Source organism: Dendrobates tinctorius, unplaced genomic scaffold, assembly GCF_039654945.1.
Source record: "Dendrobates tinctorius isolate UK_male_01 unplaced genomic scaffold, ASM3965494v1 ptg000129l, whole genome shotgun sequence".
Taxonomy (NCBI): domain Eukaryota; kingdom Metazoa; phylum Chordata; class Amphibia; order Anura; family Dendrobatidae; genus Dendrobates; species Dendrobates tinctorius.
In genome coordinates, this window is record NW_027361797.1 from 33,774,598 (window position 1) to 33,918,776 (window position 144,179).

General features: G+C 42.9%; 1 long non-coding RNA gene across 1 annotated transcript; it reads right to left on the reverse strand.

Moving 5' to 3' along the window:
* Nucleotides 1–46,668: 46,668 nt before the first annotated feature.
* LOC141047881 (uncharacterized) lies at nt 46,669–107,423 on the reverse strand. The gene is made up of 3 exons (XR_012219923.1): nt 107,294–107,423; nt 97,572–97,669; nt 46,669–48,397 (listed from the first exon to the last, which is right to left on the reverse strand). It is a non-coding gene; the product is annotated as an uncharacterized lncRNA (long non-coding RNA).
* Nucleotides 107,424–144,179: the final 36,756 nt, after the last annotated feature.

Genomic DNA, 144,179 nt, shown 5'->3' on the forward strand with positions numbered 1-144,179 from the left:
AATCAGCACAGAACTACACAGGAGGACCTGGTCAATTACCTGAAGAGAGCTGGGATGACAGTCTCAAACATTACCGTTAGTAATACACTACGCCGTCATGGATTAAAATCCTGCGGATCACGCCAGCACAAGTCCAGGCCCATTTGAAATTCAACAATGACCATCTGGATGATGCAGAGGAGGCATGAGAGAAGGTCATGTGGTCAGATGAGACCAAATAGAACTTTTTGGTATCAACTTCAGTCATCGTGTTTGCAGGAATAAGAAGGATGAGTACAATCCCAAGAATACCGTCCAAACCGTGTAGCATGGTGGGGGAAGCATCACATTTTTGGGGTGCTTTTCTGCAAGGGGGATGACTGCGCCATATTAAAGGGAGGATGGATGGGGTCATGTATCTCGAGATTTTGGCCAACAATCTCCTTGTTGGCCAAAATGGGACATTGACTAAATGTAACATTTTGAGAAAGGTTAAAAAATTGAAAAGCAAATCTCTCCACAGTGTCCTCTATAGAACATATATGCATGATATATAATATATATATATATATATATATATATCTCCATTTAGCACCCTTCAACATAGCTCCATATAGCCACAATAACATGGCAGCCTAATGATGGAACATTTGATAAGTAACAGAATGTAACACAGGCAGCTGGTGCTTTTCATTAAGAGCAGTCCAAATTGAATTTTGCAGAAGTGCAATTGTTATAATCTAGTCTTCCCTTTTAAAACTCCTGGCAACCGTACAAACATGTGCACTTGATGGACAAGCTAACAGCTTCCTATAAAGCGCTGATAAAATAGATTGCAGCCTGATATTTCCTGTGCTATTGTAATGAGTTGGACATTCTGTATCACTCGCTCACAGTTTAGTCTCTGCTCTATAGAAACAAACATGAGCCATTAAAAAGCCTATTTGGTTAAACTGGGATGGTGAAATCATTTGAGATGCAGAGACATTACTGTAAAAAGCCTTTCGAGTGTGCAACGCTCTTTAAATTCATTGTATGCCACGCAGTCTGTTTTATTGGATGCATTATGAAGCTATTCGCCTGGTTGTCGCTCCGCTATCCCCCTGAATTAACGAAACCAAATAAAAAATAACAAAAATAAAATAATATAAAAAGCGAGTAAAATCCTAAATGTATTTTGTTTGCACCCAGTGTCTTGTCAAGAGGAAATTAATTATTTAAATATTTTCTGTCACTGAATTGAATGCTCTTATTTAGACTCCCATCAAATCTAAGAAAGTACTTTCTAAAGCATCGCTAGCTTCATACTCCATAACATCTACCCCTACATGGACAAGACTTGGTATATAGAATGCGGGTATTCACTTGACTAATAATTTGTGAAGGACAGTAGTCAGGAACTCAGTTTAATTAAAATTATAATTATTGAGGCTACATCTAATGTTAATCGGGATCTAGTGGATCGCAGTGCCTATAGCATCTTATATCTGTGATCCAATATACCTTGTAAAGATATATACATGAAATCATTTTTCAATCATCTTAAATTTATATGAAAATAAAAGTTAGCTTATAACCCCTTCACCCCGAAGCCTGTTTTCACCTTCTTGACCAGGCCAATTTTTACAATTCTGACCACTGTCAATTTATGAGGTCATAACTCTGGAATGCTTCAACGGATCCCGATGAGTCTGAGAATGTTTCCTCGTGACATATTGCACTTTATGATAGTGGTAAAACGTCTTTGATATGACTTGCGTTTAATTCTTTAAAAAAATGAAATTTGGTTGATAATTTTGAAAATTTCGCAATTAATTTTTATGCCCTTAAATCAGAGAGTCATATCGCACAAAATAGTTAATAAATAATATTTCCCACATGTCTAATTTACATCAGCACAATTTTGGACATATTTTCTTCTTAGGAAGTTATACGGGTTAAAAGTCGAACAGTAATTTCTCATTTTTACAACAAAATTTGCAAGACCATTTTTTAGGGACCATCTCACATTTGAAGTGACTTTGAGGGGCCTATATGACACCCCTCAAGGTACTCAAAACCACATTCAAGAAGTTTATCAACCCTTCAAAGGAATTTTTGGAATGTGGAAGAAAAAAAATAAACATTTACTTTTCTTTCACAAAAATTTTCCTTTAGACCTAATTTTTTTGACTTTTGCAAGGGTAACAGTAGAAAATGGACCATACATTTTATTGTGCAATTTTTCCTGAGCATGCTGATACCCCATTTGTGGGTGAAATCTTACTGTTTGGGCACACACCAGAGCTCAGAAGGGAAGGAGCGCCATTTCTCTTTTCGAATGTAAAATTTGCTGGCATAATTAGCAGATGCCATGTCATGTTTGGAGAGCCCCTGATGTGCCTAATCAGTGGAAACCCCCAACAAGTGACACCATTTTGGAAACTAGACCTCTTAGGGAACTTATCTCGATGTGTATTGAGCACCTTGTACCCACAGGTGCTTCACAGAAGTTTATAACGTTAAGCCGTAAAAAAAATCACATTTTTCCCAGATAAATCTTTTTTCGCTCCAAATTTTGTATTTTCATAAGGGTAACAAGAGAAATTGCTCTATACAATTTGTTGAGCAATTTCTCCTGAGTACACCGATACCCAATATGTGGAGGACAATAACTGTTTGGGTGCACAGCAGGGCTTGGAAGGGAAGGAGCGCCATTTGACTTTTTGGATGCAAAATACTGTATGCTGGAATAATTAGCAGATGCCATGTCGCATTTGGAGAGCCCCTGTGTGCCAAAACAGTGGAAACCCCCCACAAATTACACCATTTTGGAAAACAGACCCCTTATGGAACTAATCTAGATTTGTATTGAGCACCTTGAACCAACTGGGTAGTTAGTGTGCACTCTAGTCAAATATAGACGAGGTGCAGGTGCAACGGACCAGTAGGTCCTAATCGCAAGTTAATTTAATTCACCGCACACTCAAACAGACTTTATGTAAATAGGTATTCATTTTATTTCATGTGGGAGCCAAACAGGAATATAGCACACAGTGGAAGCGATATAAATAAAACACGTTTCAGCTCAGCCCGAGCCTTTATCATATTAAAGCGGGAGGGCTTCCTTCTCTCAGCACACATCAGCCATTTATCTTGGTATTTCTTCTTGAGAGATTCTCCTCTCCTTCTGCACCCTATACAAACCTCCAATATTGGAATAAGCGATAATATGATAAAGGCTCGGACTGAGCCGAAACGTCTTTTATTTATATCGCTTCCACTGTGTGCTATATTCCTGTTTGGCTCCCACATGTAATAAAATCAATCAATCAATCAAATTTATTATCACCAAGTACATATTACATATATACAAGGAATTCTTTGTGGCAAAGAGGCAACATAATATATAACAACAGATACAACAAGTAACATCTAACAAGACAGATACAGTATATAGTCTACACATGACGATTTAATTGTTGAACAGAGAGTGGATAGAAGCTGTTCATATGGCGGTTGGTGCTGCATTTGGGGACTCTGAAGCGACGTCCTGAAGGGAGTAGTTGGAATGAGGAGTGACCCGGGTGAGAGGGATCGGATGAAATTTTCAGTGCGTGGGATCGAATACTCTTATCATAAAGATCCTGGATTTTAGGCAGGGGGGAACCTATAATTCTCTCTGCTGTTCTGAAAGTCCTTTGTAAGCGGAGTTTGTCATGCGCAGTGGCTCCCCCATACCAGACTATCAGAGAGGAACAAATCACAGATCTGATGACAGCATTAAAGAATAAGATCAGCAGATTCTTAGACAAACCATATCTTTTCAGCTGACGCAGGAAGAACATCCTCTGTTGTGCTTTTCTTATAACAGCATCCACGTTTTTCCCCCATTTAAGATCATGAGAGATGATAACACCAAGGAATTTGGTCTCTGTGACCCTAAGAACCACTTCTTCATGGATGTAGATTGGAAGTATCTCATGTTGATCTTTCCTAAAATCCACAACCATCTCAGCAGTTTTTTTAGTGTTAAGTACAAGATTATTGGCTTTACACCAGTCACATATTCTTTTCACCTCACTCCGATACAAGTCTTCAGCATTTCCCCTGATGAGACCAATCAGTGTCATATCATCGGCAAATTTCAAGATTTTTACTGAGTCTGCTGAAGAGATGCAATCATTCGTATAGAGAGAAAACAGTAACGGGGACAAAACACACCCCTGAGGTGCCCCGATGTTTGTGACCAAGGTGTCCGAAGTGAATCGTCCAACTTTTACACTCTGTATCCTGGCTGTCAGGAAGTTATAAATCCACAAGCATAAGTTGAAAGGGACTCCAAGAGCTACCATTTTCTTATGAAGTAAATTCGGATCAATGGTATTGAACGCTGAGCTAAAGTCCATGAAAAGAATCCGGACATATGAGTGCAGTTCATCTGTATGATCCAAAATGTACTTCAGTGCCAGATTGACAGTGTCGTTTGCCGAATGATTCTCCTTATAGGCAAACTGAAGCGGGTCCCATAGCTTCTGCGTGAATTTTATCAGGTGGGACATCATAATTCTTTCGAAGACTTTCATAGCTACAGATGTGAGTGCTACTGGTCTATAGTCGTTCAACTCAGAGGATCCCACTTTCTTGGGGACAGGGATAATTGTGGAATTTTTCCAACACTGAGGTACAACGCACTCTTTCAGTGACACATTGTATATATTTGTCAGTATAGGGGCAAGCTGGGTAGCACATACTTTCAGACACATTGGATATACACCATCAGGGCCAGGTGCCTTTTTGACCTTAAGTCCCTTCAGGATGCGTATCACCTCTGCCTCGGAGATCACTACTTGGGTGTTGCACAATGAATGATCTTTATATGAACAGACTGAGGAGCTTAGAGATGAATAGCCACTGTGTGTAGAGCTTGCCTCAAATCTGCAGTAGAATTCATTTAACTCTGCTGCCAGACTTCTGCTGGGGTTCACTATAGTGGGGTGGCTTTTATAATTGGTGACCTCTCTTAATCCTCTCCATGCAGATCTAGTATCTTTTGATGAGAACCTTTCCTCCAGAATCTTTGCATACTCGTGTTTGGCTAACTTGATCTCTTTACCTATTTGCATAAAGTCTGTTTGAGTGTGCGGTGAATTAAATTAACTCACAGAAGTTTATAACGTAGAACCGTGGAAATAAAAAAAAATCACATTTTTTGCAAAATAAATCTTTTTTTAACACCATATTTTGCATTTTCATAATGGTAAGAGGTGAAATTGCTCCATACAATTTGTTGTGCAATTTCACCTGAGTACACCGATACCCCATATGTGGGGAAATACTACGTTTGGACACATGGCAGGGCTTCGAAGGGAAGGAGAGCCATTTGACCTTTTGAATGTAAAACTTACTGGAATAATTAGCTGATGCCATGTTGCGTTTGGATCGCCCCTATTGTGCCTAAACAGTGGAAACTCCCCTCAAGTGACCACATTTTGGAAATTATAACCCTTTGGGAATTTATCTACAAATATAGTGATGATTTTGATTCCATGGATGTTTTCCAGAAACAGGCAGCATTGGATGTTGCTGAGTGAAAATTGCAAACTGCCGTTGTAGTGACCAGTACATTATGCCCAGCTCATGCTTCTGGAGTCACACACCTGTAAATTAGGTGGGCTCTCATCACTACAGAAATGCCAAACGTGGGCGCTAAATGTTGTTTAGGCATACTGGGGCTCAGAAGGGAGGAGGGCATTAGGATTTGGGAGGGTAGAATTTTCCAGAGCCTTTGTGCTACCAGTAACGTGGAAGACCCCTATATTTACATTAACAGATGATGGACCTGAGTGGGGACTTGCTTTTTTTGTGGATTTAGTTGAAGCTTTTATTAGGAACATTTTACATAACGTTAGGGATCACATTTATCCAGCGCTCTACACTGAGCACTTACTTTGAGGTCTCCATCTAAATCTCAGTGACGTGATTCAGATGAATCCCCCAAGGGATCCATTCACTATAAGGAGATAGCAGATTTACTCTGGACTCCATCTGGCCTCTGTTCAGCTGTGTCCATCTTTTCAGAAGTGCACTTTTTTGCAATCCTAAAAAGACAGACACTGCCGGATCACCGATCAGACGGCATCCACAGTGCCTCGTGCCTCCATCTGCCTCATTATAGGGAATCTTCCGCTGGGGGTTCTGTCTGAATCATGTATTTCAGAAATTTACAATGAAACCCCGGTATAAGCGCTCAGCGTAGAGTGCAGTATAAATGTGCGCCAAGCCTTACTGCAATCTTTGGGAGGCAGAATGAAAAAAATCAACATCATGTGAAGAATTGGTTTTATTTATTTTTTACACCATTCCTTGTGAAGTATAATTAGATGACTTTATTCTTCGAGTGGTTGCGATTACAGAGATACCAGATTTATATCGGGTTTTTATGTTTGACAGCTGTCACACACTATAAGATACTTTTTATTGCGAAAACTAGTTTTTGCATTACCACATTTTGAGAGCTATAATTTTTTCATATTTCAGCTGACAGAGTCATGTGAGGTCTTGTTTTTTGCAGAATGAGTTGACATTTTTATCGGTACCATTTTTGGGCACATGACATTTCTTGATCGCTTTCTATTCCAATTTTTGGAAGACAGAATGGACAAAAACCAGAAATTCAGGAATTGCTTTTTGTTTTTTATACCATTCCACGTGTGATAAAATTGGTAAGGCAGCTTTATTCTGGCAACAGTGTGATTACAGCGATACTTCATTTATATCTTTTTTATGTTTTGGCTTGTTTACACAATAAAAACTATTTTACAGACAAAATTAATATTTTTGCATCGCTATATTCTGAGAGCTATAACTTTTTTATTTTTGTGCTGATGGAGCTGTATGGCAGCTTGTTTTTTGCGGGACAAGATGATGTTTTTAGCGGTAATATTTCTATTTATATCTGTCTTTTTGATCATGTTTTATTGCACTTTTTGTTTGCCGGTATGATGATAAAGCATTGTTTTTTGCCTCGTTTTTTTTTTATGGTGTTCACTGGAGGGGTTAACTAGTGTGAACGTTTTATAGAGCGGGTAGTTATGGACGTGACAATACCAATACTTGTACTTTTAATGTTTTTTCTTTTTATTTACATAAGTAAATGTATTTATTGCTAATTTTTTTTCTTTATTTAGGAATTTAAAAAAATATATTTTTACACATTCTAACATTTTTTTTTTTAACTTTTTAACATTGTCCCAGTATGGGACATCACTATATAATGTCAGATCACTGATCTGACACTTTGCACTGCACTGTATCAGTTCAGCGATCTGACAGGCAGGGAAGGAGGCATGCCGGCACCTGCTCTCAGCAGGCGCTCACAAGCCACCTCCCTGGAGGACCCAGAAGGACCCCTTGGCCATCTTGGTGATGGGGGTCTCTATGGAGACCATCACTCCAACGTGATCGCATCGCATTGGCCTGATGGAAGCTCGCAGGGAGCCCCCTCCCTGTGCGGTGCTTTTCTATGACACTGTCACTACTGACAGCGGCATCAGAGGGGTTAAATGCCCATAATCGGTGCTAGCACTGATCGTGGGCATTGCTGCGGGGTGTCAGCTGTCACATACAGCTGACACGCATCCGATCGCCGCGACACTCAGCATGAGGCCGCGCGATCGGTGCGTCATACTAATAGAGTAGTACTTGTACAGCGCATGTCAGGAAGGGGTTAATTGCACATTTACTTCTTTCTTTATTATTTTTAGTCTACTCATGGTGCTGCTTGGAGATGGTCTTATAACTTTTACCTTTAACATGTTTGTCTATAATTTTCTTTCTAATCTCCTGAGACAACTCTTTCCTTCGCTTCCTCTGGTCCATGTTGAGTGTGATACACACCATATCAACCAAACAGCACAGTGAGTATCTGTAGCCTCTATACAGGCCACTCACTGATTCCAAGATTGTAGACACCTGTGATGCTAATTAGTGGACACACCGCGATTTAACATGTCCTTTTTGTCACATTATTTTCAGAGGTACCATCATTTCTGTCCAGGCCTATTTCATGAGTTTTATTCTGTGGAAGCACGGTTGAAAAGCATTGTCTGACTTTCCTTTGTTCATTTTTATAGATTTTTTCATTTATTACTACTTTTGTCATATTCAAGTTATTTCTGTGACCATTGTGGGTTTTTCTGTCACTAAACAAGGGGTACCAACAATTTTGACCACGTGTGTATGTGTAATTTTGTCTTATGAGATCTGACAACACACATTTTGAGGGTGATATTAATAGCCTAGGAAGGATCCATGAATATTGGCTCCATGGCAAAACGTGCGTTGGGGCTACGGACCACAGCTCCATGGCGAAACGTGCGCTGGGGCTATGGACCACAGCATGTACCAGCTGTTATCACACATGGGTAAGTACTATATTCAGCACTTTACTCATATGCAGGCATCTGTACTTTTTCCCTGTGTGTTTATTCTGATTGCAGTGTGGATTAGGGCTGTGGGTATATTGTGAGGCACTATTCTTATGTTATTTGGTGATTATGTGAACGCACTTCTTTTTATGTGCGCATATGTTACCCACGCATAGATGTTTATAAAGCACTCTTGTTTCTAAAGACACGCAGCGAGATGAAACTTGTGAGTCTAAGGGCTGATATTCACTTGCGAGAGACTCACACGATTCTCGTGCGAGTCTCTAGCATGAAAACCTGGCACTGCCGCCAGCACTCTGACCGGAGCATGCGGCTACATGTATTTCTATGCAGCAGCACGCTCCAGTCCGAGTGGAGGCGGCAGTGCCAGGTTTTCATGCGAGAATCGCAAGTGAGTATGAGCCCTTAAGCTAATTGTTATAGCAATATCAAATGTTTTTACATGGTACCGATTGTTATTTTTCATCAACATTTACCCATCTGTATGTGACACCCCAGAGTCTGGTTGTCACAGTAACATTGCCTCCCTCTAAGAGGTGAAGTCATGCTTGGAGGCAGAAAGGGGACCCCCATGCCAGGTAACATAGATTAAATCACAATTCCTGCTGCAGGTCAGAAAAGGGAGCTGCTTTATAAATTTTGGCCAGCAGAGGGGGTTGGTGAGTCAGCTAGAGTGAGCTGAGGGGGTTGTCATGGAAAGGAGAGCAGCTGTGAGCTGTGAGGAAAATGACAAGACAGTTAAACGTGAGGTAAAAAGATCTTTCTGGAAGATCCAGTCAGTTCAAGACAGGGAGCTGATCTGTGAGGAGCTGGTGAGGGGAAGCTGATCTGTGAAGAGGGAAAGGACACAAGCAGAGACAGAGAGGCTCTGGGGAAGCTAAAAAACTGCGTATAGCAGCCCCCAGAGTGAAGTGCTAATAGAGAGAAAAGGGACGTCAGAGTCCTTGGTTGTTGTGAGTTCATTTTCCCTTCACCGTCGATGTCTGATGAACTCCCTCTTCTGGTGAAGGAAGGTAGTGAGGCTGATTACCAAACACCTGATCTGGTAGATGATGACTGGGTAACAGGAAATTCTGACTGGATATAAGGCAGCCGACGCCCTTCTGAGTCGCTGGTGATTTCTCTGCTGGATTCATGGAGACCAGTCTGATTCCTGCTTCCCAAAGTTAAGTTTTTGCTCTGCTATTGATCTTATTAGTTTTGTTTACCTTGTTTTTTGGAGTTCAGCCATCCCCGTTCGGGGGTGTGCTGAGTTCCATTTTTGTCTCTGATCAGTTTGTCTCTTTGCTCTGTCTTCAGAATTTACCTGAGGGCTGATATAGTCTTTTTGAAGTCCTAGCGACTTCAGGGCCTGTTTTTCCTATCAGACGGTTGGGACATTTTTTGGTAGGGTTTTTTACGGATTGCAGACAACAGCTTTTCTATCCTGTCCTTTTTAGTTAGCTTGGGCCCCATCGTTTGCTCAACCTATCTTTCTATCTGTGTTAGTGTTTTCGTCTTGCTTCACCGTCATTATATGTTGGGGGCTGCCTATTGCTTTGGGGTCTGCTCTGGGGCATTTTAGATTTCCCCTTTCTTTCTTTAGGCCTATTTAGTTCTCCGGCTGTGATTGAGGGGTCTAGGGCATCGTAGGAACCCCCCACGGCCACTGTTAGTTGTTGTGGATAGGATCAGGGGTCTGCAATCCGATAGCTACCAACCTCTCCGGTTTTCTGGACTTAGCTTGTATTTTTGTTTTTTCCTCCTATGGTGACTCATTCATAACAGAATCACCAGCCATACCGCAGATCCTAGGGTACTCAATAGCAGGAAAGAATTGTTAAAAAAAAAAAAAAGAGAGTTTGTCTGAATTTTTTTTTTGTGTATATTTTTTCCTCTATGTCTCTGAGGCCGTAGGGGGGATTTTTTTTTTCTTTCTCAATGGAGATGAAGCAATTGTCCGATCGTGTGGAGCAGCTCACTGCTGAAGTGTGGGGAATTTCCGCCTATCTTGCTCATTCACATGCTTCTGAACCAAAGATCCCTACTCCTGATGTGTTTTCTGGGGATCGGTCTAAATTTTTGAATTTTAAGAATAATTGTAAATTATTTTTTGCCTTGAAGCCTAACTCGTCGGGGAGCTCTGTGCAGCAGGTTAAAATTGTCATCTCTTTGCTGCGCGGCGATCCCCAGGATTGGGCGTTTTCTTTGAAACCTGATGATCCTATTCTTACTAATGTGAACACATTTTTTCAAGCCTTGGGGTTGTTGTATGATGAACCTAATGCTATTGATCAGGCTGAAAAGGCCCTGTTGGCATTGAGCCAGAGTCGGGATTCTGCAGTTGTACTGTCAAAAATTCCAAAAGTGGGCGGTCCTTACTACCTGAAATGATGGTGCCTTGGCAGCTCTCTTTCGGAAGAATTTGTCAGAAACCGTAAAAGATACTATGGTGGGATTATCTGTTCCCTCTGGTCTTGACGATTCTATGTCATTAGCCATTCAGGTTGATCGGCGTTTGCGTGAACGCAAAACCGCACGAGAGGTGTTGCCACCTGTTGAACAAATGTCTGAACCTATGCAATGTGATAGAGTTTTGTCTAGGGCGCAACGTCAGGAGTTCAGAAGGCGTAATAAGCTGTGTTTCTTCTGTGGTGATGCCTCGCATATTATTTCTGTCTGCTCTAAACGAGAGAAACGTTTTGCACACACATTTGCAGTGGGTGGAGTTCAACCTAAGTTTCTTCTGGCAATTACTCTGATCTGCTCCCTGTCCACATTTTCCGCTAAGGCTTTTGTGGATTCGGGAGCAGCTCTGAACCTGATGGACTTGGATTTTGCTAAACGTTGTGGATTTCCTATGACACCTCTGCAGACGCCTATCCCTTTGAGGGGTATTGATGCTACTCCTTTGGCTAAGAATAAACCTCAGTTTTGGACCCAGGTGGTAATGCGGGTCACCCCAGACCATCAAGAGAATTGCAGATTTTTGGTGTTGCATAATTTGCATGATACCATTGTTCTGGGGTTTCCCTGGTTGCAAATCCATAATCCAGTTTTGGATTGGAAATCTGTGTCTGTGGTGAGTTGGGGTTGTCGGTGTGCCCTTAGTGATGCTCCTGTTTTCTCCACCTCTCCCCAGTCGCATGATGTTCCTGACTATTTGGCTGATTATTATGATGTATTTAGTGAGAATGAGTCTGCGTCTTTGCCTCCTCATAGGAGTTATGACTGTGCAATTGAGCTGAGCCCTGGGTATAAATTTCCCAAGGGTCGACTTTTCAATTTATCTGTACCCAAACACGAGGCTATGCGATCCTATATTAAGGAGTCGTTGGAGAAGGGTCATATTAGACCATCCTCTTCACCCTTAGGTGCTATGTTTTTTTTCGTGGCTAAGAAAGATGGGTCATTAAGGCCTTGTATTGACTATCGTTCCCTCAACAAAATTACTGTTAAATTTCAGTATCCGTTACCCCTGATTTCTGATCTATTCTCCAGAGTTAAAGGTGCTTGCTGGTTTACAAAGCTTGACCTCAGGGGGTAGTATAACCTTATTCGCAGTAAGCATGGGGATGAATGGAAGATGGCGTTTAATACTCCGGAGGGACATTTTGAGTACCTGGTGATGCCTTTTGGGCTCACTAATGCCCCTTCTGTCTTCCAGTGCTTCATGAATAATATTTTCCGAGACTTGGTGGATAAATTTTTGATCATCTATCTGGATGATATTTTGATCTTTTCTAGTGATTGGGATTCCCATGTGGAACATGTCCGGACTGTGTTCCAGATTTTGAGGGAGAATTCCCTGTTTGTTAAGGGATCGAAATGCCTCTTTGGTGTACAGAGAATTTCATTTTTGGGATTTATCTTGTCTCCATCGACTATTGAAATGGACCTGGCCAAGGTACAGGCCATTTATGATTGGGTTCAGCCTACTTCTTTGAAGGCTTGCCAGAAGTTTTTGGGTTTTGCTAATTTCTATCGTAAATTTATAGGTAATTTTTCTAGTATTGTCAAACCACTGACTGATCTGACCAAGAAGGGTGCTGTTGTGCTGAATTGGTCTCCTGAGGCTGTCTCAGCATTTCAGGAGCTGAAGCGAAGGTTCACTTCTGCTCCGGTTTTGCGGCAACCTGATGTCTCACTCCCGTTTCAGGTAGAGGTGGACGCTTCTGAGATTGGTGCAGGAGCTGTTTTGTCCCAAAAAGATCCTGTAACATCTAAAATGAATCCCTGTGCTTTCTTTTATCGAAAGCTCTCCCCATCCGAACGTAACTATGATGTGGGGAATCGGAAACTGTTAGCCATGAAATGGGCATTTGAGGAGTGGAGACATTAGTTGGAGGGAGCTAAACATCAAGTCGTGGTCCTTACTGACCACAAGAATTTGATTTACCTGGAGTCGGCCAAACGCTTGAATCCTAGACAGGCTAGGTGGGCCTTGTTTTTCACACGTTTTGATTTTGTGGTCTCTTTTCTTCCGGGCACTAAGAATGTCAAGGCAGATGCCCTCTCCAGGAGTTTCTTTGCTGATTCTCCTGTTGTGACCAAGCCTGCTACCATCTTAGGTGAGGGGGTAGTTCTTTCTGCCATCTCGCCCGATTTGAGACGTGCTCTGGAAGAGTTTCAGAAGGACAAACCTGAGCGTTGTCCCATTGGAAAATTGTATGTTCCTGACCAGTGGAGGAAGAGAGTGATGTCTGAAGTTCATTGCTCTGCATTGGCTGGTCATCCAGGTATTTTTGGTACTAGAGATTTGGTGAGTCGGTCTTTTTGGTGGCCCGCCTTGTCTCGTGATGTCAGGAATTTTGTGCAGCCCTGTGGGACTTGCTCTCGGTCTAAACCTTGTTCTCGCTCTAGTGGGTTGTTGATGCCTTTGCCGGTGCCCAGGAGGCCATGGACCCGTATTTCAATGGATTTTATCTGTGATATGCCTGTCTCTCAGAGAATGACTGTTATTTGGGTGATTTGTGATAGATTCTCTATGATGGTCCATCTTGTACCACTCCCTAAGTTGCCATCTTCCTCAGAGTTGGTTCCCTTGCTTTTGCAACAGGTGGTTTGCTTGCACGGGATTCCTGAGAACATTGTATCTGACAGAGGAGTTCAGTTTGTGTCTAGATTTTGGAGGACTTTCTGTTCCAAGCTGGGAATTCAGTTGTCCTTCCCTCTGCGTTTCACCCTCAGACCAATGGGCAGATGGAGAGAACAAACCAGACTTTGGAGTAGTATTTGAGATGTTTTATTTCTGCTGATCAGGATGATTGGGTTTCATTTTTGCCCTTGGCCGAATTTGCTTTAAATAATAGAGCTAGTTCTGCCACTTTGATGTCACCTTTTTTTGTAACTTTGGGTTTCATCCTAGATTCTCTTCAGAGCAGGTGGAGCCTTCTGCCTTGCCTAGGTGTTGACACTGTGGAGGAGAGAATGCACCAGATCTGGGACCAAGTGGTGGATAAGTTGTCTCTCTCCCAGGAAAAGGCCCAGCGGTTTTCCAACCGGCATAGGACCATTGGTCCCCAGTTTAAGGTGGGTGATATGGTTTGGTTGTCATCAAAGAATATCGCTATGAGGGTGGCTTCTCCAAAGTTTAAACCTAGATTTATTGGACCTTACAAGATTTTGGAGATTCTTAATCCATTCTCTTTTCGATTGGCTCTTCCTGTTACATTTAAGATCCATAACGTGTTTCATAAGTCTCTGTTAAAGAGGTTTGTTGAGCCAGTAGTTCCTGTGGTGGCACCTCCTGACCCGGTATTGGTTGAAGGTAATGTGGAATATGAGGTTGAGAAGATACTGGATTCTCACATGGCTAGACGGAGACTCCAGTATTTGGTTAAATGGAAGGGTTATGGCCAGGAGGATAATTCTTGGGTCCCTGCATCCGATATTCATGCCAAAAGATTGGTTCGTGCCTTTCATCGGGCCCATCCTGATCGCCCTGGTGGCGTGGATGAGGGTTCGGTGACCCCTCCTCAAGGGGGAGGTACTGTTGTGAGTTCATTTTCCCCTTCACCGTCGATATCTGATGAACTCCCTCTTCTGGTGAAGGAAGGTAGTGAGGCTGATTACCAAACACCTGATCTGGTAGATGATGACTGGGTAACAGGAAATTCTGACTGGATATAATGTATCAATACAAAAAGGGTGGGGGAACAAGAGGTGCAATAGTGCCCTATCACTAGTGACACTACGATGTGAGTGGTGTAATGCAGTTCCACTCACCTATTCCGGTTGTGTGACCCACAACTGGCTTGAAGACATAACACAGTATCAGCTGCTGCAGGACCTCCACCGACCACTCCAAAGTGGAAAAACTGCCAGAGAATATGGGAAGCAAGATGTGCCACAGTCCGCGCTGCTGAATCCACAAAATCACCTGGGATGCAAGATGTAGTAACAAAGTACTGCTTTATTCCTTCCTACGCGTTTCGGCGCCCTTCCTGGCACCTTCCTCAGGGATATTCAAAGTACTGCTTTATTCCTTCCTACGCGTTTCGGCGCCCTTCCTGGCACCTTCCTCAGGGATATTACACCAGCCATAGGAGCAGGGAATTTATAGCCCCTTCCATTAGCAATTATGGGTGTGTTCTGTTTACATATGATGTCATAATGGTCATCACTGGGGGAGGGGCCAGCATTTTTGGCACAATTTCACACAAATAACATAATAAAACAAGAAAATCCTTCAAAATACTTGCTAAAATGTACATAAAAATCCTACCAGTAAAATGATATAAAGACCTTCATAAAAATTGCAGCGGAAACATTGCCAAAGTATCCAGACTGTCAATGCAAAAACAAAAAAAAAATTTTTTTTTTAGAAAATATTATCTCCCGACTTTCAGGGTAGTAGAACCCATGTGTTTACTGGTTTCATTTTTTTCTCTTGTGACTTATGTTGAGCGCCACCGTTCTGCTGGTATCAGTGCCTTTGGAACATAGGTTCTATGAACTATTTTTTCACAAAACTATCCTGTTAAATATGTGATACTATGGTTTGTTAAAAAATTATTATAAAAAATTGCAATGAACAATTTTCTTTATTTTTGTTTTGTAGGAGGGAATCAAGGAGCGATGCCACTATTAAATAAAATGGATTATTTCTAAAATTAACTGCTTTTAAAAAACTTATTTTTATTTTCATTTTTATTTTTATTATTTATAAAGAATTATCTAAAAATTACTATTATATAATCGTATTATTAAAAATGGCCTGAAGAAAGTATCTATCATCTTCCGTATAGTTATGGTCACTATTTTATATATTAATTGTGGTGGTGTCACCCATGAAACGTGTGTCTTTTGGTCTAGCACACCTGGGTTCAAGTCACAGGTCTCCATGCAGGCATAAATGACATTGTCTTTTGTAATATCAGGAAAAATTATAAATTGTTATGAGCTTATGCATATTAAATTAGGGAATTGTGAAATTCTAGATAGGATACCAACTTTGATATATATTTAAACAAAATAAATGTGTCATTAGGTGTATGTGAGACATTAAGTGTTTAGATATACCCGTGCGATCAAAAAAGTAGTCAGATGAAAAAATAAATAAAATGAAAAAAGATAGAATGAAAAAATAAAGTGAGGTTTGCTTAAGTGTGTGACATAAGGATGCAGGAATTCCTCCTACTATGGTGCGCCTTTCTTACCCACTCAGGATGTGACCAAGAGAGGGGGGGGTTGGGGGATTATAATTTATATTAGTTCTGAAATTATGTTTAGCCCTCTCGGTTTTAATGTGTCCAGTTTAAACATCCAATATTTTTCACGTTTTTTGAGCAGCTCGAATCTGTTGGGTATATTCACTGCTATATGATCGATCGGGGTTATCTTGATTGCTGTTGCATCTCTGTTATGATACGTGTCATAATGGAATGACACTCCATGTGCTCTATATCCACTCTTTATATTTGAACGATGTTTGTTTAGCCGCTCATGAAGTGGTCTGATAGTTCTGCCAACATACTGCATGCCACATGGACACTCAAGCAGGTAAATTACAAACTCTGTAGAGCAATTCATGTCATGTTTAATGGTAAAGGATTCATTCGTTGATGCGGATTTAAAGCTGCTTGTCTGTTGGATGCTCCGACAACAAAGGCATCTATTTTTTCTACATTTTGATGTCTTTTTCTGCAGTACTTTGGCATAATTCGTGGTTGTCTTCTGTTTAAGCCTACTAGGAGCTATTATCCCTTTAATGTTTGGCGCCCTGCGGAAAGTAATTCCTGGTCTATCAGGTACAATGGATTTTAATATTGGATCACTTAGAAGTAAGTGCCAGTGTCTATGAAGGCATTTTTTGATTGACTTGTGACAATTATTATAAGTCGTTATAAAATTAAATGCTTTATTCTTCTCTGTCCCTTTTCTGTCTTTCTGTATAAGGAGGGTTTCCACTGTGCTTTTGTGTGCTGGATATCAATTTTTTTGGGTATCCTTTCTCTAGGAATCTTTTTCTGAGTATTTCAGATTGAGAAGCGTAGTCATCCTTGGAAGTGCAATTCTTCTTAATCCTTCTAAATTGATTGGCCGGTATATTACGCAGCCATTTTGTGTAATATCCACTCCTGAAGTCAATATATGAATTCCTGTCCGTAGGCTTAAAGTATGTTTTTGTATGTATCCTTGTGCCATCAGAGAAAATTGTTAGGTCCAGGAAATTGATGCTTTCTTCATGTATTGTTCGTTCAAAATTTATCCCCCAGTGGTTATTAATGATGTCACTGAAAAACTCCTCCATGTCACCAACTTCCGTGTCCCAGATCAGGAATAAGTCATCAATAAACCTTTTATATAAAACCAAGCCATTCTTGTATTTGTTTCCATATATATGTATGTCTTCAAAAAGACCCATAAAAAGATTAGCGTACGAACAAGCTGTTTTCGAACCCATAGCTGTACCATACTTTTGATGGTACATGTCACCATCAAAGGTGAAAAAGTTATTGTTTAATATGAAATTTAGGCCATCCAGAATGAAGTTGATGTTCCTTATATCCAATTGTATGTCTCTTTTTAGGTAGTATTCAATACAGAGTAATCCTATTTCATGACCTATATTCGTGTACAATGATGTAACATCCATGGTGACAAATCTATATGATTTTTTCCATGCGATTCTTCCCAAAATCCTGATCATATCCGTAGAATCCTTAATATAGCTTTCTAATTTCACCACGTATTTCTGTAAATTTCTATCAATATAGGTGGCAAGGTTACTTGTCAGGGAATCAATTCCTGAGATTATTGGTCGCCCAGGGGGATTGTCCAAGCTTTTATGAATCTTGGGCAAGTGGTATAGGAATGGAATGGGGGGTTGCCTTTTTATTAGAAACTTCTTTAAGTCCTTATTAATTATCCCCTGTTGGAATGCCATGTTTATTTTTTGATTGTGTATTTTTGTTAATGTGGGGTACGGGTTATTTTTTACTTTCTCATAGTATTTAGTGTCCGACAATAATCTTAATGCTTCTTTTTTATAATCATTGGTGTTTTGTATCACTATGCCGCCCCCCTTATCGGCTGCCCGAATTACTATTTCACTATTCTTACCCAAATTTTTCAGGGCTTCTCTCTCTTTCTTCGTGAGATTATTCTTATCCCCCCTTAAGTTGCCGGCTTTCTTCATTAAGGTGTCCTTTTTAAGATCTTTTAATAGTAAGTCTTGGAACGTCTCTAGTATATGACCCCTACTTTCCAAGGGATAGAAATTGGATTTTGTTTTCAGAGTAGGATCAGATTGTGCTTCACTTTTGTTATCTTTCGTGTCATCTGGCTTTAATAAGAAATGCCTTTTGAGAGTCAACCTCCTAATATACTGATGCACATCTATAAAAAGTTTAAAATCGTCTGGTTGGTTCGTGGGGCAGAAAAGTAAGCCCTTATTCAGAAGCTCCTTTTCTTCTTCTGTCAATGAATAATCTGATAAATTAATGACATTATTATTAGTTACCGTTATCTGTTTCAATCCCGGAAAGTGATCTTTGCTTTTTTCTTTATTTCCTCTTCCTCTTTTTCCTCTTTTTTTCTTTTTCCAAGAGCGGGACTGAAAAATTTCGTTATATTTTGATTTGTTACGTTTACAGCAGCTAAAAAAGGAACTATGCCATTATTTTGATTTTTTTGATTTTGATTTTTTTTTTTTCTTCCCTGAGGAAGGTGCCAGGAAGGGCGCCGAAACGCGTAGGAAGGAATAAAGCAGTACTTTGTTACTACATCTTGCATCCCAGGTGATTTTGTGGATTCAGCAGCGCGGACTGTGGCACATCTTGCTTCCCATATTCTCTGACTGGATATAAGGCAGCCGACGCCCTTCTGAGTCGCTGGTGATTTCTCTGCTGGATTCATGGAGACCAGTCTGATTCCTGCTTCCCAAAGTTAAGTTTTTGCTCTGCTATTGAACTTATTAGTTTTGTTTTGTTTACCTTGTTTTTTGGAGTTCAGCCATCCCCAGTCGGGGGTGTGCTGAGTTCCATTTTTGTCTCTGATCAGTTTGTCTCTTTGCTCTGTCTTCAGAATTTACCTGAGTGCTGATATAGTCTTCTTGAAGTCCTAGCGACTTCAGGGCCTGTTTTTCCTATCAGACGGTTGGGACATTTTTTGGTAGGGTTTTTTACGGACTGCAGACAGCAGCTTTTCTATCCTGTCCTTTTTAGTTAGCTTGGGCCCCATCGTTTGCTCAACCTATCTTTCTATCTGTGTTAGTGTTTTCATCTTGCTTCACCGTCATTATATGTTGGGGGCTGCCTATTGCTTTGGGGTCTGCTCTGGGGCAGTTTAGATTTCCCCTTTCTTTCTTTAGGCCTATTTAGTTCTCCGGCTGTGATTGAGGGGTCTAGGGCATCGTAGGAACCCCCCACGGCTACTGTTAGTTGTTGTGGATAGGATCAGGGGTCTGCAATCCGATAGCTACCAGCCTGTCCGGTTTTCTGGACTTAGCTTGTATTTTTGTTTTTTCCTCCTACGGTGACTCATTCATAACACTTGGTGGTCAGGAGCTGTATGTCCTGACCGCTGAATCTGAAAGTACAGGGGATTGTAAATTCCTGTGCGACATTGAACACCTGAGGGCAGTGGATAAGGAACCCGGGGCTGATGGTGAAAAGGACGGGACCCGTGGAATAGGCTCATGCTGACAGCCATACAAGTTAGTGAAATCATCACGCAATTGAGGGTCGCAGCAGAGTTATAAACAGCGGAGACCCACACACAAAGCGCTGAAGGAAGGTCCAAAATCCCCATCTGGCAAGGTGGATCCCCTGAATGCCTCCAGGCGAGCCGGGCTCATTCCATCACCTGGTGTGGTACTCCGGATTGCAACCAATTACCAGTAAAAGGTAAAGAAACTGCACCTCACTGTGTCCTTCTCTCATTTCTCTGCACCCCAACGTTCACAGCCATTTTTACTATCAATCTAACATCTTTGAACTGGGACTATTGCTCTACCTGTGGGGAGCTATTTTCACCTCAGCTGCACCACATCAACAGTCTCAGGGGAACAACTCCACAGCGCTGGTCACCTCTGACCAGAATACCACAGGTGGCGTCACGTATTTAATCATCTATAAACTTTATCTTCATTTCTACCACATCTAACAACCTCACCATCAACTTTTCCCCTTCCCCTATCATCATTTTATTTAATGGACGCCCCAGGGCCACGGACCGGGTCTCCGCCGCCATGACGCCGTCCCCCCGTTGAAGTCGACGGGCCCGGTACCGAGTACCCCACAGCCCTAAGCACAGCGCGCGCCCTCGCGCACTCTCACGCCGCCGCGCGCGCGCCAAGGGCGCTCCATGTGCATGTCTTGTATTTGCTGTTTCTTATATAAATGAGAAATAAAGCTTTGAAACTTTTAACAATCTGATTTCTACTTTCATTCATATAACATTTTAGGGCATAATACTCAAATACTCAAAACATTTTATAGGATGTGACTATATAGCCTGCCATCCAGCAGAGACACTGAGCTGCGATTGCTTGCTAGCTCAGTGCCTCACAATGACATGCTGAAGTTGGGCAGAGTTCATATCCAATGAACTCCTTTGACTACACTGACTTCACCACAAGCGTGAGAAAGTTCTCATGCTCCCGATGCCATCAGAAAGGTCACCAGCAGGAAATACCAGTAGGGGGAAGTGTATATAGCTACACCCAAAAGTTGATTGGGCAAACAAATGAATACATGAAACACCTGTTAATCTAAAAAGACTAAAGCAAGGATAACAGACAACACCCCGAGAAAAGGTATAACTGCTGTGGCTCAGAGGATAGAGAAACCAAGCACAGGGTCAAGGGTTTGAACCCAGACGCGTGTCCATTCTCGGGAACTGCTGCTCAGCTTCCTCATTGGTGGATGTCCTGGATGTCAGACCTGCACCATTTTAATCTTAATGATAAGTCATCATTATACAAGTCATGGTCAACCCTTTTAATCCAGAAAACAAAGCAAATTAAGAAGGTTTTTTTCTTGATAGCTATAGTGTTCATTATACTGTACAACTTATACCTATGCAAGTAAGCTTGGTGAATGCAAAACTAAAAGGAGTGGTCCACTACAAGGTCAACCCCTTCTCCATTGCTATATTTCTCCATCAAAAATAAAAGCAGCATATACTCACCTTTGGTGTTGGCACTGTTCTACGTTCTAGTGGTGACTTCACTGGGTTTCTCGTGGCTTGCATGACGTTATTATGCCACGTCAACCTTGCAACCAATCAGCGGCCGCTTTACTCTCACTTGGCAGCCCATTTTTTCTCGCACCCATCCAATTTCGGAGTAAAATTGCAGCAGAATCTGTCAGTAAAAAAAAGGTCATCAGCACTTCCCCATTGTCTAACATTGGTCTGATTGCGATCCAGTAAAAAATTGGGTTATGCTTGTCTGGTTTATACACTGGTGTGAGTAAGCCCTATGTATGAGAGTTCAACCTATTCATGTACCACGAGACCAAAGTAAGTGGTGGATTGTTCTATGTGGGCATGGAGTGTTGTATACTATATGAGTACTATTAAAGGATAGGTGAACAGTTTATGACTTACTTTGGAGCACCATGGCAGGATGTGGGACTGCTGTTATGTTGATAAATTTGGGCATTTTCTGACCACTTGCTTGGTAGATATGGCTTCGGCACCAGTCTATATAATGAACACGTGTCCCTCTACATTGTTCTCTCAGCAGTAGGACTCTTGTTTCCAACTCGGTATACACTTAATTATTTCTTTGTTTACCAATCACACAAAGTAAAAAAAAAATCTTATCAATAAGATAGTCTGGATGATAAGGCAGCATTTTATTATTTATGAGCTCACACCATTTAACATATTTGCAGCAGAACAAATGTGTAAATTGGGGTGTAAACTAGTTGTGAAAAGCTTTGCTTGCCATTTGCATGGTATTACTGTCTGCAAACAAGAAGAAAACCACAGAGCTTACCTGAACATGATATTATGGATTTCATTCAGTAACCTTACCAATGAACCTACTTTTATAGACTTGGGTTACAATTCATAATTTGTGAGGGGTTTTTAAGTCACTTTACATTTTTGTCCTATGGTGTTCGCTGACATTTTTTGCACTAAATTCATCAAAATAGTTCACGCGATTCACGACTTTTGCGTAAAGCCTGAAATTGTCTTTTTCTCTGTCTTTAACTGGTTTATAGCTTGAAAAGTCACAATTCAGCAAAAAAAGGACCAAAATAAATGGCATTCAAAAAGTCACTCTGGGGGAACTGGATTAGAGATGTGACAAATATTACAACTTTTTAAATACGACATATTTCATAAATCTGTCTAAAACATCTAAAAAAGCCACATTGACATAAAAATCAGAAAACTAGCTAAACAAAAGATGAAAGACTAAAATAATAACTTCCCTATCACTAATGGTGCGAAGCCTGATCCCCTACAGTCCAGAAACAGGTGTCACAACACTGTTATCAAGTGTCCTGGCACCAGAGGCTCCTTCCCTGTCCCCAATGCAAGGGGGTGCCCTAGCTAGCTCTGTTCCCCGGGTTACTTCTGAAGGTGAAGATGCTGGGGCCACGTACCTTGCCTTAGCTCCTGAATCCGCGATCAGTCTGTACCCTTCCCCCACCCAGCGGAGAGAGGAATAGTAGTGCATTGTAGTACACCAACCAGATGAACAAGGTAATATGAACAGGGGAAACAGAAAATACCAAATATACACTCACATATAACAGAGGTATGCAACAGGGAGTGGAGGATAGAATTAATCCAAAGTAGAAGAAAGGGAATTATCACACTGACAAAAACCAAGCAACAGTCACAGAAAAATCCACCAACTGACAACTCAAATAACCACAACACCTATCCTCCTAGCCATGCAGCATAAACAACCTCTGATAAAGTGTTTTAGTCAGTACCCAGATTATATAGGTGATGGGAGTGGCTAGCAGTGCACAGTTGGGAGCCTTAGCTCTAAAGGACCTGTCACACTAAGCGATATCGCTAGCAATATCGCTATAACGTCACAGGTTTTTGTGACGTTATAGCGATATTGCTAGCGATATCGCTATGTCTGATACTTACCTCCGACGGCTCCCCCGCTGGTTATCGCTGATCGCGCGAGAACGTCCTGAGCCGTTTCTCGTCGTCAGCTTCCTGCTGGGGCTTCCTGCTGTGACGACGAGCGACGCGTGGACGCAGGGGGGAGGACGTCAGGATCGCCTCGTCTGACAGTTAAGTAGCGACCCCCAACCCCTGCGATGTCGCTGGTGAGATCTGCCTGTGTGGCAGCTCACTAGCGACCACTTAGCGATGTACCAGCGATCCTGACCGCGTCAAATTGCTGGTCGGGATCGCTGGTACATCGCTAAGTGTGACAGTACCTTAAGAGCTCTCAGCAGAGCAGATTAACCCCTGCACTGCCCAAAGAAATTTACACAGTTTAATAAGAAGGTGAAGTGCTTCTATTCAGTGTAGGAGTAGGATAACAGATGCTGCAGTCTTCTGGCTCCTCTCTGTCGTGGCAAACACATGACCCCAGGTGTGAATGAAGTGGGGTTCAATTATTTACACTGCTGCTCCAGTCATTATTAATGAGACCATGTGGTCAGCTCATCTTTCGAACTCCCATTAAATTGAATGAAGCTGAAGCCATATGACTGACCTCCACTTCATTCACATGGGACCGTGGGGGTTGCATCAATTGGACTCCCAGCAATCGGGAAGTTATTTCCTATCTGAAGGAAACTTAAGAATACCTATCTAATCGAAATTAACTTTTTAAAAGACCTTGCATTGCTCAACTTGTACTGACCCTATATTATGCCAATTCAGATCATTGTTCTGTATGCACAATGGACAGCATGCTAGCCAATATTAATCATTAAGCCACTGCACACCAGCAATTTTCCACACAGACTGATGGTCCTTGTGAAAAAAAAACTAATTCTGCGCTATTCTGATTCTTTTTATGGAGCGGATTAGGGCATGAAATTGCAGGCAGCTAATGCACCTGTCTACAGAACACACAGGTACATGGAGCTCCACATGGAGACAGTAACATCCACAATTCGCGCATGACTGGCGTTATTTTGAACAATAGTTGTATCCTGGAGTACATTTTTATTAATGGTGCAACCTGGTAAATATTATACAAAGCGCCACACTGTACACTCTATAGCACCAAATGCAGAATGTCCAGTGTGATGGTAAATATTTCATAATTTTCTTTAATTATTATTCAGACAATTCATATACCTATATCTTTGATAATTTAGTATTTTTGTATTTGCAAAAAAGTGTTATTCATAAAAGCAATAACACAGGGCATGGTCTCTGACATAGGGGTGCCTTTGTGTTAAGCTTTCCTTTGTTGCTAAAAGTATAGCAAACTGGACAGAACTAGTTTTAAGGAATTCAGCAGAATGCATCATTTACGACTTTGTTATTCCCAACCTAGATATCTTTATCCTTATGTAATGTATCAAGCCATTTACCTTTTCTTTGTGGTTGTAATAAAGACTTGTGACTGGGCTTCTGAGATTCAGACAACCTTGGTACACTGACAGACACTGGTTGTGTGCCCATGCCTCCGATCGATTGACACCTTGATTTGATCAAACTGGTAAACGTGTGAAACCTTTTGAGTTACTCATCAATCTTTTCCTACAGAAGTGTTTCCAAGTCACCAGTTTCGGACTGGGCTGTCAGTAACATTGACATTGAGGGCCCACTGTTCAGCTACAGGCAAATATTACATTACCCTCTTTCTCAAATCTACCTTTCTGCTTCTAAATATTAATAAACTAGGTAGCTTGTTGAATGAATGATGCTTTTGACTGTACACAGAGAATCAAATGTACTTTGCCAACTACTGTTCATGTCAGGGGGTAAGTGGCTTACTCCTGCAAAGCAGCCCTCCGAGGACTCTACCTGTTCCCCTATGGACCAGTCCTAGTCTGAGAGCATCCCTTACACTTTGAAAGCTCAACTAAATTCTTAGTGCTTCACTTGAAAAGTAGACTGATTTCAATTGCAAACCATAGAAATGGCAAAGCAAAAAGAGGCGTGATTAAATAATCTTCTGGAGCGCCCACCAGGGCAAGTTTGGTACTCAGTACTGGGTCGCTTCTTAAATGGACAGTGTCACAGTGGTGGTGACCCGGTCCGTGGCCCTGGGCGTCCAATGAAAGGAGTATATTTACAGGGGAAAAATAAAGTTTGTAGTAAAGAGTATTCGTGACACCACCTGTGGTATCTGGTCAGAGGCGACCAGCGCTGCAGTGTAGATCCTCTGGGACAGATGGTGTGATGCAGCAGAGGTGTAATAGCTCTCCACAGGCAGAGCTGTAGTCCCAGGGCAGTTGTAGTAGATGTTGGAGTAGATGGTGTAGTGTTTAGGCAAAGGGATGTAGCAGTGCTGAAAGGTTGACACACAAAGAAGGCAGAGACACAGCTGAATGCAGTTCCAAAACTTTACTCACAGTTCTGGCTGCAGCATAGATGCCCGCTTGGTGCTACGTCCTCCAGGTGAGGGATCCAGCCAACTTCCAGGCAGATGAAGCACACCTTTCCAGCACTCCCTGTCAGTGTTTGCCTTCCCTGGCCGTCTCACTGTGTTGCTTTCTCACCTCTCCTTATGCAACACCTCACAGTCACTGTCCCAGGCCAGCTGCCGTGGATCCTGTTGGATAATGTTCACAGTTTGTTTCCTTAATCCTATATGGCTGTCTTTCCGGCGAAGATAAATGTGGTTAATGGCTGTGGCCCCTAAAGTTACCACAGCTTGTCGGCTTGCTAGCTGAGGCCTTGTTGTACACTCCACTAGGCAAAGGGGCCGAGACCCTTCTGCGACCTGAATTCTCCCCCACCAGACGTCCGTCAGCGCGAACGAGCCCCACAGGCAGCACTCCCCACCCGTGCCTCTGGGAGAACCCCTTTTCCCTCCAGGGAACTTCCTTCTGCTCCTTTTCTTCCCAGCAGCCCCTGCTAACAAGGAGCTGCTGCAGACACATCCTCTCACTTCACCCCCTAAGGGGGAACTGATCCTACTTCCTCTCAGTCCTCCCTCTCTGAACCTAAAATTCCACCTACCTCCCACCATCCTTTCCTATCCAGCAGGGATAGAGGAGCACCTGCTGCTTTAGTGTATGTGTGGGTGCAGGTGTTAGAGTGCAGTCAGGTGCCTCCACCTTACCTGGGTGGTGGGATACCACACCTCTGGGTGAGGTGCAGTACCTCTGTGGCAACTGGACCCTCAGGGGCGCCACACTTCTACCAGGTCATAAGACTACTATGACATGGCTTGTAATGCTGAAAACGCTTTTTGAAAAAAAATAATTTGCTTTTGAAGAAATCAGCAAAAAACAGAGTAACACGATTTTTTCTTCTTTAAAAAAATGCATTAGTGGATAGCCTTATGCGTCACTTGTTAAGTGCTCAGCAGAGTGACATAGTCCCTTTATAATTTTGATTAGTGGGGTCTAAGTTCATGGACCTTCTGCAATGCTATCTGCTGACATGTCTTGATGACATACAGGAAAATAATTAAATATGCCTGTTCGTTTCAAGAAGAGATACAGTAAGTCTGGATATGGGGGATTTCTTGGCCAGTTTTTCAGCACAAGTATTCTTATCAGATACAATAAAAAGAGACACACAAGGACTTAATAAAAATGTGAAAGAGAAGTGATGATCTATTTCACAAAGCAGATGGATATAGAGGACAGTCACGACCTACAGGTATGCAGATAAGAAAGTACAACAACCCGTGGGACTACATAAATCTATGTACATATTCAACTAGGATTACATTGTGCCCAATAATCATTAGATAACATAATATCGCAAAAAAGGAAATAATAGGTTTAAAGTCACTGGGTATGCCTATGTATTACCAGAAAAACTAATTACTTTACATAGCAGATACTGCAAATAGAAATGTCTCCTCTGCATCTTGAAAATTACTGGGTAACACCGATGACTCAGAAGTTCTCGGGGTAAATATTGCACAGGCTGAAACAAAGGCCCCGATTCATCATTACTGTTTCTCCAATTTTCTGGAATAGTTTGCTCCTTTTAAGTGCTTTTAATGTTTGCGTTTTTTTTCTATATATTTTGCACCACTTTTAAATTGTTTTTCTTTTTTACGTTTTTTTTATATATCCTATACAATTTTTCTTATCAAGATGTTTTAGAAAGATTCATTAAATGAGACTTTTACCAAATGTTGAATTTTTTGGCACATCTCACTCCATTCCTTAACTGGGATAACGTTTCTATAGGAACTGTGAATTTGACACAGTTTTGTGACTTTTCAAAGAATGTGCTGAATAGGCAAAAAAAAACAGCAAAAAACAAAAATAATGAGCATTTTTTTAGCTTGCATTGAATTCACCAATCATCAATCGTGTGCCCCATTTTGAAGAAATAGAAGCCTCTCCATTACTGAGCCATGGGCTTGATGTCACCAGACAATACAAAGGTGAAATCACCTCCACAAATATGAACCCCACTTTCCACAGCCACAGGGCAACTGTGAAGAGCCAATCAAAGTGCCAGAATTGGCGCATCTAATAGATGTGCCTTTTCTGGGGTGGCTGCAGGTTGCGATTTTTAAGCTGACGGGGGGCCAATATCCATGGAACCTTACCAGCCTGGGAATATCAGCCCCAGTATCTGATTTAGCTTGGCTGGTTGTCAAAAATGGGTGAGACCCAACATCATTTTTTAAATTACTTATTTAAATAATTTAAAAAATGTGGTATGGGGACCCCTCTATTCTTGATAACCAGCCTTGCTAAAGCTGACAGCTGAGGGTTGCAGCCCGCAGCTGTCAGTTTTGCCTGGCTGATTATCAAAAATACAGGGGAACCCCAGGTCATTTTTTAAAATTATTTATTGATTGCACAGGTGGTGGCTGATGATTACTCCCATCAGCCTCCGCTTGCTCTTGTTGTTAACAGTTGAATACAACTCTCAGCATTCTCTCCTGGTAGCGCTGATCGCATTGTGAGCAGGGTACAGTGTTGTGAGTTGTCTTCAGCACTTGGCGTCGGGGAACAGCACAAAAAGTACCTTTGATTCCCAGGCGCCGGTACGTGTGATACTGATGCAGTACACGGGTGGCAAACAGTTGCTATATGTATGCCACAAGTATTGCACACACGGACACACAAATGAACACATCCAAACCATAAACAGCAGCGCTTCCCAGCATTCACATCCAAGGATGATATTTTGAATTTTGAATTTTTTATTATTTAATAGGAGGAGATCTAGCGCCTTTCAGATTCAGTATATATCCTTCTTTAGGTATCATACTTTTTGTTTTTACTATCTTTCTGCATCCATGTTGATCAGAATGTGGTTTGAAATTCTGGATTAATCAGTGGGCGTGCTCCTGAACCTGGTCCACACCCCAAATAAAGCTCCTGAGGCTGGGTCAAGAGGTTTGCCACTATATACAGTTGTGGCCAAAAGTATTGACACCCCTGCAATTTTGTCAGATAATACTCAGTTTCTTCCTGAAAATTATTGCAAACACAAATTCTTTGTTTTATTATCTTCATTTAATTTGTCTTAAATGAAAAAACACAAAAAGAATTGTCCTAAAGCCAAATTGGATATAATTCCACACCAAACATAAAAAAGAGGGTGGACAAAAGTATTGGCACTGTTCGAAAAATCATGTGATGCTTCTCTAATTTGTGTAACTAACAGCACCTGTAACTTACCTGTGGCACCTAACAGGTGTTGGCAATAACTAAATCACACTTGCAGCCTGTTGACATGGATTAAAGTTGACTCAACCTCTGTCCTTGTGTCCTTGTGTGTACCACATTGAGCATGGAGAAAAGAAAGAAGACCAAAGAACTGTCTGAGGACTTGAGAAACCAAATTGTGAAGAAGCATGAGCAATCTCAAAGCTACAAGTCCATCTCCAAAGACCTGAATCTTCCTGTGTCTACTGTGCGCAGTGTCATCAAGAAGTTTAAAGCCCATGGCACTGTGGCTAACCTCCCTAGATGTGGACGGAAAAGAAAAATTGACAAGAGATTTCAACGCAAGATTGTGCGGACTTTGGATAAAGAACCTCGACTAACATCCAAACAAGTTCAAGCTGCCCTGCAGTCCGAGGGTACAACAGTGTCAACCCGTACTATCGGTCGGCGTCTGAATGAAAAGGGACTGTATGGTAGGAAACCCAGGAAGACCCCACTTCTTACCCTGAGACGTAAAAAAGCCAGGCTGGAGTTTGCCAAAACTTACCTGAAAAAGCCTAAAACATTTTGGAAGAATGTTCTCTGGTCAGATGAGACAAAAGTAGAGCTTTTTGGGCAAAGCTTTTGTCTGGCCCATTTTTGGAGTTTTGTGTGAAATGATCAATGTTTTGCTTTTTGCTTCATTCTCTTTTGTGTTTTTTCATTTAAGACAAATTACGTGAAGATAATAATACCAAAGAATTTGTGTTTGCAATTATTTTCAGGAAGAAACTGAGTATTATCTGACAAAATTGCAGGGATGTCAATACTTTTGGCCACAACTGTATAAGTGTGATTGAATTTTTATTATGATACCTGAAGAAGGATATATACTGTAATTGAAACGTGTTGTATCTCCTCCTATTAAATAATAAAAAAGAAACAATTCAAAATATCATCCTTTGATGTGAGTTCTGGGAGGCGCTGCTGTTCATGGGCTGGATGTGTTAGTTTTGATTTACTCGTCCTGTGTGAGCCTGTGTTTGGCTCTTCCACTTGGATCCACCAGATGCAAGCTGCAAGCCCTGACCATTGAAAAGTATCCCAGGAAAATCTTTTGAGGATACACGTTCTAAAGCCATATTAGTCCTCCATCAGGTGAGTGCATGAATTAGTGCACCCATCAAAAACTATTACATATTTTGTTTACACACTTAGGGCGCTGCATTTTGTCTGTTCTTCTCTCCCAAACAAGGTTTTTTTTGTTTTTCGGACACACAGACACACGGACATGGATATCTCCAGTACTTGAAATATCAGTACATATGAAAGAGACCTAAACCTGATATTGCTGTACTCGTGCTGTCACAAAGAATAAAGCCATTTTATGTTTTATATCCCATAGTGAATGGTGTAAAAAAAATAAATAAATAAAAACAATTTTTGAACTGCTGATTATTTTATTTTGCTTCCCAAAAATCAGACAGCCGTAGTAAAAACTCAAGTCATTCGTGTCCGCATGCCATTTTTTCCATGACGACCATTGGTCTGTGTGGAAAATTGGCAAAGCACATTAGCACACTGGACAACCCCATCCGTATCATACACCAGTCTGAATAAGCCCTTAGTCTCAGTATACACTTATCCTGTGTTCTACTCTAAGCACTTACCTCTGTTTTTCTGTCTAAATCCCCCTAAAAAACTGATTCATCAAAACTACCAACAGAACCATTACTATAATGAGGTAGTCGAGTCACTTTGGGCTCTTTCTTATCTCCTTATACTGACGGTGGAGACATACCCTTAGACATTCATCATTCAGGTATTAGGGCAGCACCTGAGTGCACATGGTTTTCAGAAGCTATCACCCCACTTGCTAAGTTAGAACTCTCCTGACTCCATTTTTCACGTACGTACTCACATTTTTCATGACTAGAACACATACTCTTTTTGGGATTTTCAGATGCCATGTACCTTTTCGGACTGAGGGACTAATTTGTTAAAAAAAAATAATTTGAGCAATTTAACACCAGTTTGAATCAGCTCCGCCAAAATGGAGGGTGCCGAGGTAAGATGGATAAGTGCCCGTGCCCACCCGTCAAATTCATAAAAAATAATGGCATTGTGTATGCCAGAAATGCTACTCCAGTCAGCATTTCAGACACAGAGACACATGCCACAAAGGAGATACCATATTGGTGCCATATTGGTCCCCTATTCGTGCCGAATTTATGTTAGATGATGGGTTCCGAACTTATTTGATTATTTCTACTCCAATTGACTCCAATGACGTTCGGCTGTGTTCTGCAAATATTCCAAGTGCAATATTCGCCGCTGATCATAACTGTAACCAAATTTTTAAAGATTCGCTCAACTCTACTTTTAGGTGCAGGGCCTTTGCTATTCTTGGCAGAGTATCTTAAAAGCACGTGCACTTTAAGTCATAATAGCTAACCTTACATTGGAGTGTTCACACGTTTCCCGGTGTATATTACTCTCGTACTTGGCGCTTCAATATGTTAAAGATAAAACAATACAAAGGAACAAATTGGTTTTTGCAGTTTGATTTCACGGCTTTGGTACTTTTTTTATTATACTCCCTCCCTAGATCTGTGTGCTACAGATGGTTTCTTATAACTTCTTTGTCTCATATCTTCACAGTTGCAAATTGCTTTGCATACAGTTTTCTTCAAAGCTTCTACAAGACATTCAGCTGTTCCCATCTCAGCAGCCGGGCTGGACACAGCAAGCGCTAATAACACGGAATCAGGCTGCAGGGTAATACTAAGGTTCATCTAGTGTGCATTCATTTTACATCAGTAGGAATTTAGGTAAAATATTAATATGAACTGTGTATTTAAAGTGCAGTCACTGAATGCTAATATTCGCTTATTTCACATGTAATATAATATATTTCACTAGAAAAAACTATTGGTAGTTGGCTTTGCCGGTTATTTTACCGAATACTCGATCATACACGACTATAGATTATGAAATGCCAATGCATTGTCTTACCATGCCCATCACTGTGGAAGTTGTGGCTTATTGTAAGTTAGCTTATTGAAAGGGGTCTCAAGTCTGTGATGTCCACATCAACCCATAGGGGTAGTCAGTTGTCAAAAAGACCAGCATCAGACGAGAAAAGCTGTGTGATCTTCATCCAGAAAACTCAAAACAATTTTCATCCATGTGTCCGTATTTCACATCAATGTGCCATCCACGTGTCCGTATTTTACATCAGTCTGCCATCCACGTGTCCGTATTTTACATCAGTGTGCCATCCACGTGTCCGTATTTTACATTAGTGTGCCATCCGCGTGTCCATATATTACATCAGTGTGCCATCCACGTGTCCGTATTTTACATTAGTCTGCCATCTGCGTGTCCATATTTTACATCAGTGTGCCATCCGCGTGTCCGGATTTTACATTAGTGTGCCATCCACGTGTCCATATTTTACATCAGTCTGCCATCCACGTGTCTGTATTGTTCATCAGTCTGCTATCCGCGTGTCCGTATTTTACATCAGTGTGCCATCCGTGTGTCCGGATTTTACATCAGTGTGCCATCCGCGTGTCCGTATTTTACATCAGCGTGCCATCCACGTGTCCGTATTTTACATCAGTGTGCCAACCGCGTGTCCATATTTTTCATCAGAGTGCCATCCACGTGTCCATATTTTATATCAGTGTGCCATCCGCATGTCTGGATTTTTCATCAGTGTGCCATCCGTGTGTCCATATTTTTCATCAGGGTGCCATCCACGTGTCTGTATTTTTCATCAGGGTGCCATCCGCGTGTCCGGATTTTACATCAGTGTGCCATCCGCGTGTCCGTATTTTACATCAGTGTGCCATCCACGTGTCCGTATTTTACATCAGTGTGCCAACCGCGTGTCCATATTTTTCATCAGAGTGCCATCCACGTGTCCATATTTTATATCAGTGTGCCATCCGCATGTCTGGATTTTTCATCAGTGTGCCATCCGTGTGTCCATATTTTTCATCAGGGTGCCATCCACGTGTCTGTATTTTTCATCAGGGTGCCATCCGCGTGTCCGGATTTTACATCAGTGTGCCATCCGCGTGTCCGTATTTTACATCAGTGTGCCATCCACGTGTCCGTATTTTACATCAGAGTGCCATCCGCGTGTCCATATTTTACATCAGTGTGCCATCCGCTTGTCTGGATTTTTCATCAGTGTGCCATCCGTGTGTCCGTATTTTTCATCAGGGTGCCATCCACGTGTCCGGATTTTTCATCAGTGTGCCATCCGCGTGTCCATATTTTTCATCAGGGTGCCATCCACGTGTCTGTATTTTTCATCAGGGTGCCATCCACGTGTCTGTATTTTTCATCAGGGTGCCATCCACGTGTCCGTATTTTTCATCAGGGTGCCATCCGCGTGTCTGTATTGTTCATCAGTGTGACATGCACGTATCCGTATTTTTCATCAGTGTGCCATCCGCGTGTCCGTATTTTTCATCAGTGAGCCATCCGCGTGTCCGTATTTTTCATCAGTGTGCCATCCGCGTGTCCGTATTTTTCATCAGTGTGTCATCCGCGTGTCCGTATTTTTTCATCAGTGTGTCATCCGCGTGTCCGTATTTTTTCATCAGTGTGCCATCCGTGTGTCCTTATTTTACATTAGTGTGCTATCCGCGTGTCCGTATTTTTCATCAGTGTGCCATCCACGTGTCCGTATTTTTCATCAGTTTGCCATCCTCGTGTCCGTACTCTTCATCAGTGTGCCATCCACGTGTCCATATTTTTCATCAGTATGCCAGCCGCGTGTCCTTATTTTACATCAGTGTGCCATCTGTGTGTCCATATTTTATATCAGTGTGCCATCTGCGTGTCTGTATTTTACTTTTTGCTTTTTTTTCACAGGTGAAGTGTGCCTACAATAAAAATTACAGACCTCTCCATTCTTTGTAGGTGGGAAAACTTTAAAATCGGCTTCATCCAGAAAACTCAAACAATTTTAATCCGCGTGTCAATATTTTACATCAGTGTGCCATCTGTGTGTCCGTATTTTTCATCAGTGTGCCATCCGCGTGTCTGTATTTTACATCAGTGTGCTATCCGCGTGTCCGTATTTTTCATCAGTGTGCCATCCGCATGCCCGTATTTTTCATCAGTGTGCCATCCGCATGCCCGTATTTTTCATCAGTGTGCCATCCGCATGCCCGTATTTTTCATCAGTGTGACATCCACGTGTCCATATTTTACATCAGTGTGCCATCGTGTGTCCATATATTTCATCAGTGTGCCATGCGCGTGTCGGTATTTTTCATCAGTGTGTCATCTGCGTGTCGGTATTTTTCATCAGTTTGCCATCCGCGTGTCCGCATTTTTCATCAGTTTGCCATCCACGTGTCGGTATTTTTCATCAGTGTGCAATCTGCGTGTCCGTATTTTTCATCAGTGTGACATCCGCGTGTCCGTATTTTTCATCAGTGTGCCATCCACGTGTCCATATTTTACATCAGTGTGCCATCGTGTGTCCATATATTTCATCAGTTTGCCATCCGCGTGTCCGTATTTTTCATCAGTTTGCCATCCACGTGTCCATACTTTACATCAGTGTGCCATCGTGTGTCCATATATTTCATCAGTGTGCCATCCGCGCGTCCGTATTTTCCATCAGTGTGCCATCTGCGTCTGCGTGTCCGTATTTTTCATCAGGGTGCCATCCACGTGTCCATATTTTTCATCAGTATGCCAGCCGCGTGTCCATATTTTTCATCAGTATGCCAGCCGCGTGTCCATACTTTACATCAGTGTGACATCCGCGTGTCCGTATTTTACATCAGTGTGCCATCCGCGTGTCCGTATTTTACATCAGTGTGCCATCCGCGTGCCCGTATTTTTCATCAGTTTGCCATCCACGTGTCCGTATTTTTCATCAGTTTGCCATCCGCGTGTCTGTATTTTTGATCAGTGTGCCATCCGCGTGTCCGTATTTTACATCAGTGTGCCATCCGCGTGTCCGTATTTTTCATCAGTATGCCAGCCGCGTGTCCGTATTTTTCATCAGTTTGCCATCCACGTGTCCGTATTTTTCATCAGTTTGCCATCCGCGTGTCTGTATTTTTGATCAGTGTGCCATTCACGTGTCTGTATTTTACATCAGTGTGCCATCCGCGTGTCCGTATTTTTCATCAGTATGCCAGCCGCGTGTCCGTATTTTTCATCAGTTTGCCATCCACGTGTCCGTATTTTTGATCAGTGTGCCATCCACGTGTCGGTATTTTTGATCAGTGTGCCATCCACGTGTCCGTATTTTTCATCAGTTTGCCATCCACGTGTCTGTATTTTTGATCAGTGTGCCATCCACGTGTCGGTATTTTTGTTCAGTGTGCCATCCGCGTGTCTGTATTTTACATCAGTGTGCCATCCGCGTGTCCGTATTTTACATCAGTGTGCCATTCGAGTGTCCGTATTTTACTTTTATTTTATTCTTTTCTTCACAGGTGAAGTGTACCTACAATAAATATTACAGACCTCTTCATTCTTTGTAGGTGGGAAAACTTTAAAATTAGCAGTGTATCAAATACTTATTTTCCCCACTGTATGTAGGTGGGAAACCCACAGTAAAATGTGTCTGGCATTCTCTCTGTTGAGAACACTTGCCTGCCAAGCGCATCTATGTATTGGGGTTCGCGGGTGGTAATGGTTGTCGGCCCAGTCATATTTTAGGTGTCAGGCCAGTTTTACACATAGGTCTACACTCCATACATTTAAATAGTCTATTTTATACCCTGGAAAAAAAATTGTCAGACACGTGCAAAAATTACATGTAGTCTATATGGGGGCAGATTTTTCAAAAGCGTCTAAATGTAAAACTGTCTTTGTTGCCCATAGCAGCCAATCACAATGAAGCTTTAATTTTATCAAATCTGTTTATGAAATGAAAGCTGTGCGGTGATTGGTTGCAGTGGGCAGCAAAGCCAATTTTCTGTTTTGAAACTTTTGAAAAATGAGGCTCATAGGGACTGTTTTTTTATATCCATGTGACTGTTTTTTTTTATAATTGCAAAATGAATAATTTTGATTCAGATTTCTGTGTAATTTTTGCATTTGAATCATTAAAATGGACGCCTTGTGGAGAGTTCATGTGTTCTCCGTTTTATCCTGTTTAGTGCATGGAGCAATTTTTCCCACATATGTCTGTTTGGGAAAGTGTTTGTCTTATTTATGCCTTTGACTTACATTGCTCCATGTGCTGTGCACACAGCCGGCAGCACAGCAGCTGGAATTATCATCTGAATAAAACAACTGAAACATTTTTTAGAAGCTGCAGGAGAATTAAACACTTAGGCCGGGGTCAGACTTTTTGAGAAACTCGCACAAGTCTAACATCTCAGTACCCTGCACTGCCGCCGGCACTCGGAACCGGAGCGTTCAGCTGCATAGAAATACATGCAGTCCCACACTTCGGTCCCGAGTGCTGGCAGCAGTGGCGGGTATTGAGATGCGAGACTTGTGCGAGTTTCTCGCAAGTCTGACCCCGGCCTTACTGCCAGGCTCTACTATGGATAATTATTGGAATAATGCTTATTATTGTCTTGTTACAACTACTAATTACTACTGTTTAACCTCTTTACCCCCCATGGCTGTTTGCACCTTCATGACCGGGCCAAATTTTACAATTTTGAAAAGTGTCAATGTATGAGGTTATAACTCTGGAACGCTTCAACAAATCCCACTGATTCTGAAAATGTTTTTTCGTGACATATTGTACTTCATGATAGTGGTAGCATTTCTTTGATATGATTTGCGTTTGTGAAAAAAAATTTGGCAAAAAGTTTGAAAATTGTGCAATTTTCAAACTTTTACTTTGTTTGCCCTTAAATCGGAGCGTTTTGTCACACTAAAAAGTTAATAAAGAAACAATTTACACATATCTACTTTACATCAGCACAATTTTTTTAAAACATATTTATTTTGTATTAGGAAGTTATAAAGGATAAAAGTTGACCAGCAATTTCTAATTTCTTCAACAAAATTTTTCAAAACCATTTTTTTAGGGACCACCTCACATTTGAAGTGACTTTGAAGGGTCTATATGACAGAAAATACCCAAAAGTGACACCATTGTAAAAACTGCACCTCTGAAGGTGTGCAAAACCACATTTAAGAAGCTTATTAACCCTTCAGGTGCTTCCCAGAAATGTTTACAATGTGGAAGGAAAAAAGAACATTTAACTTTATTTCTCAAAAAACGTACTTTAGATCCAATTTTTTTGCATATTCACAAATGTAACAGGAAAAAATTGACTGCAAAATTTGTTGTGAAATTTCTCCTGAGTATGCCAATACCCAATATGTGGGGGAAAACCACTGTTTGGGTGCACGACAGAGCTTGGAAGGGAAGGAGCACCATTTGAATTTTTAAATGTAAAATTTGCTAGAATAATTAGCGGATTCCATATCGCATTTGGAGAGGCCCTGATGTACGTAAATAGTGAAAAAAAACAAAGTGATAGCGTTTTGGATACTAGATCCCTCAGGGAACTTATCTAGGTGTGTGATGAACACCTTGATCCCCCAGGGGCTTCTCATAAGTTTATAACATTGAGCCGTGAAAATAAAAACATCACATTTTTCCCACAAAAATGTTTTTAGCCCCAAATTTTGCATTTTCATAAAACAGGAAAGCTTGCACAAAACAATTTGTTGTGCAATTTTGCCAGAGTATGCTGATATGTGAAGGAAAACTACTGTTTGGGCACATAGAACGGCTTGGAAGGTAAGTAGTGATGTTTTGGAATGCAGACTTTGATGAAATTGTGTGAGGATGTCATGTCGTGTTTGAAGAATCCCTGGTGCGGAAAAATCCCACAAGTTTATCTACATGTGTGGGGAGCACCTTGAACCCCCAAGTGCTTCACAGAATTTTTCAATGTTGATCTGTGAAAATGAAAAAAACAATTCCCATAAAACTGTTGTTTAAGCCTTAAGTTTTTTCATTTTCACAAGGATTGAAGGATAAAATGGACCCGAAAATTTGTTATGCAATTTCTCTTGAGTACAAAGATACCCCATATGGGATCGAAAACTATTTTTGAAGCACAGTGCAAAGTTCAGAAGGGAAGAAGTGCCATATTGGTCTACAAATGGTTTGAGGGAGCTATATCACATTGACAGAGCCACTGAGGTGCCGGAACAGAAGAAACCTTGCATAAATGACCTAATTTTACAAATTACACTCCCAATTAATTCATCTAGGGATGCGGTGATCATATTGATCCCACATGTGCCTCACAGATTTTTACACTATTGGGCGGTGAAGAAAGAATACAGGTGCTTCTCCCAAAATTAGTACATTATCACAAAGTTAATTTATTTCAGTTCTTCAACACAAAAAAGTGAAGCTCATATCTAATATAATAATACACACACACACACATACACACATACATACATACATACATACATACACACTTTGAGCTTTATATATTAGATAATGCCCCTATCTACATAATGGGGAAACAGTGTGTGCGTATCAAGCCCCGCCCCGCATTATGATGTCATAATGGTTGCCATGGCGACGCTGATTTATCATAGGTTGCAAGCCCCGCCGCTCATGGTGTCATAATGGTTGACTCTGAGATGGAGGATGTGTAATGGGTATATGGGCACTGGACTATGGGATGGAGGATATGTATGATGGGTATATGGGCACGGGACTATGGGATGGACGATATGTATGATGGGTATATGGGCATGGGACTATGAGATGAAGGATGTGTGATGGGTATATGGGCACTCGACTATGGGATGGTGAATATGTATGATGGGTATTTGGGCATGGGACTATGGGATGGAGAATATGTATGATGTGTATATGGGCATGGGCCTATGGGATGGTGGATATGTATGATGGGTATATGGGGAGGGACTATGGGATGGAGGATATGTATGACGGGTATATGGGCACGGGACTATGGGATGGCGGCTATGTATGATGGGTATATGGGCACGGGACTATGGGATGGACGATATGTATGATGGGTATATGGGCATGGGACTATGAGATAAAGGATGTGTGATGGGTATATGGGCATGGGACTATGGGATGGAGGATATGTATGATGGGTATATGGGCACAGGCCTATGGGATGGTGGATATGTATGATGGGTATATGGGCACGGGACTATGGGATGGAGAATATGTATGATGGGTATATGGGCATGGGACTATGGGATGGAGGATATGTATGAGGGGTATATGGGCATGGGACTATGGGATGGAGAATATGTATGATGGGTATATAGGCACAGGACTATGGGATGGAGGATATGTATGATGGGAATATGGGCACTCGACTTTGGGATGGAGGCTATGTATGATGGGTATATGGGCACGGGACTATGGGATGGAGGATAATTATAATTTGCTATAACTAACCACAGTTAGTTACTATGCCCGGGCAGCGCCGGGCTCTTCAGCTAGTATTATATAGAGTCATTACACACAGAGTGATCTATTTCACGTGTTTATTTCTGTTAATGTTGATGAATATGGCTTACAGCCAATGAAAACCCAATAGTCATTATCTCAGTAAATTAGAACACTTTATAACACCAGCTTGAAAAATGATTTTGAAATCCGAATGTTGGCCTACTGAAATGTATGTTCAGTAAATGCACTCAATACTTGGTCGGGGGCTACTTTTGCATCAATTAGTTGCTCAATGCGCAGGCGACAGATTCCCAGCCCCGCAGTGTGAATACATCATAACACACTGCAGGGCGGGATCTGGAGCCTCTGCAACATGCAGGCGCGATAGCCTGATGTCAGATCCCGGGCAGCGTACTCTGCGCATGCCCGAGAACTGTTGGCACAGCGCAGGCGCCAGCATGTAACAGCAACATAGGAGGAGGCGGCGCACAGACGCAACAGGATGATGGACAGCTGGGAGGCGGCTGATACAGGGGCACACACTATACCTATAGGACTCAATACAGGTATGGGGAGCAATTTATAAAAGTCAATATTTCGGCGTTACTAGGGATCAGAAACAGAAAAGCCACCTTCACAGAGTGCAGCCGAAGGTGGCTCTTTTACTTGAAAACGCCTTGGGGAGGTGACAGGTTCCCTTTAAAAAGACAAATGTAAATGAAAATGTTAAAAAGTTATGTTCTTAGAATAAAACGATGCAAAAATAATTATTTTTTATGTAAAGTAGTTTTTATGCTAAAGCGCCAGAACATTAAAAAAATATAAATGTGGTATCACTGTAATGGTACTGACCTAAAGAAATTAGCTGCCTTACCAATTTTAACAGATGTGGAATGGCAAAAGGAAAATAAACAAAAACAATTCCTGAATTGCTGGTTTTGGTTCATTCTGCCTCCCAAAAATTGGAATAGATCAAAAAGGTCATGTGCCCAAAAATGATATCAATAAAAACGTCAACTCGTCCCGCAAAACACAAGCCCTCACATGACTCTGTCTGCAGAAATATAGAAAAATTGTACCTCTCAAAATATGGCGATGTAGTTTTTGCAGAAGAAAAGGGTCTTTTAGTGCGTGATTGCAGCCAAACATAAAACACGGTATAAACATTGTATCACTGTAATCGCACCGTCTCGAAGAATAAAGTCGTGAAGTCACTTATACCGCAAGAACAATGGCATAAAAAATAAATAAAACCAATTCTTCACCTGCTATTGATTTGTTCATTCTGCCTCCCGAAAACTGAAGTAAGGCTCAGCTCACATTTAATATGCGCTATACGCTGAGCGCTTACACTGCCATTTCCATGTAAATCTCTGAAATATGTGATTCAGATGGAACCCCCGGCAGAAAATTTCCTATAATGTATTAGATGGGATGGAGACACTGTGAACACCGTCTGGCCTATTATACTGTGGTGTTCGTTCTTTTGGGCGTGCATAAAATTGCATTTGGCCACAGTTTTGTGCACCTCTGAAAATAATGACACCACTGAACAGAGGTCAGATGAAGTCCAGAATAACTCTGCTGCCTCATTCTAGTGAATGGATTCTTTGGGGGTTTCACCTGAATAACGTCATTCAGAGATTTAGATGAAAATCCAAAAGTGCTCAGAGTAGAGCACTGGATAAATATGATCCCAAACGTTATGTAAAATGTTTCCAACAAGAGCTTCAACACAATCCACAATAAAAGCAAGTCCCCACTCAGGTCCATCATCTGTTAAAGGAAATATAAGGGGCTTCCACATTACTGGTAGTACAAAGGCTTTGGAAAAGCAAAATGGCTCCTGGGGGTTCAAGGTGTTCACCACACATCTGAATACATTCCTTGAATGTCTAGTTTCCAAAATGGTGTCACCTTGTTGGGGCTTTCCACTGTTTAAGCACATCAGGGACTCTCCAAATCTGCAAACAAGAGCTAGTGCCCACTAATGATTCCAGCCAATTTTGAGTTCAAAAAGTCAAACTTCCCTTCCTCCTTCCCTTCCGAACCCTGTTGTGTGCTCAAAGAATAGTTTTTACCCCCATATGGGGTATCAGCTTATATCTGGTAACCAGCTCTTTCAATCTCTGCTCTGAATTCAACTCCCGTGTTTCTCCACTCCATTCAATGTCAGCAAGCAGTTAATCCTGAATGCTATATATGTGTTTTCAACTATGCAAGCTTATATCTGGTATATAGTTATTTCAACTTACTCGGCTTATCCCCTTATGTTGTGAGGTCAAGAAACTTTTCAAAGTGCTTTATGATCCATGTAGTGCTGGACATCTGTTTATCTGACCACAACATTTTATTGGGTCCTGCTGTCTCAATTTAGTTTGATTAACGAGAAGAGAGAGAGCAAAAAAAAAAAGTTCTAAGCCTTAGCCTCCTATATATTCAGACATACAGTTGTGGCCAAAAGTATTGACACCCCTGCAATTCTGTCAGATAATACTCAGTTTCTTCCTGAAAATGATTGCAAACACAAATTATTTGGTATTATTATCTTCATTTAATTTGTCTTAAATGAGAAAACGCAAAAAGAATTGTCCTAAAGCTAAATTGGATATAATTCCACACCAAACATAAAAAAGAGGGTGGACAAAAGTATTGGCACTGTTCGAAAAATCATGTTATGCTTCTCTAATTTGTGTAATTAACAGCACCTGTAACTTACCTGTAGCACCTAACAGGTGTTGGCAATAACTAAATCACACTTGCAGCCAGTTGACATGGATTAAAGTTGACTCAACCTCTGTCCTGTGTCCTTGTGTGTACCACAATGAGCATGGAGAAAAGAAAGAAGACCAAAGAACTGTCTGAGGACATGAGAAACCAAATTGTGAGGAAGCATGAGCAATCTCAAGGCTACAAGTCCATCTTCAAAGACCTGAATGTTCCTGTGTCTACTGTGCGAAGTGTCATCAAGAAGTTTAAAGCCCATGGCACTGTGGCTAACCTCCCTAGATGTGGACGGAAAAGAAAAATTGGCAAGAGATTTCAACGCAAGATTGTGCGGATGTTGGATAAAGAACCTCGACTAACATCCAAACAAGTTCAAGCTGCCCTGCAGTCCGAGGGTACAACAGTGTCAACCTGTACCATCCGTCGGCGTCTGAATGAAAAGGGACTGTATGGTAGGAGACCCAGGAAGACCCCACTTCTTACCCCGAGACATAAAAAACCCAGGCTGGAGTTTGCCAAAACTTACCTGAAAAAGCCTAAAACCTTTTGGAAGAATGTTCTCTGGTCAAATGAGACAAAAGTAGAGCTTTTTGGGCAAAGGCATCAACATAGAGTTTACAGGAGAAAAAAAGAGGCATTCAAAGAAAAGAACACGGTCCCTACAGTCAAACATGGTGGAGGTTCCCTGGTGTTTTGAGGTTGCTTTGCTGCCTCTTGCACTGGACTGCTTGACCGTGTGCATGGCATTATGAAGTCTGAAGACTACCAACAAATTTTGCAGCATAATGTAGGGCCCAGTGTGAAAAAGCTGGGTCTCCATCAGAGGTCATAGGTCTTCCAGCAGGACAATGACCCAAAACACACTTCAAAAAGCACTAGAAAATGGTTTGAGAGAAAGCACTGGAGACTTCTAAGGTGGCCAGCAATGAGTCCAGACCTGAATCCCATAGAACACCTGTGGAGAGATCTAAAAATGGCAGTTTGGAGAAGGCACCCTTGAAATATCAGGGACCTGGAGCAGTTTGCCAAAGAAGAATGGTCTAAAATTCCAGCAGAGCATTGTAAGAAACGCATTGATGGTTACCGGAAGCGGTTGGTCGCAGTTATTTTGGCTAAAGGTTGTGCAACCAAGTATTAGGCTGAGGGTGCCAATACTTTTGTCTGGCTCATTTTTGGAGTTTTTTGTGAAATGATCAATGTTTTGCTTTTTGCTTCATTCTCTTTTGTGTTTTTTCATTTAAGACAAATTAAATGAAGATAATAATACCGAAGAATTTGTGTTTGCAATCATTTTCAGGAAGAAACTGAGTATTATCTGACAGAATTGCAGGGGTGTCAATACTTTTGGCCACAACTGTAGCTTGGGGGGAGCATTTATGCACGGGGTATTTATACACATGTAATCGAAGTACATGTATCAAAGTACTGGCAGTTATAACATGGCAGTTAGACAGGGCAGGAGACAGGTAAGACATTTACATTTATATACATCTACTCCCTGTACATTTGGAATACAACAAATATATACCATATGCATTTGTGTAATTTATATCCTGGCCGCTGCATTCACACACATCCACCGCCCTGGCATTAACTCTCTACACTCTATCCATATCGGTCCCTCGCTCCTTTCCTCTCTTATGTATAGCACTCATGCTCTTTTCACATTGCTAAATTGCACAGATCCAGTCAGTCCCACCATTCAACATAAGAGATGCTCTCACAAATCACTTAACCATCTGCTCACTCTTTCTATCCTCCTTCTCCTAGTCGCAGGAGACATTGCTCCCAACCCTGGTCCCCCATGTTATAGAAAGTCAAACCCCCCAACTACTACACTCAGAAACCCCTCTAATCTTATTAATATTCCCTGCATGCCAGCTGTCTCTCTTAATTGTGCACTTTGGAATTCTCGCTGAGTGTGTAACAAACTCTCCTTCACTCATGACTTTTTCCTTTCTAATTCTCTTAACCTCCTTGCTCTTACTGAAACCTGGATCCAGCAGTCAGACACTACCGCTGCTGCTGCTCTTTCATACGGGGAACTACACTTCTCTCATACCACAAGATCAGACAATAGAGCAGGTGGAGGCGTTAGTCTGCTCCTATCACCAAAATGTACCTTTCAGGTTATCCCTCAACTACCCTCACTAGTCTGCCCTCTTTTGAGGTCCATGCCGTCAGACTCTACACCCCCTTCTCCATGCGAGTGACGGTGGTGTATTGTCCTCCCGGCTCCTCCCATCTGTTCCTGAATCATTTTGCCACTTGGCTTCCACATTTTCTCTCCTGTGACATCCCTACCCTCATCATGGGAGATTTCAACATCCCCATTGCTCTTCCCCTCTCCCCATCTGCTACTCACCTTTTATCTCTAACCTCCTCGCTTGGCCTTTCGCAGCTTACTAATTCTCCAACGCATGAAGATGGAAACTCCCTCGACTTGGTCTTCTCTTGGCTTTGTGCAGTGGATGATTTTGCAAACTCCCCTCTCCCGCTCTCTGACCACAATCTCCTTTCATTCTCTATCAAGAACTGCCAGGCTGCTCAGGTCACCCCCACTGTCCATACTTATAGAAACATACAGACCATTAACACCCAGAAACTTATGAAGAACTTGCAGTCTTCATTGGCCCCTATCTCCTCCCTCTCATGTCCTGATTCTACATTGAAGCATTACAATGAAGCACTGGATGAATTTGCACCCCCTATAAATAGAACGCCACAACACAGACGGCGACAACCCTGGCACTCCCTGCAAACACGTTTCCTGCAGCGGTGCTCCAGGTGCGCCGAACGTCTGTGGAGAAAATCCAATCTGCACAAAAATTTCATCCATTATAAGTTTATGCTTAGAGCATACAACACTGCCCTTCACCTCTCCAAACAATCCTATTTCAACACCCTCATCACCTCACTGTCCAATAACCCGAAACGTCTCTTTGACACTTTTCATTCTCTATTCAACCCAAGAGTACAGGCCCCAACCACAGAGCTCCGAGCTGACGATCTGGCTAATTACTTCAAAGAAAAAATTGACCAAATTCGACAGGAAATTATCTCCCAATCACCTCATACCATGCACTGTCCTCCCTCCCCCACTGCATCTAGCTCACTCTCTGATTTTGAACCAGTCACAGAAGAAGAATTAAGCAGGCTCCTTGCATCTTCTTGCCCAACCACTTGCACCAGTGACCCATTTCCGTCACATCTCCTCCAGTCCCTTTCCCCTGCTGTCACCCCTCACCTAACTAACTAACTAACCTAAATATTTAACCTCTCTCTCTCTTCTGGTATCTTTCCCTCCTCATTTAATCATGCTATCATACATCCACTACTTAAAAAACCATCCCTCGACCAAAACTGTGCCGCTAACTATAGACCTGTCTCTAATCTTCCCTTCATCTCTAAACTCCTGGAACGCCTGGTCCACTCCCGTCTTATCCGCTATCTCTTTGATAACTCTCTTCTCGACCCTCTCCAATCCGGTTTCCGCTCTTTACACTCTACTGAAACTGCCCTCACTAAAGTCTCTAAAGATCTACTAACAGCTAAATCAAATGGTCATTACTCCATGCTAATTCTCTTGGATCTCTCTGCAGCATTCGACACTGTGGATCATTAGCTCCGTTCCATTGGCCTCAAGGACACCGTTCTCTCCTGGTTCTCCTCCTATCTCACTTTCCCCTTACTGCTGGGGTTCCTCAAGGATTGATTCTAGGCCCCCTCCTCTTCTCCTTGTACACTGCCCCTATTGGTCAAACAATCAGTAGATTAGGTTTCCATTACCATCTCTATGCTGATGACACCCAATTATACGCTTCTTCTCCTGACATGATGCCAGCCTTTCTAGAAAACACCGGCGATTGTCTAAATGCTGCGTCTAACATCATGTCCTCACTTTATCTGAAACTGAACCTGTCAAAGACTGAACTCCTTGTGTTTCCTCCCTCTACTAAAATACCCGACATTGCCATTTCTGTGTGTGGTTCCACTATTACTCCCCAGCAACATGCCCGCTTTCTTGGGGTCATACTTTACTCTGAGCTTTCCTTTGCCCCCCACATTCGATCACTGGCTCGCTCTTGTCATCTGCACCTCAAAAACATTTCTAGAATTCGACCTTTTCTTACTTTTGACTCTGCAAAAACTTACTGTTTCTCTTATTCATTCTCGTCTCGACTATTGTAACTCTCTTCTAATCGGTCTCCCTCTTACCAAACTCTCCCCTCTCCAATCTGTCTTGAATGCTGCAGCCAAGATAATATTCCTCACCAATCGTTACACCGATGCCTCTACCTTGTGCCAGTCATTACACTGGCTACCCATCCACTCCAGAATTCAGTATAAACTTATTACCCTCACCCACAAAGCCCTCCATGGCTCAGCACCACCCTACATCTCCTCCCTTGTTTCAGTATACCACCCTACCCACGCCCTCCATTCTGCTGATGACCTGAGGATAGCATCCTCAAAAATCAGAACCTCCCACTCCCGTCTCCAAGACTTTACACGTGCTACGCCAATTCTTTGGAATGCACTTCCCAGGTCAATACGATTAGTCCCCAATCCCCACAATTTTAAGCGTGCCCTGAAAACGCATTTATTCAAACTGGCCTATCGCCTCAACACATTAACCTAATCTATCCCTGTGTGGCACAGCCAAAAGTCTTACCATAACTAGGTTCCCCGCATCATGTTCCCACATGCTTTATGCATCCATTAGCCCTCTGTGTCTGTACTGTTACACACTTAACATTATGAAGATGATGCTCCAAAAAAGACATTATTAACCCATCATCAGCAATGTACACATAGTAAGCCTCAATAGTATTTGCAATAGAAACGACTCCTTCAAAGATTCAATGAAAAACAGGAGAAACAATGGAGTCCAAAAGCTATATAAATAGAATCAATTTTTTATTTGTATCAAAAAGAAGGCACATGAAGAGAAGAAGACAGTTTTAAAATATAATAAAGTGAGGCATGTAGTAAATAGGTAACCCAGAACCGTAGAAAACCTGGTCAGCACTAATACTGGTCAAAAAAAATCACCAAATAGATGACCCTACTATGATATGAGTGGGTCTAAGGCTGTTTTAAGAGTGCGAATAAATTGTGCATATATGAAAGGTAAATAATGAATTAAATTCATACACATTATATAAATTATTGCACATAGCCCTAATATTATGACTCAAAACTGTCGTGCTGCAACAGTTGAAAATAGATTCAATAAATTATGGAAAGGCAGCAGGGCAGATAAGAATCTGAGTGTCTATGAGGATGACCAGATCAAAAATTATGTACATGAGGGCATAAATATATGTATATGTTGAGGCTTCTCAAGTACCAAAAAGGGGCAAAGCTGGTTGTCAGTTTGTATACTAAATTGTGTGCTGCCTTAGAAAAAGGCTATCTCATTGTATGAATGGGGCAAAGTATGTGTAGTCCATGGCTACACTGATAGCTTCCCAATAATGGGCACATGTCTAGTGACTTATGTAAACCCCAGCAGGGACAACCACACAATAAATAACGACCACTAAGGTCTATATATAAGGCATACAATCAAATATGAAACAATGTGTATAGTATTATTAAAACAATGGCAATGCCTAAGAGATACATGTTGATTGAAGCTGAATTATAAATGATAAGCGACTCATAAAATCAAAAATGACAAAAATAACATACCCATCATAGTACTGTATGGTAAATGTGCTGGCCTGGAACCCAACGCACGTTTCGTGGCAAAAATGCCACTTCCTCGGGGGCGTGGCTTTAGATGGTGTGTATACCGGTTTAAATACACACCCAATACAGTCATCTGATCAAATCGCACCAATGGCGTGTAAGAGATGTACACATGCGCTGTATCACAAAGGGGTGGAGAAGGTTCCACCGCCACCACCCTCACAAGACGCGTCAGCGGTGCCTGACAACGGCCAGGATGCGGCCGTCGCCAAGGCGACGCCAATGGGCGTGTTGAGCAAAACGCTGCCAGGAGGCAGAGCCGCCAGGCAAGGCGTTAGCCATGTGACTGAGCTGCGTCACCAAGGGGCGACCGGCGCCTTAGTCGCACCAAGGCAACGCAGGAGTCAAGAGACACGCAGATGTCTCTGGGGAACGGCGCCAGGCCATTACCCCAGCTGACATCATGACGCGCCGAGGGGGCAGCGGGCGGGGAACGAAAACCACCACAAAAGCGTACATGCATTGCAAAGAATTAATTAATTCCATTGAGCAAGAACATAATAATAAGTGCATATAAGAATATACATACTGTATTAATCCATACTACCCATACAATGGGTGCAAAAGAGCTTTCCAATAATCAACAAGGAGATAACCATCTATAATAATATATAAAGCACCCAGTATACAGAAAAAATAATATAGATGAGTAATATGATTATAAATCTGCGCCTATAAATGAGCATATATTAATTGCCAAATGGCATTTCATAAAGCGCATATGCTGAAATATACAGCATCAAGTGTGAACATGAGAATAATAAACATAGACAGAAAATGAAAAATAAATAAATAGACACATCCTGCATTTCAAAGAGAGGTAACAGATGTGAAGTCCAGATATTTTTCAGCCTTTCCATCTTGCTAGTTGTTCACCATGATGCGAAAATGCAGAAATAGTAGTATAAAGATGACGATATTGGGAATGCCTGAGAACAAGGTGTACAACAACAAATTAAAATACAATAAAAACAAATTTATTTTGAAAAATATCTTGTAAAGTACCTCAATGGTTAATAAACTTCTTGAATATGGTTTTGAGCACCTTGAGAGATGCAGTTTTTATAATGGTGTCAATTTCAGAAATTTTCTGTTATAAAAGCCCCTCAAAGTCACTTCAAATGAAATGTGGTCCCAAAAAAAATAGTTTTCTAAATTTTAACACTTCTAACTTCCTAAAAAAATGTATTTTTCAAAAATTGTGCTGATGTAAAGTAGACGTGTGTGATGTAGGGCAGCACAGTGGCTCAGGGTTCAAATCCCATCAAGGACAACGTCTACAAGGCGTTTGTATGTTCTCCCCTTGTTTGTGTGCGTGTATTCTGAGTTCTCCAGTTTCCTCCCACACTCCAAAGACATACTGATAGGGAATGTTGATTGTGAGCCCGAATGTGACAGCAATGATATTGTATTTAAAGCACTGCAGAATAAAAGAGAGCTATATAAGCAAAGCAGAATAAATAAATAATATTTGTTAACTATTTTGTGTGGCATAACTCTCTGGTTTAAAGGCATTAAAATTTCAAGTTTGAAAATTGCTACATTTTTGCCAAATTTCCCAAAAAAACATTCTCAGAATCAGTGGAATAAGTTGAAGAGTTCCAGAGTTATTACCACGTAAAGATAAGATAATCCTTTAATCGTCCCACCAATGGGAAATTCAGAGCATTACAGCAGCAAGGCAGGAACAAGTACAGATACAGATGCATAAAGGCATTACATTGACGGTAGGTACATATACGAAAAAAAAAAAAAAAATGTAACCGGACTGTCACAACTTTGGATCTATCAGTTCTCTGTTTGGGTCGTTCTCCGTTTTGGACAGTACTGGTTATACAGCCTAACTGCAGCAGGAAGGAAGGACTTTCGATAGCGCTCCCTCTCACATTTAGGATGAAGTAGCCGGTCACTGACAGTACTGCACATCTTTGTCACGGTCTCATGCATGGGATGGGAATCATTCTGCACCATGTAGCTCACCTTGGCCAGTATCCTCCTGTCGCCTACTTCCTGAACTGGATCAAGGGGGCATCTCAGGACAGAGCTGGCCCTTCTAATCAGTTTGTCCAGCCTATTCCTGTCCCTGGTTGATATGCCACTACCCCAGCACGCCACACCAAAGAAGATGACTGATGCTACAACAAAGTTGAAGAAGGATGCAAGGAGTGCCCCTCTAACTCCGAAGGCTCTCAGCCTTCTGAGCAGATAAAGCCTACTGTGGCCCTTCCTGTACACTGCATCCAAGTGATGGGCCCAGTCAAGCTTATTACTGAGGATCACACCAAGGTACTTATAGGTGTCGACTATCTCAATGTCATTTCCCTGAATGTTCACCACTACTGGTGGATTTTTGCCCTTGCGAAAGTCCACCACCAATTCCTTGGTCTTCCCGGAATTAATCCTAAGGTGGTTCCTCTGACACCACTCCACAAAAGCTTGGTTAGTATCTCTGTACTCTCTTTCATCTCCTCCTGTGATGAGGCCTACTATTGCAGAGTCATCAGAATACTTCTGCAAGTAGCAGCTAGATGAGTTGCACCTAAAATCTGCAGTGTACAGTGTGAAGAGAAAAGGGGCAAGAACTGTACCTTGAGGTGCCCCTGTATTGCAGATCACCGTGTCTGACACACTGTCCCGAACCTTTACAAACTGAGGTCGGTTCGTGAGGTAGTTAAGGATCCAGGTGGAGAGTTGGAGGTCCACACCAACAAGGCTCAGCTTGTCTCTCAGTAGACCTGGCTGTATGGTGTTAAAAGCACTAGAGAAATCGAAGAACATTATTCTCACAGTGTTCCCAGGTTTCTCCAGGTGAGAGAGAGTCCTATCTAGAAGGTGGATAATGGCATCATCCACACCAATGCCCGGCCTGTAGGCAAACTGGAGAGGGTCCATATCCGAGCTCAGTCGCACTGGTCAGAATTGTAAAATTTAGCCTGATCATGAAGGTGAAAACAGGCTTGGGGGGGTGAAAACATTAATTACCACCAATAGATGCCATGTGATAAGTTTTAATATAAAACTTCCCTGAAAATCCCCTTTAGGCCAGGATCACACATGCGAGAAACACATCCGAGTCTCGCCTGTTAATGCCCGGCACTGCCGCCGGCACTCGGATTGGAGCGTGCGGCTGCATAGCAATCCTGAGTACCGGCGGCAGTGCCGGGCATTAACCTACGAGTCTCGGCCATGTTTCTAGCATGTGTGATCCCGGCCTTAAACAAAACCTATGCAAAACACAAGCCGCGGAGACGCCATCACATGTTTCTCAACGCAAGCAATGACTAGCCAGGTCTTTCCCCTGGAAGGAACAACCACAGGAAGGGCAGTCTCCAATGAAGGAAACTACCTATGCCAAAACATGGTATCCATCCACAGACAGCTGTTTCGGGGTATTGCCCCTCATCAGTGTTGAGTAGGAAACAAAACCTAGTCAAGAAACGAACTGAACGTTTTATGATTTTTATCCTTCTGTTCTGCAACATTTCTTTTGTGCTTCCAAATCAAATGTTTTTTTCTAATCGTTAAAGCCAAAGCACCACTGCTGTGGCTACAGTTTCCATGAAAGACACAAGAGCTCACCGCCACTAATCTTTGCTTAAATCCATAAACCTTATCAATGTCTTGTTAATTCAGCCTGTGGTCTGCTCCTCTTCAGAGAAATCCTTAAATCAGTTAACGTTATGACAAACCAAGGACACTGTACCGCTCGTTTGTTCTATTGACACCGGGATGACAGTGAAGTAACCTTGCTTCATAATTAATCCATGTTTAGTGAATGCCGGTCACATCGTTTGCCTTTTCTTATATTGTTCAGACGCTAAGATATACTTCTAAGTATTATTATATTCACTCACAGCTATTTATTTCTCACAGCTTGTATAGCACCAGTATATTCTCCTACGCAGAAAGAAAATGTAACCCCAATTTTCATTTTTGCACTTTCGGGTTTTTCTTCTCCTTTTTCCAACAGCCATACTTTTTCTTCTTTTTTTTTCATCCGCATTTTTTTTTTGTGCCACAAGTTGTAGTTTTGTGAATATTACCTTTCACAATATCAAATAATATACTGAAAAATCCAGGGAAAAAAAATCGAAATGGGGTGAAAAGGTGAAAAAAGTAAATTCTGACATTGTTTTTTTTTGTTTTTTTCAGTGTTCACTGTGCAGTAGAAATGACTCGCCAACATGATTCTCCAGGCCTGTACAATTATTGCTGTACCAAACGTACATACGTATTTCTTTTTTTAATTTAAGTGATGTAAAAAAAATGGTTTAATTTTTATTTTTCCATCAATAGAGCTCTGTACGACTTGTTATTTTGCATGGTGAACTGACTTTTCATTGGCACCATTTTGGGGTATATATGATGTTTTGACAGCTTTTTATTGCAAATTTTAGACAGCTAAAGTGATAATAAAAACTGCAATTCTGGCATTTTGATTTATTTTTATTTATAGCTTTGACCGGTACTTTAGATTGAACTTTTACAGATACCAAATGTGCTTTTTATTTCTTTTTGTTAAGGGGGTGATTCAAATTGCAATTGTTTTCTATACTTTAAACATTTTATTTTATTTTTTTAGATTTTAGTCACATTAGAGGATTGAATCGTCTGTACTGCAGGCTAGACGTCACATTGGAACTAAGATGACAGCCATGAGGGGGGCTTTATTAGGCCATAGGCTGCCAGAGCAACCCATCACCACCCTGTGATTGCATTGCGGGGAGGTGGGCGGTGGGTACCAGTGCATGCGCACCAGTAATCTCATACTTTGCTAACCGCTGATCCACCATGCTGTCTGTGACAATTCTAACCACTGAGCCACCATACTTCTTGTAGAGAAATGTCTGTCATATAATCGAAAAGCTCAATTAGGTGCTCTTAAGGTAGGAACAGACAGCTGTAGATTCTCAATTGGGCCCATTATGCAAATGACACTTTGGTCGGAGTGTGGTCGGAGTGTGGTCCAATTCTTTCAGATGAGAAGAAGATGGAAAAAATAAAGTCTCCATCTTCTCCATTCTATGAGGCCATGGAAATCAGACTTCACTTAGCTGTCATCCAAGTACAGTCTGATGGTTCCACACACTCATTGATTTACATGGCCGAGTGTGATCTGAATATCTCATCAAACTCTGGAATGCAGTGATTTTTCTTCCAGACAAACTCTGTGCGAGGAAACAATCGGACATGTCCTCTGACTTATTGAATAACTTGAGGATGAGTGTGATCCATCAAAACAATGGTAGCACTCATCCGATTATTACGGTCGTGTGCATGATCCTTTATAATATAATTAAAATATTTTTAATGAGCACATATCTTTGGTTATCTATTGATGTATTTCTTTTCCAGGGAAGCAATGTTGCCAAAGTCTAAAATAACTCAGCAACGAACAAGCAAAGCACTCTTTAATTGACGGATTGAATAATTTATGATGGAACGTCTACAGAAGCCAAATGTTGAATCGTTCCATAAAAATGGGTATACATTGATTTAAAAAGAGTTTTCCATCTCATAAAAAGTTGACCTATCATTGTTTTTCCCCTGCACAGTGACCTTGGGGCAAGGATTTGTGTGGAGAAGTGCCACTCAATCCTATATCAGCATGACTAAACGCTCCAGCACAGCACACCTGAGTGGTCAAGAGTCCACCTGTATTAGAAAAATTAGCGTGAATGGTTAGACAATAGGGCTAGATATTCCCTGTTTTCTTGTTCTGCATTGATAGTTTTGTGCATGTCATTCGTGGTCTCTTCCTGAAGGAGATAACAGGTTTGTCAGGTGATTTATTCATCTTTTCCCTCTTTTCTTGCTGTTGACAAGGTTGTAGACCTGTATAATTTTCTGGCTATGTTGAGGAGACACGAGCACAATATCATCTTTCTTATTTTTCCTTCAGTTATTACATGTTTGACTTTTTGATGAACGTGGTTTGGCTTGTCCAAATCGTTTAGCTCTTCCTAGCTATTAGCCTTGTAATGAATTGATTCATTGCATACTGCTTGCAGAAAATCAAACCTTTAGCAACTGACACTGAAATATGAATAATGAGCTACGTGCTATCCAGTCCGTCATCACATGTGAGAATAGTTCTGTAATGTGAGATTGCTAATCTATAGATTGGAGCCTCAGCTCTTCCGAGGCTCGTACAGACCGAAAGCCGAAGCATCTTCTCATTGTGACTGCAGCAAATTTTTATTAAGATAAAATGTATATTTGAGCTTTTCAGCATGGCACGTGGAAAATTTACAAGCCTGAAAATATATATTATAATTGTTAAAAACTTTGTTGTTATGCACTGAAGTGTAAGTTGATGTTTGGGCTATAGAAGAAGTCAAGGAGTGCCCAACCCTGGTGGCTAAAGTGGGCAAAAAGGCATGCTAGTGCATAGTAGGTGTGTAAGTGGGTAATGTGGACCAAAAACTTGTTGCTGATTAACCAAGTTTGCAATGCCTTAAAGGAGTTGTCCAGTCCAAAATGTTAAGTCTTGATAAGTGCAGACTTATAAATTTCTCCAGCGTATGCACTGTGTGCTCCCGGATTCGCCGGTTTCTGAGCCGTATCTATGTGTTTGCTATACAGTTAGGTCCATATATATTTGGACAGAGACAACATTTTTCTAATTTTGGTTCTAGACATTACCACAATGAATTTTAAACAAAACAATTCAAATGCAGTTGAAGTTCAGACTTTCAGCTTTCATTTGAGGGTATCCACATTAAAAATGGATGAAGGGCTTAGGAGTTTCAGCTCCTTAACATGTGCCACCCTGCTTTTAAAGGGACCAACAGTAATTGGACAGATTAAATAATTGTAAATAAAATGTTCATTTCTAGTACTTGGTTGAAAACCCTTTGTTGGCAATGACTGCCTGAAGTCTTGAACTCATGGACATCACCAGACGCTGTATTTCCTCCTTTTTGATGCTCTGCCAGGCCTTCACTGCGGTGGTTTTCAGTTGCTGTTCGTTTGTGGGCCTTTCTGTCTGAAGTTTAGTCTTTAACAAGTGAAATGCATGCTCAATTGGGTTGAGATCAGGTGACTGACTTGGTCATTCAAGAATATTCCACTTCTTTGCTTTAATAAACTCCTGGGTTGCTTTGGCTTTATGTTTTGGGTCATTGTCCATCTGTAGTATGAAACGACGACCAATCAGTTTGGCTGCATTTGGCTGGATCTGAGCACACAGTATGGCTCTGAATACCTCAGAATTCATTCGGCTGCTTCTGTCCTGTGTCACATCATCAATAAACACTAGTGACCCAGTGCCACTGGCAGCCATGCATGCCCAAGCCATCACACTGCCTCCGCCGTGTTTTACAGATGATGTGGTATGCTTTGGATCATGAGCTGTACCACGCCTTTGCCATACTTTTCTCTTTCCATCATTCTGGTAGAGGTTGATCTTGGTTTCATCTGTCCAAAGAGTGTTCTTCCAGAACTGTGCTGGCTTTTTTAGATTTTTTTTAGCAAAGTCCAGTCTAGCCTTTTTATTCTTGATGCTTATGCGTGGCTTGCACCGTGCAGTGAACTCTCTGTATTTACTTTCATGCAGTCTTCTCTTTATGGTAGATTTGGATATTGGTACGCCTACCTCCTGGAGAGTGTTGTTCACTTGGTTGGCTCTTGTGAAGGGGTTTCTCTTCACCATAGAGATTATTCTGCGATCATCCACCACTGTTGTTTTCTGTGGGCGCCCAGGTCTTTTTGCATTGATGAGTTCACCAGTGCTTTCTTTCTTTCTCAGTATGTACCAAACTGTAGATTTTGCCACTCCTAATGTTGTAGCAATTTCTCGGATGGGTTTTTTCTGTTTTTACAGCTTAAGGATGTCTTGTTTCACCTGCATGGAGAGCTCCTTTGACCGTATGTTTCCTTCACAGCAAAACCTTCCAAATGCAAGCACTACACCTCAAATCAACTCCAGGCCTTTTATCTGCTTAATTGATAATGACATAGCGAAGGGATTGCCCACACCTGTCCATGAAATAGCCTTGGAGCCAATTATCCAATTACTTTTGGTCCCTTTAAAAACAGGGTGGTACATGTTAAGGAGCGGAAACTCCTAAAACCTTCATCCAATTTTAAGTGGATACCCTCAAATGAAAGCTGAAAGTCTGAACTTCAACTTAGAGTTGAGAGACTTTGGTCGGATCGGGTTTCGTGAAACCCAAATGAAACAAAATTTGTTTCGGATGAAACTGGTCCGACTAGGGCAAATAAAGTCGGAGTTTCGTCTGAAACCCGACCCCAATGCAAGTCAATGGGGACTAAAAGTCGGCATTGAGTGGATGAATGTCATCCGCTCAATGCCGACTTTTATTTCCCATTGACTTGCATTGGGGTCGGGTTTCAGACGAAACTCCGATTTTTTTTGCCCTAGTCGGACCAGTTTCATCCGAAACAAGTTTTGTTTCATTCGGGTTTCACGAAACCCGATCCGACCAAAGTCGCTCAACTCTAGTTCAACTGCATCTGAATTGCTTTGTTTAAAATTCATTGTGGTAATGTCTAGAACCAAAATTAGAAAAATGTTGTCTCTGTCCAAATATATATGGACCTAACTGTATATAAAGTGGGCGCAGCCTCGCTCCATACACTTGTATGGAACGAGGCCGAGCCCCGACTAGTGACGTGGCCGTCAAAGTGTATGGAGCAATACTGAGCCCACTACACAGGCTCTAGACAGGAGAATGTATCACGCATACATCCCCGCTGCTCTCGGCTCAGAAAATGGAGAAACCCTGCAGTGCATAGTGTGTGTGCTGGGGGAAATAATAAGTCTGCAGTCGTACAAGGTGACTGGAGACTTATCAATTTGGACCGGACAACCTTTTTAATGATGACAACAGCAGCATGTAAATGTTTAGGCACGAGTGATGAGCAAGTATACTCGTTGCTCGGGTTTTCCTGAGCATGCTTGGGTGTCCTCCGAGTATTTTGGCGTGCTTGGAGATTTAGTATTTGTCATCTCATCTACATGATTCCACACATATAAGTTGTAGACATGAATGTATGGCACTTAAATACATACGTAAGTAAACCAAGTTTGCTAGTGTCAAGTGGAATTCTGGACATTCTAATTGGTTTCGTACAAAACAGTATAATCCGATAGAAAAAACGTACTCCGAAACCAAATATACAAGTAAAGACATATAAATTTTATTAAAGACATACATCAAAAAGGGTTAAAAAGACAAAATCCTTAAAAGTGGGAAACCACAAAAATGGCACCATTACCCACACAAAAGCCATAGGGAGGCTGCACACATAATAAACATCCAGTAATGCTGTGTCAGTGCTTAAATCTGATACCTCATAACAACAAGGTGACAACAAAGTGTCCACGTGCTGACAGCAAAACATTAGTGCATAAATCAACAAAACAGGTGCAGAAAATATTACCTCCTGTGGGTGATGGTGTCAGCCCCAACGCACGTTTCAGCAAAAACGCCTTCTTCGGGGGGTGACATCACACTAAACAGAGAGAGGTTTTATAGTCCACAGGAACCAATCAGGAGGCGGGTAACAAACATAGCTATACTAATCATGACTGTAATGGGCTGGAAGGAAAAGGAGGTGTATCCAGAATTATATGTAGGAGGGATATAGGATTTATTATTATTATTGTTTATTGTTATAGCGCCATTTATTCCATGGCGCTTTACATGTAAGGAGGGGTATACATAAAAACAAGTACAATAATGTTAAACAATACAAGTCATAACTGGTACAGGAGGAGAGAGGACCCTGCCCGCGAGGGCTCACAATCTACAAGGGATGGGTGATAATACAGTAGGCGAGGGTAGAGCTGGTCGTGTAGCGGTTTGGTCGATAGGTGGTTACTGCAGGTTATAGGCTTGTCGGAAGAGGTGGGTCTTCAGGCTCTTTTTGAAGGTTTCAATGGTAGGTGAGAGTCTGATATGTTGTGGTAGAGAGTTCCAGAGTAGGGGTGATGCGCGAGAGAAATCTTGTATGCGATTGTGGGAAGAGGAGATAAGAGGGGAGTAGAGAAGGAGATCTTGTGAGGATCGGAGGTTGCGTGCAGGAAAGTACCGGGAGACGAGGTCACAGATGTATGGAGGAGACAGGTTGTGGATGGCTTTGTATGTCATGGTTAGGGTTTTGTACTGGAGTCTCTGGGCAATGGGGAGTCAGTGAAGGGATTGACAGAGGGGAGAAGCTGGGGAATAGCGGGGGGACAGGTGGATTAGTCGGGCAGCAGAGTTTAGAATAGATTGGAGGGGTGCGAGAGTGTTCGAGGGGAGGCCACAGAGCAGGAGGTTGCAGTAGTCAAGGCGAGAGATTATGAGGGCATGGACTAGGGTTTTTGCAGATTTTTGGTTGAGGAATGAACGGATTCGTGAAATATTTTTGAGTTGAAGTCGGCAGGAAGTGGAAAGGGCTTGGATTTGTGGTTTGAAGGAGAGATCAGCGTCAAGGATTACCCCGAGGCAGCGAGCTTGTGGGACTGGGGAGAGTGGGCAGCCATTTACTGTAATGGATAGGTTTGTTGGGAGGGTCACGTGAGATGGGGGAAAGATGATGAATTCTGTTTTGTCCATGTTAAGTTTCAGAAATCTAGCAGAGAAGAAGGATGAAATAGTGGACAGACATTGAGGGATTCTGGTTAGTAGGGAGGTGATATCTGGTCCAGAGATGTAGATCTGTGTGTCATCAGCATAGAGATGATACTGAAATCCATGAGATTCTATGAGCTGTCCCAGGCCAAAGGTGTAAATGGAGAAGAGCAGGGGTTCTAGGACTGAACCTTGTGGGACTCCGACAGATAGGGGGCGAGGTGAGGAGGTGGTGTGTGAGTGGGAGACGCTAAATGTCCGGTCTGTTAGGTATGATGAGATTCAGGATAGGGCCAAGTCTGTGATGCCAAGGGATGAGAGGGTCTGTAATAATAGGGAATGGTCCACTGTGTCAAATGCAGCCGACAGGTCCAGGAGGAGGAGGACAGAGTAGTGTCACTTGCTCTTGGCGGTTAAGAGGTCATTGGTGACCTTAGTAAGGGCAGTTTCAGTGGAGTGGTGTGACCGGAAGCCAGATTGTAAGCGGTCGAAGAGGGAGCAAGAAGAGAGATGGGAGGACAGTTCAAGGTAGACGTGTTGTTCCAGTAGCTTGGAGGCATAGGGGAGAAGTGATATAGGGCGTTAGCTAGATACAGAGGATGGGTCAAGAGAGGGCTTTTTGAGGATAGGTGTGATGGAGGCATGTTTAAAGCTTGAGGGGAAAACACCAGTTGTTAGTGATAGGTTGAAGAGATGGGTTAGGGTTGGGATGAAGACTGTGGTGAGGTTTGGGATGAAGTGGGAAGGGATCGGGTCAAGTGCACAAGTGGTGAGATGTGATCTTGAGAGAAGAGTGGAGAGTCGATCTTCTGTAATGGTGGAGAAGTTGGTTTTTGGAGGTGGAGGGCTGGAAAGTCTGGTGGAGGGGCTCTGGGGGTTGTTGACCAAAACTGTCTCTGATGTTCTGCTTGAAAAATGAGGCAAAGTCTTCAGCTGAGATGAGTGGGGAGGGAGGAGGTGCTGGGGGTTGGATCGGGTTGGATCAATATCCGGATACAATCTAAATACACTACAAGGGTATAGGGAATTCTCGGCTGAGGGGGCGTTACTAGAGGAAGTTTAGACACGCCTTGAACTCGGCTATTTGCTTCCCTATAGGTGGGGGGACATTACTATTGAAAATTTAGGCTCCGTTATACCACGCCCCTTCTCTACCTCATTGGTCTTGTAAATCCTATATCCCTCCTACATATAACTCTGGATACACCTCCGTTTCCTTCCAGTCCATTACAATCATGAATTGTATAGCTATGTTTGTTACCCACCTCCTGATTGGTTGCTGTGGACTATAAAACCTCTCTCTGTTTGGTGTGATGTCACCCCCCGGAAGAAGGCGTTTTTGCCGAAACGTGCGTTGGGGCTGACACCATCACCCACAAGAGGTAATATTTTCTGCACCTGTTTTGTTGATTTATGCACTAATGTTATGCTGCCATTTTTGTGGTTTCCCACTTTTAAGGATTTTGTCTTTTTAACCCTTTTTGATGTATGTCTTTAATAAAATTTATATGTCTTTACTTGTATATTTGGTTTCTGATTACGTTTTTTCTACCGGATTATATGATTCCACACATGTATTCAAGCTGTCTACAGTAGCAGTCACAAATCATGTAGCTAAGGCAATGAAAACTAAATCTCCGAGCACGCCAAAATACTCGGAGACCACCCGAGCATGCTTGGGAAAACCCAAGCAACGACTATACTCACTCATCACTATTAGGCACCCTTGGTCAAAATTACTGTTATTGTGCACAATAAAGCATGTTGAAGATGAAATGATCTCTAAAAGGCCTAAAGTTAAAGATGACACATTTCCTTTGTATTTTAGGCAAAAATGTACTATATATATATATATATATATATATATATATATATACACACATCTCTTGCATTTTAAAAATTACTAAAAGGAAAATGGACCAGTGTAAAAGCTTGGTAACTTGGAGATTTGCGTCCTCAGGTAAGCTTGACCAAGATTTCAGTCCTTAATTAGCCTGATCTGGTAATGGCTTGTTCACTATCATTGTTAGGAAAGGCCAGGAGAAGAAAATTCTCCAGGTTTAAAAAAACCCAGCCTCCTCTAACCTTGTGCCAAAAAACAACATCCATGGGTTCTTCTAAGCAGCTGCCTAGCACTTTGAAAATGAAAATTATGGAGGTCCACAAAGCAGGAGAAGGCTATAAAAAATAGCAAAGCATTTTCAAGTTTCTCTTTCCTCAGTTCAAAATGTACAGTATTTAAGAAATTGCAGTTAACAGGAACAGTGGAGGTCAAGATAAGGTCTGGAAGACCAAGCAAAATTTCAACGAGAGCTGCTTGAAGGATTGCAAGAGAGGCAAATCAGAAGCCTGCTTGACTGCAAAAGACCTTCAGAAAGATTTAGCAGACTGTGAAGTTGTGGTACATTGTTCTACTGATCAGAGACACTTGCACAAATATGGTCTTCATGGTATAATCATTAGAAGAAAATGTCTCCCGCGTCTTCACCATGAACTTCAGCATCAGAAGTATGCAATGGAACATCTAAACAAGCCTGATGCATTTTAGAAACAAGTCCAGTAGACAGATGAGGTTAAAATAGGAATGTGTGGAGAAAAAAAGGGTACATAATTCCATGAAAAGAACATATCACCAACCATTAAACATGGGGGTGGATCAATCATGCTTTGGGGTAGTGTTGTAGCCAATGGCACCGGGAACATTTCACAGGTAGAGGAAAGAATGGATTCAATGAAATTTCAACAAATTCTTGATGCAAACATACCGTATATACTCAAGTATAAGCCAAGATTTTCAGCCCATTTTTTTAGGCTGAAAGTGCCCCCTCTCGGCTTATACTCGAGTAATTGCCCCAGGGGGTCGGCGGGGGAGGGGGGAGTGCGGCTGTCAGATCATACTCACCCCCTCCTGACACAGTCTCTGCAGTCCCTTCTTCTCAGATGGTCTCCGGCGCCGCAGCTCTTCCTGTGTTCAGCGGTCACGTGGTACTGATCATTAAAGTAATGAATATGTGCATATTCATTACTTTAGTGAGCGGTACCACATGACCGCTGAACACTGGAAGGTGCTGGCGGATACAATCGGAGAAGAGGGACTGCAGAGACCTTGCCAGGAGGGGGTGAGTATGAATGGGGAGGACGGGAGGAGCCATGCGATATTCACCAGCCCTGTTCCACCGCCTTGTGCCACTCTATCGTCCGCGTCCTCTGGCTATGACGTTCAGGTCAGAAGGCGCAATGACGTGGTTAGTGTGCACCCTCTGCCTGAACTGTCACTGCAGAGACCCGGAAGACAGAGCGGCGAGCGCCGGTGGAATGGAGACAGGTGAATATCGCAGGTGCCGGGGCCCTGAGCCAGCGGTGACACCGGCACCTTGCCCCCATAGAGCACCAGTGTCCCCGCCTGCTCAGGACACCGGCACCTGGCCCCCAGTGACGAGAGGTGAGTATGTCATTTTTTATTGCAGCAGCATATGGGGTATATATATCTATGGGGCATCATAACCTTTATGGAGCAGCATATGGGGCATATTCTACGGAGCATCTTATGAGGCCATAACTTCTATGGAGCAGCATATGGGGCATATTCTATGGAGCATCTTATGGGGCCATAACCTTTATGCATTATATGGGGCATCTATTAGGGCCATCAACCTTTATGGAGCAGCATATGGGGCATATGTATCTATGGAGCATCTTATGGGGCCATCGACCTTTATGGAGCAGCATATGGGGCATATGTATCTATGGAGCATCTTATAGGGCCATCGACCTTTATAAAGCAGCATATGGGGCATATTATTCTATGGAGCATCTTATGGGGCCATCATGTCATGATCCCAGTGCAGGTTTTTGACCTGCACGTCAGGGGTTAATGTCTTGATCTCAGTGCAGGCTTTGACCTGCACGCCTGGGGTTAATTATTATGGCCTCTCTTTGGTTCAGGGAGAGCTTTTTATAGCCCTGAGAAACTCCAATCCCTGTCAGTTATACTTTTGCCTTTGGCCGAGTGTTTTGACACCTGTGTGCCTGGTGGTTGTCCTATAGCTTGGTTATATGGTTCTGATCCGGTTCTGTCCCCTGTTGTGAGTTTGCCTGTTGATTCTGTACTGTATATCTGCTTCTCTGGTTTCTGACTTCTTGGCTACATCTTGACTATTCGTTCTGTCTAGCCCTTTGGTAATTGTCGTGCTATCTCGTGCTTTGACCCCGGCTGATCAGGTTTATGTCCCTGTTTATGCCAATTTGTAACTTTGTTCCATAGTTACCATTCTAGGAGTTTTCCTGCAGCTCCTAGCTCTCTGGAATTTAGGCCACACCCCCAGCAGTCACATGCTTCAGGTCCTGCGGGTCTGAAGCACGCATCTTCTCTGCTGCTGCCCGCTCCACAGTTTGTGTCCTGAGCACAGTTTGTCTTACTCAGGACACATGCACTGGCTCAGTGAGCAAGTGCAGTGCGGTGTTCCTGACATTATAACTGACCGTGAACTTTTTTTTTCTCTCACTTCTGCAGCATGGACCCAATGCATGCCTTATCTGAGCAGGTGAAATGCTTGACTCAGTCGCTGCAGAAGCTAAGTTTGGAACACCAAACTCTGGCCCAGTCCCAACGGCAGGTTGCAGACTCGGTTCACGGGGCGCTTTCCGCAGGCTTTCAGCAGGTGGGAAATAGAGATGTCATTTTAGTCCCACCCGAATCCCTGGGTTAAGTTACCAGATACATTTGCTAGTGACAAAAATGAATTTAGAGCATTTAAAGAGGGCTGTAAACTCTTTTTCTCCTTGAGACCCCGTTCCTCTGGGGATGAGAAACAGAGGGTGGTGGTGGTTATGTCCATGCTTAGGCGGTCCCCACAAGCCTGGGCATTTTCTCTTTCCTCTTCTGCCCCAGAGAGAATGACTGTGGATGCATTTTTTGAGGCCTTAGGGCTTATTTATGATGAGCCAGAGTGCGTTTGGCTGAGGACAAGGTGATGAGTGTCTGTCAGGGGAAGCACTCGGCCGAGTGGTTCTGTTCTGAATTTAGATGTTGGGCAGCCGAGATTTCTTGGAGTGATGCCGCCCTTCAGGGGCTGTTCCGTAGAGGCCTGTGTGAACATCTGAAGGATGCCCTGGTACTCCATCCTCCACCTGACTCCCTGGAGGATGCCATGACCCAAGCGGTTCGCATGGATCGGAGACTGCGGGCAAGAGGTTTTATGCAACTTGAAACATTATTATTCTCCAGTGGAGTTGAGACCCGGACTCCTCCAGTGGCTATGGAGGTGAGCGCTGTCACCTGTCATGAGAAGGAAAGAAGACGCCGCTGGGAGAAGCTGTTCTGCTTCTATTGTGGGTAATCTGGACATTGGAAGAAGGACTGCCCATCCTGTCCGTCATCCTCCAAGGTGGCGGGAAACGACTAGGTCTGGGTAGTAGTCGAGGAGGCTACCCAGACCTTCAGGTACCTTTTTCCTCACTTGCAAAAATTGTGCTTCGGTAAAACTGGAACTTGGTGATGGTCCTGTTCAGACTACAGCCTTTGTTGACTGTGGCCCTGCTGTTAACCTGATTGATGCCCGGATTATGACTCTTAATAAGATAGGGACAGTCAGGCTTCAGGATCCTGTTAAACTTGTGGCAATTAACTCGTCCTCTCTTACCCGGGACGGTATCTGTTTCAGGTCTGAACTTTTTTCTCTGAAAGTGGGTTCCACTCATGTGGAAAAATTAACTTGTCTTGTGTTAGATAACTTGCCTGCAGGACTGGTACTGGGGATGCCTTGGCTACAATGCCATAATCCTACCATTGATTGGGTGACAGGAGAGATCACTCAATGGGGATGTAAAGATAACTGTTGCAACCTGGGGCCTCTTGTTAACTTTGATAAAACCATATCGGTGTCGTCTGTCGGTCTGGAAGGTATTCCAGAGTACCTGAAGGATTTCGAAGACGTATTTTCCGAAAGTGAGGCTGAGGCGCTGCCACCACATAGACCCTACGATTGTGCCATTGATTTAGTACCCGGAGCCAAGTTACCTATGGCTCAATTGTTCAATTTGTCCAGGCCTAAGCGCCAAGCCATGAAGGAGTACATAGCTGAGAGTCTCCGCAAAGGGCATATCAGGCCTTCTCTGTCACCCGTGGTAGCAGGATTCTTCTTTGTGAAGAGAAAGATGGTGTTTTGCGGCCGTGCCTCGACTTTCGGGAACTTTACAAGATAACGGTTAGGAACACTTATCCACTTCCCCTCATCCCAGACCTATGTAACCAGTTATCTGGAGCACAATGGTTCTCCAAATTAGATCTCCGGGGGGCCTACAACCTGATAAGGGTTCGGGAAGGGGACGAGTGGAAAACTGCGTTCCTCACATCAGAGGGACTTCTATGAAAACCTGGTTATGCCCTTTGGGTTAACTAATGCCCCCGCCATTTTCCAGAACTTTATCAATGTTGTGTTTTCTGACCTGATAGGCCGTTTTGTTGTCATTTATTTGGATGACATTTTGGTGTATTCCCCAGTCAGTCTCACTTACAACATCTACAGACAGTTCTCCAGATGCTCAGGGAGAACTGTTGTGAGTTAATTCTCTGGTCCACCAGTTGTAAGTTCTCCTTCCAGACTCCCTCTGGTGGTAACAGGGGGTAGTGAGGCTGATTTAATCAGTAGAGATCTGCCACCTGATAATGAGGATGACGATTGGACCTCAGGAATCTCAAACTGGATTTAAGACAGCCGACACCCTATTCTGGTGCTGGTGATTCCTTCTGGCTTGTCTGGTCTTGGTTTTCAGCTCTGTTCCAGTCATCTAAAGCTAAGTTTTTCTGCTAATGTTCACACTTGATTTTGTTGGTCTATTCAGTTTTTTGTGTGGTCAGCCATCCCCGGCTGGGGCTTCGCTAAATTTCCACTCTTATTTATCTGTATTTGCCAATTTGCTTTTTGTCCCTTACTAGATTGGCCTCTTTTTGCTCTGTCTCAGAATATTTCAGAGTGCTGATATAGTGGGAGAAGTCTAGTGACTTCAGGGTTAATTTTGCTATCAGAAGTGTTGGACATTATTTTTGTAGGGTTTTTTGCAGATTGCAGACAGTGTCTTTCCTTTCCTTTCTAGTTAGTTTGGGCCCCATCATTTGCTCAGCCTATTTTCCTGCCTGTGTTTGTGCTTTCATCTTGTTTCACCATCAATACATGTGTGGGGGCTGTCTTTCCTTTGGGGTCTGCTCTGGGGCAGTTAGTTTTCCCTTTTCATGCTTCAGGCTTATTTAGTCCTACGGCTGTGACGAAGCGTCTAGGAACATCGTAGGTACGCTCCACGGCTGCTGCTAGTTGTGTGGTTAGGATCAGGGATCTGCAATCTGCATAGTTACCAACCTCTCTGGTTTTCTGTGACTTAGCTTGTTTTGCTTTTTCTCCTCGGTGACCAATTCATAACAGAGAACCACTTGTTTGCTAAATTGGAAAAATGTTCGTTTTTCGTACAGGAACTGTCTTTTTTGTGGCTGATTGTATCTTGTGAGGGATTTCATATGGACCCTAAGAAGGTGCTGGCGATCACAGACTGGGTTCAGCCTCGTGATCTCAAGGAGCTCCAGCGCTTCTTAGAATTTGCGAACTATTACCGGAGATTCATTAAAGGTTTCTCTCAAGTGGTTAAACCACTCACAGATCTTACCCAGAAGGGGGCTGATGTAAAAAATTGGTCGGAACTCGCTAAGGAGTCCTTCTCAGCTCTTAAGAAATGTTTCATGTCCGCCCCAGTGTTGGTCCAGCCAGACCCGTCCAAGCCATTTTATTGTGCAGGTGGATGCTTCTGAAGTAGTGGTGGGGGCATTGTTGTCCCAGGGTCCGGCCACCCTTACTAATCTCAAACCCTGTGCCTTCTTCTCCAAGAAGTTCTCATCCGCCGAGAGAAACTATGATGTAGGCAATAGAGAACTTCTTGCGGTCAAGCTGGCATTCGAAGAATGGAGGCACTTTTTGGAAGGGGCAGCTCACCCTATCACTGTTATCACTGATCACAAAAATTTTGCATGCCTTGAATCATCTACGAGGCTTACTCCTAGACAAGCCCGTTGGTCACTTTTTTTCACACTTTCAGTTCTCCATTACTTTTCGACCAGGGTCCAAAAATGTTACAGTGGATGCCCTGTCCAGAAGTTTTGACCCGGTGTCTCCCCCCGAGCCGCCGTCCTCCATTCTTCCCCCAGGGGTGGTAGTGGCGGGGGTCTCATCAGAGTTGGAACAAGAAATTTTTAGGGCTCAGGCCCTAGCTCCGACAACCAGGCCAGGGGATAAATTGTTTGTTCCAGATTTATTGCGGCCTAGACTTCTGCAGGAGTTTCATGAGTCTAGACTGAGTGCTCATCCCGGTATCACGGCCACTAGAGAGGCAGTAGCCAGGGTTTTTTGGTGGCCTTCAATGGGGTCCGATGTCAAGAAATTCATTGCTGCTTGTGGAGTTTGTGCCCGCTCCAAAAGCTCACATAACCGGCCGGCTGGGGAACTCAAACCTTTGCCGGTTCCTGATAGGCCACGGACTTATCTCTCCATGGATTTTATTACCGGTCTTCCACCATCCAGGGGCAATACCGTGATCTGGGTGGTGGTGGATAGGTTTTCAAAACAAGTCCATTTCATTCCCTTGGCAACACTACACTCAGCAGAAACATTGTCAAGGTTGTTTGTGCAGCATGTGGTCCGATTGCATGGGGTACCCCTGAATGTGGTGCCTGACAGAGGTGTGCAGTTTGTGGCCAAATTTTGGAGGGCATTCTGTATGAAATTGGGCATCTCACTCTCCTTCTCGTCGGCATATCACCCGGAGAGTAATGGTCAGACGGAACGCACCAATCAATCCCTGGAACAAATTCTCAGGTGTCTGACCTCCGCGAGACAGAAGGATTGGTGTGATGCATTACCGTTGGCGGAACTCACTTTTAACAACCGGGTGAGTCAGTCCACCAACATGTCCCCATTCCTAAACAATTATGGTTTGGGGAGTTTTCACGGGTGGATTCCGGTTGTCCAGGGGCAGAGGGGTCGTCCAATGATTAAAAAACCTCTGGGCTGAAGTCCAGCGTAATATCTCTCAGGCCCAGGGGAGGTACAAATATTTTGCTGACAAAAAGAGGGCCCCGGGACACATGTTTCAGGTGGGGGAGAAGGTTTGGCTTTCCACACGTAACATCAACTTGAAGGTACTGTCAGCTAAATTGGGACCAAAGTTCATTGGTCCGTATGAGATTGTGGAGATAGTCAACCCGGTGGCATATAGGTTGCGTCTCCCCGCCTCCTTAAAGATATCCAATGTGTTCCATAAATCTCTGTTGAAACCCGTGGGGTCTGTCAAGGAGGACTCCGAGTCTGTTGTTCCTCCAGTGTTGGTGGAGGGTCACTTGGAGTATGAGGTCAGACATATTGTGGACTCTCAGAGGGTGCCCTGCTCTTTGCAGTACCTGGTCCACTGGAAGGGATATGGACCTGAGGATCGCTCATGGGTCCCTGCTCACTCTACATGCAGATCGCCTGGTTTGGGCTTTCCATGCCAAGTACCCGGGGAAGCCTGGGGGTCCAGAGGCCCCCCGTTGAGAGGGGGTACTGTCATGATCCCAGTGCAGGTTTTTAACCTGCACGTCAGGCGTTAATGTCTTGAGCTCAGTGCAAGCTTTGACCTGCACGCCTGGGGTTAATTATTGTGGCCTCTCTTTGGTTAAGGGAGAGCTTTTTATTGCCCTGAGAAACTCCAATCCCTGTCAGTTATACTTTTGCCTTTGGCCGAGTGTTTTGACACCTGTGTGCCTGGTGGTTGTCTTATAGCTTGCTTATATGGTTCTGATCCGGTTCTGTCCCCCGTTGTGAGTTTGCCTGTTGATTCTGTACTGTATATCTGCTTCTCTGGTTTCTGACTTCTTGGCTACATCTTGACTATTCGTTCTGTCTAGCCCTTTGGTAATTGTCGTGCTATCTCGTGCTTTGACCCCGGCCTGATCAGGTTTATGTCCCTGTTTATGCCAATTAGTAACTTTGTTCCATAGTTACCATTCTAGGAGTTTTCCTGCAGCTCCTAGCTCTCTGGAGTTTAGGCCATGCCCCCAGCAGTCACGTGCTTCAGGTCCTGCGGGTCTGAAGCACGCATCTTCTCTGCTGCTGCCCGCTCCACAGGTATCTCTGAGCACAGTTTGTCTTACTCAGGACACGCGCACTGGCTCAGTGAGCCAGTGCAGTGCGGTGTTCCTGACACATCAACCTTTATGGAGCAGCATATGGGGCATATGTTTCTATGGAGCATCTTATGGGGCCATTATTAACCTTTGTGCAGCATAATATGGGGTGTATTTTGTATGGAGCATCTTATGAGGCCCATCATGAACTTTATGGAACATTATATGGGGCGTATTTTGTATGGAGCATCTTATGGGGCCCATCACGAACTGTATGGAGCATTATATGGGGCTCCTGATTCAGTATGGATATTCAAAAACATTTAACCTACTGATGTCTCAATTAATTTTACTTTTATTGGTATCTATTTTTATTTTTGAAATTTACCAGTAGCTGCTGCATTTTCCACCCTAGGCTTATACACAAGTAGAGTTGAGCGATACCGTCCGATACTTCAAAGTATCGTATCGGATGGTATCGGCCGATCTTTAAAAAAAGTATCGGTATCGCCGATTCCGATACCGGAAGTCCCATTCAAGTCTATGGGACTTCCGGTATCGGAATAAGAAAAACCCTTTCCTGCCCTTGTACAGCCTCTCTGGGGTCTGTACGGGCCTTTCGGGGGGCTGTGCCGGCCTGCCAGGGGGTCTGTGCAGGCTCCGGTGGTCTGTGCCGGCCTGCCGGTGGTCTGTGCAGGCTCCGGGGGGCTGTGCCGGCCTGCCGGGGGGCTGTGCCGGCCTGCCGGGGGGCTGTGCAGGCTCCGGGGGGCTGTGCCGGCCTGCCGGGGGGCTGTGCCGGCCTGCCGGGGGGCTGTGCCGGCTCCGGGGGGCTGTGCCGGCCTGCCGGGGGGCTGTGCCGGCCTGCCGGTGGTCTGTGCAGGCTCCGGGGGTCTGTGCAGGCATCGTCCGATGGGACTACAAGTCCCATCGGGCGATGCCTACTACCATGACAGTGATTGACACATTAGCCAATGATGGGACAGTAGTAGTCCCATCATCCGGCTAATGTGTTAAATGTAAAAAAAAAAAAAAAAATTACATGCTACATACATACAACATGCATACTACATACATGCTACATTCATACTACATACTACATACATGCTACATTCATACTACATAAATACTACATGCAACATACATACTACATATATACTACATGCATGCTACATACATACTGCATGCTACATACATACCACATATATACTACATACATACTACATGCATGCTACATACATACTACATGCTACATACTACATGCATGCTACATACATACTACATGCTACATACTACATATATACTACATGCATGCTACATACATACTACATACATACTACATATATACTACATGCATGCTACATACTACATGCTACATACATACTACATATATACTACATTCATACTACATACTACATATATACTACATACATACTACATACATACTACATGCATGCTACATACATACTACATGCATGCTACATACATACCACATACATACTACATGCTACATACATACCACATATATACTACATACATACAATACATTCATACAATACATACATAGACATACAGTACATATAACATAGAGTAACATACTTACCAATACTTGTCACATTGTTCCCCGAAGCCATTGTCTATTCCGGGATAAATATTAACATAACAAACCACAAAAATACTCACCCACGATCCGAAGCAGTCCACGAGTGTGTCCCACGACGATCTTGGGTAGAGAACTGCAGCATCAGATGATGCTGCCGTTCTCTACGGGCTGCAGGAATCCAATGACGGAAGGTAGGTATCCTTCCGCACTGTATTCCTCCGCCACTTAAAAAAAAAAAGTCCCTAGTCTCACTTTATGCCATTGCTGTGTGGGAATTTCCCACACAGCAATGGCATAAAGTGAGACTAGGGACTTTTTTTTTTTAAGTGGCGGAGGAATACAGTGCGGAAGGATACCTACCTTCCGTCATTGGATTCCTACAGCCCGTAGAGAACGGCAGCATCATCTGATGCTGCAGTTCTCTACCCAAGATCGTCGTGGGACACACTCGTGGACTGCTTCGGATCGTGGGTGAGTATTTTTGTGGTTTGTTATGTTAATATTTATCCCGGAATAGACAATGGCTTCGGGGAACAATGTGACAAGTATTGGTAAGTATGTTACTCTATGTTATATGTACTGTATGTCTATGTATGTATTGTATGAATGTATTGTATGTATGTAGTATATATGTGGTATGTATGTAGCATGTAGTATGTATGTGGTATGTATGTAGCATGCATGTAGTATGTATGTAGCATGCATGTAGCATGCATGTAGTATGTATGTAGTATGTATGTAGTATGTATGTAGCATGTATGTAGCATGCAGTATGTATGTAGTATATATGTAGTATGTATGTAGTATATATGTAGTATGTAGTATGTATGTAGCATGCATGTAGTATATATGTAGTATGTATGTAGCATGCATGTAGTATGTATGTAGCATGTAGTATATATGTAGCATGCAGCATGTATGTAGTATGTATGTAGTATATATGTAGTATGCATGTAGTATGTATGTAGTATGTATGTAGCATGCAGTATGTATGTAGCATGTATGTAGTATGTATGTAGTATATATGTAGTATGTATGTAGCATGCATGTAGTATGTATGTAGTATGTATGTAGCATGCAGTATGTAGCATGTATGTAGTATGTATGTAGTATGTATGTATGTAGTATGTATGTAGCATGCAGTATGTATGTAGCATGTATGTAGTATGTATGTAGTATATATGTAGTATGTATGTAGTATGTATGTAGTATGTATGTAGCATGCAGTATGTATGTAGCATGTATGTAGTATGTATGTAGTATATATGTAGCATGCATGTAGTATGTATGTAGCATGCATGTAGTATTTTTTTTTTTTTTTTTTTTTTTTTAACATTTAACACATTAGCCGGATGATGGGACTACTACTGTCCCATCATTGGCTAATGTGTCAATCACTGTCATGGTAGCAGGCATCGCCCGATGGGACTTGTAGTCCCATCGGACGATGCTTGCACAGACCCCCGGACATCAGCACAGCCCCCCGGCAGGCCGGCACAGCCCCCCGGCAGGCCGGTACAGACCCCCACAGGGTGCACAGACCACCGGCAGGCCGGCACAGCCCCCCGGCAGGCCGGTACAGACCCCGGGCAGTCCACACAGCCCCCCGGCAGGCCGGCACAGCCCCCCGGCAGGCCGGCAGAGACCCCCGGAAGGCCCGAAATGACGGCGCATCATGATGCGCACACACCGCGCATCATGATGACGTCAGGCCGTCAATCAACTGAACTTCCGATTCCGATGCCGAATTCCGATATTGAAAAAATATTGGAAGTCGGTATCGGAATTCCGATACAGCAAGTATCGGCCGATACCCGATACTTGCGGTATCGGAATGCTCAACACTATACACAAGTCAATAAGTTTTACTAGTTTTTTGTGGCAAAATTAGGGGCCTCGGCTTATACTCGGGACGGCTTATACTCGAGTATATATGGTAACACCGTCTTTAAAAAAGCTGAAGTTGAAAAGAGGATGGCTTCTACAAATGGATAATGATCCTAAACACATGTCAAAATCCACAATAGACTACTTTAAAAGGCACAAGCTGAAGGTTTTCCAATGGCCCTCACAGTACTCTGATCTAAACATCATTGAAAATCTGTGGCTAGACCTCAAAATAGCAGAGGATGCAAGACGACCCAGGAATCTCACAGAACTGGAAGAATTTTACAAGGAGGAATGGATGAAAATCCCTCAAGCAAGAACTAAAAGACTCTTGTCTGGCTACAAAAAGCATTTACAACCTGTGATACGTACAAAAGGGGGTGCTTCTAGGTAGTAACCATGCAGTGTGCCCAAACTTTTTCATTATCCTTTTTAGTAATTTTTAAAATGTAAAAGATTAAAATATATATATATTTTTGCCTAAAATATAAAGGAAATGTGTCATCTTTAGCTTTAGGCTTTTTAGAGATAATTTCAACTTCAACTTGCTTAACTGTTCACAAAAACAGTAATTTTGTTTGTACTGGATTTACGCTGTATAACACTTTTAACAGGTATGATTGGGCATTGTGCATATGCTCCATTAAGAAACGTTAACCACATCAGTTGGGTATGAAATAAACAAAAAAATAAACAGCAGCGCCCAACACTGTAATCAAAAAGGAAGGCGGTAACCTCAGCACATAAACCGCCATCATAGTAAGAATTCCACTCCATACATAATTAGGACCAGGGAGAAAAAAAGGGAGTAAAGGACTGAACAATTCGTAGTGCAAAATTACAAAATTTTATTTATCACATGCACAGACAAATGATAAAAAATAGCAGCAAAGTTGCAAACATCAAAATGACTGACAGGAAGGACTGGAAGGGGAAAGTGCAAATAAAACATGCGCACCAATGCTACAGCTCATCACAATGAGTCTTGCCCAAAATAGACAGTAATGTAGCCCTGAGAGTGCATATATTATAGGTAAGGGCAGATCACCCTTGAGATGAACGGCAGCAGGAGCTAAGATGACAATGCCACCCAAGAGAAGAGAGAAAATCATTATTAAGCCATAATAGGCATACCACAATATAATTAGGGTGGCTTACCATGAGGTGCACATGTAGCCAAGTCCAGGAGGCGACCCATGGACCTGCTATTTTTTACCATTTGTCTATGCATGTGATAAATAAAATTTCGTAATTTTGCACTACGAATTGTTCAATCCTTTACTACCTTTTTTTCTCCCTGGTCCTAATCAGTTGGGTATGCAGAAATTTCCAGAAAAGGGAAGGAGCTTAGATTGTAAGCAGATCCTTTGGTCTAGATACAATTCAGAGTATTCATAGTTCATGAGTAAGGATCAGGGCTAGCAAGTCACCGCAACACTGGTGAACCTGGAGCTGAAAGGGAGAGCTGAAATAACTGCAGTCAGAAGAGGAAGCCAAGTGCATGTCATGTCCCACGACTTGAGAATCATACAGTATTGTATTGTTACATTGCTATGCAATAAGGTTTGCCTTTTAGAAGTTTGTCCTCTGTCTCTCCCTGTCTGCCTACATAACTCTTGTGACAAGGGAATCTGATGGCAGGTTCCCTTTAAGACTATGAGCCAAAATGTTCAAACAAATGTAGACCATTTGTGCAAAAAATCTCACTATTAACTTACCAGCCTAAACTGGTTGACTACTGAAAATTTAACCCCTTATTGACCAGGCCAAATTATTCAAATCTGACATCTGTCACTTAATAGAAAAAGGTTAAAGAGTATTGTCATACAAAATATTCAAGTTTATTGATTCAAAATATAAAAATTGTACCAAATCAGAGTAACACTTATTGAAGCAGGAAAATTGGGGAATAATAAACTAGGAGTATAGCTAAAATAATATAATTTACCCAAATGGGATTGCACACTAAGAACTAGTATGAGAATTTATATATCAGGCACCATAAACAATCCATTTAGGAACCACAATTGCATCAGCGCACCATATAGTCCTATAAGAGGTCATACTTAAATAAGATGGAACCCTAAAAATGCAGAAGCGGCAATTCAAAGAGGTGCCATAATGCGTGATGTGCAATTTAGCAAAGAGAAATTAAAGTGCATGTGCAAAAGCTATAACTCACATAGTATAGGTAAGCTGGGCCCCGACCTGCCGCCTCAACGCGCGTTTCGCCAGTCTTCACGCCTCCACATAACAGAACCCTGCCATACTAAGCTGCTCATACAGAACGCACATAGGAACTAGAGCAATTGCTGAATCACAAGCACATAAATAAGGACATAATGGATCAATCAGTAACAAACAATATTAATCTCAGGAGTCAACAACATATTTAAATAGATCATTAAGATGAGGATTTGTACATAAGGTTCCATATATTTCTAATGCATATATAATTACAACAAGAAAATGTACATACCGATCAAGCAAAAAAATGTTTTGCAATACTCGGGAGGATATCCAAAATATTGTTACTTGCAAGTAAATAAATAACTAATTATAATGAAAAATAAAAATACATAAATGAAAAACAAAAATAATGTTAAGGAAAATATAAATCAAAAGTAAATAAATAAAAATGAAAAAATCTAAATGAATAAATATCAAGAAAAAGGAAAAAAATCTTAATTAAAAATGTAAATAGAAAACAACTCTATAATTTAAAAATAATTTGCAACCACCTATATATAGAAAGTTAAGGCTATAGACTTAAAAAGATGTGAGTAAAAAAAATAAGTGACTATTAAATCTTAATATACAATCATACCTCCATTGTTGTAGACTATTGTTAATTGATTCTTATTTCCTTATTTGATTTTTTATTATCAGTTCCCTAATTCAGGTGGCACAATGATATCACCTGGGCTGGGCCACTCACTGTGCAGAAGAAGACTTGGTCACTTGGATTAGGAGAGTACAGAGGTGGCATTATTGCCGTCAGAGGGGAAAATTACTTTTTAAGGGGCACGAAGAAGACATTCTTATTTTTCAAATGATGCAGTCAGGTAGCATTATTTGTTTTAGGACCGCACTCAGAGAGCATTATTATTGAGATAAGGGGTGTAATACTTGACTTGCCATGGACACTGGCAACGCATGCTACGCTGCTGTTCTCTGGGTGCTCCTGCACTAAAAAAATTGGCCACAAAGGATGACATACCAGCGGTATACAGCGTTTGTGTCTGGAGACTGCCACCTACTTGCCTGATCAGAACCCTGCAGAATTAACGGGAAGAAGAAGAGTTTTGGGGAGGAAGAGTCTAGACGGAGCTCCAGGTCATGTGGCCTTGATGATGCAGTTCCCCGATAAAAGAGTCTAGAGTGGCATGGTGGGAGAGGATTTGGCACCAACCGGTGAGACGAGCAGGATGTGTGAGCGCAGGGGATGCTGGGTCTGAGATCCTGGAATCAGCAAGTTATGGTGTTCCTGGGAGCAGGGTCCAGACGACACCAATCATGGTTTGTGAACCAGTCAAGATCTGAGGTCCAGATCCGAGCTTGGCAAGATCTGGGAACTAGTGTGCTACTGTCAAACCACAGGACTAAGCCTCTGTTTGCCCAGGTCCGATAGACAAACGTCACAGGTCAAGCACCAAAGATCCTGTGGGGACCCTTGTGGGGACCCCAACCCAAAGTGGATGTCCAAGGCTGTGAATCAGAGACGTGAGTTAGCTGGGCCATTACTTTGAGCACTGATGTACAGTACAGGGTGCAGTCTGGGTTACTGCAACAGACTGTACAGGGACTGGCCTGTGTGAGAGAGGACCAGAGAATATTGCTTGACATTGTCAGAAAGACTTGCAGCCTAACAGGAAAAAACGGGGACTCTCGCTAGAACCTAGATGAAAGAAAGGGGAGCATTGTGATAATACTTTATACTGTATGTTTGTGGACACTATCCTCATTGGGGATTAGCTAGACATTATAAAAACTTTCTATATGAATCACTGTGTGCTGATAACATTGTATATTTCATACTGTATTTGTTAGCGTGGCGCTAGGCAAGGGAATTTTCCAGGAGTGGACCCTCTGGACCGTGGCATCGAGGGGCCCCGGACGAGCAACCTGGTGGGACCGACCCCTATACAGGGAGCGTTAGGAGCAGAGCCAGGGTTTCGAATACCACGGCAGCCGGAACCAAGAGGGGTGGCTCGGAATGGACTGGAACTGGAGTGAGACAGAGGACCTGGTCCAACGAGCACAGGGAGAGCGTAGGCCTCAGGAGGAGACAGGAGTAGGATAGCAGGAGGCTAAGACACGGGTAGACAGGACCAGAGCAGGACTGCAGGAATCAGACACGGTTAGGCACGGGTAGGCAGGACCGGAGTAGGACTGCAGGAACAGGCACGGGTAGGCAGGACCAGAGTAGGACGGCAGGAACAGGCACAGGTAGGCAGGGCAGAGCAGGAACACACACAGGACCGGAGTAGAACTGCAAGGAAGCACAGGAAGTGAGAACAGGAGCCGTGCACAGGCAAAAGCACGGGAGCCTAGAGCTGATAATACATCAACGATCAGGCGCCTCCACTATGGGAGGGCGGCCTGATATAGGCGAGGATCTGCCCCCATTGGTCCGGCGGTGCTACCGGGTCAGGGCACCGCCGGAGTATAAGAACAAGCGGGGAGAGCCGGCCGCGGCCAATGGCGCATGCGCAGGGCTTGCAGTGATGTCACACGCCACGGGTCGGTCAGAGGAGGATGCTGCCGTCGACGCTGGAGGGAGGGAGGCTGTGGCGCTGGGAGGTAAGTATGAGAGCGTGCGACGGGGGTCGTGGCAGGGTGCGCAACGGGGGTCGTGGCATGGCGCACGATGGGGGCCGTGACAGTATTTACTGTTTTACATATCATATCGTCCTGTGAGGGAGGGCCAGGGCCGTAGTCATGGCCGAGGACACCGGGGCATCTGTGCCCTGGCCTCCCATTACATGAAAATTTTGTCCATTAGTCAGCATACCTGTGACTTCAGGTCCAGCATCATTCGGATTCCTTTTGAGCCACTGAAGGCTGTCTGCAAACGGTTTCACATGATATGAGTCACAGTCTTTTTCAACTTTCAAAAAGACAACTTTACTGTATTCATTTCTCAGAACATCCAAGTATTTCACAGCAGTGTTCACATGTTGCACATTACACATCTTTTCCTCTTTCCCTGTACTTCTCTCACTGTCACACAGCACATTCCCGGGTCGGACCACCTCATACAATTCCTCAGCGTCCTCCCTGTTTAGATCTGCCATGGTTAGACACTCTTCTGCCTGTTTTGCCCCAGACATAAGATCATCTGTTCCCGAAGTCAGTTGCCACATGGCGAGTGACCTGCCCTTCTGTACTATCTCCTGTGGTGACACAGCATTCTCCCAGTCCAAACTTACTGAATTTGGAAGTTCCCTCAGCTGTTTTGCTTCTGTTCTGAGGGAATCAGCCCATGCTATAAGCTGCCACATACTGGAGTCACCTGCGTCCACGTGTTGCCACTATTGCTGCCTTAAGCTTCTGTTCCAAGCCTGTTTTGATGCTCTGCTGTTTTGTCCAGTAGCTATGGATGGCTGGGTGTCTCCCTTAAATTTTGCGTGGTCACTGCTACGATTCTGGACACAATTCCTGCTATTTTCCTGGGCACTTAAGCCCGTGCAGGTGGTATGGGCACCGTGGCCCATCTAACTCCTATCAGGAAGTCCTCCCTATCTTAACTGCTGTGACCCCTCCTAAATTAACTATTTACTATATGAATCTCCTACCATACTATGTACAATGCTATACCTACACCTATATATACTACAATGTACCCCATCTTGTGGCTAAATTCGGGTACTGAATTTTCCCTATGCCAATACTATAATATATAGCAGAACAAGTACAGTCATATGTTAAAGTTTGGGCACCCCTATTAATGTTAACCTTTTTTCTTTATAACAATTTTGGGTTTTGCAACAGCTATTTCAGTTTCATATATCTAATAACTGATGGACTCAGTTGTATTTCTGGATTCAAATGAGGTTTATTGTACTAGCAGAAAATGTGCAATCTGCATTTTAACAAAATTTGACCGGTGCAAAAGTATGGGCACCTCAACATAAAAGTGACATTAATATTTCGTACATCCTCCTTTTGCAAAAATAACAGCCTCTAGTCACTTCCTGTAGCTATTAATGAGTTCCTGGATCCTGGATGAAGGTATTTGTGACCATTCCTGTTTACAAAACAATTCCAGTTCAGTTAAGTTTGATGGTCACCGAGCATGGATAGCCCGCTTCAAATCATCCCACAGATGTTCAATGATATTCAGGTCTGGGGACTGGGATGGCCATTCCAGAACATTGTAATTGTTCCTCTGCATGAATGCCTGAGTAGATTTGGAGCGGTGTTTTGGATCATTGTCTTGCTGAAATATCCATCACCTGCGTAACTTCAACTTTGTCACTGATTCTTGCACATTATTGTCAAGAATCTGCTGATACTGAGTAGAATCCATGCGACCCTCAACTTTAACAAGATTCCCGGTGCCGGCATTGGCCACACAGCCCCAAAGCATGATGGAACCTCCACCAAATTTTACTGTGGGCAGCAAGTGTTTTTCTTGGAATGCAGTGTTTTTTAGCCTCCATGCATAACGCCTTTTTGTATGACCAAACAACTCAATCTTTGTTTCATCAGCCCACAGGACCTTCTTCCAAAATGTAACTGGCTTGTCCAAATGTGCTTTTGCATACCTCAGGCGACTCTGCTTGTGGCGTGCTGGCAGAAACGGCTTCTTTCGCATCACTCTCCCATACAGCTTCTCCTTGTGCAAAGTGCGCTGTATTGTTGACCGATGCACAGTGACACCATCTGCAGCAAGATGATGCTGCAGGTCTTTGGAGGTGGTCTGTGGATGGTCCTTGACTGTTCTCACCATTCTTCTTCTCTGCCTTTCTGATATTTTTCTTGGCCTGCCACTTCTGGGCTTAACAAGAACTGTACCTGTGTTCTTCCATTTCCTTACTATGTTCCTCACAGTGGAAACTGACAGGTTAAATCTCTGAGACAACTTTTTGTATCCTTCTCCTGAAAAGCTATGTTGAATAATCATTGTTTTCAGATCATGTGAGAGTTGTTTTGAGGAGCCCATGATGCCACTCTTCATAGGAGAATCAAATAGGAGAACTACTTGCAAGTGGCCACCTTAAATACCTTTTCTCATGACTTGATACACCTGGCTATGAAGTTCAAAGCTCAATGAGGTTACAAAACCAATTTAGTGCTTCAGGAAGTCAGTAAAAAGTAGTTAGGAGTGTTCAAATCAAGAAAATGATAAGGGTGCCCATACTTTTGCACCGGTCAAATTTTGTTTAAATGCAGATTGCACATTTTCTGTTAGTACAATAAACCTCATTTGAATCCAGAAATATAACTGAGTCCATCAGTTATTAGATATATGAAACTGAAATACCTGTTGCAAAAACCAAAATTGTTATAAAGAAAAAAGGTTAACATTAATAGGGGTGCCCAAACTTTAACATATGACTGTATATGTACATTTATACAAGTATCAAATACATTTAAATATCAAAGGGGTGGAGCATCACACGGTCCCAAAACACCCCTTACACTCCTGTTAAACCAATCCTTCTCATTACTGCATTCGGGAAAAAAACAGTTATGATGGTTACTTCCACCTTGCTTTTACCTGAGTGTTGCATCTCGGGTCCTACTTACAGAGCAGTGGTCAAACATTCATACTGCTTCTACACTACAGATTTATGGGGTTGACAGAAACAGCTAAACAAATTTAGTAGTAAAACAATGGGATAAAACACAATTGAGTGCTAAATAGTGATATTTGTCCTCAAATGGTAACCAATCATGAAAGGTTGATTGAGTGCAATCAGGACAATGCTATATTTGAAAGGTAATACCTGCATTTGGTCTCCTGCTTGTTAAACTTAGGATTCAGGCAATAAATATCCATCTACATAAACAAGACTGCTTATCTTAATGGTTCAGAAGAACATTTATCAAATTGGAATGTTTACTGCTTATTATAAACATCTGTCAGTATATTAAAAAGGCATTTATTGGGGGGAGATATTTGTAATGACTCGTGATTAGATGTAGTTTATAGGCAAAATAATCCACTAAAGCCAAAATGGCTTATTTATCAGTCTGGTCTATGCTCCCCGCTGGCACTTTATAGTAGTTCGTTTCACAGATCCAGGCTTTTCTCAAGAGATAGCGGAGGTTATAAAAAAAAAAGAAAATGAAAAATATTCATTGCGGTTTTCTTCTTGGACATTTGTATGCAAAGGATCTAAGCTACAGTGAAGCGTAGAGAGGGAGCGAATGTATAAGTTTCATTTTTTTTTCCATTGTATTTGAATGAATGAACACAAGCGAGAAAGACACAGTCAAGACTGTATAATCTATGATGTTTTTTTTTTTTTCTGTATGCGGGAGAAGGAGTTTACAGATCATTTGGAGGAAACATGAGAGAAAAGGCAATTTGACAATGCAAATCTAGTTATGCTTTATTGATAATGTTTCGGGTGACCTTACCGGGCCATGTAGTGGTGAAGACCCATCGTAAAGCCCGTCTCTAAGCCAATTGTAGTTTTTAATGGCAAGGCGCTCACGGACTGCAGTCACTTATCGCAACATATCCACTTCAATGACTGCATATTTAGACACTTCTAGTCTATTGTAAACTTCTCATTAATGAAGCGGGTCTGCTCAACTCGTCCTTCCCGGTGAACGACTCAAACGGTGTCGTCAACTAGAAGAAATATGGTGCCGTCTATTAATACCTCAGCAGTGTCCTCAGTATTCTTTATTACGTATCGTTTTTTTTCTCTTCCATTCGTTCTGACTTTACCAGGGAACAACTATCACTCATGGTGGATTTAATCAAGTCTCGATGCTGCTTCATAGATGTATTAACCATTCAAGCAGAACAATGGCAAAGACTTTTGACAGATAGAACACTTAATGGAAACGCAGAAATGGTGGGAAGAAACACACGATGTGGTCCATCTACTCAACGCATTTCGCTGCATGCTGTGATAGCTTCCGATGCCACTGTGCATCTGACTGTGTATAAAGCATAGCTTCTCGGCTGCAAAGCATATTTCAGAAATAGATTCCTGCAATTTAAAGGGATTCTTTCACACAAAACCTGTAGAAAACCGGCTTCTCCCTACACCAAACTAAAAGTGCTTGCGATGCACATGGTACTCTAAAATTCTAGGATTTTTTTTTCCTAATACTCCTGCTCTGGAACTTACCATCCTTTTTTTTTAATGTGTGTTTCCTCTTCTTCTACAGATAGAACTCAGACTCCGCTAATAAAACTATTTTATTTTCTTCTTAGTAAAATAGTACATGAACCATATAAAGAAACACAGGAGGAAGTAAACACTAAATTACGCGTTTCAGGTTCTTTCAGCCCTTAGTCATAGTGTCATAGTCATTTGATGCTATTACTATGACTAAGGGCTGAAAGAGCCTGAAATGCGTAATTCAGTGTATACTTTCTCCTGTGTTTTTATATGGTACTACTTTACTGTGAAGAAAATTAAATGGTTTTATTCTTTGATGCTGGCTTATCCTATCTTTGGATTATGCAATGGACTGAAACCTTGCCATGCGTTTACTACTTCAGAAGGTGAACTGACAACATTGCCTTTTTTACAACTTTTCCGAGAACTATAGGAGCTGGATCTCCCTTTTCCAGTATTCCAGAATGCAGTGTTTCTGCCCTTGTCCAAATTCAAGTCTGTCTCTGTCAGTTGTCCCCAAACTGTGGCTCAGGAACCACATGTTAGTCAGGGATCCATAATGTGGGGCTCACGGCTATGTGTCAGCTTGGTGCATTAGCACCAGGTCCCACTAACAGTTATGAAGGGCAGGTGCCCAAATAGTAACTTTTGTGAGTAGCACCGCACAGACGATCAAATCTGGATGCTCATATACTGGCTGTGAAAGTAAAGAGATAAATGTGGTAAACTGGAGACAGGATGATACTGCCAGTTATAGGGGTGATTGAAGCTTGATGAGATAGTTTGGTGGAAGTACTTGATGCAAGAATATCGAATGGGGGTAACATGGGTTCCCCTGGATGTAAGTTTACTACTGCCTCAATGATGGGGTATTAAAAAAGTATTGGGTGCTCTCGATGTGGCTCATGACCCTCTATCAGAGGTGAATGTGACTTTCAAGGTAAGAAAGTTTGTGGACCACCGGTCTATGTTATGCCAGTTTGACAGATAGGAGAGGAGAAGTAGAAAGATTTCATTAAGTGGGACGAGGACTTCATCTATCTCTTCATCTCTGCTGCTGAATACGGATTACACTTGACAACAGGCAGTGGACAGAGGATAGAAGAGAGAAACGTAGACAGCAGTGGTGAGAATTGATTTTTTCAGTGTAAGACTATATAATAAAAAAAGTTATTTGCAACAATCTAGCTCAGTTTTCACAAAAAAAAACTGGTGTATATGCCTTGCTCCACAATAAATGTGTGTTAGACACTTTTTGTGTCTAATTCAAAAAGGGGCTGTGGCTTGTTGTTAATGGGTCATGGCTTAGTGGGGAAGGGCTGATGCTTAAAATATGACACAAGTTTTGTCTATTGTAAGCCAGCCAAAAGCTGGTACAAATTTAACCAAAAGTGTCTAAAGTAGAGATGAGCGGATCAAGCAGAATTAAAATTTGCCTTTTTGCATGGCTTCTCTAGGGAAATTTGATTTGCAAAGACGCTATTCTCCACAAATTGAATGTCCCTTATTATAGTTCAGGGTCTCTCCAGACCCCAGAACATAATAAACGTAACATATTAAAAAAAATCTTAAACTCACCTTACCACTCATCTTTCCATCTCCTCACCAATGCTTGTAAGATCGTCTTTGCAACCTAGTGATCACATGATCACAGCCGTAAGTCTCCAGGAGAGTTCACGCCATCGAGACGTCATGACTTAAACTTTGACCTCATGCGTGCCTGCGCAGAACTGTCCTGTGCCTTATCAGTTGGAAGTCCAGACAGGTGAGGACCAAAGGTGGGTGGTGAGTATAAGGCTTTTCTCTTACAGTCCAGAACAATGCATTTTGTTGAATCTGCATAGATAGCAAATGCAAATTTTGTCAAATTTGAGTAAAATATAATTCTGCTCAAAATTGTTCACTCGTCATCTCTAATCCAAAGATGCACCAAATTTATCCTTGAGCATGACCCGCTGTGATATACATTTAAGTCTAGTCTAATTCTAAGCTGATCAAAATTTGAAAGTCTAAAGAAACTAGTAAGTATAATGTATTACCGCTGTTAAATCTCTCAATCCACATTACAAAATTCATACACCAAATAAAAGAAAAATACAATTGCTTCAGGTTTCTAAATTTTATCTAAATATGCTTTTTTGTTTTAGGTGGGTTTTTTGTAGTAATAAAAAAGTAAACCTTTATATATCTTTTATAATTACTTATAGATAAATATGACTTTCACTGTCAATATAATTCTTGGAAATAGCTATATGCAAAGTACAGGAACCAGACAAACTGCAGCTAAAGGGGGCAGGTGAAGAGGTTACTTTAATAAAGCTTGATATATATGGTATCAGTGTTTCATCATAAAGAAAGCAATAGGCATGCTATGAAGGTCGTGAACTCTCCATGCCTTACGAAATGGGACTTTAATTTGATTGTGCAGCTCCAGAGGATACGATGACACATTTTGTTTTTCTCAGACATCCAGCCTGTTGAACAGATGCCAAAGGTACATGAAGTGATAACTCTATTGACAAGTGCTCTGGCAGAGTGACTAATTTCTTTAATAACTAAGAGAATTAAAGATGAGATTTAAAAAAAAATGTTAATCCATCAGTGAGTCCAAAATGATAGCCAGAAGAATAGAAATATTGCAAATGTTGTAGCAACAAAGTGTGAAAATAGACTCAAATTAGAAAAAGACGTGTTAAATCTCTGATCCAAATACAGTTGAATAGAGGTAGTTGTGATAAGAAAGAGCTCAAAAGGTTACTTCCTTTTCAACTATTTTACCCCCCTTACTCAGTGATGAATAAAATAACAAACTGAGCTTTACTTACCTTCTTCCAGTCCAGCGATGCCTTTCCAGCACTGCATTGACAGGTAGCATGTGGCTTTCAGGAATGTGGTTTACAGAACAAAAGGAACAGAACTATTACATTTTATATTTAATCCAGAAAGATAGATGTTTATAAAAAATGTACACGAGATTTTACAAAGGCAACAAAACAATACAGCAAACACAATTACATAAAATAAAATAATAAACAAAATAAAAGAACCAAACCTGACGTCACTGCAATGGCTGCAGATTTATGGAAGGAGGTACTCCAGAAATAAAATGGACAGAAGAGAAGTTAGCTGCACCTACAGGAACCAACGAGGTCCAACATTTTTTAATTTGCCTTTTATTAGCTCCTAAGTTACACACACCTCGGCTTGATGAATCCTAACAGGGCTGGTTATGGGATGTGGATTCAGTTTCAGAAAATTATGAGATTTCCTAATTTCATGATACCTTTGCTCTTGAAGGTCGCAGACCCTAAACATTGCCATCATGTTTTTTATCTGTATGTTTGAATGTTTGCATGTCTGCGTTCTGTATGTGTGCATGTCTGCATCCTGTATGTGTGCCATGTATACGTATTGCATGTGTGTGTATGTCTGTGCACTGTATGTGTGCATGTCTGTATGCTGTATATGTGTGCATGTCTGCATACTGTGTATGTGCATGTCTGTGTACTGTATATGTGCTGTGACAAAGTCACTGGCAATGTGCTGGTGGAGAGGTACGTTTCACTGAGGCTATTAGCTTCAGTGATTTGAAACCCAGAAATTTGCTCCAGTACACTATATGTTGAGAGGGGTTAATTGGCCATTTTAAGGGCTTGGTTTTTTGTGGACAACCATAGACTGGGTGAGAGGTTGTCCACCTTATCTTCATCCCATGGTGTGGTCTGGGGTTTAAATAGAGGGGCTTCTCAGGCATTCATTGTTTGGTATGCCTGGAAAAGTGGAACTCCAATGCTAGGTGTCCTAACAAGGAAGCTGAACCCTTGTATGTAAATTCCCTGAATGGGCAGAGCCATGCAACAACATGCACTGTGCTGCATATTATGTTTTTGTTTTTCCTTGGGTCAGAAAGGCCTTGTTTATGTTTGATAACTCTGCACTGGAATATGCAGCACCCTTAACCCCTTAGCGACAGAGCCAGTTTGCAGCTTAATGACCAGGCCAATTTTTACAATTCTGACCACTGTCACTTTATGAGGTTATAACTCTGGAACGCTTTAATGGATCCCACTGATTCTGAGAAGGTTTTTTCATGACATATTGTACTTCATGTTATTGGTAAAATTTCTTCGATAAGTCTTGTGTTTATTTATGAAAAAAATGGAAATATGGCGAAAATTTTGAACATTTTGCAATTTTAAAACTTTAAATTTTTATGCCCTTAAATCAGAGAGATGTGTCACACAAATTTCTTAATAAATAACATTTCCCACATGTCTACTTTACATCACCATATTTTGGAAGCATAATTTTTTTTTGTTAGGAAGTTATAAGGGTTAAAAGTTGACCAGTGATTTCTCATATTTACAACAAAATTTACAAAACCATTTTTTTTTAGGGACCACATCATATTTAAAGTCATTTTGAGGGGTGTACATGACAGAAAATACCCAAAAGTGGCACCATTCTAAAAACTAGACCCCTCAAGGTGCTCAAAACCACATTCAAGAAGTTTATTAACCCTTTACGTGCTTCACAGGAACTAAAGCAATGTGGAAGGAAAAAATTAACATTTAACTTTTTTTTGCAAAAAATTTACTTCAGAACCAATTTTCTTTATTTTCACAAGTGTTAAAAGAGAAAATCAACCACAAAATTTGTTGTACAATTTCTCGTAAATATGCCTATACCCCATATGTGGGGGTAAACCACTTTTTCAGCACACGGCAGAGCTCGCAAGGGATGGAGCGCCGTTTGACTTTTTCAACGCAGAATTGGCTGGAATTGAGATCGGATGCCATGTTGCGTTCGAAGAGCCCCTAATGTGCCTAAACAGTGGAAACCTCCAAGTGACCCCATTTTGGAAACTAGACCCCCCAAGGAACTTATCTAGATGTGTGGTGAGCACTTTGAACCTTCAAGTGCTTCACAGAAGTTTATAACGTAGAGCCGTGAAAATAAAAAATCCTTTTTTTTCCACAAAAATGATCTTTTCGCCCCCAAATTTTTATTTTTACAAGGGTAACAGGAGAAATCATACCCCCATAGTTGTTGTGCGATTTGTCCTGAGTATGCTGATATCCCATATGTGGGATGGAACCACTGTTTGGGCGCATGGGAGAGCTTGGAAGGGAAGGAGTGCCATTTTGGAATGCAGACTTTGATGGAATTGTCTGCGGGCATCATGTTGCATTTGCAGAGCCCCTGATGGGCCTAAACAGTGAAAAACCCCCACAAGTGACCCCATTTTGGAAACTAGACCCATTAAGGAACTTATGTAGATGTGTGGTGAGCACTTTGAACCTTCAAGTGCTTCACAGAAGTTTATAACGTAGAACCGTGAAAATAAAAACTCCATTTTTTTTCCACAAAAAATGATCTTTTCGCTCCCAAATTTTTATTTTTACAAGGGTAACAGGAGAAATCATGCCCACACAGTTGTTGTGCGATTTGTCCTGATTACGCCAATACCCCATATGTGGGGGGGAACCACTGTTTGGATGCATGGGAGAGCTTGGAAGGGAAGGAGTGCCATTTTGGAATGCAGACTTTGATGGAATGGTCTGCGGGCATCATGTTGCGTTTGCAGAGCCCCTGATGAGCCTAAACAGTGGAAACCCCCCACAAGTGACCCCATTTTGGAAATTAGACCCCCAATGAGCTTATCTAGATGTGTGGTGAGCACTTTGAACCCCCAAGCGCTTCACAGAAGTTTATAAACGCAGAGCCGTGAAAATAAAAAGTCTTTTTTATTTCCACAAAAGTGATTTTTTTTAAGACCCCTATTTTTAGACCCCCAAAGTTGGTAAATAGTGGAAACCCCTCAATTCATGCTCCAACCCTATCCCCAACACACCCCTAACCCTAAACCTAACCCTAACCCTAATCCCTACCCTAATCCCTAATCCTAATTCTAACCCTAATCCTAGTTCGCCCTAACCCAAATTCTAACCCTAGCCGTAACCCTAGCCCTAACCCTAACCCTAGCCCTAACCCTAGCCTTAACCCTAACCCTAGCCCTAACCCTAGCCCTAGCCCTAACTCTAGCCCTAGCCCTAACCCTAGCCCTAGCAATAGCCCTAACCCTAACCCTAATGGAAAACTGAAAAAAAAAAATATTTTCTTGATTTCGTTATGTTGGCCTAACTAAGGGGGTGATAAACGGGGGGGTTATGTACTTTTTTTTATTTTGATCACTATGATAGTTTATCACAGTGATCAAAATGAATGAATGGAATCTGCCAGCCGGAGTCAGCAGATTCCCGGCGGACGCATTAAGCATGCGCCCGCCATTTTCTTCCGGATCCAAGATGGCGGCGCCCACCGGAGGATGCCGGCGGGATGCGGGACCACCGGGAGGGGACCCTGGACCACGGAGAGGTACCGGGGGGGGATCGGGGACCCTAGTTCTCTCTCCTCTGATGTGCGAACACATCAGACGAAAGAGAAATTTAATGGAAAATCACGGCTTTTTTTTTGCGGTCGCTGTTATAGGGTTAATAACGGCGATTGCAAAAGCGGGGTCGGTAAAAACCGACCGATTCATGTTCTCTGGGGTCTCGGCTACCCCCGGCTGCCGAGACCCCGGAGAAAATCCGACACTGGGGGGCGCTATTCACTTTCTCCACAGCGCCGTGAATTAGCGGCGCTGTGGTTTATGTACACTTAATTACCACCGTTAAAAGGCGTATCGGCGGTCGCTAAGGGGTTAATAAACCAGTGAGAGTCTTAAAAGAACAGTGTACCTGTATTTACCTCCGTGATGCAACTGAGTGAGCCAATCAACCACAGTGTGCACGTCTGCGTACTGTGTCCATGTCTGCGTACTGTATTTATGTGCATGTCTATGTACTCTGTGTCCATGTCTGCATACTGTGTGTATGTTTTTGTATGTGTATAAACAAAATAAGCAGCTGACAGCACTTCACTAGGAGGACACATGTTTCCAATACAAGGAACCCAGTTGGAAAATACAGCAATCAAGTGAAAAAAGGAACAGCATCCAATCCAGGTGAAAAGTTGAAAAAATCTTTAATCCACCATCATACAATGTTTCGACCAGTGGTGGTCTTTGTCAAGTACACGTTATTAGAAATGACAGCCTTATATAGTGCTGAGCTACATATACACCAATCACAATAAGGTCCTGCTCACTTGTATTATATGCATTTTATCCAAAGCATTATCACACAAAGTCTCTCCAAAACTTATGCATAATCAAATATAGTGCAGTCTATACAGTATAACACAATCATTGTAATTAACAGAAGAAAACAGAATAGTAGTAAAAATCATAAACCCCATTATAGTGTTGCACCAATCATTGTCAGGCGTAATCATTGTCCCCTGGATGAAGCATTTCAATGCGAAATGCGTGTCAGGTGTGGTGGGTGCCTGGACAGTCCTGACTACTTTAGGTAATGTGTATGACTCCTTTGTCTTTAGGGTATGGGGCTATGTTGTTTTCTTATATGCTTTTAACATTTATTGGTATTATGATGTACATATTTGCAATTCTATATAAAGATTGATACCATTGCCCAACACTACCTTTATGTCATATTACTATTTTTTGTATGTGACTTAGCCTCAATAAGACATCACAATGTTGTGATAGTTATTGCATTTATATTGTAATTTTTTTATGAGTCATTTATATACATACTTTTATACTGTGTCCAGGTCACCCACCTTTGGTTCTTTTTTGTGGTGCTCACTGGTTAATTTTTAGTATATACATATTTTTCATGTTTTTATTTACTTATTGCGTCTTTTTATTTTATTGATTGCATTGTCTAATAAAGTATATTTGGCATTCTATTGGTGGCTTTAATGGATTTTCTTGGTGATACATATTGATTTTTCAATGTTATAGGTGTATTCATTTACTGTATATACTCGTGTATAAGCTGACCCGAGTATAAGCCGACCCCCCTAATTTTGCCACAAAAAACTGTGAAAACTTATTGACTCGCGTATAAGCCTAGGGTGGAAAATGCAGCAGCTACTGGTAAATTTCAAACATAAAAATAGATACCAATAAAAGTAAAATTAATTGAGACATCAGTAGGTTAAATGTTTTTGAATATCCATATTGAATCAGGAGCCCAAATAATGCTTCATACAGTTCATGATGGCCCCATAAGATGCTCCATACAAAATACACCCCATATAATGCTGCACAAAGGTTAATAATGGCCCATAAGATGCTCCATAGAATAATATGCCCCATATGCTGCTCCATAAAGGTTATGGCTAGTGTTGAGCATTCCGATACTGCAAATATCGGGTATCGGCCGATATTCGCTGTATCGGAATTCCGATACCGAGTACCGATATTTTTTCAATATCGGATATCGGAATCGGAAGTTCCCATAATGCAATGAGCCACTGTTGTGGCTCTGATTGGCTGCCGAAATGACGTCATCATGATGCGCAGTCTGTGCTATATATGTAGTATGCATGTTGCATGCATGTGGTATATATGTGTGTTGCATGCATGTAGTATAGCCATTAAAATAACAAACCACCAATATACTTACCCCTGATCCGCATGAGTGTCCCACGACGATCTTGCGTGGAGAACAGCAGCATCAGCTGATGCTATCGTTCTCTACGGGCTCCAGGAAACCAATGACGGGAGGTAGGTATCCTTGAGGAACTAGCTGGAATGCTACTAATTGATTGGAGTTCCTCATATTTTTTATGATATAATGGATTAATAAAGAAGATGTTTTTACAAATCTGGTGAACTTTCATCCTTTTGCTGGATCCCAATTTTCTCATATTTCTACACATATATATATATATATACACATATATATATATATACATATATATATAGACTTGAATGGGACTTCCGGTATGAGAATCGGCGATACCCGATACTTTTTTCGTATCGGGCCGATACCATCCGATCCGATATTTTAGGGTATCGGATGGTATCGCTCAACACTAGTTATGGCCCCATAAGATGCTCCATGGATTATGCCCCATAAGATACTCCATAGAATAGTCCCTATAAGATTCTCCATAGAATAGGCCCCATAAGATGCTCCATAGAGCTACCCCATATGCTGCCCCATAAGATGCTCTATAGATTATGCCCCACATGCTGCCCCATAAGATGCTCCATAGAATAGGCCCCATATGCTGCCCCATAAGATGCTCCATAGAATAGGCCCCATATGCTTCCGCTGCTGCTGCAAATAAAAAAATACATATTCACCTCTCGTCGCTGAGGGCCAGGTGCCGGTGTCCTGAGCAGGCGGGGACACCAGCGTGCTATGGGGACAGATGCCGGTGTCATCGCTGGCTCAGGGCCCCGGCACTTGCTATATTCAATTGTCCCTAGTCCATTGCTGCGTGCCGCTCTGTCTTCTGGGTCCCTCTGTCAGTGACTGTCCAGGCAGAGGGTGCGGTGCACACTAACTACGTCATCGCTCCCTCTAACCTGAACGTTAAAGACAGAGGATGCAGAGAACAGAGCAGCGTGCAGCGAAGGACCGGGGACAGGTGAATATCGCATATACTCACCCTCTCCTGGCGCGGTCTCTGCAGCCCCCCTCCTTCTCCCATGTTCTGTGGCATTTATTCCTTCCTTCAGCAGTCACGGAGTACCGCTCATTAAAGTCATGAATATGCACATATTCATGACTTTAATGAGCGGTACCACGTGACCGCTGAAGGAAGGCGCCTGAGACCGTGGGAGAAGCGGGGGCGCAGAGACCGCACCAGGAGGGGGTGAGTTTGATCTGACACCCCCACTCCCCCTCCCCCACCGACCCCCTGTATATGACTCATGTATAAAGCAAGAGGGGGACTTTCAGCCAAAAAAATGGGCTGAAAATCTTCGCTTATACACGAGTATACGGGATTTATTTATTTTGTAGTACCATGTTGTTGTTTTTATTTATTTTTAACTTTGATTGCCGATGATGATTTTATGCTGATTAACTGTCCACACTCTTCATCTCACTTTACGATGACGCAACTTTGGCTAACTGGTACAGGGTTGTGCTGAAGTTGTCAGTACTTTGATTGACAGCTCAGTCATCCAGTCTGGTGCAGGGGTGTGCTGAACTACTGGTGTGTGGATTTACAGCCCAGCCATCCAACCTGAAACTGGGAGGCACTGGGTGTCTCCAGGTTCTCTGTGTCCCAGGTTATTGTCAGGCTACTTAACTAGGCTGCTTCTCCCAGACCTCTGCCAGACATACATTCAACTACTGTGTGGTTTATTCTTTCTGTGCCTTGGTTTTCTATTTGTTAATCTTTTGTTGCCTGACCTTGGACCTTGTTTTTGCAATCCCTCTGTTTAACCCCTTCTGCTCTGATCTTCTATCTCCTGGTATTCTGACCTCAGAATGTTACCTAACTATGTATTTGTCTATTCCTTTTGTTTATGATGTATCTTCCTGACTTCTGATCTCGTACTCCTTGACTATCCCATCTCACAGCTTGTCCATGAGAGGTGACTCTGCATCACATTCCCTTTAATTTGAATACGATGTGTTACTACCTTATATTTCTCTTATAGCAGGCTAGAACAACAAGAAGGTGCACGGATCATATCCAGCCGGGAAAAAGCTCTTAACCACTATGATTTCAACTAAATATATAATCATGAATAACCTGCATTAGAAAACAGTTTGAACAAGACGGACAAAAAAAATTCTTGTAAACTATCTGAAAAGAGGTCATCGGCCTCTTTGAGTTTTTCTTCATATACTCTAAGGGGTTATATCAGAACATAGACAACTTAAAAGAAACTTAAAAGAAGAAGAGCTAAAAAATGAACTAAAGACATATTATCTCTGATGATCAAGGTCACAGTCAGTTCACCCGGTGCTGCCAGTCCAAACGCAGAATCAATAAATGTGTTTATCTTGTTTTCTTTACTAATAATACTGGGGCCATGTCATTGCTTGTAAAGCCTCCATTGCTCTTCCCTGATTCTCCTCACTTCATATTGATTGCCCACAATTCCCTTGGAACAGAAGTCAACCTGCTACCTAGGTTATTAATGGCAATCCCAATTGTACCAAACTTCAATTTTCTCTGAATTATTTTAATTGCCTGACAGCAGAAATTCAAAACAGAATATTGAAGCAAGTATGTGCTGCTAGATTTGTGTCAGATCTAAGGATATGACCAAAAGATGCCAGGAGACAATAATCAGGGCTCAGGAACAAACAGACAATTTTCAAGGTTAAACAGCAGGTAAAATCAAATACAAGAGATCATGAGACTAGACTATGCCATGTTTTTTTTCAATTTCCTCCTTTTTTCTACTAATAATTCATTAATTTTATTTAGATTTTTTTCACATAATTACATCATGAGGGAAATTATCAGGCATGATAGTATAGCTAAATGTATAATGATGGAAAATCACTATGTTAAGGGTAAATGCACGCAATTAGTATTTTATGCTGATTTTGTGCATGTAAAATCCGCATCATAATACAGGACGCTAAGTTAAAGAACAACTCCATCATTTTTTTTATTGCAGTGCTGCTTTAAACGTAATTCCTCTGTCACCTGTCTCATACTCACCTACTGCTGGCAGCTCCAATGTTTCATGGAACACGTCCGAGGTCACTTTTCAATGCATCTCTATCAGAGCCTTGTTCTGTCTCTCATAGTCTTGTTGTAAAAGGTTTACCATGACAGAAAGAAGCCAGAAGACTGCAGCGTCTGATTTCTCCTACTCCTGCACTTCATATTAAACATGTAAGTTTCTAGCAGTGTAGGGGTTAATCTGCTCAGTTGAAAACTCCTGGAAGCTTTCCTGCATTAAGGCTCTCAGCTGTGCACTGTTAGCCACTCCCATCTCCTATATATTCTAGGCCCTGGCTAGCACTCATTGTCAGAGTGATCTTATGCTGCATGGCTGGAGGTCATGGAGGTTGTTGTTGGTTGTTATTGGAGAAGGCATTTGGTGGATTTATCTGTGACTATTGCTAGGTTTTGAGTGTGTGATAATGCCTTTTCTTCTCCTACTTTGATTAAGCCCCATCCTCCACTCCCCGATGCATACCTCTGTTGTTTATGTGTGTATATTTGTATGATTGGTATTTTCCTTTATCCCTGTTCGGATTACCTTGTTAGTCTGGTTGGTGTACTATGGTACACTGCTACTCCCCTCTTCCCTGGGTGGCGAAAGGGTACAGACTAAGGGCCGATTCAGGAGCTAAGGCCAGATATGTGGTCCCGGCATCTTCACCATCAGAAGTAATTCAGGGAACAGGTTGAGCTAGGGTACCCCTAGCATCATTGACAGGGAAGGAGCCCCTGGTCTTGGAACACCTGAAAGAGTCGTGACACTTCCATTGAGCTCTTATGACTAGAGTTGAGCGATACCGTCCGATACTTCAAAGTATCGGATCGGAATGGATCGGCCGATCTTAAAAAAAAGTATCGGTATCGCCGATTCCGATACCGGAAGTCCCATTCAAGTCTATGGGACTTCCAGTATCGGAATAAGAAAAACCCTGTTTTTCCCTTGTACAGCCTCTCTGGGGTCTGTACGGGCCTTTCGGGGGGCTGTGCCTGCCTGCCAGGGGGTCTGTGCAGGCTCTGGTGGTCTGTGCCGGCCTGCCGGGGGGCTGTGCCGGCCTGCCGGGGGGCTGTGCAGGCTCCGGTGGGCTGTGCCGGCCTGCCGGGGGGCTGTGCAGGCTCCGGTGGGCTGTGCCGGCCTGCCGGGGGGGCTGTGCCGGCCTGCCGGTGGTCTGTGCAGGCTCCGGTGGGCTGTGCCGGCCTGCCGGGGGGCTGTGCCGGCCTGCCGGGGGGCTGTGCAGGCTTCGGGGGTCTGTGCAGGCATCGTCCGATGGGACTACAAGTCCCATCGGGCGATGCCTGCTACCATGACAGTGATTGACACATTAGCCAATGATGGGACAGTAGTAGTCCCATCATCCGGCTAATGTGTTGAATGTAAAAAAAAAATAAATAAATTACATGCTACATACATGCTACATTCATACTACATACATGCTACATTCATACTACATATATACTACATGCAACATACATACTACATATATACTACATGCATGCAACATGCATACTACATATATACTACATGCATGCAACATGCATACTACATATATACTACATGCTACATACATACTACATATATGCTACATATATACTACATGCATGCTACATACATACTGCATGCTACATACATACTACATATATACTACATGCATGCTACATACATACTACATATATACTACATACATACTACATGCATGCTACATGCTACATACATACCACATACATACTACATACATACTACATACATACTACATGCTACATACATACTACATATATACTACATGCATGCTACATACATACTACATGCTACATATATACTACATGCTACATACATACTACATGCATGCTACATACATACTACATACATACTACATGCTACATACATACCACATATATACTACATACATACTACATACAATACATTCATACAATACATACATAGACATACAGTACATATAACATAGAGTAACATACTTACCAATACTTGTCACATTGTTCCCCGAAGCCATTGTCTTTTAAAGGAATAAATATTAACATAACAAACCACAAAAATACTCACCCACGATCCGAAGCAGTCCACGAGTGTGTCCCACGACGATCTTGGGTAGAGAACTGCAGCATCAGCTGATGCCGCCGTTCTCTACGGGCTGCAGGAATCCAATGACGGAAGGTAGGTATCCTTCCGCACTGTATTCCTCCGCCACTTAAAAAAAAAAAAGTCCCTAGTCTCACTTTATGCCATTGCTGTGTGGGAATTTCCCACGCAGCAATGGCATAAAGTGAGACTAGGGACTTTTTTTTTTTTTAAGTGGTGGAGGAATACAGTGCGGAAGGATACCTACCTTCCGTCATTGGATTCCTGCAGCCCGTAGAGAACGGCGGCATCAGCTGATGCTGCAGTTCTCTACCCAAGATCGTCGTGGGACACACTCGTGGACTGCTTCGGATCGTGGGTGAGTATTTTTGTGGTTTATTATGTTAATATTTATTCCTTTAAAAGACAATGGCTTCGGGGAACAATGTGACAAGTATTGGTAAGTATGTTACTCTATGTTATATGTACTGTATGTCTATGTATGTATTGTATGAATGTATTGTATGTAGTATGTATGTAGTATATATGTGGTATGTATGTAGCATGTAGTATGTATGTAGTATGTATGTAGCATGCATGTAGCATGCAGTATGTATGTAGCATGCATGTAGTATATATGTAGTATGTATGTGGTATGTATGTAGCATGTAGTATGTATGTAGCATGCATGTAGTATGTATGTAGTATGTATGTAGCATGCATGTAGTATGTATGTAGCATGTAGTATATATGTAGCATGTAGTATGTATGTAGCATGCATGTAGTATATATGTAGTATGTATGTAGCATGTAGTATGTATGTAGCATGCATGTAGTATGTATGTAGTATGTATGTAGTATGTATGTAGCATGCATGTAGCATGCATGTAGTATGTATGTAGTATGTATGTAGCATGTAGTATGTATGTAGCATGCATGTAGTATATATGTAGTATGTATGTAGCATGTAGTATGTATGTAGCATGCATGTAGTATGTATGTAGTATGTATGTAGTATGTATGTGGTATGTATGTAGCATGTAGTATGTATGTAGCATGCATGTAGTATATGTGTTATGTATGTAGCATGCATGTAGTATGTATGTAGTATGCATGTAGTATGTATGTAGTATATATGTGGTATGTATGTAGTATGTATGTAGCATGCAGTATGTATGTAGCATGCATGTAGTATATATGTAGTATGTATGTAGTATGTATGTAGCATGCATGTAGTATGTATGTAGCATGCATGTAGTATGTATGTAGCATGCATGTAGTATGTATGTAGTATGTATGTAGTATATATGTAGTATGTATGTAGCATGTAGTATGTATGTAGTATGTATGTAGCATGTAGTATATATGTAGTATGTATGTAGTATGTATGTAGCATGTATGTAGTATGTATGTAGCATGTAGTATGTATGTAGCATGCATGTAGTATGTATGTAGTATGTATGTAGCATGTAGTATGTATGTAGCATGCATGTAGTATATATGTAGTATGTATGTAGCATGTAGTATGTATGTAGCATGCATGTAGTATGTATGTAGTATGTATGTAGTATGTATGTGGTATGTATGTAGCATGTAGTATGTATGTAGCATGCATGTAGTATATGTGTTATGTATGTAGCATGCATGTAGTATATATGTAGTATGCATGTAGTATGTATGTAGTATATATGTGGTATGTATGTAGTATGTATGTAGCATGCAGTATGTATGTAGCATGCATGTAGTATATATGTAGTATGTATGTAGCATGCATGTAGTATGTATGTAGCATGCATGTAGTATGTATGTAGCATGCATGTAGTATGTATGTAGTATGTATGTAGTATATATGTAGTATGTATGTAGCATGTAGTATGTATGTAGTATGTATGTAGCATGTAGTATATATGTAGTATGTATGTAGTATGTATGTAGCATGTATGTAGTATGTATGTAGCATGTAGTATGTATGTAGCATGCATGTAGTATATGTTATGTATGTAGCATGCATGTAGTATGTATGTAGTATGTATGTAGCATGCATGTAGTATGTATGTAGTATATATGTGGTATGTATGTAGTATGTATGTAGCATGCAGTATGTATGTAGCATGCATGTAGTATATATGTAGTATGTATGTAGCATGTAGTATGTATGTAGCATGCATGTAGTATGTATGTAGTATGTATGTAGTATTTTTTTTTTTTTTTTTTTTTTTAACATTTAACACATTAGCCGGATGATGGGACTACTACTGTCCCATCATTGGCTAATGTGTCAATCACTGTCATGGTAGCAGGCATCGCCAGATGGGACTTATAGTCCCATCGGACGATGCTTGCACAGACCCCCGGACATCAGCACAGCCCCCCGGCAGGCCGGCACAGCCCCCCGGCAGGCCGGTACAGACCCCCACAGGGTGCACAGACCACCGGCAGGCCGGCACAGCCCCCCGGCAGGCCGGTACAGACCCCCACAGGGTGCACAGACCACCGGCAGGCCGGTACAGACCCCGGGCAGTCCACACAGCCCCCCGGCAGGCCGGCAGAGACCCCCGGAAGGCCCGAAATGACGGCGCATCATGATGCGCACACACCGCGCATCATGATGACGTCAGGCTGTCAATCAACTTTGAACTTCCGATTCCGATGTCGACTTCCGATATTGAAAAAATATCGGAAGTCTGTATCGGAATTCCGATACAGCAAGTATCGGCCGATACCCGATACTTGCGGTATCGGAATGCTCAACACTACTTATGACGTAACTTGTGACTTCCAGCCAGTCAGAAGTTACGGGTACAAGATGGCACCGCAGTAACGGAGCGGAGTTGGTAAAAGATGAAGCCACCAAAGGTGAGTATAAGAATGAGGGCAGGGGTTTACACTTAAGGCGTCACTCAGGTGCTGAAAAATAATTGAAAAGTTGCATATTGGCTCACCAACAGTTGAAAAATGCCTTGAATCGAGGTGTGGTGCACGTTGGCTCCAGACTAACTTCTGGATGTAGATATAGCAGCAAAGTGGAGAAATCCAGCATCTACAGGAATTGAGGAAAGTATATTAAACATTATTTTACTAGCAACATAGTTAAGAAAGGGAAAAATTAAAACTCAAAACATACAAAGAGAATAAAAGGACACTAGTCTACGTGTTTCGAGCATAACTATAATCCAGAAAATCTGCATGTACATTTTGTATCAAATATGCAACATGTGAATCCAGCCTTAGAGTATTTAAGCCATACAGACTAGTAAATGTTGATAAATGAGTTTCACCAGGTCCTAGAATTGGACACTGCCAAACCAATATACCACAAAGAGTGTAAAGTCTCTTAAAATCTACTTTATTAATAGATCACATAAAATTTACAACATTTAAATAATTTAAAACAGAAATTTACGATGAAGAGTACCCAAAACTTAGTCATAATTTTTGTACAACATACAGGTTAATAGCAATCTAAAACTGCCTGGCATTTCCAGCCCACAGGGCAAACGTCATCAATCCTTATGGTGTCGTTCTGTTTAGGTAGTACCATGATCTTTGTTTGTTAAACCACATCTGATACTTGCCACAGGTGAGTTTGAACAAGCATCACATTCTTGAAGCAAAGTTGTTTGCCCACAATTCTATAAAAGTGCAAATAATTTTGTTTGGCCCATTTTTAGAGTTTTGTGTGAAATTATGTCCAATTTGTTTTTTTTATCTTATGTGCTTGTGTTGTTCCAATACACACAAAGGAAATTATCATGTGTAACTGCAATAATTTTCTGGGAGAAATACTTCATTTTCTGGAACAATTTCAAAGGTGCCAACAATTTTGGCCATGACTGTACTTTTTTTGGCAGATCTAAGTAAGCAGTGTATTGATCTCCTGTCTGTCCTGGGAGGGAGGTCGGTGTCTGCAGAGCATACATGCTCTGTGCTTGCATAGAGGAAAATGTTCCACAGCCACATTGAGCGCTAAAGTCCGATGCCAGGGTATACTCCTAGGAGAGCCATAAACTGATTACTAAAATATAGTGTATTGATCCCCCTGCCCCCCCATAATATTGAGTTTGGGAAACATTTCTGCATCAAATTGCTTCCAAGAGGAGGCAAAATTGGATAATTAACCCTGTTGCAATGTTTCTGGAAATTACATTAGCTCTGTTGCTTTGCAGAGCTGGAGTCTTGGGTTCAAATGCCACCAAGGACAACATCTGCAAGCTGTTTGTGTGGGTTTCCTCCCATATTCCAAAGACATACTGATAGGGAATTTAGATTGTGAGCCCCAATGGGGACAGCGATGATAATGCCTGTAAAGCGTTGCAGAATATGATAGAGCTATATAAGTAATGCGTAATAAATTATAATAAGTTACTCTTTACTGAAGATGCACAACCTTTCTAGCAGCAGTGTACACAGAAATGCATTGGAATAGCACCTGCCCTGGAAATGGCGACTAAAACTGGAACCTGATGCTAAAGTCCCTTTATTTTCTAGAATGTTAAAGGTAATCTGTCAGCAGGGCTTTGCCATGTAATCAGTGAGAAATCTCCTGTAGGTTATGAGAGTCCGATTCTAGGGGTGTGTCACTTACTAGGCTGTGTGTTATGAACGTGTACTCATTCACACACAGGTAATCGAAAAAGGGAAGTTCAACCACAGGGAGATGTCAGATCTAAACCCAACTGGTCCTTGTACAAACTTGAAAGGCACTAACTACATAGCTAAAAACACCACCTTGGACCTAACTCCCTAAAATGCTGTCAAGAGGTTTCTTGTACCTCCAGAGGAACCAAAGGGAAGCACGCAACACATTGCCCACAAGGGGAAAGGAAAGTGTTAAGTTAGATGTGAAACCCTGGGTGATAAACTAAAATATGTTCAGAGGGTTGAGAGGGAAAAATAAGGAGAGCCAAAGTAAAAGGAACAAGTAACCCGCAGAAGCCTAACAGTGGTAAAACGAATAGGTGCTGGGAAGGAAAGCAAACAGACTCACTGCAGGAAATAAACTGGAGTGTACCAAACAAGGTAAATGCCTTAGCTGAAGCCCTCCTGAACATACATCCACTAAGAGGTAAAGCCAGCAAGGAAGTACAGTGAAGGGTGAACATTATATAGCCTCACCCAGAATGTGATAGGGTAAACCAAAACAGGAACATGAGAAACACCTGGAGAGGAGTACATCAAGAAAAGAAAACAAAGAAAATAGAAACTATCAGCATTTGGAAAGGGAAGAAAGGACAATAGCTCAGCAGACAGAGGAACCAACCATGCGGCAACAGGTCACCGGATCGAATCCTCAAACTGAGCCATGACACTGTGTTTTGCTGTTTCTACACAATCATTGTATTATCAACAGGAGATTATTTCTACAGGACTAGGTGTCTCATGCCTCCTGATTCAACCAGGCACTCACCACTGATTAGCAGCTTTCTGTCAAAATACAGTGTACAAAGAAAGCTGCCAATCGGTGATGTGGGCGAGGTTGCACAGGGATCAACATTAATTCTGAGCTCTGCTTGTACTACATCAGAGAAAACTGTGATTCTATCACAGCTGTTGCACCCAGTAAACTAAGTTATACATAGCTGGAATCAGCATCTCTGCCACTATATCATGCTTACAGATTCAGCAAAAACCTGCTGATAGAGTTTAAGCCAAAGCTATCAGGGACAAAAAAAAAAAAGCTTAGCCACATTCTCAAAAGGTTTTCCACCAAAAGGGTTAATCCCCCCCTGCAGATGGAAACCTTGTGATCCCTATTTATGTAATGGGATTTATCACGTTAGCCCTTATTAAAAGACGCGTCTCTCACTGTAGACGACCACATGGGAATATGATGTAAAATGCCTGTGCCTTTTCCTCCATGTATCTGTATCTGCTGCGTGTATCCGGTTATATTTGGAAGGAAAACAAAGCTGGCAAACAAGCCCAAAGTTAAATAAATGTCATATTCGTCCTCCAATCTACCTAACATTTATTAAATCCTTCGTCTGGCTTGAAATTCAATCTAGTCTCTCCCCTAGGTATTCTTTATTACATTTCGTGTACAATGAAAAGACATCAGTAAGACAAACAAATCTCAGTAGTAAATTGAAGAATGTTACATTTGCATAGGAAGGAGAGAGAAGAAATAAATCCTTTCCAGCTTAGAACAGGGGAGATGAGCAGCAAGACAGCCATGAAATGATCTGACGATTATATATTCACCTGTGCGTGATATGGAAATACTCAGTCTCTGTTGACTTGATAAGAGCGAAAGAGATTTTTTAAAATGTCCAGATCTTTTTGAGACGTGATCCATTATCTGGAACTGATAGCATCCTCATTGGTGGTAAATATGAATCTACGCAGTACACGGTCCTATTTACACAGATCGTACAAGCTGTATCCCAACATCTTATATGTGCAGGGGTGATCGCATCATAAAAAACCCATGTGAGGGCCTCTTGTATGAATAACTGATTGCTGCTAGTTCAGCTCCCCGGTGAATAGTATAGTGCATAGGGGGGAAGCCACAACCAGCATGGAAATATAGCACTACATACAAGCCATTCAGATGAAGGAGAGAGCATTAAAAATTGCATTTTAGCAGTTCTCCGCTGCAACTCGTAGCAGGGGGAAGGGTGCAAACTTGCCCTCTAAGTGTTTTCCATGGAGGATAGACATAATTAAAAGGAACCTGTCACATTAAACATGCACTCTGATCTGCCAGGAGATTGTTATAGAGCAGGAAAAGGTGAGCAATATTATGAGAAAAGATTCAGAATTACTTGAGATTCATTCATTTAAATCTATGTTCATTCTGGGTTTACGAGTCCAGTGGGTGGTCATTCTGGGTTTAGGAGTCCAGTGGGTGGGGCTAATTAGTGATGAGCGAGTATACTCGTTACTTGAAATTTCCCTGAGCATGCTCAGGTGATCTCCGAGTATTTGGATGTGCTTGGAGATTTAGTTTCTGTCGCCGTAGCTGCATGATTTGCGGCTGCTAGATGGGCGGAATACATATGGGAATTCCCTAACAAACAGGCAATCCCCACATGTATTCAGGCTGTCTAGCAGCCATAAATCATGCAACTACGGCGACAGAAACTAAATCTCCAAGCACATCCAAATACTCGGCGGACACCCGAGCATGCTCGGGAAATCTCGAGTAATGAGTATACCCACTCATCACTAGTGCTAATCAGTGATTGACAGCTATCTCTGTATGCGTTCTCAGTAACCTATTAAGACTGTCCAATGGACTACATAGTTCAGAATGAGCAAGGACTTCAATGAATAAATTGCAAGCAATATGATTGTGCAAAAGTTTTAGGCAGTTGTAGAAAAAAAATGCTGCAAAGTAAAAATGCTTTCAAAATTAGAAGAGTAAATAGTTTATTTTTGTCAATTAAAAACAAATTAAGCGAATAAACAAAAGAGAAATGTAAATCAAACCGGTATTTGATGCAAGCACCATTTACTCTCAATACAGCTTGATAACATCTGATCTTCTACTGTAAGTACACTTGCTCGCAGCCTTAGAAAGGACTTAAACCCCCGTGTCACACATAGCGATCTCGCTAGCGAGATCGCTGCTGAGTCACAAGTTTTCTCACCAGCGAGATCGCTGTGTGTGACACTGACCAGCGATCTGCCCCCCTGCCGGTTATCGCTGATCGTCCTGGAATAGCCAGGACATTTTTTTGATCGCTGGTCTCCCGCTGGCCAGCACGCATCGCTGCGTGTGACAGGCGGGAGACCAGCGATCAGCGCGCTGGTAACTAAGGTACATGCAGGGTTTCTAAGCAGCGGGCGGTGCTTAGAAACCCAATGTGTACCTTAGTTACCAGCGCGCTGATGCAGGGAGCTGGTAACCAAGGTACACATCGGGTTTCTAAGTGACGCACGCCCCTTAGAAACCCAATGTGTACCTTAGTTACCAGCTCCCTGCCTGAGCGCGCTGGTAACTAAAGTACACAGCGACGCCACGCACTCGGCCTCGCTGGTGCTGATCACTGGTGAAGCTGCCTGTTTGACAGCTCACCAGTGATCACGTAGCGACTCACCAGCGATCCTGACAAGTTGATATCGTTGTCGGGATCACTGGTGAGTCACTATGTGTGACGGGGCCCTTAGCCAGGTAGGTTGTTCCAAACATATTGGAGAACTAACCACAGATCTTCTGTGAATGTCGCTTGTGCAAATCCTTCTGTCTCTACATGTAATCACATACAGATTCGATGAAGTTGAGATCAAGGCTCTGTGGTAGCCATATCATCACTTTCAAAGCTACTTGTTCTTATTTGCTTGATGCTAACAATACACCTGTTAGCCCTCAAGTAATTCATCAGCTTGCCTTGTTCTCTGCAATTTCACACATGCTGTCAGCTTTATCTCCTGCCTGTTCTTGGGATAACTCAATGTCCTCCTCCACTTCCTTCTCTTTCTCCTTCTTCCCATTCTCCACATCCTGCCGCATGTGACATTGTCTTTGAGGGTCCCTAACACAGCCAGGTTTTGCGATGAACATGAAAAAGTTGTTGTTCTTCGTCTATTCCTTCTTAAAACTTTGTGCGTACTTTTTCCAATATAAATATGAGGGTGATGACATGATTGATACCACAGTTGTCCCTTGTGGCAAATTTAATAGCTTCTTCGAGGGACCTCCGTAGGCGACGTGAATCCCATTATCAACTGCAATTGGGGGATTTCAAAGTAACCCAATCTCCAGTCTGCCTGCTACATGATATAATCAGTCATCGCTTTACGCTGATCATAAAGACAATACAAAATATACAGTGCTAAATTGTATTGTGTTGCATTGTAGCAAATAAGGCAGAGCTCAGACAGACCAAACTTTTTCTGCAAAGCCTGAAGGGCATACTGTATTGTACTGTGTAAAGGCTGTGTCTGACCATACAGGAATATGGTTGGTGATATCACAGCTTCTGGCCCTCCTTTTTGTCACCTCATTCTGGTTTTCGAGTCCTGTCTTTGACATAATGATCATCAAAATTGAAAGTCCGAGGAGGAGGAGGAGAAATGTGCAGAACACTGATTCAATCTGACCGTATTTTTTTAAATTATTTTTTGCATTTATTTTAACACTATTCCCCTCTGCCCAAAAGTACTGACCAAGAAATGTTAGATACACACTCATAAACAGGAGCAACAACAAATCGTAGTATTGGTATGTACATCAAGTTTCACTAATTAAAAGGATGTGCAATAAATCTGTAGTTTGCGACACATACATTCTTTTGGAGGCAGTCATATAGATAAAGGTCTTTTTTACTTCTCTTTTGTATTTTTTTAGTACAATTCCCCTTTCCCAGAAAGGACAAACAAAGAAAAATTAAGTAATGCCCAAAAAACAACAGCAGCAATAGTGCCCTGAACGTTTTTGTGATGATGTTGCATGTTCTGCCTAGAAACAATAAAGAATTAAAGGTTTGTCTGGTCTTAAAGGGAACCTGTCACCCCTTTTTTGAGATATCATATAATGATATCATTCAATTGTGTGTCACATAAGGATTCTCTTAGTACTTTTGCTTCCCCCTGACCCCGCACCTTTCATGCATAAATACCTTTCTTATATCGGTTCAGATGTATGTAAACTGCCACTGTCCGGTCCGCTGGGCGGGGCTTATTCACCTGCTCCCCCCTCCCTGTCTTGCTCTATGCATTTCTTCTTGTGTAGAGCAAGACAGGGAGGGAGGGGGGAGCAGGTGAATAAGCCCCGCCCATCGAACCAGACCGTGGCAGTTTACATACATCTGAACTGATATAAAAAAGGTATTTATGCATGAAAGGTGAGGGGTCAGGGGGAAGCAAAAGTACTAAGAGAATCCTTATGTGACACACAATTGAATGATATCATTATATGATATCTCAAAAAAGGGGTGACAGGTTCCCTTTAAGATACAAGACTGAAGTCACTCTATGTGACTGCAGACTTGTGAATCCTCATATCTCGCGTAGTGTGCACTGTGAGGATTCTCCAGCACCGGGAGCAGGCAGTCATGTGACCCAAATGCTCGGCCCCATTCCAACTAGACTGCTTCTGGCCTCGCTCAATACCCATCTAGTCGGAATGTGGACAGGTGTGTACATGCCGTCATATGACCGCCCACTCCCGGAACTGGAAAACTCGACTGCAAACGTGTAGCTTCAGACCGGCCAACCCCTTTAAAGTGAAAAAAACTGAGTAAGGTTGGGCAGTTGCTACTTGCAGATCGAATCTAATACATAAAGCTCAAGTGTGTGTATGTATGTATGTATGTATGTATGTATGTATGTCCTGGATTGGCATCCGCACCGTCACAGCTACAGCCACAAAATTTGGCACAGTCACACGTCTGGACCCCGAGAGTGTCCTAGGCTATGTTGTGAGGCGAAATTTTTAACCCCACGCGTTCCAATTCACCAAACAATTTTGCCCCTATCTACATAATGGGGGAAAAGTGTGTTTATCAAGCCCCGCCCCTCATTATGTCATAATGGTTGCCATGGCGACGCTGATGTCATCATAGGTTGCAAGCCCCACCGCTCATTATGATGTCATAATGGTTGACTATGGGATGGAGGATGTGTGATGGGTATATGGTCACTGGACTATGGGATGGAGGATGTGTGATGGGTATATGGTCACTGGACTATGGGATGGAGGATATGTATGACGGGTATATGGGCACGGGACTATGGGATGGAGGATATGTATGATGGGTATATGGGCACGGGACTATGGGATGGCGGATATGTGTGATGGGTATATGGGCACGGGACTATGGGATGGAGGATTAATTTTTTATGCTGTTCTTTTACACAGTCATCCTTGCTTTTCCTACAGAGACACAGTCCTGAAGTTGCCTTCTACTGCCCAAATTTGACCTTGGAGGAAGATCACTTACAGCTTCTTAAGGTACTGTCACACTAAGCGATATCGCTAGCATTATCGCTATAACGTCACTGGTTTTTGTGACGTTATAGTGATATTGCTAGCGATATCGCTATGTCTGATACTTACTTCCGACCGCTCCCCCGCTGGTTATCGCTGATCGCGCGAGAACGTCCTGGACCGTTTCTCATTGTCAGCTTCCTGCTGGGTTTCCTGTAGCGCCAACGAGCGACGCGTGGACGTGGGCGGGAGGGCGTCAGGATCGCCTCGTCTGACAGGTAAGTAGCGACCCCCGACCCCTGCGATGTCGCTGGTGAGATCTGCCTGTGTGGCAGCTCACTAGCGACCACTTAGCGATGTACCAGCGATCCTGACCGCGTCATATCGCTGGTCGGGATCGCTGGTGCATCACTAAGTGTGACAATACTTTTAGATAATCTGAGATCATTTTTATCAAAGGTTTTTATGATATCTATTCACTCAGCTGTCATCTTTATTTTCTGTCTGAATGTAGCATTTACTCTCAAGTACCCCTGAAATACCTTGGACAGCCATCCTTAATCACAATCCAATGCACTGTCCTCATCAGCCCAATTGTGCCTTCTCTAACTAGAAGAGGCCATTGCACCGACTATCAGGTCTATATTTTACATGCTGTTAACCTCTATCCCCAGTGCTAGACGATATACAGGAGGGGGCAGCGGAGGGGATTTAATCAGCTATTAATAGAGTTGGTCTGGATCGCTGTACGGAGATTCTGGACGCTTTCTCCTGGATTCTGTGGGATAATGACTGTAAATCCATTATCACAGCATAATATGTGAACTAGCTTCTCTTTGCAATTACCATTTATGTGTACAGTAGTTAAATCTGATTTAATAACCATTATGAGGGTAATTAATCGTGGATGTGATGCATTTCCGCAAAAACAAGATTCATCAAATAATTAACTAGTGGCAAAAAATGTGTTGTCGAGGAAGAAGTGTAGTGAGTGCAAGAGAGAGAAAAGAAATGGAGTAATCATAAACCATGCAAGGGAGTAAAAAGGATAACAAAGTTTATTAAATACAATATATAAAAACATTAAATAGCATAACAAACAAATGATAACTGGAGGTCTTGTAGCAAAGGAGGAACAATAAGTACAAGGGGGTCATTTTTATCCATCACACATATCCTCCATGGGACAGTAAATACCAAGTAATGCAGTGATATACAGTATCTGGGTGGTGAGAAATAAGTATAAATTAGCTGGAAGGCCCTTTATAGGTTTTTTCCATATAAAGTGCATGTAGGGATACAGTAAGTAGGGAAAAGGGAAAGAAGGTAAATACACAGACCTAAATATATGTCAGTGTGCTACAAAGTGTATATTATGCAGGATTGTGCACTAAGGATAGACAGTAGTATTGTCTCAAGTTCTCACATGTATAGCCCAAATCACAACCGGTCAAAGATAAGTACTAAGACCCATAACTTGAACATGGAACAAAAGCTTACCAAATCTGCAACACAGCCTAAAATTTTGAATACGTTTTTGGAGGCTTATGTATACTGTGTGGATGAGCAATATAATACCGATAAAATTTTGAAAAAGATTTTTGAGTGTGTGAGGTAGCGCTGTCATTCAAGGTTGGGAGACACTCACTTGGCAGCCACACAATCAGATCCAGCTCGGGTTTTCATAAGCCATAACATAGTCCATGAGGTTTATTCGTCATCATAAACCACAGCAATCTAAACAGCATTACAGCATAGCGTCCATTATATTCAGCCTCATCCTTATCTCACCCATGGCAGGGTTCCCACATGGCTGTTTCTCCAGGCTGCAGACATCCACACACTCCACAGGGACTCTCAGACGCTGGCCGCCATTACACACACAGCTGCTCCACAGGCTGTTAGTGAGGCAATCCTTCTCCTCACGGGACCTTCCAAACTGGACCAATCAGGTCCCAGCATTCACACCTTGTGACCTACCCTGGCCACCTTATATGGTCGTAGCCACCTCCACTGGGTCACATGGCTATGACCTCATCACAGGTCCTTCACACACTTACAAAGCCTTTTACTATAGGTGTTTTCAGACACACCCCTGGGTGGATTTGTAGGTAACCAGAACCCGCCCATCTCTCTAGTTACCTGCAGACTTCTCCCTTACACTTTGACACAACACCTCAGCAATGATATTGCTGATCACACATACACAAGTCTCCATCTCAAAGCCACCCACTTTGAGATACATAACTATCCTTCAGGATTCTGCCACTCATCCATTCTCTTGGGACATCCACACAGTGCCCCCTAGTGGACACAGTGGTCATTACACCACAAGTGTTATATACCAAGGAAATGTACTCCAATGTACTCCAGACCATGGAATTGTCTATGGATGAGCAATATAATAACAATAAAAAATGTTAACAAGTCTTTTGAGGCTTATATACCACTGAAATCTATGCAAGAATATGTAAAAGTCTATGGTTGAGCAATATAATACCAATACATTTTGTAGCAAGTTTTTTGGGGCTAATTAAAGCAACAAAATCTATCCAAGAATATGTAAAAGTCTACGGATGAGCAAAATAGTATACCGATCAATTTTGTAAGTTTTTTGAGGGTTATGTACCAAGGAAATGTACCCAAGAACAAGTAATGCTGTATGGATGGGCAATATAACACTGATACATTTTTGAAAAAGTTTTCAGAGGCTTAGATAGCAACGAAATGCACCCAAGAAGACATAATACCCTATGGGTGAGCAATGTAATACCAATAAATTTGTAAACAAGTTTTTTGAGGGTTAAATTATACCAAGGAAATGTACCCAAGAAAACGTAACACAGTATGGCTGAGAAATGTAACCCAGCAAAATGTTGAAACTTTTTTTTTACTGTTATATATCAGAAAAGTGTGCCCCAGAACACGATTAATGTACGGGTAAAAAAATGTAAACAAGCAAGCAAAAATTTTAAACGCTTTTTTGTAGTTTAATATTCCACCAAAAAAGTCATCGACAGCACGTAATACTCTATAGATGAGTAACCAAATCCAGAAACATTTTCTACTCTTTTTGTAAGTTTTATATGACACTGTAATGCAACAATAGCCGTGTTAAACTGTAGAAATGAATCATTGAATCCATAAGAACATTTTGAACGTAAATATTTTGAAAGTGTACTTCATGTATTTACACACTCATAAAGGCTTTAAAGAACGTGCAAAGCCAGACAAAAATTATAAGGAGGTTCATCCATAGACGCCTGAAAGGCAACAACTGGTGGGACTCATTCAAATATTTTAATAGTGTACTTCCTTTACTCTCCCTCCCTAGGTGGCTAAATGCAGATTGTAAGTGATACAAACAGCAAAGCAAACAATTAGCCCTTAGAAGGGCAATTAGTTTGATGGCTCAGCTCCTGTATCAATACTACAGGCCTCTGATTCTTTATACTGTACACACACAGGCCTAGACAAGCACTCTTTCCCTCCAATATGAAGTGTCACAGAGCTGTGCAATGGTATCAGTGTCTCGAGCAGCGCCTGTTCTTTTATAATCCCTGATTATGTCAGACGGTGACCCAATCACAGTAATGCCACAACCAAGATTGCTACGGCATTACAGTGACTCACAGGTAATCCCCACATGTTTATTGGCTGTGTAACAGACACCAAAGATGTGGGCGAGGATTTGAATTTTACATAGAGCACCACCCATTACTCGCCTAGTAACGAGTACAACTGAGCACCATAATTCTCGAGAAATAACCGAGTATCACCGAGCACGTTTGCTCATCGTTATCAGAGACCTGTTGTAAAGTCCCCGTCACACACAGCGATCTCGCTAGCGAGTTTTGTGACGCAACAGCGATCTCACCAGCGAGATCGCTGTGTGTGACACCTATCAGCATCCGCCCCCCCCTGCCGGGTATCGCTGATCGTGCTCGAATGCCCTGGACTTTTTTTTTGGTCGTTGGTCTCCCGCTAGCCAGCACGCATCACTGCGTGTGGCAGGTAGGAGAGCAGCGATCAGCGAGCTCCCAGCTCGTATCCAAGGTAAACAACGGGTTTCTAAGTGCCGTCCGGCACTTAGAAACCCGATGTTTACCTTGGTTACCAGCTCCCTGCACCAGCGCACTGGTATCTAAGGTACACAGCGGCGCGCGTGCTCGTCGTCGCTGGTGCTGATCCCTGGTGAAGCTGCCTGTTTGGCAGCTCACCAGCGATCATGTAGCGACTCACCAGCGATCCTGTCAAGTTCATATCGTTGTCGGGATCGCTGGTGAGTCGCTATGTGTGACGGGGCCCTAAGTCATTTTCATCCATTGGTCAACATCTGTAGCCTTAGTTAACACGGCATAATCTTTTCAAAGCTTTCCGGTATCAGTAAGGGGCTGCATTGCATAAAGAAATGGAAATTAAATGTAGCGAGATGAAAGCTTTTCTTTCCTCCCATTAAAAGCAAAATCATTCTCAATGCTGCTGTGAGGGGAAAAATAATTAATTACAACGACAGCAAATAAAAACCAGAATGAGCAGCGGCGCTGAATGGAATATTACTGAGCTAGCATTTGCATAAGTGGGTATTTTAATGCATGTATAATGTTAACAAACACAATGCCACATCTGACTGTAATGATTAAGCATTAGTGTTGTTTACACAGCCACAGCGTTTCTTAGCATAATTCTGTTTATTTTTTAAGGTAAGATTTGCCTCCTGAACCCTTCCATCTCATGTCTGCTGTATTCCTTCAGTTAATTAGCTCACAACATAAGCCTATTGTCTCCCAAACTCCACATTTTTGTTTTGTTTTGCTATTAATTATTCTTATCTGTGCTGTTCTGCGGGGCCAGATGAATAGAGTCACTTCATAGAAATTATCTGAATGCATCACAACCAATTTGTAGAAAGAAGTGTGAAATCCACTTAGCCCATGGTATCCTTTATTTTCTAGCATTTGACAAAGAGTCGTTTGTTAACATGAAAGTCCTAGCTAAACTGGCAAATAGTTTCTTGCTTTCATTATGATGATGTTGCTTGTTATTATTATTATTATTATTATTAGTGTTGATGGTATTGTTGTTGTTGTTGTTATTTATTATTTTATTGCTTAGCTTTAGGGCTGGTTTCAGGTTGACTAGTGCCTTATGCAGTCATTTCTAATAAGGACCCCATCCTTATGGACGATCCTATCCTGTCCTGTTACCATGTGTCAGCCAACCTCAATGTGAATAAGGGCAGAACAGGACAAGATCCGACTGTTCATTCACCTGTCCATGAGAAGCTATATTCATCTATTTTATTTTCAGTTACATCCTTGGGTTTCTTAAAGGGAATGTCTTTTCAGAATATGATCAATTGCTAAAACCATATTTTTGCATTAAATATATTAACATTTTATTTTTTGACAGCACATCCTGTGTTGATTTTTTTTCTTCTTTTTTTAACTGAAATCTTGCAATTTTCACACTTGCCACTATGGCTATTTTAGAATTATACGTCTGTTTTTTCAAGAAGAGTTTTCAGCAGTCTCATTATCATCACAGACAGTATTAAAATGTCAGGTAACAAAACTGCACAACTAATAACAGCTAATAACACAGGGTCCACCAATCACAATAGATGATGTCACATCTGATCCTGATCCTCCACCCTTCGCAACTACTTTTGCACAAACTCATTACATGTTGAGACCGGGTCTGAGTAAGTCTCTTGCTGTTAATAGACACATGGATTTCCTGAAAAAAACATGAATTATGAGTTTAGGATCGTCCTAGGGGCCAGTGTGAAAAGTGAAAATTTTACAGGGTTTTTTTTGTTAATACAGTTTGTGATATGAAAGATATGAAGAAAATACCAAACATGTTTTAGGTCATTTTCTTATGACATATTTTCTTTAAGTAACTTGTAACAACAGCACTAGCAGTCAAAGTTAGTGCTTCTGATTTAAAGTGGTATTCTCATGTTTGTTGAATTAGACAGCATGAAATAAGCAAGTTTGCAGTTGACTTACTTTTTCCATCTGTTGACATTCTCCTGCAATAACAGTTTTTATCTCTCGTACTGTACAGCTGGTTTCCATGTCGCTCAGCCACCAGTGCATGCCCAGACCCTGGCCAAGGGTGCACACAGTAGTTACATTCCAGGAGAGAGATTAACTTCTAACATATAAGCCACCTTTCTCCTGCCCATTGATCTCTATATAGCAGTTCTCTGCTCACATCCTTCTTCATCTTAACTCCTGAAAAGCTGCTGTTAGAAATCTTGCAAACTCGCCAACCCTGCAGCTTTCAGAGCAGGTGTCCTAATAGCGACTTTCACTTTCCGGAGTTGTGTGCTTGCTCAAATGCCCTGTAATCTTTATATGTAAATACAGTGATAACAGTGTAGACTCAGAACCACTGAGCTTTATAGATGTACTAATACTTTGGGTCTTCTGCTCACCAGAACTGCCACTCAAGAAGGAGAGCCCACCCTCCCAGAAACAGGGAAGTAAAGAGACTAAGGAGACTGCAGAGGCCTCATCTGCTCAAGAGACTACTTGAGAACACCTCTTTACACTTAACTTTAAATGTTTGATTTCTAATTGGTCTTAAAATAAAAACAAAAGTATGTCCATGGCTGTTGTCGGTCAACCACTCACCTGCTGTGAAAAAGAATGACTCTTCTCATTGATTGGCTCCAGCTGATTGGATTTATTTATCCTGTTGGCTGGTTTTATTATTTTATTCCAGGAACCCTGTGTGTCTATTTGATTTTATGCCTTAAAATTCTGGATTTTATCTTCTGGAAGTATATAAAAAACTAAACTTTACAGCCTTGGAAACTGTAGGCAACAGCTCAGACTTTAGGTTTGTCACCAGGTTTGCATTGCATTGTAGGATGTCTGGAAACGTTGGAGTTTGAAAGTCTAAAAGTTGACACAGGCCTGCCAAAAGAACACAGCTGATAGATGTAACCAACATCTGTACCAGATTATTATCGGCTGTCCATCACCTGACTTTCCGCATACAGTCCAAGAGTCAAGATCGAGTGGATGCTAAGGAGGAGGACATACAGTCAGCACTTTTTTCTAAAGCCTCACCTCTCCTTCTCCGCTTACACTAGCAGATTGATGACTGATGGTGAGACTACCCGGCCAAATTCCAAGTAAGTCAAAGCCGCACATAACACCCTTTTACAACCCTATTTTCACTTCTGGGCCACAGCCCATCTGTAATGTCCTATCTCTAGGTCACTGTGGCCTAGTGGTTCAGCTATAGGTTGGGCTGCTTTTCAGGGTTTGGGCATTGTCCCATATGTCCAGTGAAGGGTAAACCTACTACATACAAAAATATCTTAGGAAGCTTCCAGCTTTATGGCAATAGTTTAGGGTATAGCACTTCTTGATTTAGCAGATTGTGGTTCTATGGACAAAGCCAGGTCAATTAAGACATCATTTATGAGTTTGCTGCGGAGGAACTTTAGCTCTGACCTTACCTCAATCGAACACGATTGGTAGGAACTGTAATGTAAATTTCAAGCAGTACCTTCTCATCCAATATTAGTGCCTGAGTTTCCAACTCACCTCTTCTCATACCATATCTTCATGATTGTCACATGTCCACATACAATTGGTCACTTAGTGTATATCAGTTATCAGCAACATTGATCAGATGCTGCAAAGGAACCTATGTAATCAAATCTCACCTGTATATTTTCAACAACCAGATATTTTGGATTATTTGATTTTAATTTTTTGGGGGCTAGATGGATTGTGTGCACACTTCCTCCTGTATCCAGGCTGGAAGGTTTCACTTTTTTTTTAAGCCTTCCAGATATTCCGGTAGAGTAATCGAATATGATGCATCTTTTCCAGTCAATTTTATCCTTCTTGTACCTTGTACATTTACTCTTGTTTCTTTATTCTACAGAAAACTCTTACAAAACCTCTTACGAATCCCCTTGTGTTTATCACTAGGAGGTTCACGATGTTGCTTCTTCTCTCCATAACTAAAAGACTCACTAGACGTCAATCAACATGTCAACATGGAAATAGGTAAACTGGCGTTAATTACATCCTCTGAGTGCATGATTTTGACAGACGTATAGAACTAAAAATTATATTTAATGGCTTAAAATCAGCACCTAAATATAACAACACGAGGTCTGTTCAATGAAGAATTCCAGCTGCAAAGTAACTAGGTTATACTGCATATGCGACATACAGGCCTGAACGCCGTCATTAAAACATTGAGCTGTCTGTAATTGCAGCAGTGACAGATGATTGTCGGCGGAGATGCATGCAAAGTTATGCATTTGGCAATATAAATATGCATGTTATATACATATCCAATGAGGTTATAAGTGGTTTATGGAAGGAAATTGGGAGCGCTAAAGTGTCGTCATCACCAGCTATGGGAGTTGGATATCTGCTAAAATAACACTTACCATGTCGTTATGGTGTTTTCTGTATTGTAGAGACATTCAGTCCAGTGCAGGAGCTTGTGTAGGATTATTAAAGGAGGTCTATTGGGGCCATGAGTTGGAGATTTACCCCATATCTGCAGGATAATAGTGTAACTTCTGGTGACAGGTTCCCTTTATCACCTTAGATGCTATGGTGAGCATCTAAGATGTTAGACAGAGGTGGTGGTGGGCCATATGTAGCTTTATTTGGGCTCCACAACACGATTGTGAGAAACAGATGGGTTCTTATCATCAGTAGAGGACACAGATAGAAAAGGCCTCTGTGCAAGAACAATATTTGTACCCTGTGCAGTCATTGTGCACAATTCCACCTGCTTTGGAGGTGGTGCGCAGCCCCCTTACCTCTTGGGCTCCAGTGTGGTTGCATTGTCTGCACAAAAGCTATGTCCTCCCCTGCTTGTCATGGCAGCTGGAGGCAGGTGGTTTCCAGGTGAGTTGGTGTGCACAGTAGAGATAATAAAATAGTTCCTTTACCCCCTGTACACCTCTTCAAGTAATGTTCTACATTACCTTTTTTTATTCATGGTCGTTAAAGGTGTTGTTCGCTTCTCAATTGCATTGTTTCTCCCCAGTAAAATAATAAAATTTAGACTCCCCTCAGATGCTAGTGCTGTTCCAGTGGTGTCTACAATGGCTCTCCCAGGACTTGCATGACATTATGTCACACAATCCCTGTGGCTAATCAGCGCTGATGTTACTCTCCTACATTTTGGACAAATCAAGACATCCGAAGGAAGTGATAGCTGCTGTTCTTCTGTCACTGTCTCTGGATGTCAATTACGTCTGTAGAAGAGGAAGCCACTGCTCATTGGCCGCAGAAATCCCATGACATAACAATGTCATGCAAGCCTCAGGAGAGTCAGTGCCAATACCACTGGAATGGTGTCGGCACTAGAGGTGAGTATAAGTGTTATTATTTTACAAGGGGGAAACATAGGGATTCTGAAGGGGCTGTCTGAGAAGTGGACAACCAATTTAAGGGGTTATGGGTTTTTTTATCATCTGAACTTTGGTTCCAAATTATAATAGAAACTACAATGCAGTGACAAGATCGATATCACCAGTACCCAACAGACCCTATTGACATATACTAGGGCCTGTTGAATTCCATTGTGGAGTCTTTTATGAGATGAAAACCACTACAATATTATGCTGCTCTATTATGCTTCCTATCAAATCTGACACAATCTGCGAAAAGAGGCTCCTTTATATCCCTGCAATGTCCCTGGTGGTCTGGGCTTATTTAAAGGTTAATTCTTAGCATCTGGTTGTTTGGAATGAAGAAGTGACTAATATTGCTATCCATGGTCCATTGTGGTCTAGGGAAATTAGCGGATAATATTTACTACCTCTGGATCTTTAGAGAATACATCAAACCTGTTACCTTTCATTCTCTTCTATAAGGTGATCATATCTGGTTTCACAGTAAGCTGTAAAGTGAGATGCTATGTTTCCTTGCCAGTCTGGTCTGTCACCTACAGTACTGACATCTAGTGGTCAGTGTAAAAATGGCAACGTTTCATAGTTTGTTTTTTTAGCTGCAAACACAAAAGACAAAAAATAAAAACAACACTAGCCTAGAAAATGTAAAAAATGTGGACTGTGGTCTCCTTTTACAAGCTCGTTTGAGAAACAGATCATGGTGGAAAAAAAAGGATTTAGTATGCGTGACTACACTTATCTCGGGAATATTTATTGTGGGATTTGTCTTGTGGATGGTTTTGTAGAATTGTCAGTTTCTTAGGGCCAAAAATAAGAAAAAAAACTCAGTAATTGCCATACTTTAGCGGCACTGATAAAAGTAAATTCTTGGGTCGTACAAAAGACAAAACAGTTCCCTTCAAGCAATTGTATGGTGCTTTTGTTTTACCGAGGTTTATGGTCTAAGGCCTCAGTCGTGGGTACAGAGACAAGAAATCAGTTGCTTACGAAAGCTCTTACAGTCAGGTCACATCATACAAAATACTAAACCCAATATCTTTTTTTGTTGGTAAAGTTTTTTCTTTAAGCCATTACATACAATCTGTAGTTGACTGAAAAAGCCGTCATTCTCAATCTCCGCTAAGTTCCTTTGAACAAATACAAGAATAACACAGTGGTATTCTGCTACTGGACTCTATCATTTTGTCTTGTTTGGTGCCGAGATTGCGCTATCATTTACAGCAGGTAAAATGCAATATTGATTTTCACTACATGGGGTGAGCAAAACTTATCAGGTCTCAACGACCGGGAAACATTTACATTTGTTAGCGGCCTAATAGGCAGAAAACAATAACCATGTTATGTGAAAAGAATTTGGGAAAAGTTCTCCTAGGAAAATAAATTTACCATATACATTTTGGCTTAAAGGGGTTGTCCACTTCTAGGGATATTTTTGTTTTCTCTTAAATACATGTAGTTGAGGCTAAAAATTATTTTCAGAATTCGGCTTCATTAAAAATTTTGCACCGTTTTTGCTTTTACAGATTCTTTTTTTTCCCGTGCATTCAACTTTGATGTGGTCGTAAAGGAGCGCTGAAGCGAGCTCAGAAAAGGACAGATAAAAAGTTAGAAATTCTCTTATTGGACTGTCAGAATGATTAATACCCAGCACTACCGCCGGTACTTGGATCAGAGCGTGCGGCCGCATATCGGTCAGACGCCTCTCTCCCAGCCAAACCAGATCTCCCACTTTGCACTGATGAGGGGCAGTACCCCGAAACACAGTGTCTGCAAATGGAGATTCTGGCTTGGCTTTTATCCTAAGTCATGTAACTAGGCTCGTTAAAGGGTCAACATTGACTTTTAGGATTGCTACCTCCAATAGGTGGCACTAGAGTTCTAGTCCTCTTCCTCTCTGAAGAGACAATTTGCATCATAAGCCGCATAGCAATACATGGAGCCGCATGCTCCGCTCCTGAGTGTCGGCGGCCGTGCCGGGTATTAACATGCGAGACTCGGCCGTATTCCTCGCACATGTGATCCCGGCCTAACACAAAGGCTACAGAAGGCAATCAATGCAAAATGTTTAATGAAACCCAATTACATAATTATATTTAAGAAAAAAATGTGCCCAAAGGTGGACAACCTGTTTAAAGATAAATGAGAGAATCTGTAATTAGAGTTGTTAGACTCCAGACGCATTTTCAAAATTAGTAAAACAGACCTACTATGGCTATTAATTATTTCCATCTGGTCCACCAATTGCAAGTTTTCAAGGTGCTCTGCGCACTCTGATCGCTAGGAATTGCTTAGATGACATCACTTCCTGCTCTGCTGCTATTGGCTAAAGCTGTACCAGACTTCCTGTTCCAGATAATTGCTCACTACTTTCTGCTCCAAATGCGGGGTTAGGAAGCTAACGTGGTACCTATATACATGTGATCTATATTAGTAAGATGCATATTTTATTAAATACATCACATTTAACTACATTTCTTTTTTAGCTGAACAACCCCTTTTAGAACTAATATCCAGAGAAAGAACAGCTTTGTAACTTGCATTTCAGGAACTGGAATTAAGGAATTAACAACTGGTATGTTACATATTAACTAAATAATCCCAGCAATTATACAAATTTGCCTGATCAAAAATGGTAAAAAAAACAAACAAAAAACATTACCCAGGAGAGTTCATAAGACTGTATTGGCCATTTTTTTTTACATACCTCTCTGTCACTTTGTCCAGTCAAGTATTGCTATTCTTCTGGATGGGAACCTAACCTGGACCCATTGACAGTACAGTTGTCTGTGATGTTGCTGGATAGTCTAACTATGATTTGCTCCTTTTGTGATTAAAAAACACTTGTTCAATTCACTACTATTTTCATTGATTAAAATAACCATAAATTATCCCACTAAAAATATATTGATTAGCTATGTATTAAAAATATGTACCCCAACAACAGCCCATAAAAAGATAGTACACAGTAAAAACCCAGCAGATAGGTAAAGAGGGCACCTTTAGATAAAATGACCCACTCCGATACCAGGCAAGACCAATACCCTACAGATAAATCCTCTAAATTTATACTACCGCCGCAGAAGTTAGCACCCTAAAAGAACAACGAATATGATGATGCCCCACTCACCAATGGTCCACCCTAAACTGTAGGGTATTGTCAGTGCCCGATGGTCTTAGCCGGTATCAGAGTGGGCCATGTCATCTAAAGGCGCCCTCCGCCAAAATTGACAGAGCTGGGAATGAGATGGAACAGAGTATGGCTACGCTCGCCCATCAAATTCATCAAAAGTGTTAGAGTTTATTAGCCCTGCTGCAGGCTTAGCTACAGGCCTTGACTGGATGGAAGTGCACACCACTGAGAAAATGCAGTGAATTAATGAAGTGGCATGCATGTCTTAATCCATTTGTTGTATCATACTCCAGCAAGACCAGTATTGAGCATACCAGTCTTAAAGGGATTGTCTAAGCTTGTTCTAACTCCAGTCTGCAGTCACTCTATTTGATTGCAGTGTGAGTGCTGTCAGGATTCTCCGGCGCCAGAAGAATATGCGCAATTTGTTTATATGTGGTCGCATGCCGACTAGACAAGTGCAGCCTTGCTCAATACAAGTGAATTGATTGAGACTGGACATGTCTAGTCGGAATGTAGCCAAAAGTGTGTAATTGCTCCTAGCACCAGCACCAGAGAGTCCTGACAACACCCAGTGTACATGCTCAGGTCTGAAGTCACACAGTGACTGCAGACTTGAATCCCAAAGCTGGAGAACCCCTTTAATGAATCAGTCCCTTTATTTTTTCTTTGAGTTGTAGATGTGCTAGCCACCATATCATATGCATTATCAAAACATGATATGGCACATTTATAAATGTATACAGAAGATAAACAGTAAAATAAAAATCTGGAAGTTTGCATATTGTCTAACCTCATAGGCTGAACATTGTCTGAAATGTATTGCATATAATGAAATACAGTCATGGCCAAAATTGTTGGCACCCTTGAAATTGTTCCAGAAAATGAAGCATTTCTGCCAGAAAATGATCACACGTTTTGTTATAAAAGCTTTGTGTTCGGCACATTTGTGGACGTAAACTTACCATTTTTTTCAGACTATGAGACACACTTTTTTCCTACAAAACTGTGGAGGAAAATGGGGGTTGCGTCTTATAGTCCAGATGTCCCTGCTCTGGCTGAGAGGGGGGAGCAGCAGCGCCAGAGCAGCGGGTCACAGGAGGCAGGAGCTGGCTGCTGTGGCTAAATCCTGTGGCTGCTGCTAAAGAGAAATGAATATGTCATGTCCGCCATGTCTGTCATGTCTGCCATGTCTGTTTTGTCTCAAGAACTTCTGGAGCGATGTGCATGCGCATATCTTGTCTGCTATCCTGCTTGTTCCCTAGAGCAGTGTGCACACTCACCTCATGTCTGCTGAGCTGCAAGATGCCTGCGTTTCTGCTTTGCCTTCTGTGATCTTCTCATCATGTCTAGAATCCTTGATCATGTGTCCTTCCTAGGATCCTGCACTGTCTGGTTCTGCAATCATCTCGTCATGTCTGAAACCTTGATCATGTGACGTTTCCTAAGATCCTGCACTGTCTGGTTCTGCAATCATCTCGTCATGTCTGAAACTCTGATCATGTGACCTTTCCTAGGATCCTGCACTGTCTGGTTCTGCAATCATCTCGTCATGACTAGAATCCCTGATCATGTGTCCTTCCTAGGATCCTGCACTGTCTGGTTCGGTGATCAGCTCGTTATGTCTGAAACCCTGATCATGTGACTGCGCTCTGTGATCCTGGAGCATCTGAACTAGGAAGTTCTACCCTGGTCCTGACCCGGAAGAGGAGGTGTTATGCCCTATATCAGACCGCCCCTTCCTATACTTAGGGACTGAGTATTGTGTTGTGTCCCTGAATGGCTGCTTGGTCTGTGGGGTGCTCCCTCTATTCTGTGCCCTTGCACCTAGCTCTGTAGTACATCTCTGCACACGCTCCGTGCTCGTATTCCGTCTCTTGTCTCGTGTCTTGTCTAGCGTTTGTCCTTCGTGCCATGTTTTGTCTCTGCTCTGCTTTGTGTTGCAGTCCTTATTTGCTCTGATTCTGTTCCGTGTTTCTTTCCATGTTTCCTGTCTCGCTTTGCTTTGTGGCTTCAGGTACCCTGCCTCTGTACCCTGACCCTGACGTGTCTCCTTACACGTGCAGGCCCCCGTCTCTGTGCCCTGTCCCTGACGTGTCTCTCTACATGTGCAGGCCTCCGTCTCTGTACCCTGTCCCTGACGTGTCTCTCTACACGTGCAGGCCTCCGTCTCTGTACCCTGTCCCTGGCGTGTCTCCTACACGTGCTGGCCTCGCTCTGTACCCTGTCTAGTCCCAAGGTTCTCCCTTGGCCCAGCTCTGGGCTTCGGCTTACGCTCCGCTGCCAGACTCTGTACCTGTCCCTGGCGTGTCTCTGCACGTGCAGGCCTCCGCTCTGAACCTCTCCCCGGCATGTCTCTACACGTGCAGGGCTCCGCTCTGAACCTCTCCCTGGCGTGTCTCTACACGTGCAGGCCTCGCTCTGTACCCTGTCTAGTCCCAAGGCCCTGCCTTGGCCCGGCTCTGGGCTTCGGCCTACGCTCCGCTGCTAGACTGTCCCTGGCATGCTCTCTGCATGCGCAGGTCTCTGCCTCGTTCTTTGTCTTTTCCCTGATGTTTCGTGCGCTTTTGCACTTTTCATACTAGGCTTTGCCGTGCGGTATCGCACGTGTCTCTGTCCTGTACCTTTGCCTAGCCCTGCCTTGTGGCTCCGTGCCTCGGTGCACGTGCCTGGTCACCTGTGCCTGCCTGGTGTGCCTCAGCCGTGCCGCCTCTAGCCATGCTAGCCTGTGTGCCTCAGCCGTGCCCCCGTCCAGTGCTAAAGTGGCTCACGGCTGTGTGGCCCCGCAGTGGTGTCGCCTCTAGTCGTGCCCGCCTGCAACTCCCATCATCGGTACCACCTGCCAGTGCCCCCGCCGTGGTCTCCGTGCTCTCTTGCACACACGCTGGTTCTCGCACTGTGCCTTTTCGTGCTACTCTTGCACAAAGCCTTTTGCCTCTTTTGCTCTGCTCTTAACCCTAGTTTGCCTGCCGGATTCCATAACCTGCCGACCGCTGCCAGAGGTCCGGACCTAGATGACTGCGGCTTTATGTCCGGAGCTGATGTCCAGATACATGGACCCTGTTGGTCAATGCCAGTACCTCGGTTTCCAATGCCATTGTACCTGTCCCTGACGTGCCCTCACACGCGCAGGCCACCATCCTTGTGTCTCTCCCTGGCATGCCCTCGCCCGCACAGGTCTCGTCCTGTGAACCCGACCCTGGAGTGTCCGTTGACACGCATCATGTCCTTAACCCTGTATTGTTTCCTTGCATGGAACCCTGGCTGACTTTTGGATGTCCGGATCCTGATGATTGCCTACAGAGCTTCAGAACCTGATGTCCCGGTTGATCTTCGCTTGCTGTCCGGAGTCTGATGTCATTGTGCCTCCGCCTACCATCTGCACGTACCATGCTTGGACCTTGGCGTGCCCTTGCATGCACCTTGCTATGTTGTCCCTGTTCTGGTTATGTTTGTACCTGATGTTATCCCTGAAGCCTTCCTTAAATGAAGTTTCTGTGAACTAATGTCTCGACTCGCCTTGTCTTGCTTCCCTGAGCCGGCCGTCTGGTCCAGTTGCCGTGGTGGCTCACCCCCTTGGTCTGGCCCCTGATACTCCCTGTATAGGGGGTGGTTCTCACTAGGTCAGCTCGCCCTAGGTGGGTGGGTGCCACGGCCCAGAGGGTCCACTCATTCAAAGAAGAAACGACTCAGCGTAAGCTGACACTCGTCACAGAATATTCACTCCATTCCACGCCCATGGGCATGGAAAGGAGTGAATATTAATTTCTCTTTAATAGCAAGCACAATGTTAGCCGCAGCATTCGGGTTCCTGCAGCTGCCAGGCGTTCTAGTGTGTTGGCTACTTTAGGCAATGAATATTCACTGCATTCCACTCCCATAGGTGTCCTTCCCTTTAGTATCGACATACGTGAAAGCCCGGCAGCTGCAGGAACCCAGTGGCTGCTGCTAATACTGTGCTCGCTATAGAGCAATGAATGCTCACCGAGCTCCACACAACATAGTCCCTGCATGGAGAACAGTGAGTATTCTGGCAGCTGTCCTCTGCGGATGGTAAGCAGCACATGATGTCATTGCCATGCGCTGCTTACAAGCATAAAGCAGCTGATGGCATCGGAGCAGGACTCTGCGAGGGAGTGCAGGAAGGTAAGTAGAATGTATTTTTTTTCTGATGGGGGCCATGTATACCAGCGTAAGGATGGGGCCATGCATACCAGGACAGAGAAGGGGTCCCTGTATACTAGAATAGGGATTGGCGCCATGCATACCAGGATGGAGATTGGGGACATTCATACCAGGATGGAGATGGGGGCCCTGCATACCAGGATAAGGATAGACCCCTGCATACCAGGATGAGGATGGGGGACAATCATACCAGGATAAGGATGTGGACCATGCATACCAGAACAGATATGGGAGCCCTGCATACCAGGATGGGGATGAGGGGGCCCTGCATACCTGGATATGCATAAGGGAGCCATATATTCCAGGATGGAGGATATTCAGTATAGAATTGACCACATCTTTTGCTTCAATTTTTTTTTTCTAATTTACTCCTCTAAAATCTAGGTGCGTCTTATAGTCTAAAAAATACGGCAGGTACAATTTTCCTTTTTTTCTCAGTTTTTTTGTGTTGTTCCAATACACACAAAGGAGATAAATAAACATGTGCATAACAAAACATGTGCAAGGGCGATAATTTTCTGGGAGAAATATTTCATTTTCTGAAATAATTTCAAGGGTGCCAACAATTTCGGATATGACTGTAGCTATAAAGGTCATAAATGTCAATCTATGTGAACACTTAACAAAAAGATATTTTCAATTGCCCAAATGTGAATCTCTGGGACTGAACACCAACCCCACCAGCTTATACTCCACACATAAAACTTAGTTGGTGGCATCGCCACAGCAGGAATTCTTATTTTTCCGTGTTTACATCTACACACTCAGCTGTTACCTCCATTATATATTCTGTTATGTTTATTCCTGCTGTGATGTACTATGCAAATGAATGGTGTGATGCTATAAAAACACATATATATATTTCTGTATTAGTCTATGAGAAGTAATCTATGCCACTTAATAAAGCAGGATGCCTGCTGATAAACTTCTAAAACTTTCCGTTTCAGGATTCATTTTTCCCATAGAAGTATATTTTATGTAATACTAGTTTCTTACTCTTGCCCAAAGAACTCTATGCAAATAGAAATTCTGACTCGGCAAAGGCATTTTGCATCAGAAAATTTGCATCACATCTTGCACATTTTTGCATCAATTTTGCATCACATATTTTGCTGACTCATGAAGCTAAAAGAGTTATTAATTCCGCTTTTGCAAAAAAATTCTTATGGACATGTGATGATAAATTTTACTTCTTTGGCTGGTAACAACGCTTGCAAAGTTACAGGACAGTTTGCAAATGACAATTCAAGTACTGCTTTCCACACATAGAGGCAACAAACGTGGTGGTTACAAAGTCCTACAAGAGGCAACAAGCTTGATAGTTTCAGCAGTCTTACAAGAGGTAATGTCTCGGTATAAATGAAGGATGGTGTTGGTAATAGCAGCAATGATGAGCTTGTGCTTGTGACACAGCCCCTGAAAAAACGTTCAGCAGCTCCATTCTTTCATTGGCACAGTCTCTGTGTCACTCACACTGACAATGATTGTCATAGTCTTTCTCTTGGTCACCTCTCTCTGGCAGCAGTGCCCTGCTATTACTTTTCTGGTGAACCTGTGAACTCCAGTAGAATATTGTAGATAAGCTTGAAATATGGGCAGTGACAAATCGAATGGTATTTAACAGGGAGAAATGCAATATTTTACATGTGTGCAAAAAAACTAAAATTACATCTATGGAATGGGAGGAATAGAACTAAGCAACAGCACGTGTGAAAAAGACTTAGGTATAATAACAGATCACAGACTGCACATGAGTCAACAGTGTGATGCAGCAGCAAAAAAGGCAAATACAGTTCTAGGCTGTATTAAGAGAAGCATAGAGTGTAGATCACGTGATGAAATTATCCCCCTTCTACTCCTCCTTGATCAGGCCTCATCTAGAATACTGTGTTCAGTTATGGGCACCACATTTAAAAAAAAGACATTGAAAAACTAGAGCAGGTTCAGAGAAGAGCTACCAGGATTGTGAGCAGACTGCAAAGTATGTCCTACGAGGAACAGATAAAAGATCCGGTGATGTTTAGCTTGCAAAAAAGAAGGCTAAGAGGAGAATTAATAGCTGTGTACAAATATCTGAAGAAATGTCACAGCGTAGAGGGATCATCCTTATTCTCATTGGAATGAAACTGAAAGGGAGAAGATACAGATTAGATAATAGAAAAAACTTTTTGACTGTGAGGGTGATCAATGAGTGGAACAGGCTGTCACCAGAGGTGGTGAGATCTCCTTCAATAGAAGTCTTCAAACAGAGGCTGGACAGATATCTGTCTGAGATGGTTTAGTGACTCCTGCATTGAGCAGGGTGTTGTGCGATGACCTTGGAGATCCCTTCCAACTCTAATATTATATGATTCTATGATTCCTTTTCTATACTGCATGTTAATCCCTTACACTAAGACACGGGTTTTCTCTCTGTCTATGCTAATCTATTGTGGCTATTCCTTCCCCCATTGGGCAGCTAATATTCGATTTACTTGTCGACACACTCATCACTCATAGGATTAAGCTTTTCTGCTTTTTCTCAGTACTAGCAGTACTCTGGGTGGGTTTGTCTCCCTCACTTGGGACAACGTACACCAACAGCAGTACTGGCTAGGTTCTTTACTTGTTCCTCTCTTTTCCTCTCTAAGCCCTTGGGGTAGTGCACGTTGTATAGTATGTGGTACTCACCCCCACTTGCTGTCTAGCTAGGATGCAAACATTTCTGCTGAGCTCCACAGCTTGTTCTATTGATAGACTGCTCTGTCTGAATGTGTTTGACTTTTACTGATTGAAAACAGGAACATTTTATGCATTTTGTCGTTGTACATGTGGATTTGAATTCACTTGTACTACAAACCCAGCTGTGTCACCAACAACTCAGTACAATATTTGCCTATTTGGACAAAGTGGAACAATTCCTCCTACTAAGGCCTGTTTCACACATCCGTTTTTTGACGTCCGTCAAAATCCGCCGTTTTAGAAAAAAACGGATCCACCATTTTTTTTGACTGATCTGTTTTTTTTCCCATAGACTTGCATTAGCGGCTAAAGCGGATCCGTCCAAAAAAAGGATCCGGTAGCATCCGTTTGTGGCAAAATGGAAACAGATCCGTTTTTTCTCACTTTGGCGGATGTCAAAAAACAGACGTGTGAAACAGGCCTAAGCAGCACTTCACCATGATTAGTGGACATTCTTTGGCCATGGCGTACCTCCAACATAACAGTCAATCACTGGATCATATCGTTCATGTGGTGTTACCATATTGGTTGCACAATTTGTCATGGCACCAGCAAGTAAACTGCAGTACTAAACATAATGAGTAGAGTTGAGCAACTTTGGTCGGATCGGGTTTCATGAAACAAAATTTGTTTCAGATGAAACTGGTCCGACTAGGGCAAAAAAAGTCGGATTTTCGTCCGAAACCCTACCCCAATGCAAGTCAATGGGAAATAAATGTCGGCATTGAGCGGATGACATTCAGTAGTCTGATGGCTCTGGCTGACGGGATGATGTGGGATATTAGGGGTAGTAGTCCGATGGCTCTGACGGAATGATGTGGAAATTAGGAGTAGTAGTCCGGTGGCTCTGGCTGAAGGGATGATGTTGGATATTAGGGGTAGTAGTTTGATGGCTTTGGCTGACGGGATGATGTGGAATATTAGGGTTAGTATTCTGGTGGCTCTGACCGGATGATGTGGGATATTAGGGGTAGTAGTCCGGTGGCTCTGACGGGATGATGTGGAATATTAGGGGTAGTAGTCCGGTGGCACTGGCTGATGGGATGATGTGGGATATTAGTGGTAGTAGTCCGGTGGCTCTGGCTGATGGGATGATGTTGGATATTAGGGGTAGTAGTTTGATGGCTTTGGCTGATGGGATGATGTGGGATATTAGGGGTAGTAGTCCGGTGGCTCTGACGGGATGATGTGGAATATTAGGGGTAGTAGTCCGGTGGCTCTGGCTGATGGGATGATGTGGGATATTAGTCGTAGTAGTCCGGTGGCTCTGGCTGATGGGATGATGTGGGATATTAGTGGTAGTATTCCGTTGGCTCTGGCTGAAGGGATGATGTTGGATATTAGGGGTAGTAGTCTGATGGCTTTGGCTGACGGGATGATGTGGATTATTAGGTGGAGTAGTCCGGTGGCTCTGACAGGATGATGTGGAATATTGGGGTAGTAGTCCGGTGGCTCTGGCTGACGGGATGATGTGGGATATTAGGGGTAGTAATCAGGCGGCTGTGATGGGATGATGTGGGATATTAGTGGTAGTTGTCCGGTGGCTCTGGCTGACCGGATGATGTGGGATATTAGTGGTAGTAGTCCGGTTGCTCAGGCTGACGGGATGAAGTGGGATATTAGAGGTAGTAGTCTGGTGGCTCTGGCTGACGGGATGATATGGGATATTATAGTGAATGTGGCTATGCGGAGTGGGCGGGGCTCTACTCTCAGCTTTATATATATATAGATATAATCATTATAATTTGTTATAACTAACCGTAGTTAGATACTATGCCCAGGCAGCGCCGGGCTCTTCATCTAGTAATATAAATATAATACATAAATATCTCAACAAGTCCATTTTCTAAGTAATCCTTCTAAATTATGGTCATAGTGGACTCCAATGAAGGAGTAGAACCATCTCAAGGAGGATCACAAGGACATGGACAGCATGTTACTTAAATATGAGTGTCTGAGCAAAGGGTCTGAATACTTATGACCTTGTGATATTTTGTTCTTTCTTTTTTATAAATTTGCAAACATTTCTACATTTCTGGGGTTTTTTCAGTCAAGATGGGGTGTAGAGTGTACATTAATGAGAAAAAAATGAACCTTTTTGAATTTACCAAATTGCTGGAATGAAACAAAGAGTGAAAAATGTAAAGGGATCTGAATACTTTCCGTACCCACTGTAGATAAATTATGTCACAGTACACAGATAATAAACTGAGTGATGTCCCACAAAAGAATAACTAACAGTAACTTTATGGTACAAGAATACAGGGCCGCCATCAGGGCATTACAGCCCTTACTAGTGTATGGGGCCCCATGAATTGGGGGGGCCCGGCTGCCCGAGCACGCTGGCAGCCCGGGCCGCGCGCTCGGGCCCCCCGATGATTTGTTCAGGCAGCAGCAGGCGCTTTAAGCTACGGCCTGCCCCAGTGCATTATGGGTCCCATCCGGCCAGCCTCCCGTGACGTCACACGTTGCTCTGCAGCTCTGCTCCACTTCCTCATTCGGAGCAGAGCGTGCAGCGTGTGTGCACGTGGGTGGCTGGGAGCGGTGGACAGGCGGCAGACACCAGGAGAGAAGAGGCGGCGGCGTGCGCAGCGGACCAGACGTGGAGGCAGCAGGCGAGTGAGCAGGTGAGTAGTTTCAGGGCAAGGGGGGCCCAGCCAGCCACACAGCACCAGTCCCACCACAGCCACAGGGCCCCAGGGCAGGCAGGGGCCAGGGGGGGCCCTGTGCAGCCAGCCGCACGGCAGCAGTTCCACCACAGCCACAGGGCCCCAGGGCAAGCAGGGGCCAGGGGGGGGCCCTGTGCAGCCAGCCGCACGGCAGCAGTTCCACCACAGCCACAGGGCCCCAGGGCAGGCAGGGGCCAGGGGGGGGCCCTGTGCAGCCAGCCGCACGGCAGCAGTTCCACCACAGCCACAGGGCCCCAGGGCAGGCAGGGGCCAGGGGGGGCCCTGTGCAGCCAGCCGCACGGCAGCAGTTCCACCACAGCCACAGGGCCCCAGGGCAAGCAGGGGCCAGGGGGGGCCTTGTGCAGCCAGCCGCACGGCAGCAGTCCAACCACAGCCACAGGGTCCCAGAACAGGCGGGTCAGGGGGGCCCTGCGCAGCCAGCCACATGGCAGCAGTCCCACCACAGCCACAGGGCCCTAGGGCAAGCAGGGGCCAGGGGGGGCTCCGTGCAGCCAGCCGCACGGCAGCAGTCCCACCACAGCCACAGGGCCCCAGGGCAGGCAGGGGCCAGGGGGGGGCCCGTTGCAGCCAGCCGCATGGCAGCAGTCCCACCACAGCCACAGGGCCCCAGGGCAGGCAGGGGCCAGGGGGGCCCTGCGCAGCCAGCCACAATGCAGCAGTCCCACCACAGCCATAGGTCCCCAGAACAGGCAGGGGCCAGGGGGGGCCCTGTGCAGCCAGCCGCACTGCAGCAATCCCACCACAGCCACAGGGCCCCAGGGCAGGCAGGGGCCAGGGGGGCCCTGCACAGCCAACCGCACGGCAGGAGTCCCACCACAGCCACAGGGCCCCAGGGCAGGCACGGGGCAGAATGTGAGACATGGGGGCAGAATGAGACACGGGGGGCTGGGAGCAGAATGTGAGACATGAGGGCAGAATGTAAGACATGGGGGCAGAATGAGACCCCGGGGGAAGAATGTGAGACATGGGGCAGAATGTGAGACATGGGGGCAGAATGTGAGACATGGGGGCAGAATGTGAGACACAGGGGGCCGGGGGCAGAATGGACATGAGGGCTGAATGTGACAGTGAGACACAGGAGGGGCAGAATGGATACGGGGGTAGAATATGAGACACGGGGGGGAAGAATGTGACAGTGAGACACAGGAGGGGCAGAATGGATACGGGGGTAGAATATGAGACACGGGGGGAAGAATGTGACAGTGAGACACAGGAGGGGCAGAATGGATACGGGGCAGAATGTGAGACACGGGGCCAGAATGTGACAGTGAGACACAGAAGGGAGCAGAACGGATATGGGGGTAGAATATGAGACACGGGGGGGAAGAATGTGACAGTGAGACACAGGAGGGGCAGAATGGATACGGGGACAGAATGTGAGACACATGAGGGGGCAGGATGGATACGATGTAGACAGATGGGGCAGGATCGGGAGATCATATGGGGCAGAAAGGATACTCATGAGGGCAAGATGAGAGAAAATATGGCTGGAGTCAGGAATGAGACAGGATGGGGGATATTGGAGGCTAGTATGGGGCATATTATTACCATAGGGGCTAATTAAGGGATATTATTACTGCGGTGATGTATTTATTTTATTTTTTTGAGGATACTGTTTTAAATGGGGGGGGTCCTGTTACTGTGCAGAGCGACACTGTCACCTTTTTTCTTCATCTGGTGTAGAGTAGAAGTTGGGAAAAAAATTAAGTAATGTGTTCTGCAAGTGGAGCTCTAGTTAACTGTGTTATTTCCTGCAGAGACAAGCCCTGGCTGGAAGACGTGATGGCGTTCTGTGCTGAATGAAAGATGAAAAGCGAAGATAAAGGACTTCACCTAGACACGACACTGGTGAGTCAGTTTATTGCCTGTACACTGACACTATATACAGAGTGCCTTTGTACAATGTTGTCGGGGTCGTAAACGACAATGAATCCTCATTCACCAGTCATTCCAAATCATTGTGCGAGCGCAAAACATCTGGTACCGATTAAGAATGACTCAGACACGCAGCTGATTCAGTCTTAGCTAATGTCCTGCATCCACACCTGTCAGGAGCAGTACAACAACTGGCTTTTATTTAAAAATACACAATACTATATTGAGTGTTAGGGGAAGGCGTGCATTAGGCGGGGTTTATGCAGTATACATCTAGTGTCCAGTCTCTCTCTGATTCGTCAAACGTCTCCCGATGGTTACTCCTTCTTCACATTCCTGAGTTATCTTTTTTTAGGAGAAATGAAACTTAGGAGAAATGAAACTTAACTTAACTCTTTAGACACTGAATTTAAGTGAAAGTGAACACTGGCAGCCATCTTTAATACAGTTACATTTGCATTAGCAAGCAATTAGGAAAAACTTATTGTTTCACAGTATAAAAATATAAAAGTTATATAAGAAAATATATTTTCACCTTGACAATCCCCCCTAAACACTAAGTTTTTCCCTTAATGAAAGATCCTTCGAGACTGTCCATGTGATGGGAAAAGGGGAGGTGGATTTCTTCATCCAGACACCTCAGAAGCTCTCCCCTAGCGAGAGGCCTCCAGGCAGCTGAACCCTTCACTAACCTCACATGGAGTTCTCCCGCTGTCCCTAAACTAAGTCTCTTAACATCATCTGAGAATGGGGGGTTTTGTCTACTCTCTTGAGGGGAATATACTTAGGGATCTCCCCTAGATCAGTACCATCGTACTCTGGTGGGTCTACTTCTTGATTGAGGAAGGTGCCAGTCGGAGTTGCTTTGGCAATAACCTTTTTATACAAGGGAATAACACAACAAAGAGTTATCAATCCAATTACAAGGAGGGCAATCAGTACTATACAAGCTTGTTGAAGGAATCCCAACCAGCCGGAAAAGAAAGATGTGTCTACTCCAGCATTAGTTTTCAATTCTGCTGCTAACCCAGTTATCTTTTTAAGGGCTATCATGGTTTTTCCATTCACTCCAGAGTTCTGAGGGATATAGGTACAACACTCCTCTCCCACCATCCCACAAACTCCTCCTTTCTCAGCTAATATCATATCAAGGGCTAGTCGATTTTGGAGTGTCATTCTAGTGTTAGGGCCCAATTCTTCAACTATACCTTGGAAGGCATCTTGGCTGAAATTGACAAACCTTTGTTCACTGTAATATATGTAATTGATCCATTCAGCATTTTTATTAATCTGCACCTGTGGGATTATAGAAGCAAAGCCAGCATAGATCTGGTTCTGGGCTTTAAATTGGTCAGGCACCCCCCTTGGCACTCCAATAGCATCAATATATACTAGTGGATCTTCTTCATAACTCATATGGAGCTGATCGAGGCTTCTCCTTTTCCTGGTAGGTTCATCAGGTATCTTTGGATCCCAGGGTAGAATCTTGAACTGCATAGCTAGTTTAACAAGGGTGCATTGGCCTGTCCAGGCATTTGGCAACCTAGGACGGAGCTTACCATCTCCACATAACCAATAAATGTCATACACATATTGTGTATGTTTGATTAACAAGTCAGTATCTAGAGAACTATTCTCTTTGCAGAAACCTGTCTCGAAGATCCCTACTGGTGTACCTGTGGTGTCGTGGGAATTATAGCAGGTGTAATTGTCAGCTAATACAGTTACTTCTCCTGGGACCTTTAGTTTGGGTTCCTTATGAATTAGTGGGACGTAATCTGGGCAATCAGTGGGCTTCAAACCTTTCAACAAATTCATGACACAGGCAGTGGTGTTTAGGTATGCTCTGAGTATTCAACTGGTCATTCGGAATAACAAAGGTAGCTGGAGTCAAACGACCCAGAGTACAAGCACCTTTTACCCCTACTGGCAACCATTTATATGCATTGTCTCCACATACCCAGTACATGTCACTAGGTAGGTCCCATAGGGCTGAATGTTGTAATACCAGTCTATGAACTAAATCTATGAACGCAGATACATTCTGAAGCATACACCAATTTGGAAGTTGTCCTAAAGGGCTACAATACCCTACATCTGGATTTCCACAGGTGGGAGTTCCTTTCTCATATCCAGATGACTCGTTGCAAGGTATATTACTCTTATGCTTTGTTAACTCCTGTGGCTAGTTTGCAATGCGATGCGTGGATCCAGGTTGGTCGTCCTTCCAACTTAACAGAAGTAGGCGTTGTCAGGAGTACTTGGTAAGGTCCTTGATATCGGGGTTCAAGGGTCTTTCTGGAGTGTTTCTTGACATATACGTAATCACCAGGTTGTAGACAGTGAGTTCCTTCCACACTATCTGGATCTGGAATGGAAGAGAAAACTAGAGAATGCATTTGAGTTAAATGCTTTTGCAACTGGATTACATAACTTGTCAAATTATCCACATTGAGTGTTAAGACCTGTGGGTAGTACAACCCTGTGTTCGGTGGTCTTCCAAACAGTATCTCGAAGGGTGACAGTTTAGTTTTCCCCGTGGGTGTGTACCTTACTGAGAATAATGCTAATGGGAGACACTCTGGCCATGGTTTATGGGTTTGCTCCATGGTTTTCTGTATTTTCAATTTTAGTGTCCCGTTCATTCTCTCTACCTTCCCTGAACTCTGTGGGTGGTAGGGTGTATGAAATGCCTGTTCTACACCTATCATTTGCATTACATTTTGCATTACCTCAGCAGTAAAGTGTGTACCTCTGTCTGATTCAATTGTTTCAGGGACACCGAATCGTGGTACTAGTTCCATCACCAGTTTCTTTGCAGTGGCTCGAGCTGTAGCCGTTTTCACCGGGTAGGCCTCTGGCCATCCAGAGAAGAGATCTACACATACTAGGATATTTGCATACACTCCTACCTTGGTAGCTGTATGTCGTCAATCTGCCGTCTCTGAAACGGGTAGAGAGGCCTAGGTGTCGCTTTCTTAGGGACTTTTACTGTTTTACCTGGGTTGTGCTGTGCACAGATGAGGCATGATTGTACAAGTTTCGCGGCTGCGCAACTGAAGCCAGGAGCGATCCAGAAGGCATCTACCATGGCACACATGTGACTTTTTGAGGTGTGATTGGGGCCATGTGCTGCTTGCGCCATGATTGGGAACAGGGACTTTGGTGGGCACATTTTATCCTTATTCTCCCATACTCCATTTGAGTTCAGCTCAGCTCCCAGTCTCCCCCGGTGTACCTTCTCTGTTTGGGCAGCCTTTTGCTGGAGGGATTTCAGGACATCTAGACCCAATGTGGCTGGAATACGCTGACTCCCCGCCACCGTCCACTGCTCTCTCTAGGCCGCCTTGTGCTATTTTAGCAGCCTCGTTCGCCCTTCTATTGCCCTCTACCTCCACGGAGTCACCTTTGTGTGTGCTTTTACCTTGACAATGCCAACCTGGACTGGTAACATCAATGCCTCCATCAATTGTTTCACCAGCTCTGCATTTTTAATGGGCTTCGAATCTGTGAAAATATTAGCGACTTTACCTGCAGCGGCTCTACACGCCTCAGTGAGTGCCTTCAACTCTGCCTCCTGCGCCGACATGTGAGGAGAGAGTGGTTCCGCTCGGATTACCTCATGTGAGGATACTACTGCATATCCAGTGTAGAATCGTCCATCCTGGTGGTATCTGGGGCCATCTACAGAAAAGAAACTCAAAGTCTGCATTAGGAACAGGTTTTTCATGAACGTGTACAAACCCCACTGTCTCCTGACTCATCAGTTCTATGCAGACATGTTCATGCGTCATGTCAAAGTCTCCTTCCTCACTCGCCAATACGGTCACCAATTCCCCCTTTTCTGAATCCACAGGCAGGAGGGTGGCTGGATTCAGAACGTTACATCTTTTGAGGGTGACATACTCAGGAATTAGTAGAGCACACTCAAGTCGGAGCTGTCTGGCCATAGACAGATGTTTTGGTTGAACTTGTAGGAGTATGGCATGGATGTCATGTGGGGAATAGATTGTCAAAAGAAACGTCAGTGTCATCTCACATGCCTTTCCTATTACGTCTCCACTTTTTTCCTTGTGCTCCAGCATACATGACAGGTCGTTTTATTGTCCTTGTTTGCTCAATTTCTTTAGCTACCTTAAGGAGGTCTTTTGGATCTACATGTCTCCATTCAGGTCTGGCTGTCTGTACTGCGTCTCGTAAGTCTTTGTTCATACCGTCAATGAATGCATTCATAATACACCTTCCATACTGCTGCACATTCTCAAGCATCATTTATTCACTTGCTATTTTCTTCCCTTGTCTGTGCCTTTTTGTACATCCAAACATTCACACTCTGGTATTTTTGCCTTTTTCAATATTTGTCCCACTTGTTTTACTGCTTCCTTCCTTCTCTGTCTCTTGTAATTTGACACAATTTGCTATACAAATCAATCACACAACTAGAAGCAGGTTCAAACACATTAATGACCAAGCAATCACTTACAATTCCCTTCTAAATTAGGCACCAAATCTTACTTTTAACTTCCAATCTTCAATTAAGTACTGTTGCTTTAAAATGCACAAATCTTTCAGCGTGTACCTTACGGATAGAATTACAGAGAATTTTGAACACAGCTCACACTCAGCAGAGATAAGAGCGAAGGGAGAAGAAACTGCGCAGCGCCATCCTTCCTCCCTCCCGTCAGAATGCAGCGTCGTCCTTCACAGAATTCTGTAGTTCTTTAGACTTATCAAAATCAATTTCTACAAAGAAACTCAAAATCACAGGATTTCACTGTAAGGGCAGATAACTGTATAATGAGATTAACCATGCCTTGCCCTTTTTCTGGCCAAATGCATTCAGGAAACTTTACAATGTAATGCCACATATAACACGAACTATATCATTACTCAATTCATTCAGTCTCAGATGTAGATTTGAAATATCTATAACGCATCTGTCCGGGATTCCACCACAACTAGAAAGGTCACAAATCTCTTGACACAAAAACGATGTGTGATGATTCATTCATACGTGCTCATTCACTGATTTTTTTTTTTTTTTTTTTTACTCATCTCTCATCTTATTCAGAGGTTCTCATAGACATATATACAAGGATTCACACAGCCTGCCTATCTTGCACTTTGGATTTGATTAATACTTTTTCCAGGTTCTTTGCTGCACTACTTCCATATCTATCCTCAATTATATCACATAACCGATTTCCTTCTTCAGGTATCTTTCCCTGACTGTTCCCCATCTTATCTCTTTCCATCCTTCATTCTTCAAGCCTCGCGCAACTCGCAGATGAGCTTGTGCTTGTTCTAACAATCCTTTATCTTTCAACATGCCTCGTTTGTTCTCTATGAGATTATGCCACATAGCCGGCTGTAATCTCCCTGACGAGGCAATCCTACATGCTTATACAATCTCTCAACATTCTTGACTGCCTTCTTGCCTTCCCGTGACACTACTATTGCCTTGACCTCCACAGCATCCTCATCTAACTTGTGGGGCACAGACTTCTTCTGCTTTAAGATACGCAGCATGACTCTTACAGAATACTATGGTTCTCTGCAGAAAAACCACTGGTAGCGATATCAACACTGATGTTCCACAGTACGGAGCCTCACGTTCGACGTACTAGGAAAAGAGCCTCGCGCTCAATACTTCCTTTCCCTAACCTTGAACAGCAGTGATTAACAGATTATCCTGCCACGATATTCCAACAGTCGGGAGGCGGTCTCCTAGTGAGAGCCCTCCACAGAAATACAGGTGGTCCCTTCTCGGGACGTCTTAATTACCTAGCTGGTACAATATCACAGAGGCTGCGTCTCCTATCCCTTCCTCTAGGTTGCCCCACAATCTGCAACTAGCTCAATTTATCACTCCACTTCACTACTAGACAATAGTCACGGGTAGGGTGGTTGAATGGAGTACAATGACCGGTGGAGGAGGTGTGGTGTACACGAGGACGCGCAGAATGCAACGTCTCTCAGTTGCTGGTTCAGAGCGTGGCACAGGATCGCACTCGGTCTCACCACTCGACCGGTCACCCCTCAGACCCAAGGAGACCACAGACAAACCAATAACGGCTGAGACACTAGCAAGTGTGACACATACAGTGTATATGATCTCACTTACCGTGTTTTGGAGGGTGATCAGTCCTCGAGGTCAGCCACTACAGGTATCATCCACAGACATCCAGGCATGGGTCCAGAGGAGCCTCGGATCACTGTCCACGCCCCCCGTTGGGCTCCAAATTGAAAATACTATATTGAGTGTTAGGGGAAGGCGTGCATTAGGCGGGGTTTATGCAGTATACATCTAGTGTCCAGTCTCTCTCTGATTCGTCAAACGTCTCCCGATGGTTACTCCTTCTTCACATTCCTGAGTTATCTTTTTTTAGGAGAAATGAAACTTAGGAGAAATGAAACTTAACTTAACTCTTTAGACACTGAATTTAAGTGAAAGTGAACACTGGCAGCCATCTTTAATACAGTTACATTTGCATTAGCAAGCAATTAGGAAAAACTTATTGTTTCACAGTATAAAAATATAAAAGTTATATAAGAAAATATATTTTCACCTTGACAATGTCACCAGTGATCACTGTATAACCTGTGCACTGACACTGTACACTATATACAGAGTTCCTGTGTACAATGTCACCAGTGATCACTGTATTACCTGTACACTGACACTATATACAGAGTTCCTGTGTATAATGTCACCAGTGATCACTGTATTATCTGTACACTGACACTATATACAGCGCTCCTGTGTATAATGTCACCGGTGATCCCTGTATTACCCGTACACTGGCACTATATACAGAGCTCCTGTGTATAATGTCACCGGTGATCACTGTATTACCTGTACACAGACACTGCATACTAAGTTACAGATCTCCTGTGTATAATGACACTTATGGTGATAATATTATGTTTTTTTTTATTAATGATCAGTATTGTTGTATTCTGTCACTGTGGTGATAATATGTGGTCTGGGCATGATGCAGTGGTATTTGTCCTTTGTATGTGCTATTATTCTGTCACTGGTGGTAATTTGTGGCCTGGTCATGGTGTAGCTGTATTTGTTCTTGTATGTGTTATTATTGGTCACCATGTGTTGGTAATATGGTGTCTGGACATGGTGCGGTGGTATTTGTCCCTTTTTGACGTGATATTATTGGTCATTTTAAAAATTGAAAAATAAAATATATACCTAAATTGTATTGGATATTTTAACAAATGTTTAATAGGATAGAGTAGAGTAGGGCCTGGCCAAAAGAGTCTACCTTGTCGTGGTGGCAGATTTAAAAAATCTTTTGGCCAAAACAAGAGCTGCTGGCTATGTGTGTGATCTGGAGATGGGACCTGTTAATACAGTATGTGATTGGTGAGAAGTGGAGTTTTTCCAAGAGAGAGCCGTGGGACTGTGGACCGTTCTGGGGTGGAGCCTGGGCGGAGTCTCAAGGGGGCCCCGAATATTTTGCCAGTATGGGGCCCCGAAATTCCTAGTGGCAGCCCTGCAAGAATAACAAAGGTTGTGATATACGGTTGATAACACAGTGATGTCACAGTACAGGCATAATAAGCACAGTAATGCCACCAGAAACAATAATAAAAAAAAAAAAGATTACCCCGGATTCCATCTGTCCCTGCCCCAATGACGAGCAGCCCTGTCATCCTCTTCTCTTTCCTTTCTTTGCTAGGCCTGTGACCGGACACCGATGTCCTCTGCAGCTACAGTCCGGTGATGGATTGATGGAGTTAGTGCAGCTCATGGATGAGCATTGCAGACAGTAGCCAAATATAGTAAGGCATGTGGACCTGCTCAAGAGACCAGGGCATTAGGGCAGACCATAACTCACTTTTACAAAGGTGGCAGCTAAACTTTTACATAAAGTCTTTCTCCATTACTTTAAAAGTTAGGCTGAGGCCACACTAACCGACGATAAATACGGTCCGTACTTTCCATGCGTAATACGGAGAAATGTCCCCTAAATAGTGATCCGTATGTCATCCGTAATCAAGGTGTGGCCGCATATTTTCCGCACGTAAGTGTGGCGCCCCCAGGAGTATGGTCGCCACAGTGGCATTACCTTCCTCCAGGGAGGGTGATGTCAGGCTTGGAAGCAAGGAAGGGTCTCTCTAGCAGTTAATCATTTTCAGGCAACACAGTTCCCACTCCGGGCCAGCAGAGGGAGCTCTGAACCAGGATTGGGGGAGGAACGCGCTCTGAGGGCCAGGAGGGGAAATAGTCAGTTAGTGTGAGGAGGGCAACGAGTGTAGATGTGTGGAGAGAAGCTGGAGGTTGAGCTGAGGAAAGAGAGCTCCCTCCCAGTGAGAGCGCATGATCTGGAGCCTGGTCTCCACGGTTGTATGGATACTGAAGGTCCTGCAACAGACACCAGAGGAATAGGAAGCTGTAATTGCTCTATTCCCAACTAAGACTCAGAGGCACAACAGCGACTGGTGAGCCAAGAGAGATAGAGGGCTACAGCTGTCTGCCATACGAGGTAGTTCCAAGAGAAGATAAGAAGGAGGAACTTCAGTGTAACACTGTACTGCATGTACCTCAAGCCAGCGCTAGGAAGGAGACTGCACAACCCATCTGATAGAGAGATCCCTGAGTTGCTTCCAGGCTAGCATGCTCCTGTGCCATCTGTAACCAAGACCCTGGACTGTGTTTGCCAAGTAAAGGTAAAGAAACTGCACCCTGTTGTGTCCTTGCCTCCTTCCTGCAACATCCTCAGCACTGCTACATCTCTGTGCCAACCACTGCACCCTCTTCCTAAACATTCTGCTACACTGCCCAGGGACCAACAGCCCTACCTGTGGAGGGTTACAACATCATTGCTGAACCACACCATATGTCCCAGAGGATCTGCTTGCAGCGTTGGCTTAACACCTCCCTTGCCGAACACCACAGGTGGCATCACCAGAGGCGTATCTAGGCTTTTGGCACCCGGGGCAAGAATTCGGTTTGGCGCCCCCCCCCCCAAGTACATATGCGACTTGCACACTTAGCCATGTACCCACGAGCTGCTCCTCCTAATGCTCTCAATGTTCAGTAAAAAACTGAGAGAAGCAGGAAGAGAAGCTCGTTGTCACAGGACCATACCTATGAAAACCGCATATGAGTGAAGTGTCCATGTGATGACTGCGGCAACCTGCAGAGCTGAGTCCTGACATTGCAGCTTCTGAATTCTCACAACGAATGCCCTGCACACTTTTAGGATTCTCACTTGCCGATGTACAGTCATGTCAGCACAAGTATGTGATTTGTATACTTCTGGCCACATTCCGACTAGACGTGCCCGGCCTCGCTCCGTTCATTTTCATTGAGTGAGGCCACACATGTCTAGTCAGCATGTGACCGCATGTATGTAAATTACCAGCATGAGAGAATCCTAACAGCGTTCAGTGGGCACTGTGAGAATTCAGACGTCTGCAGTCACATAGAATGACTGCAGACTCAGCACAAACCTGGAGAACCCCTGTAATGCTCCTAACAAATAAAAACATGAGAATTAGTCAGTATCACTAATAACATTTACATCCAAGTACCTGATAGATGACGTCGTCTCTGCAGTCGGTCTCCTTTTCTTCTTCTTGTCCAGACCCCATGATGAGTTTTCTCATCCACATCTCGTCTCTGCAGACTTCCATCTTCTCCGGTGTTCTGCAGCAAATCTCCACACGATGCCCTTAAAGATAGAAGTGTCATTATAATGCCCCTAAATACAAATATCTGCAATATACTGGCACCTCACACTATTCCCCTCTAGCATCCCACCTGTTCACCATACTGTCTCCTCATATATTTACCCCCTCACTCTCTATACTGTCTGCTCACACATATCCCCGACTCCCCATACTGTGTCCATCCACATACATTAACCCATTCGCTCCCCATACTGTCTGCACCCAACCCCCATACTGTTTCCTCATACATACTCTTTATTTTGTGTCCTCAAATCTCCCCACACATTAAATCCCCCCATCCCCAATCCCCCACATACATTAAGTACCCCATCCCCATTCCAAATCCCCCCCCACACATTAAATAACCCCCCATCCCCACTCCAAATCCCCCCACACATTAACCCAATCCCCACTCATTAACCCCCATCAGCACTCCAAATACCCCCACACATTAACCCCAACCCCACTCATTAACGCCCCCATACATTAACCCCCATCCCCATTCATTAACCCCCGCACACATTAACCCAATCCCCACTCATTAACCCCATCACATTAAATAACCCCCATCTCCACTCCAAATCCCCCCACACATTAACCCCATGGCATCCCCACTCATTAACCCCCACACACATTAACCCCCATCCCCACTCTAAATACCTCCACACATTAACCGCCATCCCCTCTACAAATCCCCCCTATCTCCACTCATTAACTCCCCCTCATCTCCCATCTTCAGTGGTTCTTCAGCTCCACAGAGGAGCACACTTACCACCAGCGTTTGCTTTGGGCGCCGGGGAGTGACATCAGCAGCGTGATCACATGACCTGATCACGATGCTGACGTCGCTCTGGCCCGGCGGTCAGAGCTTCAATTGTACAGGCGTCTGTATAGACGCCAGTACAATTGCTCCCTGGGAGCTGGCACGGCCTCCTTCTCTGCGCCGGCTGTCAGCTTGACAGCTGACACAGAGAACCGCCGACTCCCAGGCCGGGGGGCGGCAGAACGCAGCCGACAGGGAGGACACTGCGGACCGCTGCATTAGGCGGCCCGACTGCGCCCCCCTGCTGGCTGCGCTCGGGGCAACTGCCCCGGCTGCCCCCCCTAGATACGCCACTGGGCATCACGAATCATTTATAAACTTTATTCCCAACTCAACCCCTTTTACATGGGCGCCCAGGGCCACAGACCGGGTCACCGCTGCTGTGATAATCCCCTCTGAGAGACCAGCCCGGTACTGAGTACCCCACAGCCCTGGGAGGGCGACCCATAAGCATCCGTATGTAATTCGTATGGCATCCGTATGCCGAGATTTTCTGTCAGTCTTGCAAAATGGACATATAATGGAGCCCAATGACAGGTTAAAACACAAACGAAGAATAGATATATACACATAGAATATATATATATATATATATAAACATATATATACATGTCATTGAGACATATATATATATTTACATTTCATAGAGTTCTACATAGCAAAATAGCCGCTAATTCAATTGCCGGCTTCTGTAAAATCATTCTAAAACCCGACATGAAATGACACATGGTTTGGTTTACATACAGTAAACCATTTCATTTCATGTATTTTTTCATATGTCCCTGACTAATAATTAGATTATGATTTGTGTGTAAAATTTGGGATGTCTAGCTGTTAAATTATGGGGTTAATTCGTTGGAAAAAAATGCATGGGCTCCCGATGCAAAATCGCAACCAGAGAGGTAAAGCAGGTGAGTGAGGGCAGATTTTAATAGCCTTGAGAGAGACCATTGTTTTTGATCCCCCCCCCCCGGCTACAAAAATCTGCCCCCAAACACCCCAGAAAAGGCGCATCTATAAGATGTGCCTTTTCTGGCACTTATCCTCTCTATTCCCATTGCCCTGTAGCGGTGGCTAATGGGCTAATATTAATAGATTAATGTCACCTTGCAATTGGAAGGTGACATTAAACCGATTAATAATGGAGAGGTGTCAGACAGTTATCCATTATTAACTCTAGACTATTAAACGGTTAAAAAACACACAGACATTAATTAAAAATTATTTTAATGAAATAAAGACACCTAGTTTTTGACAAGATTTATTGCTCTGGTAATCCAAAAATAAACCATCGACCTGTAACAAAAATAAAACAAAAAAGCAACACTATCCTTACCTCTCCGCTGCTCAGTCACATCCCCCCGCTGCAATCTAGGGGTTAAGTGGTTTACACAGGGACCGGTGCTAATGCGACCAGCCCCATGTAAAACACTGCCAGAATGAATTATTTCATCTCTGAGCAGCCTCCCTGGCTGCCCGGAGATGAACTAATGAGCGTGGGAAAGTTTCTGCACTTTTCCCACACTCATTATTTCACCTCAGGTCAGCCAGAGGACTCCGCGCAGCCTCACGCATTTTTTCCCAACGAATTAACCCCTTTACAGAAGCCGGCAATTGAATTAGCGGCTATTTTGCTATGTAGAACTCTATGAAATGTAAATATATATACATATATATATGTGTCTCAATGACATGTGTATGTGTATATATATATATATATATACTAGCTGAAGAGCCCGGCGCTGCCCGGGCACAGTAACTAACTGTGGTTAGTTATAACAAATTATAATTATCCTCCATCCCATAGTCCCATGCCCATATACCCATCATACATATCCACCATCCAATAGGCCCATGCCCATATACCCATCATACATATCCTCCATCCCATAGTCCCATGCCCATATACCCATCATACATATTCTTCATCCCATAGTCCCATGCCCATATACCCATCATACATATCCTCCATCCCATAGTCCCATGCCCATATACCCATCATACATATTCTTCATCTCATAGTCCCATGCCCATATACCCATCATACATATCCTCCATCCCATAGTCCCGTGCCCATATACCCATCATACATATCCTCCATCCCATAGTCCCATGCCCATATACCCATCATACATATCCTCCATCCCATAGACCCATGCCCATATACCCATCATACATATCCGCCATCCCATAGTCCCGTGCCCATATACCCGTCATACATATCCTCCATCCTATAGTCCAGTGACCATATACCCATCACACATCCTCCATCCCATAGTCCCATGACCATATACATATCCGCCATCCCATAGTCCCGTGCCCATATACCCATCAAACATATCCTCCATCCCATAGTCCAATGCCCATATACCCATCACACATCCTCCATCCCATAGTCCCGTGCCCATATACATATCCGCCATCCCATAGTCCTGTGCCCATATACCCGTCATACATATCCTCCATCCCATAGTCCAGTGCAAAAATATACCCATCACACATCCTCCATCCCATAGTCCCGTTCCCATATACCCATCATACATATCCTCCATCCCATAGTCCGGTGCCCATATACTCACACACATCCTCCAATCCATAGTCAACCATTATGACATCATAATGAGCGGCGGCGGGGCTTGCAACCTTTGATGACATCAGTGTCGCCATGGCAACCATTGTGACATCATAATGAGGGGCGGGGCTTGACACGCACACACTGCTTCCCCAGTATGCAAATAGGGGCATTGTGACATCATAATGAGGGGCGGGGCTTGACGCGCACACACTTTTCCCCCCAGTATGTAGACAGGGGCAAAATTGTTTGGTGAATTGGAACGCGCGGGGTTAAAATTTCGCCTCACAACATAGCTTAGGACGCTCTTGGGGTCCAGACGTGTGACTGTGCCAAATTTTGTGGCTGTAGCTGCGACGGTGCGGATGCCTATCCCGGACATACACACACACACACACACACACACACACACACACACACACACACACACACACATACATACATACATACACACATACATACAGTACATACACACATACATACACACTTTGAGCTTTATATATTAGATATATATATATATGTATTCTATATTTACATATCTATTATTTCGTGTCTTTATTAAACCTGTCAGAGTGATTTTACTGTATCGCTAAATGAATTGCTGGCTTTTTTTAAAGGACACCGGTGCGTATTTCTCGCAAGTCACATGTCTGGTCCGTGTGTAATGTGTTTTTTTTGCGCACCCATAGACTTGCATTGGCATAATTCAGCCTAAATATGCTGACAATCGCAGAATGCTGCGATTGTCTTGGCCAGTAAAATACGGCCGAGAAATATACGCCTGATGGGAGCTGCCCCATAGAGAATCATTGGTCTGTGTCCAATGCGTGGTTTTTACGCCTCACTCGTCCGTATTTCCCTCTAGTGTGACCCCGGCCTTAAACTTAATGGGTGGCACAATAAAAAATAAGTGAAACCACCTGCCATACCAATAGCTCCCCTGGCATCATCATCATCTGTTGGGTGGTGTCATGGGACTACTGCAGCTAATCATTAGCTGCTGATCGTCTGCAGCCTTCAAACTGTTTCTTCAGAATGCCAATAAATGATAAAATAGTCTTATACATGTCTGTACATATAATGTGCTCCCAACACTGGTGGCTCCATGTCCCTGACGTATAATTATTCGTAAATTCTCTCCAATAGCGTTCGGCTATGTTTGGCGAATATTGCAAATACGAATATTGAAATATTCGCTCGTCTCTACCAGACACATGATGTATGTACTAGACATGAAGTCATGTATAAGATTACAAGATTTCTATTGTGTGATTGTATGTAGCGATATTGTTACACATATTCAGCCTTGGACTGGCCATCAGGAGAACAGGAAAATCCTCCGGTGGGCCACCACCCTCTTTTATGAGCAGTACTTACACAATATACTTGAATCACTATGTACAGACAATGGCAGCATCTTATTCGCTTAAAAATCTACCCAGTTCATTGTTATATGAGTTTGTGATTGAAAATAATGTCACATTGGCATGTAGCAGAAAAGTGGGGCCCTGGAATTGGTGACTGGGGCCTTTGGCACCCCACTCCGACACTGCACATATACACGCGTTCTGGATTT